The 144,179-nt window shown below is 37.8% G+C and overlaps 4 protein-coding genes across 6 annotated transcripts; 1 reads left to right on the top strand and 3 right to left on the bottom strand.

The window, feature by feature from the left end:
• Nucleotides 1-22,063: 22,063 nt before the first annotated feature.
• On the bottom strand, nucleotides 22,064-36,655 carry LOC145778812 (sodium-coupled monocarboxylate transporter 1-like). Its single transcript, XM_082590396.1, has 13 exons — nucleotides 36,607-36,655; nucleotides 36,196-36,299; nucleotides 34,301-34,489; nucleotides 31,849-31,914; nucleotides 31,288-31,407; nucleotides 29,808-29,962; nucleotides 28,060-28,200; nucleotides 27,456-27,674; nucleotides 25,994-26,106; nucleotides 24,848-25,005; nucleotides 24,155-24,381; nucleotides 23,304-23,407; nucleotides 22,064-22,526 (listed from the first exon to the last, which is right to left on the bottom strand). Exons 1-13 carry the CDS (start codon nucleotides 36,653-36,655, stop codon nucleotides 22,348-22,350), a joined length of 1,824 nt encoding a protein of 607 aa, XP_082446522.1. The 3' UTR covers nucleotides 22,064-22,347.
• Nucleotides 36,656-56,059: 19,404 nt separating this feature from the next.
• On the top strand, nucleotides 56,060-58,835 carry LOC145778493 (uncharacterized). The gene is made up of 3 exons (XM_082589980.1): nucleotides 56,060-56,194; nucleotides 58,079-58,303; nucleotides 58,672-58,835. Exons 1-3 carry the CDS (start codon nucleotides 56,116-56,118, stop codon nucleotides 58,833-58,835), a joined length of 468 nt encoding a protein of 155 aa, XP_082446106.1. The 5' UTR covers nucleotides 56,060-56,115.
• Nucleotides 58,356-68,193, bottom strand: LOC145778492 (mitotic checkpoint protein BUB3-like). Its single transcript, XM_082589979.1, has 7 exons — nucleotides 67,988-68,193; nucleotides 66,419-66,522; nucleotides 65,038-65,155; nucleotides 64,614-64,772; nucleotides 64,017-64,194; nucleotides 59,363-59,585; nucleotides 58,356-58,909 (listed from the first exon to the last, which is right to left on the bottom strand). Exons 1-7 carry the CDS (start codon nucleotides 68,177-68,179, stop codon nucleotides 58,891-58,893), a joined length of 993 nt encoding a protein of 330 aa, XP_082446105.1. The 5' UTR covers nucleotides 68,180-68,193; the 3' UTR covers nucleotides 58,356-58,890.
• A 10,072-nt stretch (nucleotides 68,194-78,265) lies between these two features.
• LOC145777940 (diacylglycerol kinase delta-like) lies at nucleotides 78,266-136,322 on the bottom strand. Of its 3 annotated transcripts, XM_082589302.1 has the most exons (32): nucleotides 136,202-136,322; nucleotides 134,515-134,656; nucleotides 112,971-113,015; nucleotides 110,902-110,964; nucleotides 110,605-110,685; nucleotides 105,898-106,002; nucleotides 99,527-99,659; nucleotides 98,704-98,810; nucleotides 95,923-96,048; nucleotides 95,491-95,593; nucleotides 95,116-95,278; nucleotides 94,798-94,906; nucleotides 94,136-94,275; nucleotides 93,672-93,750; nucleotides 93,136-93,227; nucleotides 92,550-92,715; nucleotides 91,841-92,170; nucleotides 91,453-91,540; nucleotides 90,846-91,026; nucleotides 89,791-89,942; nucleotides 89,370-89,426; nucleotides 88,808-88,916; nucleotides 87,360-87,476; nucleotides 86,641-86,842; nucleotides 86,091-86,241; nucleotides 85,272-85,378; nucleotides 84,638-84,783; nucleotides 84,055-84,259; nucleotides 83,462-83,578; nucleotides 82,646-82,772; nucleotides 82,053-82,183; nucleotides 78,266-81,148 (listed from the first exon to the last, which is right to left on the bottom strand). In XM_082589302.1, exons 1-32 carry the CDS (start codon nucleotides 136,282-136,284, stop codon nucleotides 81,080-81,082), a joined length of 4,026 nt encoding a protein of 1,341 aa, XP_082445428.1. In that variant the 5' UTR covers nucleotides 136,285-136,322; the 3' UTR covers nucleotides 78,266-81,079. The 3 variants fall into 3 exon arrangements, with proteins under 3 accessions (XP_082445428.1, XP_082445429.1, XP_082445430.1); XM_082589303.1 differs by lacking the exons at nucleotides 134,515-134,656; nucleotides 136,202-136,322 and adding an exon at nucleotides 113,795-113,912; XM_082589304.1 differs by lacking the exons at nucleotides 105,898-106,002; nucleotides 110,605-110,685; nucleotides 110,902-110,964; ... (1 more) ...; nucleotides 134,515-134,656; nucleotides 136,202-136,322 and adding an exon at nucleotides 100,201-100,300.
• Nucleotides 136,323-144,179: the final 7,857 nt, after the last annotated feature.

The raw sequence follows: 144,179 nt of genomic DNA, 5'->3' as shown, positions 1-144,179 counted from the left end.
CATAATAGCTTATAATAATCAGGGGGTAGTTAGATGCAAGCTTGTAGTAACTTAGTGATATATTCTTATCTGGCAATATAAAATTATGCAATACAGTATAGTAGCATATTCATGGAAGAGTAAAGATAGTAATCATCATCCTTAACTATTCGGGTGTAATATATGATAAGATATAGCCTACGTATATTAAGATATGTTAATGTATAATATAGTAATATATGATATGTAGGATAAATTTACAAAAGTGGCATTTGGAAAGGCATGCTATGCCAGGATTTGGTGTAACAATCAATAATACAGTCAGAAAATTAAAGAGTTATAGCATAGGTTGTTAGAGGTTGATTTTCAGAACGCAAGTGCTTTTTCAGGTTACTGCAAAATATTGAAAAGGTTTCAATTTCAGTGACGGTTTTCGGGAGATTGTTCCACACTTTAACTCCACTAAACTGGATGGAATGTTGAGTCAGTCTTTTGGAGAAGTAGGGGAGGAAAAAGTTATTGTTGCTTCTGGTTGATATTGAGTGCAAATTGTTATTAAGTTGAAATAGAGAATTAAAGCATTGGGGTAAGTGATTGTGTTTGAGTTTGAACATAAATTTTGCAGTTTCTATTGTGTATAGTTCGTCAATTGTGAAAAAATTATGGGATTGAGAGTGATTTGATTCATGTTTTGCAATCATTTTTATAAATTTGTTGCAAATCTTTTGAAGTTTATTTAAAACAGTTACATGACCATGCTTCCATACACTTATGCAATACCGGAGATTGCTTTCGATTAAGGAATGGTAAAGGCAAATCAGATTGTTGGTGTTTAAGTAGGACTTAACCTTGCAGATCACTCCAAAGTTTTTGCGAAGTTTTTGCAGTAAGGATAGCATATGGGGTTTCCATGACAAGTCTTCACTCAGCAGAATGCCCAGAAAACTGATAGTGTTGACACGTTCAATGGGTTGATTGCATATAGACAGTGTGTAAGAGAGGTTTGAAAGTTTATTGGTATTATTGAATAACATATATTTTGTTTTTTTTACATTTAGTGATAGCTTATTTGCTGCTAACCAGTTTGTTACTCCTGTCATTCTACTCCTGTCATTCTACTCCTGTTTACTCCTCCTACTCCTCTCATGCGGCTCTAAGAGCCGCGGTTGGGAATCACTGCTATAGAGTCCCGCGTGGAGACTAAAGTCTTGCAGAAAAAAAGAAAGAATTAGTTAAAACAACTTAGGCCTACTGAGAAATTAGTAAATTACGGGTCAGAGCAGGAATGTAATGTAAGCAAGCAAGTAGGTAGGTTGATAATGTCGCTCCATGTAAAATGTAAACAATGACTTGGCTTCATAGTGTGAAGTATTTTTAGTCAAGCAGTGTTGAAGGCGTTTGTAAGCAATTGTGAGCACTTTAATTTATTTTAGTTAAGTCTTGCATTTTGGGGCAAATCAGAAACTTCTCAGGCAATGAGCAGTGCAGCCTATCTAAACAAACTCAAATATTTGGTCTCCGACCGTGATTGCTTGCATGATGTTGTACTCTGTATGTGATATGTGGTACTAGTACATTACTTTGCCGGTTATTCTTGTTGTAGGCTATGTAGCGTAGTAATGTGTAGGCCTACATACAGTAGGCTATCAAGCTAAGGTAATTTTTACTTGACAATTTATACATTCTGTTGCGTAAGTATGTACTTATATATGTTTTGTAACTTGATGAGCAGTTTAGCAAAACATGCATCCAGGGGCCAATTGTGAGAGGCTTTTGAGTAGCTGGTCACAGCGGTAAACCATAATCTCTTCGTGGGAAAATTGTAACATAAAGTTCCCGGATCCGTTCGTCTGCATGTAATGACCGAAAAAGAAACACTCCTCGAAACGCCTTTTCAAAAAGTGTATTCCTGTAAAATTAGCCCGCGGCTATCGAAAATGGGACGCAACACCGTACGCCTCTAAAACTGTCACTACAGAACAGATTACTTGGATAAAAGACGGAAAATTTGTCCAGCTAGCAAGCACCAAGCAAACAGTTAAACTTGCGACTGACTTCCAACAAACAATTTTACGAATGACCAGAATAGATAGCAATATCTCAAATGCACGTACGCAGTACTGTGACGCAATAGTGAAAGACATTGTCACGCAATTCAAACCGGTGTTCAAAGGTAGTGATGCAATATTTCATCAGGTCTTACGACCGATGGTGCAATATTTGGACATTTTCTAGCAATTTCCATGACGTAAGATGCCAGCTAGGTTAAGTAGACCATAACGGTTTTTATATGACGTTTGATTTGGTGAACAAAATTGTCGGAAACAGTAGCCTACTGCTAATAACACTAGTAGGCTAATGCTAACTATCCCTGAATGCTAATAGCAAAGAGTTGTGCAGTTCAGAATCTAAACTTGCTTGTTTCTGGCAGTTTTGTCTTCCATTAACCCACTTTTTAAAAATTTAATCAGAAAAAAGCATAGAGCTTACTGAGAGAATTATGGCATTAAAAGCAACATCAGTCTTATTCAAACGGAATCATTTTAAAAATAGTGTTTTTTATAATGGATTTTTAGGGAGCGACAGTTAGTATATTACTATAGGAGCGACAGTTAGTATAATACTAGAATTTTCTTGATAGGCACTCGCCACATATCAAAGTTGTTAAAAAACTCTGAGGCTGAGAGCCACTGCAACCAGACGAAGGAAGCCAGCGACAACGAACCCCGTGGGCTACTCCATGCTCTTTATGAGGACACTGGCGAAGACAGCATAGACGAGGTTGTAAAAGCGTACTTGGAAGAGAGGCCACACAAAGGACCATTAACCGTGGGCGCTTTTCCAACGAAACATTTCCAAAATACTTTTTTTCGCTACAACACGCCAATACCTTCCAGTGCTGCGGTTGAAAGAATGTTTTCACCGGGGCAAAGACATATTGAAACCAAAACGCAGCAAAATGTCAGATGAACACTTTCAGATGCTTGTGTTTCTTCGTGGAAATTCAAAATAAAACTTGTTTGTTTCGAGTGGTTTATACCGTGTGAATGTTTGGCACCTAGCAAACAAAATAAGTTTGCGCTAGTGTATGCGCTGACGCTGTCGCCGCCAACTTTTTTTACAAGTTGCGTTGACGCATGCGGCGTATAGTTTTTCGAACGTTTGCGTTTGCGCTGACGGCGTCAATATTTTTTGTATGCGTGTACATCACTGCTGTAGGCCTACCGTACTGTAGCCTATATAGCAAGATTCATCTATGCCTTTTCTCTACACGAATTGATTTTTCTGCACCATCTAAGTTATGTAAGACAGACATTTCTAAAGCATCTACTTCTCGCTTGTCATGTCAATTCATGATTTAGTCCAGAGGTTTTCAACCTTTTTTTGCACCGCAACTCCATCGGAGCAATCAATGTAGCCTCTCGACCCCATACCAGTGGCGGCTGTCCTAATAGGCTGCAGTCTGCCCTCGTGAATTCGCATCATTATGCAAAAATCATCAAATCATCATCAAACCAATCCTCAAATCATCATCTCTGGGCAATCCAGTTAACAATGATGCTAATCCTTGGTTGTGATTGTTTAAGCTGTTTCAGTTAAACATTTTTGCAGCCTATCCAAATAGCCACGAGCCGCCACTGCCCCGTAGAAATATTCAATGAAAGCGTATTTAATGCAAAATGTAACATAATTTGATTCATACCGATATCCGATCTATGTCGTGTTTTGTTGTTCGAATGTAAACTTTAGGATAGAAGTAGGGGGTTGCTCACTCAAAACGAAGGTGGACAACTGGAGAGTCATGGTGCTTCGACAAAATTTGGTGCAACTGCAGCTTGAGGTCTATCATATGTCGCCTGCTCAGGTGCAGCAGATGTGATCTTTTCACGAGTGTACAAAGTGTGCATTGCCAAAATAAATGTATGGAAATACGTGCTATCATGTTAATTTCATACATTTCAAAACATAATACAGTATAGCAGCGGTAAACTTCACGCTACAGCGGTAACGGTAGGTGTAGTATCAAACTGCTGCAGAAAATTTCTACAAAATTCTCCCAACACCCAAATTTGAAGCAAAATATGACATTTCATTTGATGAGAATGAATTTACGTAAAAGCAAAGAACACTTTTTGCAGTTCTGCATAATTTTTGAATTTTACAGTGACCCTTCAGCTGTCCATATAGCAAGAAAAATCAATAAAGTGGGTCGTCCCGGTATTTCACTATCCTAGATTATGGGAGAAAGTATATTGAATAAAAGCTGCATTTTCGTCAATTGAGTTTATAGCGATCTTTTATGCATTGATTCAAATCACTTTTAGTGAGATAATTGGTGCTGCATCTCTTTAACAAGCTTGTCAGTGGAACTGTTGTCGAAAAAACTTTTATACAGAGTAGCCTACACATTGAGGTTTTTAAAATGATACTGGAAACGATAATGAAAAATCAATATTTGCCTTAGGATTCCAAATAACCTCGCTTTTTGTCATAGTGTGGTTGCTGAAACTTTAGCTTGCACAAAGCAACGTACAACGATTAGGTGAATAATATTGAAAGCTTTCCTATTGTTGTAACGTCTAAAAGTTTGAACAATAGAGTAATCCCATGTCGAAAAATGGTTGATTGCAAAAAACAGTTCTCATTATTTTATTGTAAAAAAAAGAATGGAAAAAGGTGCTCAAGCGTCTTGCCACCCCCCAAAAATGGCTTAGAACCCCCATGTGAGTCGCGACCCCAGGTTGAAAACCTTACCAGTTTTAGATCTTGATATAGTTGGTTGGTTGATTTTGAATCTTTATCTTCGAACTGACAAAGCCTTGATTGGTTATTCCTGGTAGTTTCGCATACTTGTAGAGGCTTTTGACACCGGGCCGGTTACCGAGATTGGCAGAGTGAAGTTTTCCGATTTGTGCCGGTGAATTATCCCATTCACTAGGTGCCGCTGAAAGAAGGGCAGTCCTAAAATGCGTTGCTCAAGCGCACACCCCGAGAGTCGAACTTGCGCCGCGTGATTATGAGCCGGGCGCGTAACCACTGAGCTAATAAACCTTACCAGTTTTCGATCTTGATATATTATTCACTGTCGTTCCTACGAACACTTTGTTTTATTTATAAACTAAAGTAGCCTATGTGCATAGTTTTTGGATTGTAAGTACTGTTTATATTTCTATATGCTTTAATGCTTGTGTTTTGATTTTTGTATTGGTTGTTAGGTTCAGTCGTCCCGCATGGCTTCAACAACTGGCGCACCTCTAGTTGCTTTAGGTATGGGGAACCTACTGGTTTTTTTAACCAATTCATCTGCTTACAAACTGTTAGGTTTAGTGTCGACAATTTAAGATTTCGATAAAACGTCTGTCAAGCTATAACACTAGTTTGATGGCTTGCTTGCAAATGACACCTTACATAAAACGGACAAAGGGACTACACAAAGCTACATGTTTGTTAGGCAGCCGTTCTGTGATTTACAGATCTAAGTTATTTTAAACAAATTCATACAAAGAATGCTAGCCGTTCAGCACATTTTGACATATCGACGAAAAACTTTTAGTGCTTGTATGGACAAATCTTCGTTGTGTGAGCCTCTGGGGCCTAGGGGATCAATTCTTTAAGAACCCCAGATTCACGATGTTCTCGAACTACATTGGAAGGCAGGGCTGCTGGAGAGCAACCAGTCTTTGGTTTCATCATCCAAAGTGCGCAGACCTTTCACTCTGTTAAGGTGGCTTGAAGACGGTACAATCGTTAATGATGTGGTCTACGGTCTGTTCCTCAGCACCACATTCACAAGAAGAGAAAGAGGCCATTCTCCAAAGGTGCATGGTCGAGCGGAAAAGCCTGGTTTAGCGACAGATAAACCATCAGGGTAGGCTTAAGTTATTGTTAGATATATTCAGTTCAGTAAGCCATAAAAAGGGCCGTAGGCATTTTTCTCTGTAGAGCAGCGTACTGTTCATACATGAGAGAAACCAAGGGCTTTAGTCGAGGGGCACCACTCCGTAATCGACGGCGTGCCTTTTAGTGTCCTTCCCAATACACAGCCACATGCTCTTGAGCGGTGTCGAATCGGTGCCCTTGCGAACGTTGCATACATTTCATTTAGGCCTACCCTATTTTCGTCGCCTATAAAGAGGACACAAAAAAACAAGAAACAGATTGACTGAACGTTTAACTTATTTTTTTCTCATTTTTAGTGCTTCCTTAAGACAACAAATGATTTATTTTTAAGAGTCAGCAAAAAGTGAAAAAAAGACATAATTTTTAGGCAGTTTCAGTCAGACAGCAATAATCGCAAAATGTGACAAATCAGGCATGACCTCCAGGTCAAACCTCAACTTTTTTCAACAAGGAATGGTCAGCTTTAACGAAATTGTTAAATTATTTGCAAGAAATATGACTAAAACAGTAGGCTACGCATTACCGTTAAGATGCTAAAAACGGCATGAACTAAAAAGCTGTTCCTTTCCTTGCAAAGCTGTAGGCCTATTCATGCCACGATTTCGCTTGCTGTAAGTTAAGTGTTATAGGCTACACATTGCACTTTTAGACATTCGTTTCGATTTGTTAAAGTACCAAACGAACCAAACTGAGTTGGTAATCAACAACCTTTACAAGCATTGTATCAATATAAAACGTATGTAGGTGAAAGAATAATTTTTTGTGAAAGTGTGAGCATGGCCTTTAAAATGTCGTTTAATATCTTACAGTGAACCAGGCAATGAACGTTCAACAACGGTTCCATAAAATGCCCCAATTTCTTGTAGAGTTTATAAATGAGCATGTTAGCCTACATTGGTATACAAAATGTTTAGAAAACAAATAGCCTACTGCCCTACTAGCCGTCGCTGAAACGTCATCAAGCAATACAATTCCCGTTGAAAATATAAGCATGAAAACCCAAACTGTCAAAAAAGAGGATATTTCAGCATTTTTTAGTGTCCTCGGGGGACAATTCGTTTTTCTTAAAAAAAGAGGACAAATCCTCTTAAAAGAGAACATATGATAGCCCTATTTCATTACCTTGTAACATTACGATTCTTGAAATTGAATGAGGCTGTTCACCAGGCATTAAATTAAATGATATGAGATGTTCTACTGGTGCAAATTAAGCTAAACTATCACAAGATGTATACAGTGACAATCTGCTTTTATTCCGACGTTTCGTCAATCAGACACGACTGACTTCTTCAGGGGGCTAGACCAGGTAGTGACTACTTGTCTAGCATGGCAAAACACAGGACATATTGCTGAAAACAACTAAACATGCAAAATGAAAATTCAACTTCTGGACAAAAACTTATCGCGCGCAAAGTTTGAAATAAGTTAGAAAAAAGGGGGACTTAATTGCGATCAACAAGAAACTTAAATAACAACAAGATAGGAGAGTGAACGGCATGAGTCATGAATCGAGTTTTGTACGCACTACTGCACAGTTTTACAATCAGCATGAAACCAATTTAAAAAAACGTCAAATCAGCACTTACAATAGTTTTTTGTAGATAGCGGGAAAAGAGATGCCATCATTGCGATTCATTACATGAGGCTTTTGATTGATGAACCAACTTTCAGAAAACATTCGCTTTTTATAATCACTTTCAACTTTTAGAATTTTAGAATTGCTCCAAGTTATTTTATGATCTGAAGTTATGGCATGCATGCAAGGAGCGGAATGTTCAGGGCGTTGATATTTGAAAGCTCTTTTGTGTTCATTAATGCGAGATTTGAGATCTTGTTTTGTTTGGCCAACATAAATTAAATTGCAATCATCACAAGAAACTTGGTACACTAAACCTGAGATTTCGCTTTGATTCAAGGGGTCTTTTAAAGATGGCAAAAATTTACTTATTGTCAAGAAAGGTTTCAAAGCGACTTTTACACCAATTTCATTTAAGATACGCCGAATTTTTTCAGAAACTCCCTTAACATAAGGTAAAGAAACAAAAGACTTATACTGGGTAGATGGGGGTACTAAACTTTTAGGTTGTCGTTGGCAAGCATGCTTTCTTGGAAATCCATTGAGGCGCAAAGTATTGTGTAATGCTTTGTTCTGTCGAGATCTCAAATCTCGCATTAATGAACACAAAAGAGCTTTCAAATATCAACGCCCTGAACATTCCGCTCCTTGCATGCATGCCATAACTTCAGATCATAAAATAACTTGGAGCAATTCTAAAATTCTAAAAGTTGAAAGTGATTATAAAAAGCGAATGTTTTCTGAAAGTTGGTTCATCAATCAAAAGCCTCATGTAATGGATCGCAATGATGGCATCTCTTTTCCCGCTATCTACAAAAAACTATTGTAAGTGCTGATTTGACGTTTTTTTAAATTGGTTTCATGCTGATTGTAAAACTGTGCAGTAGTGCGTACAAAACTCGATTCATGACTCATGCCGTTCACTCTCCTATCTTGTTGTTATTTAAGTTTCTTGTTGATCGCAATTAAGTCCCCCTTTTTTCTAACTTATTTCAAACTTTGCGCGCGATAAGTTTTTGTCCAGAAGTTGAATTTTCATTTTGCATGTTTAGTTGTTTTCAGCAATATGTCCTGTGTTTTGCCATGCTAGACAGGTAGTCACTACCTGGTCTAGCCCCCTGAAGAAGTCAGTCGTGTCTGATTGCCGAAACGTCGGAATAAAAGCAGATTGTCACTGTATACATCTTGTGATAGTTTAGCTTAATTTGCACCAGTAGAACATCTCATATCATTTAATTTAATGCCTGGTGAACAGCCTCATTCAATTTTCAGCATTATCAGAAAAGAATATGGCAAGGACGCAGGCGCGAATCTAAGAGTTATTTTCGGGGGGGGCCAGAAAATTTGAAAATCAATTAAAAAGAAAGAAAAGGCTAAACAGATATGAACAATGATACTACGACATACACGATATGCTATAAAATAGACATTAAAAGAACTATTTTCATCAATTGTGATGCCGAGGGACTAATATCAGCTGTTTAGAAGCTTATCAAACCATTTGATGCGGAAACATACAATTTCTACAATTTTTTACAAAATTTCGGGGGGGGCCCGGGCCCCCTGGGCCCCCCCCATAAATCCGCGCCTGCAAGGACGTGTTAAGAAAAGCGAGGAAACTTGTGAATGAAAATTTGAAGATTAGCAAATTATATCAGCATCTCAAGTTTAATCATTGCTGTTTGAGAGAAAGAATTCTTCCTAAAAGTCTACAGTTTTCTCCCCCTATTCGCACATCTCGTGGTTTTCGATTAGCGTCTAAACACGGTTTTGAATTTTTAAAATTGCGCATAACGGAATGTCACTTTCAAATTAAGAAGAAAAAATCATTTTATAATCAACTTTATGACTTTTTGAAGAGCAAGCTAAAGTCAGGCCATGTCCAAGATTTACTGCATTACTCCACTAAAACGCAACATTCTTCAAACAATAAAACAAAGAAAATTCATGAAAAAAAAGTTAGCTGCTTTACGACAAACACAGCTCTCAGAAAGAAATGATACATCATCGTTGACAAACCGATGGGTGAAAAATCTAAGCCAGAAAGAACTCACTAAACCTCAAATCAAAGTGTTGAAAAAAGGTCTCAATTTTGCCATTTCGCCCAAGTCAATTCCTAAATTAGATATTGTAGCGGCAACAGAAAAAGGATACAGAGGAGTAAATGACGCAGCTGGTGTTGCAATGGCCAGATCAAAGATTACTCAAATTCTGAATACGGCAAGACCCCCACCACCTAACCTTCTTCCAGAAGAAATGACAGCTTTAAAAGAACTGAAATCTGACAGCTCCATCAAAATAATGAAAGCCGATAAAGGGAACGCAACGGTAATTATGGACAGTTCTGAGTAGCCTATCATAACAAACTCTCTGAACTTTTAAATGACAATACTACATATAAAATTTTAAGACGTAGACCTAATCCTATTGCATCTATTGAAAAATCTGTAAACAAACTAGTTTGGCGATTTGCAACTCAACGAAAAATCACCATGCCAGTTTATCATCGTCTTAAGTGTAATAAGAGTGTAACTCCGAAAATCTATGGATTGCCCAAAATTCATAAAAACCACACCCCTCTTCGACCTATCGTTTCCTTTATCGGTTCGCCTACTTATAATTTATCGAAATTTTTAATTGATATTTTATCGCCATTGTTGAACCAAGAATACACTGTAAAAAATTCATCTGAGTTTGTACAATTAATCAAAAACACCTCTGTTGATTGCAATAATTGCTTTGTTTCTTTTGATGTTGTGAGCTTATTTACTTCCGTTCCTCTCAAAGAATGTTTGCAGATTATCTCTCTACTACTTTCGCAAGATAAGTCTTTACACGAACGCACTAAACTTTCTATCAATGACGTCACAGAAGCTTTGAAATTGTGTTTTGAGTCTACTGTATTTTGTTATAATAACGTTCTTTATCGTCAAATTTATGGTACGCCGATGGGTTCTTGCATTTCCCCGGTCGTGGCTAACATTTTCATGGAATACATTGAGCGCACTGCCATCACTTCATTCCATACACCACCGCAACTTTGGGTGAGATATGTAGATGACACTTTTTGCATTATAAAAAAGTCTGCGGTCAACCAATTTCATCAACATTTGAATAGCATATCTTCTTCAATTCAATTCACAACAGAACATGAAAAAAACAACTCCATATCATTTTTAGACGTCTCAGTTATTCGTCACAATGCCACAAACACGTTGACCACTACAATTTTCAAAAAACCCACACACACTGACAGATATTTAAATTTTAATTCACACCATCCCAAACATCAAAAACTTACTGTAGCTAAAACTTTGTATGACCGCATTGACACACATGTCGCAGATCCGCATGAACGTTCACGACAGAACAAAGCATTACACAATACTTTGCGCCTCAATGGATTTCCAAGAAAGCATGCTTGCCAACGACAACCTAAAAGTTTAGTACCCCCATCTACCCAGTATAAGTCTTTTGTTTCTTTACCTTATGTTAAGGGAGTTTCTGAAAAAATTCGGCGTATCTTAAATGAAATTGGTGTAAAAGTCGCTTTGAAACCTTTCTTGACAATAAGTAAATTTTTGCCATCTTTAAAAGACCCCTTGAATCAAAGCGAAATCTCAGGTTTAGTGTACCAAGTTTCTTGTGATGATTGCAATTTAATTTATGTTGGCCAAACAAAACGAGATCTCAAATCTCGCATTAATGAACACAAAAGAGCTTTCAAATATCAACGCCCTGAACATTCCGCTCCTTGCATGCATGCCATAACTTCAGATCATAAAATAACTTGGAGCAATTCTAAAATTCTAAAAGTTGAAAGTGATTATAAAAAGCGAATGTTTTCTGAAAGTTGGTTCATCAATCAAAAGCCTCATGTAATGAATCGCAATGATGGCATCTCTTTTCCCGCTATCTACAAAAAACTATCGTAAGTGCTGATTTGACGTTTTTTTAAATTGGTTTCATGCTGATTGTAAAACTGTGCAGCAGTGGCGTAGCAATGCAATATGCCGCCCTTGGATTTTTGCACGAAACGCCGCCCCTACCCCCTCCCTGACACCGTCGAAAAAGCTGATTAAAATTCCACACAACAGAAGAATTAAAGCAATTGTGTTTAATTTTATTGAAAGTTCAAAATAAAACCACTTCTTACTCAGACAGCTGAATGATTCTTTGTCTCCTGTATTTACTCTAACCCCTGGCTTGAATGGCCCTTCTTTATTCTAAAACCTTTCGGGCCCTAGTTTGATTATCTCAACTCTCATGTTATGAGTTAATGTTTCTGGCCAAGTAGCCACATTGTTATGAGAATAATAGATAGCATCTGTTTTATCTTCATCTGACAATGTTTCATTCACAGGCTTTCTGTGATCACTTTGTTATTGTTTTGCTCCAGGAAGCCTACACTTCTTCTTCCGTCTCAATTTGAGCTACCGTAGAGATTTACTGTGCTAATCTCTTCTGTTTTTTTTTTAGCAGAGGCAATTTTTACGAACTTCAAAATGACTCCTTCATTCTTTTTAGTTCCTCTTCTCTAGCTTTCTTTTTCTTTCTAAAAAATCTTCACTTTCTTTTACTCTCGTCATAGGCAAAAATTAACTTAAAAAAATTGCAACTTAATTCTTGTTCTGGAATCTGCACCACATTAGTTAAAAACAATAGCCTAGCCCATGCCCACCTAAAGATACGGCCTGATTTGTCACATTTTGCAGAAATTTCCAGGTTTTTTTAACTTTGGGCGAACGTTTAAACAAATTTTTCCAAAAATTAGATTTTTACGCTTTCTTTACTCTTTTCCCCAGATGACACAATAGGTTTTAACATCCTCACATGCTGAAAAAAAAAAAAAAATGATTTCGAAGATTTTAGTCAGACTGTTAATTTTTCAATAACAGTCTGATTTAGCGTTTTTCAACTTACCTTTTTTCATTTGCTACTGCTTCCCCAAGGCAACAAAAAAGTTTTATGTCATTAGGAAACCGCAAAAAGTAAAAACATCTCAAAAAATGTCAGTCAAACACTAGCAGTAGCTGCAGGCCTGGATTAACCATTGTGCTAGGGTGTGCTAAAGCACAGGGGCCCCGCAGACAGAGGGCCCCACTTTTCCTAAAAATGAAATAAATAGAACATTAATCTAAAAATATTATACTTTTAAATTATTATCTTAAAAAGGCTTATGGAAATAAAGCAAGTTTTAGTCATGAAAACATATACCAGATAATAAAGAATGACAAAGTTGAAGCTGCTTTCCCAAATGTAGAAACAATTCTTAGATTGTTTCTTTGTATGATGGTCACTAACTGTTCTGGAGAAAGATCATTCTCTAAGCTGAAAAGAATCAAAAACGTACTTCGGTCTACAATGACACAAGAGCGGTTGGCTAATCTGAGCCTTCTCAGCATAGAGCAGGGGTGGGCAAAGTTGTTCAAAGAAAGAGCCGCTCGCGGATAAACTATAAATACTAGCGAGCCGCAAAATCAGTTGACATAACATAATAGCAATAAAAACACAATGATTGTTTATCCGTATGAGTTTTGTACTTGACTCACTAATCTCTGAAAATTTGGACGATAAGTTGTCAATGCTGTGCGAATTAATTCTTCCAAGTGTTCATTTGTCAAGGTTGCACGATGTTTTGATTTTACAAAGTTATAAATTCTTGTAAAAATGAATAAGTAAGTTCTGGCACTACTTCTAAGCTTCAACTAATCGCTGCATATATAGCGACTTACTAAACTTCCAATTGTTGCTGACTGAACTCAAAATGAGCCAGGAGAAGCACAATGTTGCTTTTGCAAAGTCACAATTCCATTGTTTAACAATGGCTACAGTAAAAGAGAGACTCTTTTTTAATCTTTGTGTTGTATTGGCCGCAAATTAGATTTTGAAGACAGTGTAATAGACCGAGAGCCTACGACAGAAGATTTCACCCCATAAGGTACAAAAGGTTTGAGCCCTTGAAGTTACTGGGGTCAACCATGTCACTCACAAAAAGTATGGAAGATTGACCGCACCGGGTGGATCTGGACCCTAGAGCCCCCTAAAAAGCCCAAAAAGGGGGTTAATTTCACCCCATAAGGTACATGGACCAAACTTGGTGAAAACGAAGTTCTATGTCAGGACATCACAAAAATATCAAATCTAACAATATTTTCGAGTGGAAAGGTGATGTAAGACTCCCCCCAAAGTGACCCCCCAAGGGGTTAATTTCACCCCATAAGGTACATGGACCAAAGTTGGTCAAAACGAAGTCTTATGTCAGGACATCACAAAAATATCAAATCTAACAATATTTTCGGGTGGAAAGGTGATGTAAGATGCCTTCAAAGTGACTTCCCTTAATGTGACCCCCTCGGAAGGTTTATTCCACCCCATAAGGTACATGGACCAAACTTGGTCAAAACGAAGTCTTATGTCAGGACATCACAAAAATATCAAATCTAACAATATTTTCGGGTGGAAAGGTGATGTAAGATGCCTTTAAAGTGACTTCCCTTAATGTGACCCCCTCGGAAGGTTTATTCCACCCCATAAGGTACATGGACCAAACTTGGTCAAAATGAAGTCTTATGTCAGGACATCACAAAAATATCAAATCTAACAATATTTTCGGGTGGAAAGGTGGTGTAAGATGACTTCAAAGTGACTTTCCTTAATGTGACCCCCTCGGAAGGTGTATTTCACCCCGTAAAGTACATGGACCAAACTTGGTCAAAACGAAGTCTTATGTCAGGACATCACAAAAATATCAAATCTAACAATATTTTCGGGTGGAAAGGTGATGTAAGATGTCATCAAAGTGACCCCCAGAGGGTTTATTTCACCATAGAGTACATGGACCAAACGTGGTCAAAACGAAGTCTTCTAGGGCACCACAAAATATCAAATCTAACAATACTCTCAGTTGGAAAGGTGATAAAAGACCTACCCAAAAGTGAATCTCCTCCTATAGTTTAATTTACTTCATCCCTTTCTCGAACCAACCTTGGTGTAACGAAAGTGCTATGCCAGGACAGTACGAATGGATTAAATTTAAAAATATTTTTATATAGGTTTTGATGAAATACATTCACAAGCTGTCCCATGATGCATGAAATGGAACTATAGCCTACTTTACAAAAAGTTTTTGTATAAATCATATTAAGTCAATCGAAAAAAGGCAACAGGACATGACAATACATGGCTTTGTAACACCAAAAACAGAAAGTACGTAAGAAGCATATAGGCTACAGTAGCCAGAAAATTGATCCAAGATCTTGATACCACCACTAAATGTGGACTTAATCGAACAACTGACTATCCAAATCAAAACGTTTCGAAATGAATCATTTGGAACGTTAATTTAGGCAGTAATGAACATTTTCCAGCTGCTACAATAAATAACCCAATAAACCCAATGTAGTAAATTTTTGTTTAATGCCATTTGCTTCATGTCTCCAATCAGTTATTGTAACTGTTCATTCATAAACAGAGATTGTTTGTGTAAATGTAAACGGTAACTCAATTGGTTAGCGCGTCACTTCTGGAACGAAGAAGCTTCAAGATCAATAGCGGCGCTGGTTCGACTCTCGGGGTGTGCGCTTGAGCAACGCACGTTAAGGGCTGCTCTCCATTCAGCGGCATCTAATGGATGGAATAATTCCCCGACAACAAGCCTTCAACAATCGGAAACTTCACTCTGTCAATCTCGGTGACCGGGCCTGCGCCAGTGATTCAAAGCCTCTACAAGTATGCGAAACTGCCAGGATTAAGCTCTGCAAGAAGCTTTCCCAGTCCGAGGATAAAGATTCAATCAATCAATCAATCACTGGTGTCGCTTTTACTTTCTTCGTCTTATTCTTCAGATTCATACAATTCTCCTGTTATATACAGAGAAATAAAGACTGTACGAAACAATTGCTATTATGCACTACAGATATGCGTAACATACAATAGTAATTTTATTATCTTTTACAGACGTCTATTTTTCTTCGAATAATGCAACATTGCAACTTACTATTAACTGGAAAAAGTTCAACATTTATTTGTTATTTAGTGCACCCAGGCATTTTTCTCAAGATTGCAGAAACTATTGGTTATAGGTTCCTAAAACGAAACTTTACAGCCAGTTATTGGCTAATGTTTACAGTAAGAAAGTAAACGACTGATAGACCAGGAGAAAGTTTTATATTTATAAAGGGTAACCCAAGCGACATCCAATGCTGTTTACCTTCTTCTTGACTTTCCTGGATGAGATCAGATTCCACGCAGAGACATCTAAAGATGCTTTATACCTTTACCTTCAAACCACACCACTTTATAAGAACCTCCTTCTTCTTTCCAGCCATACTCTAGCAGCAACGTTGCTGCTTGTTCACTTCTAGTTGAAGATAACCACCATCTTGTGATGAGATGTGTGCGCCTTGTCTTCTGGAGAAGTACTCGTAAACAAAGTGGTAGAGTACTACTATCTACAGTAGCTTCTGGTATGCATGATATCCTTTCATTTTCTTTTTTGGGTTTGTAGCCGTCTAAAAACATTTGTAAACGGACTTCGTTGACATAATTAATTTTCTTGTTTTTGTACATGTTACACACAAAGTTCTCTATGGCGATGATAGTGTCTTCACTAATTTCTTTGTCGTGTCCGAGTTGGCTAAAAGCTGCCTGCGCTTCGTGGTTTCCTTGGAGTAATTTCAGCGGCCGCACTTTCCCTTTCCTGCTAAATGACGAGGTGTAATCAGAATCTGTAAAGGCATGATATGCAGGTAAACACTTGCAAATCGTCACTCCAAGTGCGGTAGGCCTATGCAGCTGGTTGATGTTGATGTACCGCTGCGTGTTATTGCTTTGCAAGCCAGCTTCTATCCATATCTTTAATGAAGGATCAAAAGTTCCATAGCAACCTAAGCCAATTACAAGACAGTCAGTGTCAGACGTGCGGATAACCACATTGCTTGGGGCTGGTACATCGCAGACAGCTTGCTTTATCTCTGTATATAACAGGAGAATTGTATGAATCTGAAGAATAAGATGAAGAAAGTGAAAGCGACAGCAGTGACAATGAAGAATAAAGAAACGACCGTTTACATTTACACGAACAATCTCTGTTTATGAATGAACAGTTACGATAACTGATTGGAGACATGAAGCAAATGGCATTAAATAAAAACTTACTGCATTGGGTTTATTAGGTTATTTATTGTAGCAGCTGGAAAATGTTCATTACTGCCTAAATTAACGTTCCAAATGATTCATTTCGAAACGTTTTGATTTGGATAGTCAGTTGTTCGATTAAGTCCACATTTAGTGGTGGTATCAAGATCTTGGATCAATTTTCTGGCTACTGTAGCCTATATGCTTCTTGTGTACTTTCTGTTTTTGGTGTTACAAAGCCATGTATTGTCATGTCCTGTTGCCTTTTTTCGATTGACTTAATATGATTTATACAAAAACTTTTTGTAAAGTAGGCTATAGTTCCATTTCATGCATCATGGGACAGCTTGTGAATGTATTTCATCAAAACCTATATAAAAATATTTTTAAATTTAATCCATTCGTACTGTCCTGGCATAGCACTTTCGTTACACCAAGGTTGGTTCGAGAAAGGGATGAAGTAAATTAAACTATAGGAGGAGATTCACTTTTGGGTAGGTCTTTTATCACCTTTCCAACTGAGAGTATTGTTAGATTTGATATTTTGTGGTGCCCTAGAAGACTTCGTTTTGACCACGTTTGGTCCATGTACTCTATGGTGAAATAAACCCTCTGGGGGTCACTTTGATGACATCTTACACCACCTTTCCACCCGAAAATATTGTTAGATTTGATATTTTTGTGATGTCCTGACATAAGGCTTCGTTTTGACCAAGTTTGGTCCATGTACTTTATGGGGTGAAATACACCTTCCGAGGGGGTCACATTAAGGAAAGTCACTTTGAAGTCATCTTACACCACCTTTCCACCCGAAAATATTGTTAGATTTGATATTTTTGTGATGTCCTGACATAAGACTTCATTTTGACCAAGTTTGGTCCATGTACCTTATGGGGTGGAATAAACCTTCCGAGGGGGTCACATTAAGGGAAGTCACTTTGAAGGCATCTTACATCACCTTTCCACCCGAAAATATTGTTAGATTTGATATTTTTGTGATGTCCTGACATAAGACTTCGTTTTGACCAACTTTGGTCCATGTACCTTATGGGGTGAAATTAACCCTCTGGGGGGTCACTTTGGGGGGAGTCTTACATCACCTTTCCACTCGAAAATATTGTTAGATTTGATATTTTTGTGATGTCCTGACATAGAACTTCGTTTTCACCAAGTTTGGTCCATGTACCTTATGGGGTGAAATTAACCCCCTTTTTGGGCTTTTTAGGGGGCTCTAGGGTCCAGATCCACCCGGTGCGGTCAATCTTCCATACTTTTTGTGAGTGACATGGTTGACCCCAGTAACTTCAAGGGGTCAAACCTTTTGTACCTTATGGGGTGAAATCTTCTGTCGTAGGCTCCCAGACTATAAGCTAAGTAACAAATTTTAATTTATACCAACCGATTTTTGCGCCCCTATCAATGTGGCGCCTATGGCTCGAGCAATACCTGCTATACCCTAGGTACGCCACTGCTTTGTTGACAGTCCGAGATGATATATTTGTAAAGTATAATCTTAATTTTTTTGTAATATTACGATTCAATACAAGAGCCACAAAATTTATGTTGAAGAGCCGCATGCGGCTGGCGAGCCGCAGTTTGCCCACCGTTGGCATAGAGTGTGATAAACTGCGACTTCTCAATTTGGATGCCATCCTTACAGACTTTGCAGCAAAGAAAGACAGAAAAAAGTCGTTCGGCTGAATTTCATGTTAGTTTTCTAAATCCTATTGGTAGTTAGTAGTGGCCGAAAGAGCAGTTTAGAATAGAAATTCAGAATAACCTTTCATTGCAATTTGCAGTGCAGTGTGCAGTACCGTCCAAACAGTGGTCCCTTGCTACAATGTTTTCCCTTGCACGGTTTCGTTGATTTAATGTGTGTGATTTTGCATCCATTATAACGTAAACATTGTTGACTTAATTTGCACATGCTTATTTAATCATCGATCACAAGCTATTTCAAAGTTATCTAACTTACCCAAGCAAGGCTCGGTTTCCTCTGCAAGCGAAACCAGCTTACTTCCATTACGCTCCACGTAAGCTGGTAAGGGCCCCATAAAATTCATTAGCACAGGGGCCCCATTTGACCTTAATCCGGGCCTGAGTAGCTGTAATGAAAATCTGCAAAATGTGACAAATCAGGCCGCATCTCCAGGTGGCCATGCCTAGCCATAATTGTAAATTTGCTGAGTTAAGCTAAGTGATCTATTTCAGACCTGAAACTTTAAACCTTTCACTAACCTAACTCATCCTCAGACATGAAGATGGAGGAATCCCCTCTATCTACCACAGACAGATAGTAAAGGTGGCAGACTAGCAGTTGACTCGATGACTTCACGGTCCATTCCTGTCTCCTCCCGAAAGTGAAATAAACTTAAAACTAATCTGAACTTAACTACCGTACCAAAGCTAAATTGACTGAACAATGCTATAGCTTACAAGTTACAACCGAAATTCTATCATTACTTCAACAGCATGCAGAGACGCGGGAAGCGGGGGGGGGGGCAGGGAGGCAAATGCCTCCCCTCTGCCCTCAATTTTTCTGTGGATGGGGGAGCAGGGGGGGCAATGGTGCCCTTTTAAGGTCATGTAAGCTACTGCACATTTTGCAATATAGCAATTTCTGCTATTCCCATTCAGCCTATTTATAAATTTTTATTTTTACCTTAACATAATATTCACGACACAAAATTCTCTATCACAGTAGGTTACATCATCATAATCATCATTATATCATTATAAAAATAAATAACATTCGATATGCAGACGACACAGTCTTGCTTGCAACGTCACAATGTGGTTTGCAAATTTTACTAGATGCAGTTCAAACATCCAGTGAAAAATATGGACTAAAAATAAACATTAACAAAACTAAAACTCTGGCAGTCTCGAAACGTCTTCCTGAACCAACAATTTGCGTGTACTGCAATGATAACAAAATTGAACAGGTTCAAAAATTCAATTATTTGGGCTCAATACTGAATCCAAGCACCCGATGTGAAGAAGAAGTTAGACGACGCATTGCATTATCAAAGTCGAGTTTCAATACCATGACAAAAATCTTTAAAGATCGAAAGCTCTCCAAAACTTTAAAAATTCGTTTGTTAAAATGCTTTGTTTGATCAATTTTGATGTACGGATGTGAAACCTGGAATCTAACAACAAAAACCCGAAAAAAGCTTGAAGCTGCAGAAATGTGGTTTTACCGAAGAATTCTTAAAATTCCATGGACAGCTTTTCGAACCAACAAAGCAGTTCTTCAACAGATTGCAGCAGATAATGAGATCTATAGAAATGCGTCAACTGAAGTTCTTGGGTCACAGCATAAGGAAAGGCAAACTTGAAGATTTATCTTTAAGTGGAAAAATAATAGGAAAACGATCAAGAGGAGCTCAAAGATTCACATTTTTGCACAAGTTTCAACCACAAATCAAAAACCCTACTAAAATTTGGCAAGACGCACGAGATCGATCAAACTGGAACATCATTGTACATCGAGGGCTGTATCAGCCATGATACCTACAAAGAGAGACATCATTGTAACATAGCATGATGCCCTTCCGTGCCATTGTTCTTTGTAGGCCTATACCGGACACTTGTATCATTACTTGATAATGAGCTGAAAGATGAGCATTATCGCTATATGTTATTTAAAAACTATAAAAAACAAATGGGCCTTTCAGCAACAAAAGTGCCCTCTAAGCCCTTTCAGCAACAAAAGTGCCCATAATCCTGCCCCCCAGTGAAAAATCGTTCCGGCGCCCCTGACAGCATGAGTATCATTAAACCGTCACAAATACCACATGGTGAGGCACAATCTAAAAAAGTTGCAAATTACTTAGTTTATAAGTTAGGCCATGGCCATGGTTAGGCATAACTTGTTTAATTTTTTGGCTTCACTTAGATCAGTGTTAACTTAGGTCGTTTAAGTCTGAGTCTCTCCGAGAATAAATTAATGTGACTGCTTTGTTCGTTTAAACTTTAAAAGGTTATCACATTTTGCCGCCCTCTAGCAACGTGCCGCCCCTGGATTTATCCACAAGATCCAATGGGTAGTTACGCCACTGCTGTGCAGTAGTGCGTACAAAACTCGATTCATGACTCATGCCGTTCACTCTCCTATCTTGTTGTTATTTAAGTTTCTTGTTGATCGCAATTAAGTCCCCCTTTTTTCTAACTTATTTCAAACTTTGCGCGCGATAAGTTTTTGTCCAGAAGTTGAATTTTCATTTTGCATGTTTAGTTGTTTTCAGCAATATGTCCTGTGTTTTGCCATGCTAGACAGGTAGTCACTACCTGGTCTAGCCCCCTGAAGAAGTCAGTCGTGTCTGATTGACGAAACGTCGGAATAAAAGCAGATTGTCACTGTATACATCTTGTGATAGTTTAGCTTAATTTGCACCAGTAGAACATCTCATATCATTTAATTACGATTCTTCATATAGTCCGATTTAAAAATGGCAATTTCTTAAAATACAAACCAAATTTTAATTTATTTGCTATGACGTTCACGATGTCGTGATGATTAGTCACCATCAGGGGCGTTAAGAGGATAATTTGGGCCCTGTACCAATGTGATCTTTTGGGCCTTTAACCAAGACATTTTTGGGGGAACGCACCGCATCTAAATAATACGCGGTAGTTTCTTCAAACTTCCGATCCCCTTGGAAAGATTACGGACCCCTAAATTTATTCCGGGCCAGAGTCCAAAAGTACCGCCTGGACCCCCTGTTAAAGCTATTGGATATCATGTTGTTAATGCTTTAATTTTCTTCACAATTTTTTTTGCTTGTTGATTAGACACAGGACAACCTGTTAGTTGTTTGATGACAACTATGGTACACCAAGCTCGTCCGATACTTGCTTGCTCATTGATATTGCGTTTTCCAAATTATTTTAAGAAAGCTTCTCTCGTAAATCGTCGTTTTGGTTTATTGCATTTGCTTTGCTAAAACATTTTTACAGACACTTCGATGATTTCTTTGAAATTCAACGTTTTCAGGTTGTCTGAGGATTGCTGGATTAAAATAATGCTACACTTCTTATTAAACTGACTTTTTTTTCGGGATTTTCCGAAGCCAGACTATTATTTTGGATATAGGCTACAGTAGGCTATAATAGGCTATAATAGGCTACAATAGCAGTGATCGAGTGGTTAGCGTGTTGGGCTCGCAGTCGAGAGCCTGCATGTTCGACTCCAGCCACCTGCACTTGCTGTTGTTTCTCTGGGCAAAACACTTTACGATAATTGCCTCTATCCATTTCGAGTAATGGGTAGTAGGCTACTAATAATTTAAGTCATAAGTAGAGTAGACAACAGGAAACAGACATTGCCGTCGGCTGCAGCGTGGGTCAGGTGTACGTCGGAAGGCGCACACCGATGCATAGCGCTCAAGTCCGCTTTCCCGCAATGCAGGATAAAGATAAACAAACAAACAAAGTAAAAAGCATTTTAGTATGACTATAGCAGGCTACACCACTACACCTTTCCAAAGTATTAATCGTTAGCACTTAGCAGGAGAAAAGTAGGCTTAGCTGATTTTACTAAAGACACAAAAAAAATAGAAGAGCCTGCAGATTCATACTGACAATGAAAACAAAACGAAGTCAAATTAAACTGCTGTTCTACGATTCACATAAGCGTAAGCGTATTCATAAAAGCGTAAAGTGCCATGCAGCACAGCATAGATGCAAATCTGTTCTCTATTTGTTTTTATGGCAAGATGCAAGCGATAAAACAGGAACATTTTGTGTCTTTAAGAAAGGTTTGGAGAGTCTTGTTTTTGACACAGCGATTCCTTTTCTTTGATTTCGGTTTTTTCCGTTCTTTCCGGCACTCCTAAGCGAAAGAATTTCCTAACTTTTTCTGGAAGGTACGAGTTATCCACAAACGGAACAAATAATTCAGGATTCATTTTCTTTGGATCATTTTTGCCTAGAAATGTCATAGAAGCATAACTTATCCTATCAACAAGTTTGCAAAGTGTCTACAGCAATTTTAATTAAAGTAAGCTATTAGGCTATACAATACCCTACGCACAGCAATTTGTATAGGCTTATAGACCTATTGTAGGCTACAAATAATCATAGGCTAATTACAATCATATTCATATGCTAATTGTTATGTGTAACTGTGTGTATTATAGTACTTTATTAGGCTGCGTAGTAGGCTATAGCCTATGCAAGCTACGTCGGTTGATGTATTAATTATTTATCAATTCAATTAAAGAAGTCATTTTTTACAAACATTATACAATACATACATTAAGTAACATTTTTATTAATGTGGAAGAGAGGCATTTTTCGTGTGTCGCAAGCTTTCTCTCTTTCGCTGAACTCAGCCAAGTCTTTAAGCATTTTCCTTTCCGATTAAGTTACGACATACAAGCAGATGTTGCATCGTTTGCTTCTATTTGTCTCGACGTGCAACTATAGTAGGTCTATTGCCTAAGAAATAACACTAGGCTTGGATCAAGGGTACCAGACTAATTTAGATACTGTAGGCTATGTATAGCCTACCTGGCCTGGATACCGTACCAGTTGTCCAGTTCTTAAACCGCTAAAGTAATCATTGAAAACCACCATCTGAGGTCAGCAACAACCATACAACATTTAAAAGAGCGCACAACAAATCAATAAAAACAATTTTTTAAAGTGATAAAGGTTGGTGTATGATATCGTAACCTAATCTTGGCGTAATACAAATACGAACCTGTAACAAATGAAAGAAAAACGGCCACAAGCAAAGTTGTTAAAAACCCAATAGATCCAATATATAAATATGACAAGGAATAGAAGCTATCAGCAATAGCCGGCCTAAAAAATAATGGCAGAAAAAGGTTAATTTCATTTGGAGAATACCTGGAAGATAAAAAATCATTCGGTAACATAAATTCCCGCTCTCATTCATTACGGGGTTAGCTCATAGTGACCTACGGTACGCAGCCTAGTAGATAAACTAGCTTCGTAATAGGTTGCTGAATGCTGTGTAGCCTACTTTTAAGGACCACAAGCCAGTGTCCTTGACAAATAAAAGACTAAGTTATGTTTGTTTCATTTGTTTGAATTTCATTTGACAGAGGTGCAGTTGTGAACCTTTTGTGGTTTTAATTTGTTTGCTACTTCGTTTTTTACAAATTGAGATTTACGATTAGGACTTTTGCAGTTTCGTTTTCATGCCATTCCACGATAGATAATAAAGCACAGGCGGTAGTTTTGTTTTACGCTCCCGTTGAACATAAATTGTTTGTAAATCGAAACAAATCGACGCTTTTGGCTTCTAGGAAACTTGATTTAAAACAACACGAAATGGTGTGTCTAAAAACTTTTGCCATAATTTTGTTTCAAGCAGTTCTACTCATCATAAAAAAAATGTTATGCAAGCTCGTTACTGGTAATTGTAAAGCCGACTCGGTACATCAAAAATTGCTACAAAACTACATCTTTTACCAGTTGTCATTTTAACATAGGTTATTATCACAAAATCTTACGAGTTGACCATTTTAAAGTAACGTTTTCTGCAATAACAACGTTTAATTTAAACAAACTTAGTTGAAAAGAAACCTGGGGTTTTCAAGAGGGCTTGTGACTGTCGAAGCATTTTCAATGAAACTTGTCCAAGTTGATTTCAATGCATTCCCATCGTACATTGCAATTGTGGTTGCTAGGGGACAATTATCAATAGAAAGAGGAAGTTTCATATTTTTGGCTGGATTTGGTCCATAAACAATTCCACCAATCGTAATCCACGCACTCATGGCAAGACCGGATATCAAACCAAAGGTGGCTCCCTAAATTAAAAGTGTAGCCTACATGTAGCTTCATATTTTAAAGTAATCGACAATCGTCGGGCTTAAGCCTTCACCAATATGCAGCTTATGTAAATATTTGGAATGGGTAACCAGGGCAGCTGAAAGGATAATTTGGGCCCGGTACCAATGAGATCCTTTGGCCCAAAATTAAGACACTTTTGAGAAAATGGACACTTTACCCAGAGAATATGCGGTGGTTTCTTCAAGTTTCTCGTCCCCTTAAAAAGGTTATGAACCCTAAAATCATCTCTGGCCCGGGTCCAACAGTAGGCTACCTCCTGGATCACCCTGTCAACGCTACTGTGTGTAGTTTACAAGTTTTGGTAGGTGTTGAGAAGCAGTGTTGCACTACTTCGTTTGTTTTCCAACGCTTACCAGATGTAACTAATAAGAAAATGTGCGATTTTACATGAAGCCTAACTCAGTTGTTTGTCTATCAACTTACAGTGTTGTTTGTCCATGGTAGAAACATCCCAGCGGTGTAAATGCCTAAAATTGGTCCAGCAAACAAACTAACCACAGTTACAGCTATTTGTACAACAGTGGTCCCAAGTATTCCGATCAGGAAAGCTGTTGCAGTTACGGAAATTCCCAATCCAAATCCTAAAAGAAAATGCGCTGGTTTCAATAGTATATCGTGGAGATGCAACAAAAAACAAAACACATGGGCCTATAAGCAGTGCATTATCAAAACTATAAAACGGCAAGTGGGAATTTCTCAAACCACGAAAATGATACTTATTACTTGACTTTGGCAAGATCCAAATACAAGCCATGAAGCCAACGGACAGAGTTTCGTATGCCCGCGAGCTCACCAATATTTATTTGCTGCTTCTTAAATGTCCTTTTGCTGCAGTATTAAACTACTCTCTATGAAGCTTCTGACAATCAGGCTTGTGATTTGAAGTTTTGTAAGATTGAAAATAGATTTAAAGATTAAAAGACTTAAAACATTCCAACGTGAATTTCTTGCAAAAAAAAAAACGAAGCAAGCTACTGCAACTTTGCTGGGTGGAGCAACTGCTACGGCTATCAAGCTCAGTAAATGTTCAACACAAGAATAACAAATTGCTGCAATTTTTCCTTAAATTTCAACAAAGTCACCTATTTGTGGTTACAAGCCCTTACAAAATTTCAGCTAAAAATGCAACAACTGAACTACAAAACTATTTGGATATATTTTACTCAAATAATAAAACAAGTATAGTTGGCCTAATAGCCTACTCTTCTGAAAAATCTTGACAACCTGATTCACCGCTATTGGGGTCCTTAGAATATTTTTCTTAAAATAGAATCTCTTTATAGAAATTACACAAATAATACGTAGCCTAAAACGCTAGACTGCATACGTAGATTGAAAAGTAGTAGGCCTAGGGCCAGGCCTACACATGAGAAAAAAGTCACTTTTTTACAAATCGGCAGTGAACTTCAGCAACAAAAGACAATGAGTTGCTATTGAAACGCAAAAGTCTATAATGTGTGATCCCTTCAAACTATGGTCCTGGTCGTCGGGTCTCTTGAGTTGGCTCTACATACAACTAACAAATAAAGAAGTTGCGAGGAGAAGATAAAGGCAAAACGATAGGCTAACCTAAAAACTTGCTAATCACAATGCGACGACGTTCTGTCATGTTGGGCTTCCACACGACAATAAAGTCTTCCAAAATTAAAGCTGAAAGACCGTTAATTCCAGAAGATACTGAGCTGCAAAAGAATGATGCTATTATTTCTGCTCGAGTAGGAAAATACAAAATTAATGAAAGAACTTGTTTAACTTCAGTGACAGTGCAAAATTTACGTAGCCTACCCGCCACATAAACAATAACTTGGGATCTCATTTGTATGAGAGCACCAGTGGCGGCTCGTCATAAGGGACTGCGGGACTGCAGCCCCCCCAACATTTTTGTGCATATGTGAATTATATTACATATAGATAGTTTTGCCATGTTTTTTTAATTTATTTCGCTTGAAAAATTAAAAAAACTCTTAATATTAAAAATTTGTGTTACAAAAATTAATTGGCAACTCTGGGTCTGCAAATTCTGCAGGTCCGGTGTTGCTTGTTCTTTTTTTTATGACGTAGGTTTTTCAGAAAAAAGTTTTCTAGCATCACTGAACAAGCGCTGTGGGGACTGCAAATAAAACAGACCCTGGTCAGGGATTCCAACTTTGGTTCTCGTAAATTTTTAGTTTAAGCGTGTGGAAGCTATCGGTGATTAGGTAAAGGGATCGTAGGTTACTTTACTTGATCTGTGTTTTGAGAAGTCACCGAGACAGACTAGTTTTGATGTAAAGTAAAGCCAATTACTGTAATTATTGGTGCTCTTTGATGACGTCATGTACGTCACACAGGTTGGAATAGACTATTATAAAGGAGGAAGTACGGGGTGGAAAGGCACTGAAAAACACCTGAAGGAAATTGTCTCCCATTTATTCATTTGTTGTTCAATTTCAACAAATTTGCTATCGTTGGAAAGCACAAGTATAGATCTAACCAACTAAGTTAATACCAAGTCCCAAAATAGTACTAGCTCCATCTGGTGACCACCTAAACTTGACCACATTCAAGCCATTATCAAAAGTTTACTTTAAATGATAAAAACATTAAACGACAGCCAATTAAAAGAACATGTTACTGTGTTACTACCCTTAACTCAGTGCATTTATACCTCAGTCCGGTACAGGTTTATAATTATTTATATTAGGTTAGCCTACTGGTTGATGCAGCCCCCCCATGTTTTGAGACCACGAGCCGCCACTGGAGAGCACCAACAAAGTTTAAAAGAGAAAAACAAATAAATATAATTAATAAACGTACAGTTTAAAAATACAAAACGAAATATATAATCTTCATACAACAACAAAGTTTTGGATTGCGCAAGCTCATATTAGCTGGATTACAATATAACAGTATTTCATAATGTATTTGACTTTATCATATGAAAGGCAAACAAACCTACGTCTCTCTCTCTCTCGTCTCCCATCTCGTCCCTCTCTCTCTCTATGTGTGTCCCAGAGACACAAACCACTGTTACAGACTGTTAGCTACATACCTCAACATTCCACTGTAAGCAGCAGAGACAAACAGTCCTGCCAGTCCTGGTGTATTTTCAAATATTTCTCCCACCAGCAACGCAATTGTTTGATCAATTTTTTCTACTCTTCCTTGTGTGAAAGGATCACAGCCTTCAAAATATGCATACATAGCAAGTCCATTTAAAGCACCAATGATCAGCAGCAGTGACATTGGAATAGCTGCTATAATCAAAGCTCTGAAGCAAAGTTGAGGTTAAAGCAAAAATAAATCTAAAATAATAATGGGTAAATTAAATTTTTAACCACTGCAATAAATAACAGATTATCACATAATGCAACTCGCCTCATATAAGTTTGCAAAATACTTCAAGTTAAGGTGTTGATGTACTGGTGTTGAATTCAATCAAGACTAATAGGCTACTGTAGGTCAAAATGAAAAAACTCCAAAATGTTTTCGAAAATAGCTATGATGACATATGGAAAGAAATCAATGGTTTGAAAGACATAGATTTCCTGTTTCACTAAAACAATTATTTCAAGAAAAATGAGTCGAGAAAGCAATTCATATATTTTTTTTTTCCTAAAACAATAATAGTGGGCATATAAATATCCTTGTCTTACATCCTTGCATCTTTTAGTGTTTTGCAGGTGGTGTATCTTTGGGTGAACACTTGCGTCACACACGCGGCCTTTGTCCAAGTAAGACCCATTCCCACAAATATCGTCCAAAATGTATGACTCAACTGAGGGTCTGGGTTGAAGCTACAAAGACAATTATCAAAAATGGGTTTAAAATATTATGAACTTTTGGTGAACAGATTAGTTCAGTTAGGCCGTAGACCAGCAAGTATTGTGATGTGTATAATTTTGTCATCTGTTGTGCGCCATTGGTAGTCAACAGATAGTTTCTACTTGTTTTGGCCCTTTGATAAAGCCAGTCGTGCTGACTAACGATGACAAAAACATCGGAAATGATGCTGGTTATCATTTTCAACAACCTGTAATAGCCTATAGCCTGCAGTCATCATAAGGTAAGGAATTTTTTATAATCAGATGTCTGGTGAATAGTCTCATTCTGTCTTCATGCATGCATATAATGAAATATGAGCATATAACCTTTAAGCAAACTGAACATTAAAAGATGATATCCTACCAGGGCCGTGTTAACCGTGTTTACGGTCGATTAGGGGCCAACTCACTTTAGCCTGTCTAATAATGTTTTTTGACTAAGCTACAATAGCTAACTAACAATAGCTAACTTTTTTGACTAAGCTGACAAAAGCTACAATAGCTAACTAAATCATGCAAAGCCGTATTTACTGCTTTCCAAACCCCCGAGTGGGGGCCTACTTCTAATTAGGGGCTCATTCATATTTAGTTCGTGCAGCGTGTTTCGGCTTGTAATTTTACAATTTTTTTTACACTTTTGTAAAAATTTTTTGCTCGCTTCGCTCACTCCACCACATTTCGTTCATCTCGGCGATATTGGGCAATCATACTTGAGGATTAGCCAAAGGGAGTGAAAAGTTTTTTGTGTCAAAAAAAAAAAATGAACAAAATGATGCAATATCTCGAAGTAAACACTGTTCCGTTTAAATAGCTTAGTTAATTAATAATAATTAAATTGATAAATTTCAATGTGAATCGAGATAAGTGAAAATATTATCTGTGAAGGTGGGTACATCTCAGATAAAATATTCCAAGTTTTAGCCTACTGAAAGGCTACAACACGCTATAGACTGTAGCCTATAGAGTGTACAAACTTTCAAGAAATAAATTATTGAAATCCTTCTGTGGTTGTGAATAAAAAAATTTTGAAATGGTAGGCTAACTTGAATTTTAAACAAAACTTTTACCCCAATTCAATTTTAATTTGATGAATTTGATTACAGACAAATTGTGCATCTTGATAAAAACAATATTGCTCCTAAAAATGCCTAAAAAAAGTGACCAAAACAAGATTAAATTTGTCAAAATTTTCTGGGGGGCAAAACCCTCCACACCTTCTTTCTGTTTCATTTATTTGGACATTAAGTTTTGCGTTATTTATTTATGTTACAAATTTTACTTTGTTAAAACTCTGGGCCTTTTCCAACTTTTTTTGTCGACATAGCTTATAAACTATTATTTTCTATAAAATCTTAAAAGTTGTTTACTCTTTGCTAACATAATGAATGTAAAAATTTTTGCCACATTAAAAGAATTTGCCGTTATAACCACTTTTTGGTTCTACTTTTAAAAACATCACTAAACATAGAGTCCTACTAGTGGATTTCGGAGGGGGGAGAGATGATGCTCACACGACCCTGTACCCTACTAAACCTGCGGTCACAACAAAACTAAAGTGGGCTATACTAGCCAATACTTACTTCCATATCGTGTTTCTTCCACCCCTTTCAAGAGCTTCAGTAAGTTGTTCTAACCCTCCGACTGCAATTGTGGTTTTTATGAAAACTGCCACAGAACCAACTCCCATGATCACAGCCTGAAAGGCATCAGCCCACACCACTGCTTTCATACCTCCCTGAAAGCATATTTATTTTCGATCAATTTTCTTTAACCTTTGTGAAGGCCAGAACCGTTGAAATTATGGCATCCGGTAGCAATGAAAGCCACTGGTCTTCAGAGCAAAAAACAAACAAGTTACCTCAAGGAATGAAAAATTGCTAATAGCTTGGGTAGCCTATTCAAACTACCCAATATGCAAATCCTACACATCCTAGACATCCATGTTTATGATTTTCAATTGTATAGTAACAGGTCAGATGAAACAATTAACAGGCAAAATTTGACAAATATTACAAGATTTTTGTTTTGAAGCACATTTCTAAGTAAATTAAACTTTTCCTGCAATTTTATTTCATCTATACAATATGAAATACTCTCAACAAGAAGGTTGAATGAATAAACACAAACATTGAAAGTCGACATTTCAATCTTTACTATCTCTGAAGTGTGCTGCAAATGCTAAAGATAATTTTGCATATTGAGTAGCCTATTCAAACATTTTTTGATATTTTGAGAGTTAAGCCATTAATACTTTGCCCAATCGCATCAGAGAAAAAGTAAATTTGTTTGAAATGAGGAAACATGTTCAACATGTTAATTCACGAATTAACTTTTTCAAATCAGGCAAATAATACTGTAAGTCTTCATACATCGTCATTACATTTAAAAGAACAAAGTTTATTCGCACCATTTGTTATTGCTTTTCACACTAATCTTCTTTTCTTATTTTTAGCCGTTTTGAATTTAGCCCCCGCCCTATGCTAGGATCCAACAACAATTTTTGGAAATCGCATCGGAAGAGTATATTGAATATTTGTGAAAAAAATGGAAAAAAAAACAACTTTTAATTGACCCTCTATAGCCCAATGTTGCATATTTTCAAAAATTTTATCCTTAAATATTCTGTGTTGGTTGCACTATGCCTTTTTGAAAAAAAATTCAGAAATTTTGAGTTTCTTTCTTGGGCGCTACGGGCTAAATGCGAGTTTTCATTACCGAATAGGATCGTTTAAATTTGAACTGCAATGAGATGTAGGGTAATGTGATGTCAATAGTAGGCTACCAATAAATACAAAATAACAATATTGCAATTGTAAATAAAAAGCCCAATCGCCGTTTGTTTTTTCGGCGCTAAACTAAAACTAATTCAGTTTTTACAATTGGCTACAACAAGGGCCACATAATTGGGCAGCTAAAGTAGCATTGAGTTATTGCCCTTGAGCCATAGCCTATGTTCCCCGTTTCTGGTCTACACTTTCCTGAAACATAACAGATAATTTTGTTAGATAATATAATATATTAAACATCTCGTAAAGTATGATAATTAATATCAACGCTTACTAAGCTTGTATACAAAGTGCAAATCCCTGCAGATATAATGATGCTCCATTCGACTTTCAGTGGAGTGAGAGCGTTTAAAGCTAGCGTCGTCAGATAGAGAGTGATGCTCATGTAAAACGTCTGAAAAAAAGGAACGTAGATAAGTTAGAAGCCGTTAGAAACAAATGTAGCAGGCCTACTGTGACAACCTCAAAACAACCGATTGTCCAAACTTGTTGTTAAAACGCATTGGTGCTTTATTTTAGTGTATTAAGTTCAATGCTCTCACCCTTAGCGAAGCCATTATTAACACGATGTTGTTGAATTAACAAATTAAAAACGTTCAGTTCAATACCAATAGTTTTATTTGACATATCTCACTTTACTTAAAACATTAATTTGTTCAAGCAAAATGAAAAAACTTCAACGAGCCGGGTGACTTCTGCAAGGCAAGTGAATATACTTTGGTACGGAACCTTAAACATGGCAAGAGGATCAATTACATCAACACTGCCTGACAATTAGGCGTAAACTTGAAAATGACACAAAAACAATGCTGGATGGACTTAAATAGAAACTTACCATACTAAAGATGGTGGATAATGACGATAACTTGCGAAGTCCAACGCCAAAGCGCATTTCAAGATACTGAAAAAATAATGAAAGAAATTAATCGAAAAGCACCAAGCTTGTGTTTATTTTACGTAAAAAATCTTTTATTTTACATACAAATTCACAGTGTATTTATTTCTGACCTAAGAGAGCAAAGCTTATGTTGTAGATAAGCAAAATTTTCATGTTACTGTACAAAAGAGATGGTACGTGCAGTCGTGCATCCCATATGTCAAAAACTGCACTTTTTAAAAGAGTGGTTTTCAGTCGACAACATCAGTTTGTTGGTAAAGCTTAAAAATATAAATTGAACAAAACCATGTTTGTAAGTCATTCCAACTCAATCAAAAGATTAAAACGTCGTCAGGCAAATTAGGTTTTGATAAAACCAAGAAACTACGTTACGATTAGATTAAAGTTAAAATGAAAACAGATCAGCTTGGAAAAGTTATCTACTATTTTTTGGTTTTATCTGGTGAGAAAACTAAAATAACTGCAGGGCTTTTTTTTAGTGATTAAGTTCTATATCGTGTGCTTCATCACATCATGTGAAATTAAAAAAACAGTGATTTTAAATCATGGAGATGGAAAAGCACATCCGCTTTTGGCTTATCCGTTAGACTAGCCTAAGAGGGTTAGGCTACGTTTTCTCCAAATGTATAAAATATTGTACTTTTTATAGGTAATATAGAATTATAGATTATAGAGGAGTGAAATTGGTTTGTATGTAGGCTAATTCAAGGTGTTTTGTTGAAAGCAAGTTTGTAGCAAGACGAACTTGTCAAACTGACAATTGACCCTTCTAACGTTTCTGGAAAAGCGTAGCTGCGCGTCCAGTAGCCTAATGCAATGTTCCTACCAAAAACGCAGGCTACACTATTATCCCTAAATAACTTCTCCTACTTATGTTTGCCCGGATTTCACCAAGATGCTATTAAAGAGCAGCCAAATATGTTTTTGTCATCCAGTTTGACCGTCAGACGTTCTATTTCATTTCCTTTGGTGAAAGAAGAACGATTTATAAGCATTGGTGTCATGGTGATTTGGATGAAAGAACTAGGTTAAGTTTATCCTGCACAATGTTTTGTGTTTATGTTTCATACAATTAGTCGCATAAAGACCCTGTTTTTCAGCTGCAAAAAGTAGAATCACTACGTGTAAAATGGACGTTATGTCTTCATTCAGGTGGGATGTTCATTGGAAGAAGCATAGACTTTATAATCAAGAAGCTTTTGGTTCCAGTGTCCGTCAATCAATAGACAGAAAAACCTTTTGCGCTAGAGCTTAGCGGGTTAGGTAGTAGCACCATCGGAAAATTTTGGTGGTGTGAATAGCAAACAATCTAAACTGGAAAATTGACGAACACCTGGCAACACTTTTGTTTAACTCACCCCGTTCTTGGCAGTGAGTTTGGTCTTGTAATAACTCCACAAATCCCTGATTTAAAGGCACAAATCCCTGATTTAAAGGCATAAAGTCTATTGAGAAAAGTGTGACGCAAAATAGATTATAACCTGAGCTACCTGCGATGCGATAGGTTAATCTTTAAGCTACAGTACGTGAATGAAAGATAGTGTCACAAGGAAACGTTAGATTTTGACATCTTAGCTGGCGTTACTCAAACATCCCTTGCTGTTTAACATTGTTTTAACATTGCCTATTTGTGTTGACATTTGGGTTTATTTGCTATTTCTAACCATCAAAGAGATAAAACAAAAAAGGGGTAATGTTGTGTCTGGACTGTGTGCTCAAAGTAATCTCTTCCATGTAACTCAGGATTTTACATGATGCGTGCTGTCAGATTTGATGACTCACTTGGTAAGCAAACTTGGGTTTGCAAACGAAGAAGCGACAAGATTAAGTTGAATAAAATTCCACTTATCCAGCAAATCAACACATTTCAAGAGAAACACTGTATTCAGTGGCCAGTAGTGCATAGAATAATAATATTAGGTTATAGCCTAGTTTATTTATTGTTGCATTAACGGCTATTGTCTTTTAGCAATAGAACTTATTTTCAATTTTGTATCATTTGCGATGTCACCACATTATTAACCAACTTATCCTCATTGCGTTGAGGAAGAAAGCACAATCGGTACCGGTAGTCTAACTTATACATAAATACTACAGATAATCTTTTGAAGTAGGCTATGCCTGTTGCCTATTCAGCATACACATGCGCGGGTAAACAACATTCAAATAAACGAGGTTGCCACATTTGTTCTGCATATGTTGTGAACCATTTTCGTGAACTATTATTATAGCCCAATAAAATCACGTAGGTAGTATAATGTTTGGCTAACCTTGGTATTGTAGGCTGACTTGTTCATAAGCTGCAAAAATTAGTCTCTAACTAAGAACGAAGGACACATTTAATTGCTGGCGAAACGTACGCCAAGTTACCGTTTTAATGTCATTTTACCTCGTATACAGAGCAAAGTTGCAATCGATGATAGAGCGGTATGTAATAAAGACAAGCAATGACGACTTGCACTATGGTGCTCACGCCAAACCAAATCACCACCGATCCGTACACGTAGGCATGGTTCGGGTAGCCGAGGATTGCAATCGAAGAAATAAACGACACTGCAAGAGACAAACCAACTGCCACCTGAAACAAATAATCTCTGTTTCATTTTCGAAACATATGTTTGTCAAGTGATTTGACCAGAAAGGTGACTTTGTTGAACTATAAACGGATAAACAAAACAATTTATCTGTTTATATGCTAATTAATTAGTCATATGTAGAAAAACTAGTTAGACTAGTTTTGCAAAAAAAAAAAAAAAACAATTATCAAATTAAGTTTCATCATCAATGTGTGTCTTGCTCAGGGAACCAGAAAGTTCCGTACAAAAAGCTAATGCAAAAATTTCCCTTCCTTTAAGCAAAATGATTGTCAACAAGTTCTTAGTAACAATTAAATTTCTGGTGCAACCCATAAATGTTTACATCCTGCTTATTAAGGCTAACTTCTTAAGGAATTTTCCGCTCAACCATGCACCAATGGAGAATGGATTTTTCCTTCTCCAGTGGATGTAGTGCCGAGGAACAGACCGTAGACCACATCATCAACGACTGTACCATCTTGAAGCAACCTAATGAAGTAAAAGGTCGGCCTGCCCTGGATGATGAAATCAAAAACTGCCTGCTCTCTATTAGTCTTCCAGTGTAGTCCGGAATATCGTGAATCTGGGGTTGTAAAAGGATATACCCTCAGCCCCAGAGGATCACACGACGACAACGAACGTTAATTTAAAGTCAAATCAAAGATTGAACATTTTGTTTTTCTGTCATAAGACGAAGCACACATAACTTGGGCTAATAACATACTCGTAAGCTGCGATTCATAAGGCTAGTGGTGCGCTTGTGCCTTTCCTTACAGCACCATACAAAGTATTTTGTTGTAGGCTACAATAGAATCCAAACATGTTCAATGTGTTATTGAGTTGCTACATTATTCCCCATGCAAACCACCGATGGGCTTGCAGCATAATGCTGACGCACGTGGAACCAGTGACGACGTTAAAAATATTTTAGAAGGGACAAAAGAAACTGTTGAGAGAGAACGTCATCCAACATGAATTGTGATGGTTGTGGTAGCCCTAATACAGAAACATGTCTTTTTTTGGAGAGAAGATAAATTAAACATAACTTATATGGTTGCATGGCACCACAGTAGGTATCAATAGTTTTTCAAAAGAGCTGCAGGCATGCTCGATGATCATCACACGTCAAGTTAATTTTTTCTGTGACTACAAAAGCGTAGCTTATAATAGAAATATAGGTTTAGGTCGTTATCCAGTGGCGTAGCCAAGGGGGGGGTTTTGGGGGTTACAACCCCCCCCTTTGGCACGCGTGTGACGTCGTGATATTGAGAATGATGCTTTCAGTCTAAAAAAAAAAATTGCCTAATTTTAAACAAAATTGCATTAAAAGAGCGAGTTATGCCAATACCAAATATTCAAACATCTCAGCCAGGAATTAGCAACAAGAAAACATAGAGACTTAGCTTTATTTCCGAAAAATGCTGAAGAAAGCATGATCTTATCCTTTTGCTATGCTACCGGACAGCACCATTTTACAGGAATATTCGTACCCACATTTTTGTTGAAAATGCTCTCAGAATGCACCAAATTCAAAGTAATTTTTCAAAATTTTCTGGGGGAGGCCCCCCAGACCCCCCGCCGCTGGGTGGTCAAAACCCCCCCCCCTTTTCAAATTCCTGGCTACGCTACTGTCGTTATCTATTAACTTTTATTTTATCATGTTAATAAAATGTGGCCTAAGATCTTCAAACATGTGCAATAACTTTACCGGAGACATATTTTTTCCTCCAAAATAATAGTTTTCCATGGAATTTTTCTTTCTGTCTCTAAAAGCGTAAAAAACTCCGATTCCTAATGAGAACAGCAACATACCTACAAGAAAAATCCAATTAGCTTAGATAAAAGCTATTGTCATAAATATGAAATTGCTAAATTGACATCACATGCTACAATTTTTTTTACAAATTCTGAAATCATTCGTAGAGTATAAGAACACATAACAATGGGAGGCACGAGATGGATTGGTAGAATCAACATATCTTAATAGAGACGATTTGTCAACTTATGTTGTATAAGTTATGTTATGAGATCTTTTTTTGTAAAAATATTTTTATAACATTGATCAATCAGTTAGTGGTGGTACCGTAGTTAATGTTTATCCTACGATTACTTTACTCACCAAAAAATATAATCAAGTCAACAGTCCCAAACATGCCTTGTTGCGACATTTTTAAAGCAGATTGTTCTTAAATCGTTCACAAAAATATTCATCAAATTCGCCTAAACTGTTTCTATTCGTTCTGGGTAGGCTGCTAAAGTACTTGTTTCAAAAGAGCAGGATTACTGTTCTGTATATTGAAAATATAGAATATACAGTACAAATAATTAGATTACAGCACAAAAAACAGCTACCGAGTTTCAGGTTCAGCCATACCATTAGATCAGTGTTTCTCAACCTTTTTTGGCCCAACGCCCCCTTTATAAACTGGCAAAATTTTATCACCCCCCAACAAAAACGATTAATTACGAAAAGCTGATATATATTTGCGAGCATGAAAACAGTATACTGGTAGTAGTGGTTACATCATAATGGAACTCACCAGATTTTGTGATATGCTGAAAAATTACTGAATTGAAATTTTAAATAGATAGCGTCTGCAAACAAAACGGTTGGTCAATCAAATATGACGATGGTGTAAGAGAAATTGTTTGGCTTTCATGCGAGCATGTAGAGTAGATTATCCAGACAATGATGCGACGAAATCGTTACGCTGGTCGGTAGATGGCTTAAACCAGAATGCCCCTAAACATGGCCACCTGGAGATGCGGCCTGATTTGTCACATTTTGCAGATTTTGATTACCACTAATGCTAGTGTTTGACTGACATTTTTTTAAATGTTTTTACTTTTTGCTGTCTCTTAATGATGTAAAAGCTCTTTGTTGCCTTGGGGAAGCAGCAGCGAATGAGAAAAAATAAGTTGAAAAACGCTCAATCAGACTGTAATTGAAAAATTAACAGTCTGACTAAAATCTTCGAAATCAAATTGTCTTTGTTTTTCAACATCTGATGATGTTAAAACTTATTGTGTCATCTGGGAAAAACAGTAAAGAAGGAGAAAAAATATAATTTAAAAAAAATGTCATTTAAGTAGTCGTCCAAAGTTGGCAAAATCTGGAAATTTCTTCAAAATGTGACAGATCTGGTCGTATCTTTAGGCAGCCATGCCCCTAATAATCAAAACGCCCCCCCTCCCTTAAGCCGAGGTAATCATACCGCCCCCCCCCCCCCCTGCAAAATCAAAACGCCCCCCGGGGGGCGGTACTGCCCCCGTTGAGAACCACTGCATTAGATGGTGGAAGCAGTGCACGATGTACGAAAATAAGTAGTTTTTAGAAGTGTACGAAAATCTTTCAGACAGATATCTCCATGCTAAAAGCTGAAGAGCATTCACGAGTTTCTGAAGTAGCCTATTAAGTAGTTGAGGGCAAAGCTTTGATAACGTTTAACGCATTGAATAAGTTTATTGTGACAATTGAATGAGGCTATTTCGCTAACATCTTACTTAGCCTACTGCCGCTGAATGGAGAGCAGTCTTGACATGGGTTGCTCAAGCGCCCATCCCGAGAACCGAACCAGCGCCGCTTGATCTTGAGTGGGGCGCTTAACCAACGAGCAAACGGGACGGACTTGTTGGAACTAAAGCAAATTATTCTCATTGCATTATCGCCAACTGCAATCGAGAGATTGTTTTTCCTGATAATTACTTTCTTCTTTTGTAACAAGTTAAAATCAAGTCGCTGATTATTTTGAATTAAAAGGGGTTGAGCGGAAGTCTTCAGCCAAAAAAAGTTCTGCAGGTTTGCAGCCATTTTTTAACAAAGCAGGCCTATGCGGCATAGCCTTCAGCAGAAAGGAATTTATCGCAGTGTAGGGTTCGCTGTTTTCTTTTGACTGATTTTTATTGAAAAACAGGTCTCTGCAACGTATTGCATTGTTGCTCTCACAAACAAACAGTGCCAGACAGTGATCTCGTCTTGATGGAGTAAAAGCATTTCGTCGTTCATGCGGGAGAAAGTCAGGCAATTTCCGCCCAGCATAACATTGTAAAGGAAAAACGAGTAGGTTTTCGTTTTTTTTTTCACTTTTGAGGAGGCCCATTTTTGTTATTAAAATAAAAATGTATGAAATTAAAAATGAATAATTTTTGAGTGAAATGTTTAGTTTCAAGTATTTTTCGATCATCGTACTTTAAATCGTTTTCGTATTGAGCTGGGCTATGTTAAATTGCTTTAAGACGTAAAATCTGGTGCTGCTAAACCTATTCATTTCTGTATCACTGAACAGTTTCTCTTGTCTTAACTTAGAAACTGATGCTACTTTTGTTAAGTGTATAGCCTACTATTTTTGCTTGACCAACTGAATCTTGACTTCAAAAGCTGCGTTGGCCAGGCATATTGATCCAACATGTCTAGAAAGATGAAAGATGTTCAAGCAAGATTAAACGAAGTAAACACTTTCTGCCTATTTTCTCCTTATAGGTAGCATTGCTTAAATTTAGCTGGAGTTCATAGTGTAGGCCTACAGTGTTGTCCACGATGATAGGCTATATCAATTTAGGAGTAATTGATTGACTGTAAGCATAGCTTATGTCATTTTCAATAGTAACCGGGCCAGATAAGAAATTTCACACAAAGCTGTCCCATTGTCCAAGTTAACTACTTGAGCTGCTTAAAATCTATGCTTCTCTACACGATGTGAATTACAGTCCCAAATGAGATTCACTCGACTAATCTATTCATACAGTGATGAAGAACAGTTCAATGGACAATCAGATGACGAATTTAATGAAATTACGAAAAGATGTATTCATCCTTCGAGAAAGCTGGAAAAAGTAGGCTGGACTTGGCTACTCGCAAGCTTAAGTTGTTGTAAGAACTACGAATTAAAAAGAATAGGATCTCAATTTTCTGGGAACGAAACTATCCAACAACCCCGCTTCACCAGCTCAATCATACAAACCAAAATTTAATCTATGGTAGGCCTACCCCGGGACTAGGGGCCTACCGTATAAGCTTTGCTGCAAAGGATTTGCTAGCTGTTGGTAATTCATTAACAAATGTAGCCTATCAACAAACTCAAACACACCATCGATAAGTTTGAAGCTCTATACAAATATCATCGTATGTCTGATGTGTAGTTGCGGGCATGTTCAACAAATTAAAAAAAGTTGTAGCCTTCAAGAATGACATTTCGGACGAGTTGGTATACGTTTGAATGAAAGCTACACGGTAAACATGAGCTGTAAAACGAAACGCACAACCTCATCGTCTCTAGGCTACTCAAGGATACCACTGATTGCAACTTTCGAAACACTTTTCCAAATATTTTCCTTGCTTTGAGGATCTTTTACGTAGCCTAAACCGATACATCCAATTGTTTCAGGTTGAAAACATGGTTTTAGCACACAGAAATTTGTGAAGAATTGTTTACACTCCACCATGACTTAAAACCGATTGAACAGCCTATGCATGTTGAGCATCAAATTAGACGTTGTAACTCTTTATTATTTGATGCTGTGATCTATAACGTTGCATTGCAAAAGGACCGAAACGGATTGAATGATTTGTTGAGCTATTTTCATTGCGTGCTTACATTTTTTGCATCTTTACTAACATTACCATCTACAACAAATTCGATTCGCATCATGATAGGAACCAATAGGCTCGTCGTCGTCGTGTGAGCGTCTGGGGCCGAGGGTCGATCATTTTTCCACTCCAGATTCACGATGTTCCCTGACTACACTGGAAGGCTACTAGAGAGCAGCCAGTCTTTAGTTTCATCATCCATGACACGCAGACCTTCCACTCCGTTAGGTGGCTTGAAGATGGAGCAGTCATTGATGATGTGGTCTGCGGTCTGTTCCTCGACACCACATTCATAGAAGGAGGAAGAGGCCATTCCCCATTGGTGCATGGTTGAGCGGAAAAGCCCGACGCCCGTACGGAGACGGTTGAGGCGCATCCATGCCTGTCTTGGTAGTGTTAGACCGATGGGGCATGTGTCGGCGTCGGGGATGAACGAATAGAGTCTGGTGGCGGTTGACTTCCATTCAGAACTCCATTTATGGTCCGCCCAAGCAGCGACAGAGATGTTTTGTACATCAGCTTTGTTGATAAGAAGTGGGTGTCTTGTATTGAGCGGCTGGCACAAATGGGTGTCTTGATTTCAGTCGACGGGGGTGCTCGTTTGGGAGAGCAGAGATCTTGTGGTGGAAAAGGTGGTTAGGCTCCAGTGCCCGTCGACCGAGGGACAGAGTGGCTTCTTCGCGACAAAGCTCAGCAGGTTGGATGCCAGCGAGAATGGGGAGATTGTCCAATGGTGTGGAACGATAGGCTACTGGCCTGTCACACAAACTTGTCAAGGGGAGGAGGTCGTTATCACCGACTCAACAACGGCTTTTCCAGGGTTCCACACAACAAACAAGAATGTGTCACAGCTAACAGGATCATCAGAAAACACGCTCGCACTGCCCAAACTTTAGATACTGTAGGTGGGGTAGGATACTCTCTGGTCTCTGCAGCTCTGGATGCCCACACTGCAAATCCAACATTCAGGACATTGATTACTTGGTCAAGGACTGTTGAGCCATCAAATCAGTGGCGAATATAGAGCAATAGGAAGGGCCTGCCAACTCATCAAAAAATTTTGCCACAATTTTGCCAACTGAAAATTTCACTGCCAAACAACGTAAAATATTGCCAAATTTGGCAGTGAAATCTTCCAAATGGAAACACTGCTGCTTGTCACGAAATGATGAGAAAAATGGTAGCCACTTTAATAAGGAAAAATTCTGCCACTGCAAATGACTAGAATGACACCGCCAACCAATCATAGGCTACGTTTTCCGTGACGTGAAAAAGAGCGAAAAGAAGATGATACAACGCAAATTAAGTGATGGATTTTCTGTCAGCTGGTTGGCTTAGGGTTTAGGGTAGGGTTACTCAACTAATCTTAACAAAGGTCCATGCAGTTTGACAGGTTAAATATTTTAGCGGTCCGGTGAATAAGTTATTTCACACGCAACCATGAAAGTTAAACAATTGGTACCAAACCACTTTTTAGGTAAAATGTAACTCGAATTGCATTTCTAAAAAAAAGTGTTGGGGAGTCTGGGAGTCGAAGCCCCCCAGCAACTAAGATATTCATAGTAAACATTGCTTCCCCCCAGTAGAAATAGGCTATGTTTAAAAAAGACCTGAAACGTGGCAATGATGTTATTCTTCCAAAAGCTCAAGGTCCACCATCAACAACCAGAAGGTCCGGATTCGGACCGCGGTCCGCCAGTAGCTCTGGTTTAGGGTTACGGCTAGAAAGTAGTTATTTCATTGACGCGAGTTCAATTCCCACCACTGCTATTGCTCTTTTTTCTTCTGTAATTACCAAATAAAGTTCAAAACAAGCATTAACTCTCTGGCTGAGTTCTACAAGGGTCACAATTCGACGGTGGCCCAGTGGTGCAGAAGTAGGGGGAGATGGGGGGATATATCCCCCCCCCCAATATTTTGGCAGCATCCCCCCCAATAATTTAGAAAAAAATATTTGATATGAAGTTGTACTTCGATTTAGTTGTTTGCAAGCATCTCGAATTGCTGTTGTTTTTCTTTCACTGATGTTTGATCACAGTTCTAAATTGTCTTGTATTTGAATGCTAGCATTGTTTGCAACATTCACCAAAATATTTTGACATCAGCATGAATGACATTGCTAATGAGTTTTCAATGCGCACTACCGTAAGATGCAGTATGTTCGGTTGTAACAAGTTCTTGTGATGTGTAATGTTTGAAAGTTATTATTTTGTCATGAATTTGCAGATGTTCTTCTGTAGCTTCGATTGTTATCAGTGTCCTGATTAGTGACTTTGTCCAGTAGTGCACTAGGCCTAACTGTAGTGATTCTAGTGAAGGAGAGGACAAGAAGAAAAGTATAACTTGTGTTTTTTTGGAAAAACTAAGTAGCCTATTCATTGGAAGGTCATAGATTCGAATACCGCTGGAGGTACCCATTTTTCTTTGCTTGTTTCTTAATCTTGCAGCAGTCATTCACAAGAGTACTGGTAGCACTTTTATCTCCATGATTTCTTGTCTGTAGGCCTAGGCCTATTGTGCTCTTAGCAGCTACCGAGGTCCGGTGAATGCGGTGATTGTTTAACAAACTTAATACCGGTACCACTAAAATTGTGTATAAAAATATGTATCCTCCAATGTTCAAAATCGTCAAAAATTTGATAAAGTGTTGATTTATTCTCCCCAATCCGCAACTAACTTGGGCACCACGCGGTGGCCTTTTAGTCATTCGCAGAGGCAGAATTTTTACTTGTTAAAGGGATACTAAAGGAAAAACCTGACTTGGCGATTTTCCACTTTCTTTGTATTTAACATTCTACCATAAAACGATTTTCAATAAAATTTTGCCCTATTGCGGTCTGACCACCATTGCGCGCGTGCTTTTGCCAGAGCTTTCAAAACGAGATTTGGCCTGAGCAGCGAAGCGTGCGACCGTACAGTTACGTCACTAAAGACTATAGCAATCAGCTAATCGCGCAACAATTGTTACTGCGGGGATTTGACTGTACCAGGCCTCGAAACAACTTTTTTTTTCCGGCGGCCAAACGTGTCCGACTGCAGCAAGCTGTTCGGCGGCCAACCACAAGCACATGGCGGCCATCGGAACATCGACACGCATCAACATACAGTCTTCAAAATTAGCACATTTTTACTTCGGCAGAAATGTTGCCGAGGCCAAACGACAAAAGTTGAAATTGCCTCGGCAATTGCTGTGAACGTTTATTACAAAACAATTGTACCTAAACATGCAAAATGAGAAGCGAAAAATATACTAGAGTAGTTCATCACGACCGCACTGTTTGATTTGTTGTGATGTAATAATACCAAAAGTAGCGATAAAGCGAGCAGCAAGATATCAATCAATCAATCATTTTATTTTTCGTCATTAACGCGTCCGCGGCGAAAAAGATACTAACTACAAAAATCCATAGGTTATAGACCTACCAGCTAGTTAATGAACGGGAAAAGGTGGCAAAACCTTGGAAGGTTTAAAACGTGCCTGAATGGAAAATTATGTAGTAGGCTAGCCTATATATCAGTAGTTAGCACGGCCACACGCTGTCGTCGCACGCTGTTACAGTAATTCACGTTAAATAACTCACGGGGAGAAAAGTAAGTTAATTTTGGGTTGATTCAACGTTCGAGTCAGCACAAATCGATTTAATTTTCCCCCGGGTTATATTGCGTAACAACAATGCCCAATAAGAAATTTACGTTTGTTTTACATTAATTCGACATCTAACAACGTTGAATGATCATAAAATAACGTTAATTGCTCAACCAGGTACCGTAACAAATTAATAGCTCCCTGCGAGAAGATTGCCTCGATTTACGTATACACTAACATAATTTCGGCACACTTGGGATACTGCGAACAACACAAAGTATGTTTGATAAGAACTAGCTGTCAGAATCGGAATCATCAGATGCTGTATCGGAGCACGAGGTTGTCGCGTCGTCACTGGAATAAGACACATCAAGAAGCTCATGGTTTGGCTGTAAATCTACACCGTCTTCGCCGTTCGCAATGAAGCGTCCACGTTTTGCGGCTCTCGGGCTTTGATACTAATCCACACGCCTCTTTCTTTTTCGTAGAGCTCCATCAGGGTGTTGACTAAGGAACAAATCTATGGCTGTGCCATAACGGCTGATGGGAGGAATGTCTAACCCTAACCTTACAAGCGCTCTTGTGGCCTCGGCAATTTTATTGCCGATGCTAATGCGCCATTCATGCATCTGCGTCAGCAATGAAGACTGAATATATCACATCAATGAAGTGTATTGTGATGTCACTTGCATCCTGCTCATGACAGACATCAGCTGCTGGGTCCATCAATAATGTTAAGAATTCAAGCATAGACAGTGTGTATTGTGATTGATCGGGTGCTTTGACTGCTTTCTAATCCTTTGTGATTATAAGTGGCAAAGTACTTTATTCACAAGGGCGCTTGCGCAAAATTTTCTCGGAACTTCATGGCGGACAAATACGGCCGACGGAAGGGCGAGACCCGGCGGACAAAATCTTGGTTTTTGTAGGTTAATCGCGGCCATGGCCGCGATGGCCGCCTTCAGTTTCGAGGCCTGGGCTATGTATGTATGATTGTATGTACATCAAAACAACACATTTCAACATCAAAACATCAGACAGTTTGCTCAAAACATCAGATGTGGTAACGTGGCTTTTGTTATTGCTGTCTTTAGTGACGTATTCTCGAGCAGTGTTTGCACTTTTTGGTCATTTTGAAAAAAATGAAAATAAATGAAACATTGGACTTTGGGCCTTACCAGCGCCATTGAAAACAAATTTTTTTCGGTAATTTTTTTTGAAATGTATTCTTGAATGTTCAGTTTACTCATTTTAATGCTTAATTCCCGTTTGAAATTTTCATTTAGTATGCCTTTAAAGTGGCTACCGAGAAAAACAGTTAGCGATCAGCTGATATGTCACGTGACAATATGGCTTAATATGATTGGTTAAATGGTTAGGGTGGATACAAATGGTTTTGGAAACAAAGTGTGATGGCGCGTAGCCTAATTGGTATTGGAAACAAACGCAATTTTTAGTGTCGAATTTGAAGCAGATGGAAAAGATTTTGGAAAGAAAGAAATGGATAGTAGATACCGTACCTATGGTAATAGGGCTACTCTACCATCTACCTAATGACACTCTCAACTCAATTTCGGTAACATTAAGCGGAATCAAAGTGCGTTAACTATAAACAATGCTTTATTGTATCAGTTCTAATACGCCTTCAAACGACACTGTAAAGTAAATGTATTTCAGACTCTTTGGAAACAGATTCAGCTTTTAACATTTCTCTGCACCGCCAAACTTTCCCATCTGCCACGTTGTTTTTCACTCCTTCACACATGTCACCTTCACATTTATGGCAAATGGATCTTATTTGGTATTTAGGTAGGCCTACCATATTTTCATTGCCTAAAAAGAGGACACGTTTCGCCAGCGAGTAAAATACAAGTAGGCTAGAATGTTACGTATGAAGAGTTTTATACATCCTGTTGGATAATCATAGACCTATGCAGCGAAAGTTACAGAAAAAAACAAAACAGACAAGTTTGTTTGTTTCTCGAAAGCCGATTTGTTAGATTTCTGTGACAAAATGAAAATGTGATGTGATATTGTGATAATGTCATAAAAATGTGACAAATCAGGCAGTAGCCTATTTGCTGGTAGCCATGCATACCTTAACTTTTTTCAGAAAAAAAGATCAGTTTTAACGAAATCATAAAATTACTTGCACGAAATATAATTAAAGTTGTATAGCCTACAGCTGTTAATGAGATGCTAAGAACAGACTGAACTAAAAGGCTGTTTCTTTCCTTGTAGGCTACCATCGTGACTGCATCATAGATTAAAGTCATTCTACATTTGCAGTTTGCACTCACATAAGTTGTAAGTATCCATGCCACGATTTATTTTGAAATAGGCTGTATGTCATGCATAGAGCACTTTGGATTATTTTTTCGATTTGCTTCATTTGACAAATTAGCCAAACTATTAAAGGCATACTAAATGAAAATTTCAAACGGGAATTAAGCATTAAAATGAGTAAACTGAACATTCAAGAATACATTTCAAAAAAAATTACCGAAAAAAATTTGTTTTCAATGGCGCTGGTAAGGCCCAAAGTCCAATGTTTCATTTATTTTCATTTTTTTCAAAATGACCAAAAAGTGCAAACACTGCTCGAGAATACGTCACTAAAGACAGCAATAACAAAAGCCACGTTACCACATCTGATGTTTTGAGCAAACTGTCTGATGTTTTGATGTTGAAATGTGTTGTTTTGATGTACATACAATCATACATACATAGCCTACAGTCAAATCCCCCGCAGTAACAATTGTTGCGCGATTAGCTGATTGCTATAGTCTTTAGTGACGTAACTGTACGGTCGCACGCTTCGCTGCTCAGGCCAAATCTCGTTTTGAAAGCTCTGGCAAAAGCACGCGCGCAATGGTGGTCAGACCGCAATGGGGCAAAATTTTATTGAAAATCGTTTTATGGTAGCATGTTAAACACAAAGAAAGTGAAAAATCGCCAAGTCAGGTTTTTCTTTTAGTATCCCTTTAAGTTGGTAATCAGCAACGTTTACAAGCGCTGAATCAATACAAAATAGATCTGGGTAAAATAATAATTTATTGTAAAAGTGTGAGAACCTTAAAATGTAAATATGTCAAACTCTTTTGCAAGTTTTTGCGTTTTTTAATGTTTCATTTCTTTGTGATTTACTCCATTTTTTTATTTTCTTATTTTTTTTAATTTGTCCAATTTTTGATTTTCATAAATTGGTTGATCAGATCTCCTCACAAGTGGATTTGCAGTTCCAGTTTCACTCGCACTTAATGCTGACCATTATTTGGCTTTTAAGACAATCGCAAAGCACTGTAGTTTGTTTCAATGAACGCCTATGATTGTTTAGAACAGCAGATCAAATAGTACGTCAATGTTTTTTTGAAAATCTATAAATCAGAATGTTGTATTGGTACAGAAATGGTTGGAAATTGCGAAAAAGTCATGTAACAATGAAATCCTGTTGAAAATATGAACAAGAAAACTGAAAATGTAAAAAAAGAGGACATTTAAGCATTTTGGGTGTCCTCGGAGGACAATTTATTTTTCTTCAAAAAAGAGAACTTGTATTTTATATTACTAGTCTGGAAGCTCAATGGCGTTGCTATGCAAGGCAGTGTCTTAGCATTTGAGACAGCGCCTCAAGTGGTAGTAAGGCACTTTTGCAATTCGTAGCCAAAAGTCTAGGCAGGCTTAGCCGAGTAATGTCAACTGCAGGTTGTTTTAACTTTAAGTAGGCTAAATTCTTATTTGCAGATTACCGCTAAATAGGCCTAGGCTATTTTTTCTTATTACCAGATAATCCTACTAAGTTAGTCTTAAGTTTTTAATATAGAGACTGCGTTCAAATCACAGAATCTGCTTGGAAGGTAGGCTATGCAAATACAGGCATATTGCCAACTATCAACGGTGAAACTGTATGATATTGTGGTTGCAAACTGTTTTTAACTAATGTAGAATGTTTAGGATGTTATAGTTACAGTTAATATCTAGCATGACTACAAGTACGGTAGTTAAAATATGATGTGAGTTTTCAAATTACTAAGGAATTGATTACTTTATAGTTTGAAGTAGTAATCTTTAAAGTTCATAAGTTTCAACGTACCAAGTACTGTATATACAGCAGCTTAATAATTGAAGGGTTTAATTACTAAATATTTGTGGAAGCTTTAAGCTGAAGTAGGCTTGAACTTAGTACCGTAATTGGCAGATGCTACTTGGCCAGCATCATTTCCATAAACATTGATTGATCAACTAATTCAGTTGACACTTATTATAAGAAAGTGTATAAAGTTGTTTTATTTACTGATACAACAAAAAGTTGATATGTTTCAATCTGTGGCACTCAAAATAGTCACTCCCAAAAATTCCTTTGTGTTGTAATTTCTTATTCTTTATTATCTTAAGCATGTCATTTTTTTGAAGGTCAATTAGTCTACGTATTGTCTTAGTTATGTTTATTTAAATTGATAATGTTACAAGTTAAGCGTAAATGTGGTGGAATAAACTGCTGTTTACCACAATGTAACAGCACTACAAATATGGGATTTTGTTTGTACAAAGTTCCAAGTGGTGAAAACAAAAGGTTTTCTGTTTCAACAGCACAGTGGGAAAAACAGTTTCATCGGGTAAGATCAACATAATAAAATAGTGTAATCTTATGTTGTATGTCATGATGGTTGACATTAGTAAAAATTAAGAGCTTATGCCTAGTGAATCACATAATGTGTCACACATATAATGTTTTGTTTTTTTAAATTTAAGCAATAAGCATATGGTGCTCACTGCTAATGTACTCGTATATTGAGAAGATTCACTAATCTGGCATGATCCCTGTGTATAGTTGATTAGTGATGAACACGTGTGCTAATTGTAACATGCATTGTTAAATGTTATTTATGATATAGGTCATTGATTTTCAGATTTAGTTGGGGATGTCAATAGAGAGAAGATGCTACTAAGTAAAGCTTCAGATGCCTGTCCTTACCAGCAATAATTCAAGAAACGTTTGCTGCTGGTACAGAACACTACTTCGGTCGACAACGTCAAAGAGTTGAATGTGATACCGCGCCTACAGTTCAAATGCTTAGCAGTACCGCCAAAACTTTAGATATGGTAAAGTACTCTGCAGTGAAGGGATCTAATGTCGAGAGTGAACATTAGACTAACTACTCCGGCATACTGCGCCTTGTTTAAGTTACGGTGTTAATAGAAAGCCTATTTTATTCTTCAAAGTAATGTGCTATGAAATCAGCTTGAAAAGCATACGATGAAAGTATGCTATGATGTTTATTGTACAAATCAAAAACGGATGACAAAATACAACAGGAATTCTCCTTCAATGTGTGCTTTTAGAATTGCTTATACTTTTCAGAGTGCTATGTAGTGCACTGTTCAGCTTATGCGATTGTTTAGCTGTTTTGTTTCTACCATGTAAGAAGTCTTGTAGTGGCAAAAAACATGACTTATCATACGCATACAGCACTTAAGTTCAGTTTTTTTATTTCTGACCATCACAGCGAAAACAATACACGTCAACATAGTAAGGGTCTAGAAAAGTTCTTCAAAAGCGCCTTCGTAGAGGGTTTCTGTATGGATTGCTGTATACCTTGCACAGTCCAAGTCCGGCAATACGCTTTCTTCACAATAGTCATGATATGCATTAGGCAGATTAAGGTTGTTAATTTCATTGCGCGCAATATGTCGGTGTAATACCCCACTTTTCGAAGGGAATATCCCCGTCATAGGCGAATTTCCACCTTCCAAATCTTCATTCAACTGTAAAATACAAATAAATTCAGTAATGCATCATCTTCAGCAAGTGCCATTAATCTCTCCGAACTTGGGTGACCATTTGATGCCATAGTTCTTTAGCATACCAGTAATGTAAATATGTAATGCATATGTTTTGTGTAAAATAAGTCACGTTCAATTCCTATATATAGTATGCAAAAAATGACACCCGAAGAAGGTTCATTACCGGTACCTCAAAATGTAAATATAGCTAGTAGCTACGGAATTATTGAATTAATGCACTTCTAAAGTATCACCATCATAATGGTGTATATTGCATATTATGCTTTTGAAAGCTAACTTTTTCAACCTGCAGTTATGTATTTCATTGGCTACATTTCCAAATTTGATATTGATAATATTATTATTACTATTTATTTGCATCAGACCAATAAGTCCATAGTAATTACCATACATGCAAAAAGACAAAAACAAAAAATACAAGAATAATCACAATAACCCGGTTAACAGATAATGCTGTTGCGGAGAATTGTTAACGAGTAAGCTGCAAAAGTATTAAGTGTAGTTAAACATACCTCATCAAAAATATTGTACGATAAGTTCTTTTTCACTCATGTCTTGAAGAGCCTCCAAACATTGTGACAACATTTTAATGACTTTTTAAAACAATATAATAAAAAACCTTTCTGTACACTTATTGCTGTATTGTAATAAACATATACTGTATTTATGAACATTCTCTATTTGTATTATGCATATAAATTGTTTTCTATATCATGAGTGGCCCACGAGTAACATGCTAAATGTGACATATCTGAAATATAGAAGTGCTGTATTTCCTTTTCTATGAAGCTAGCTGTTTGCATTCAAAAGTAAGTTACCAATACCTTAGCCCATCGGTGTTTAATTCAAACATAGTTGTTTTGCTTACCGTATGTATGTGTTTACGAGAATTAGCACAAGCATATTTTTAGTGAAATTGGCTCAAAATCAACCATGGTTACGGTAGTGAATAAGAACTCATAATATATAGGCTACAAATGTGTCATGTCAAATGCACTTCTTCATTTTGGTGCAAAATAAAAAAATGCTCAAATGTCCGGAATTTTATGATGGGTGTTTTGGGGGAATTAAAATTGCGGGAATAATCCTGTAAATTAAGGGTGTCCTAGAAAATTCGCTCAGCCAGCACATTTTACTGCATCTGCAATCGTACTGTGCACACTGCCAATCCAGAACATTGTTATTTCGTGCCTTGTGCATTTTTTTACTACGAGGTTGCACGGAATTATGATGTAACAGAGCGTTTTCCTTATCAATAATGTTTACCACTTAGAAGTCAGTGTTACCATTTTAGTCTTTTTAAAACCAAATCTGGTTTATTTTGCAACCGTTTGGTTTATTATTTTTCGATTTGGTATATTATTTTTATTTTTGGTTTATAATTTGTTTTTTTAACATACTTTACGTCAGGTATTCGGTTCGTTGCAGTGATTATTTCACTCGAACAAATTTTTTAGTTTATTTCTGCTTCAATTTGGCTTATTCTGGTCTTTTTTGTTTAGCTTCATTGTCGTAATGCGATTTATCAGTAGGGGAAGGTATGGACTGATGAGCCACTTTTTCACATTAAAAGCTATAGTTGGTTAACTAATCACTCTATGATGACGAAACATCCACACAACATAGTGTGATTACTTCAGTATATTGTGTAAAAAATTCAACCACATATAATTATAGGATCAACAACAATATTTGACAACATTGACGGTGATCAGAGTGGTTCAAGGGTGCAAACGCGTTTGGACCCTTGAACCACCGGGTATGGACCCTTGAACCACTCTGATAAGTGTGACCTTAAAAATGTTTAGAGCAAACTTTTATGAAACAATAAATACACTGTCAAATGAGCACACTGCTAAAAGTTTGCAGAAATAGATTAAGCAATATTAAACTGCGAAAAGTCGGTTCAAAACTTTTTAATGTTGACTGTTTGTTTTGTCGTTCCTGCAAGTGGTGGGGAGAGGACAAAAACAATCGATTAGGCATCACCAGCTACGCCAGTCATTTTATAATACTTTACACTCCACTTACAATACACAATAATTTCTAAAATAAAAAATAAATGAAACATGTTTATTGTCCCTCAATTAGGCATTGTGCTAACCCATGAACTATGTGGTTCAAGGGACAAAACTTTTGGTGGATCATCGGTCAGAACTGTTGGTGACAAAGTTTCATCTTAGCTTTACTTAATTAGAATGGAGTAAAGTCTAAATGAACTGTACTAAATCCTGCACTATATAGCCCATTACAATTTCTGAATTTTATATCTCGATGCTAGCTGCATTTAAGTTTCTGTAAAGCTCCAAACGCAAATGAGAAATTTTACTAAAACACCTCAAAATCACACCCCACCCTCTAACTTGCAAAATTTTAAAAGATTCCATCTAAAACTTTCCAAGAAATACTATTGAACTAAATGCAACTTATTTAGTTGATAAAAAATCTACTATAAGGTTTTATTAGAATTTGGAAGGGGGTGGTTCATGGGTCAGGTATGGTCATGGGTTCATACCTTCCCCTATTGTATGTTGGTTTATTTTTTATTGTATTTCTGCTTCAATTTGGTTTATTCTGGTCTTTTTTTTAGCTTTATCTAAGCGTCATCAAGTTGAGCGTCGCGACTATGAAAGGCATATTGACTCTTCAATATAATTTCAACAGTGACGTTCGGTGGCTTAAACCATTGGGAAAGCAACTTGGAAATATGTTGCAGCAAGGTAGTAGGCACGAGGGGCGTAACCGTCGGGCGAAGCCCGAAGGCGTGTTGCCGAAGGCAACACTTCCAGCGGGGGGTCTGGGGGGCCTCCCCCAGAAAATTTTGAAAAACACTTCCAATTTGGTGCGCTCTGAGAGCATTTCCAAAACAAAATCTTCGGACTTTCCCAGCCCGAGGATAAAGATTCAATCAATCAATCAAACTGGGACTAGTCTAGAATGTTGGCTGCTTTTTTAGACTGAGCACAAAAACTTATTGTCAATGTCATCTGTAAGCATTTACAACATGCATTGGACTGGTGCACTAGTAAAGAGCAAATAATTAGCAGAGGTGGGCACCCGCTACTTTTAAAGTAGCGCGCTACCCGCTACCGCTACTTAGGCCAAAGTAGCGCGCGCTACCGATACCCGCTACCAATTTACAAAAGTAGCGCGCTACCCGCTACCGCTACTCGGGCCAAAGTAGCGCGCGCTACCGCTACTTCTTCCGCTACTTTTGTCTAAAATGACACTAGGAAACACTCAAGTCCCTAGTAACGCAAAAATGACCTTGAAAACGAATGTTATCATTCGTTTACGCTGTCATTTTAACGTCGTTATAGAAAACGCATTCTAAGGGAAATTTATTGTTACGCATCTTTCAAAAACACAAGCATTTCAAAATGAGAGTCACTAAGTCCTGCCCGCTTTCGCTTAAGCACATCTTTTCCAACAGAGAAAAGTCTTTCCACCGCAGCACTGGAAGGAATGGGGGTGTTGTATTGAACAGATATGTTTTAACTCGGTATTTGAAAAGCTCAAGGACTTGCTCTTGTCCGAAAAAAGGCGTCCACAATTGCTGCTTCCTTGTGCACCGACGTTTCACGGGATGGCGCAAACACTCCAAAAAATACATCCTCGGGGTCATGACTGGTGTTGGTGTCACTCTTCTCGGTATCAACCTGGCTTGATGTCTCCCGCAACAGTCGAATTACATCTGTCTTGACTTTTTCTCGCAGTGCGTCAGCATCATCCGTGGAAACGTAGTGCAGAAATTGTAGCCACGACGTCTTGAAGGAGGGATGAAGACATGATGCCATAACGCATTTCATGTTGTTGAAGCATTTGTTGAATCGTTTCTTCGCGCCTTCAAGGATTTTCACTTTCAACTCCTCACAGGTCACAAGATCACTGTTCTCGGTCAACTTCTTCTCGCAAATTGTGATGGTTGGAAGCAAGACTCCGTAATGTGCCTTGGACTTGCCCTGAAGAATGTCTAAAGCCTGGCAGATAGGCTTCATCACACGGAGATATTCGCCGAAGAAGTTGACGTCAGCTAGAAAAGACCGAAACTTTGCAACCAAGCCGATTATATAGCTGTTTGACCACGCCAGTATTGCAAAAAAAACAAGAATTTTTTTCAATTTAAATTAAAAAGTAGCGGGTAGCGGGAGTGCGACTGAAAAAAAGTAGCGCCTCTCCCGCTACCGCTACGTTGGAAAAAAAATAGCGCCGCTACTGCAGCCGCTACTCCAGCTAAAAAGTAGCGCCGCTACCGCTACTTTTACCAAAAAAGTAGCGCCGCTAGTAGCGCCGCTACAAAAGTAGCGCGCTACTGCCCACCTCTGATAATTAGCCTATAAATTAAGCTAGTCCATTCTTGAAGAACACAAGTATGTTTGCTCTGAACTTGTGATGTCAGTCTATTGACCCAAAGAATTTAAAAAACACTTGTGCTGTTTCAGTACTGGTTGGTTAATGTACCCTTTGGAATTGCATGTCTTATTGTAGAATCTATGTTTTTTTTGGTAAGAGAACCAGCTTTATTTTCAGCGTACTCAGTAGCCTATAGTTACAAGCCCGAAAATCACTCATGCGTAGAGGCTGTATTCCTTTCGCCTGAAACCAAAAACAGCCGCTATGAGATACGCATTGACGTCACTGGGAAAGCAAGTTTAACCTAAGATATCTATGGTTTAACCATAACACCAGATAACACATCTGATTGGCTAAGCAGCTGGTGTCGTTTTGCAAAACGATTGAGGATTGGATAAAACGAAGGCGTTTTTCAATGTAAGGTAAGCACTTTTGAAAGTTGATTTCCCTGGAGCTTCAGTGATGGTTTCTGACAAAAGCGTTTGCGTTAATTGGCATTTATAGGCAAGAAATGCGGTTTGGTGAGGACTTAGATACTCACAAGAGTTACGAGTAATTCTAGTCACGAACACAGTAATTTTCAAGTTAAAATAGACTTGATAAAAATAATAAGAAGTTAAACCTAGAATTCAGTCATTATATTTTGCATAGTTTTCGCTCAGGTAAGCACTGCTTTCCTTGCTTTCCCTCACCGATCGTCACTGAATTTCAAAGATATGTGCTGTAGTGAATTTTTCTCGTTTTTGAAATCACACAAAGCCCTATTGAAGAGAATTAGATCTTAAGAAAAATATGCATGGTCAGAAGAGTAAATTTGTAGTGACTTGACTTACAAGCGTGTCTTTAATTTGTTTTAAGCATGCAATTGCTTTTCTTCTATTTTCGGCACAACCTAATTCTCATTATTATTTTTCACTCTGAAGTTGAGATTTTTTTCAGTGACGGTCCGTAGCTATATTTAGAGAGTGCTTACCCTGCCTGGTTTGAAATTGTGCTCGTGACAGAAGACAATACTTTTCACTTCGGTAGCTGGCGCTTTAGCATAAGTAACGTACAACGTTTGCAGCTTTAGCATTTCGGTAGCGCATATATATGGTCTCATGAAAATAGTCATGCACTGTCCGGAATTTTGCTTTTTCAAATATGGTAACCTTATTCTAGGGGCTTATATTGAACACTGGACGTTGGTTTAATATTTTTATTGTAAAAACATAGTAAAATTGTCAAAATCCATATCCATTCCGCTTTATCACCTCCATTCCGCCGCTTTTTTCACCCTCTTTTTTCTTCCCAATAATAGTTGCGTTGGTTTGGTGACGTCATATTAACCAGGGTAGCCGATTCTATAGGAGCTCCAACAAATGAACAAACCTGTTGACAAAATCCCAGTGTTCATTACTCAATGTGAAATAATAATTAATCAGTAGGCTACTTTTTTTTATATCCATGAGACAAAATTGGAGCTGGTAACTCATGACAAAGAGGAATTGACCAAAACATGTGGATTGAAGTGTGTGAACAGTAAAGCAAAGGTAAAGTAGTTTCACCCTATATGTTTGATCGAGTCCTGTCTTTGTCATGAGTTACCAAGAGGGGTAATTGTATACCAGCTCCCAAAATTGTATGCTGACAAATAATAATAATTCCAAGCATACATAGCTATAATTTTTACCTGTTTGCTTAATTGATCATTCACTTTTTTGTTTTCAATGAAGTGGCTAATTTTACCCACTTGTTGCCATGGTTACAATCAGGTGTTGCCAGAGTTAAGGTAAGGGTTAGAGTTGATTGATTGAATCTTTATCCTCCGACTGGGAAAGCTTCTTGCAGAGCTTAATCCTGGCAGTTTTGCATACTTGTAGAGGCTTTGAATCACTGACGCAGGCCCGGTCACCGAGATTGACAGAGTGAAGTTTCCGATTGTTGAAGTCTTGTTGCCGGGGAATTATTCCATCCATTAGGTGCCGCTGAATGGAGAGCAGTCCTTAACATGCGTTGCTTAGGAATAACATTAGGGTTTTGATCTTTGCCTAGGAGTAAAAAATTTTTCCAAAATACAAGCTTTTGTTTTCAACAGCTTTAAACTATTCTGAAAAACAAACTCACCCGCCCTTGTCCCTACTGCCTAAATGATTTGAAATCTTGTTCTTAATACCAGTTTAACATAGTTTTCATGTCCTAATACTTACATGTAAATATTGTAAAAACAACTCGAAAATAATTTTATGTGCATCAATACAGCTTTAGGATTGGCATATATTTAAAATTTGTTGATATTCATAACTTCATTTCATACCATGAGTTCATCTGAAAAAATACCAATAAGAGTACACAACTATTCAGATAGCACCACTTATAAAGGGTCAACTCTTTATGGTAAGCTATATTCAATGTCTTTCGTTACAAAATATTGTCTGCAATGATTACCAATAACTTGGAATTTTTGAAAGAATAACTTTATTTAACTCATTGAGATTGTACTCAAGCATGTACACTGTACAGTACATCATAACATAATTTGCAGAACACCACTTTTGTTTATTTTATGGTGGACTGCTTTACACTAGACCAGGGGTCACCAAACTTTTTCCTCTGAGGGCCGGATTGCTGCGAGATTAACAGCTGCGTGCCGGATGTAAGTTGCAAAAAGATATACAACTATTTAGAATCTCCATCGACTTGAATTGTCCAAATCCTTCAATCAATTATTTTATTTTTTGTCATTAACGCGTCCGGGATGAAAAAGATACTAACTACAAAAATCGATATAGACCTACCAGCACGTTAATGAACAGGAAAAGGTGGCAAAATCTTAAAAGATTTAAAACGTGCCTGAATGAAAAATTATGTAGTAGTAGGCTATATATCAGTAGTTAGCACGGCCACAAAACCCAAAAAACAAACAGTAAAAAATAAAACAAAAACAGAGAGAAGCACACATGTAATAATGAATGACAGCCTAATGAAAAGTGTTGTGGATTGAATTTGCCAGTTCCAGTATTGATGTGGATGAGCAGTCATAATAATAATAATAGGATGGAGAAAGAAAACCGGACATAAAAGAAACCCATCCTCAGGCAAAAGCCTGTTGCTTATGATGTCTTGTATGATTTGCCTAAACAGAGATATTGCACTGATGAAACATTGGTGTTTTGAACAACAAAGTTTGTGATGTCATAAGAAACAATATGGAAAAATCATTAGCAGGTTACGTGTAGCTCAACAGCAACATTAGTCCTTTACAAAAAGTTTGGTAACTTTTTTCCTTAACAGTTGTAGTGCAGCTGTTATTTCCGCAGCACGCCGGATGAAATCAGTTTGCGGGCTGGTTCCGGCCTGTAGTTTGGTGACCCCTGCACTAGACTAGAGGGTATTCGTAGGCTAGCATTGTGTGCAGATAACTTGTGTATTTCACAGTGAGATATTGCTAACTTGAATATTGTTAAGTTTCCTTAAGAAAGCCATCAGTAGATTGCAGATACCTGCTCCCAACCAGTTTAAAGATACAGCTCTGGGTTGTATCATCATTGGTTGATTGACAAGGTCAACCATGGTAAAAAATTTAATAAGATTGACAAGGTTTAGGATAAATTGTAGCATTTTGACATTAGGCCATCTGTTGAAATGAATACTGTAGTTGCAATACCAGTAGTTTCATAGCAGGTATATAATATATACTAGGGTGGGTCGAAATTTGGACTTTTTCATCGATTTCATTGCTACAAACTTTTTTTTTTGCGAATAGTCATAAAACGACATTGCTGAAAGTTTGAGCTTGATCGGACATCGTCTTTATTTCTAAAAATCGCGATTTATAAAGGTACCTGAAGCGATTTTTTCGAGGCTTGAAAATGCATTGTTTTTAATAGGAAGTTGTTTTCACGAGATTTGAAAACGTCATAACTTACTTAGTTCTTATTGTAAAAAGATGATTTATGCGTCAACAGATTCAATACAATTAGGAGAATCCAATTTATTGTGTACTGACTCCGAAAAATGATGACGTCATCAATGACGTCATTAAACAGTAATTTGCAAATAGCGATAAAACTGATAATCCTACATGCTTCATCTCTAAGTTATTTGATAATGAATTGATGTACTTTCCAAACATAAACATCATGCTGGTACTTGATGACGTCACCTACATTATTAAGATGAAACTGTTAAGATAGAATCAAGAACAGGTGGCAAGATTTTTGTTCGTGTAGAACACTACAGTGTTGTTTAGAAATTTCTTACCGTATGATGTATTTATAGGATTACGTCACGGAAATGGCAAGCAGACATTCGTTGACGGATCAACATACGTCGGTAGTTTTCGCAATGGTCTTGCTGAGGGACTGGGAATCTTGACATTTGTAAACGGCTCAGAGTACTGTGGACAATTTGCTAAAGGGAAATTTGGCGGAGTTGGAAAATTTACTCTCTTCAATGGCGATTGTCTGATGGGAGAGTTTAACGATGGAAGAGTGAATGGACGGGGTGAGATTACGACCTTTTTATAGGGTAACTTCTGTCAATCGACGCATGAATATTTAAAAAGAAATTTATTTCGATAAAACAAAGGATGTTTAATTGTTTAAGCAAGATGTTTAATTTGAGATCAAACAAATCTATGTATCTCAGCAAGCGATCACTCGAGGTTGCTCCACTCGAGTTAAACACTGTCTAGTCATTAACCTAAACAGCAAAAGTTGCCAACGTTACACATTGCCAGTCGTTGAAATGCTGTAAAAAGTTTTGCTGTCTGGGAATTGGGTCAAACTTTAGGATCACCATTATAAAAAGTACCGGTAGGAGAAACGCGTATTTTACTGATTAAACCAAATAACTTCTTCGTGCAATATCAGGGATTTACACGTCGAACGATCAAGCCGTGTTCGTACAAGGCATTTTCAATGATGGTGATTACGTTGCCGAAGAAAACATCTCGGACCTGAAAGATCTTGTTAGGAAAATTACGAAGGATGCCACAGAACAAGTAGAAGAATGCAAGCAAAGTCTGCAGCTCTGAAAGGCAGTGATCAGGTCTTCGTCTATGATTCCTATGCTAATTCTCCTATTGATTCTCAAGCCGAAGATGCTGACCTGAAAATAAACGTGGGTTAATGAGCAACCGCACATACAAAAGTCCAGTTAACCGTGCAATGACAACTGTGATGCGACAACTACAATGGTTTACAAACAGTGCCTTACAAATTACAATACACATGGTTGTGTTTGGTCACGGGACACGAAAACCTGGTGCATTGATGAGATTTCGTTACCATACAGACATTTGGGTCACGGGACACGAAAACCTGGTGCATTGATGAGATTTCATTACCATACAGACATTTTGGTAAACTATTTATAAGATGGGAACTTTTTCCTTATGAAGCCTTACAGATTCGGATCTTGGTGTCTCGTACTTTGAGTTGGTAGAATCGGTTGCAAAAACTATTATTAACGGCATTCCAGTGCTAAATCAAACTGTTACGAAATTAAAACATATTTCAAATAGAACATAATGTTTGTACTATGCAGTTATAAATGACTCACTTTGGTTTGGTCTCAGCATCGGTGACATGTCTGATATAAATGGCGTCTTTGCCTTCGGTATCTGGTTCAGGCTCGTGGCTGTACAATGACGAAGCTGCTACCGCCAGCATCGAGCCGTCGTTGCTGAAGGCGATAGAAGATATGGGGGCGGGGAACTTATGGAACTGGCACAGCCGTTTTTTATTGAATCCATCCCACATATTGACAAACCCGTCTCCGCCACCTGCACATTAATTATTTTTATTTTATTGTCATTGGCTTTGTTGCAAAATAAACATCGTTCGATTTTATAAACAAAAATCGTTTTTATTATTGCTAATAATTTTTTTTTAACTGCAATTGATATAGCATACAGTAGAGGAGTGTTTCACTGTGCCTTATATTTCGAAAGCTGTGATACTGACAAGTAAATTTAATGGCAAAATACAGTATAGATAAAACAAAATAGTGTATTGGAGAGAGAATTCCGTTCAGCATACGTTTTAATCGATGTCTGTTTTCAATGTTATTGCTGTTCATGAACGGTACGATAAACGGGAACAGGACATCCTACCGCGGACGACCTGCCGCCAGTACATCTCACCACTAGACGACTTGACGATAATTCCTTACTGATCCGATTAACGCTTTCTTATCATAGCCCATGGCTTGGTTGACTCGAATCTAGAACATCTGTTGAACTATTTTATAAAACAGTGTCTTAATAACAGTGTCAGAATAATCTTAAAACCTATGACTGCAATGCCGGTTGATTGCTGATGTTTTTAATATTGTACTAATGATGAAAAATATTTCATATTGATCAAAAATAAAAGTCGCCTCCGAATCTAAACCTTTAAGATTACTCTGTTGAAATAGGTCAACAGATGTCCAAGGTTAATCGTAAATCAGTTTAGTAAATTATCGTCAAGTGGTGAGATGTCCTGGCGGCAGGTCGGCCGTGGCATGATGTCGTGTACCCAGGATAAACGTTATGATTGCTATGTTGTGTGCAACTGTTCAACTTTGCGCAACTTCAACGCGCTCTGTCATATTCGACAACGTGCAGAATGACTCGCTTTTTTACGTAAATAAAATTATTTGAAATATGCAATGAGAGAAAATGTATGGTCACTCGAGAAAGAATAAAATCACTTTCCTATCAACGAGAATAATTTCGGAATTCACATTTTATGAAAGTGGTAGTCTAGCTGCTTTGATCAAATTTAGCTCATCACTGACGTCATCGAACTGTAACTAAGTGTTAAACAACGCCGTTTTAGTTGGATGTTTTCGTGTAGAATGAAAAACAAGCCAACACTGGCGCCAAAACATAAGTCATCGTAGGCAGAGAACCGTTGCTTCAATGAGAAGATCTCAGTCTAGTCCAGGGGTTCCCAACTGGGGGTACTCGTACCCATAGGCGCCGGGTTTTGAAAATTGCCGGGGGGGCAAACTTTCTAGCCGACTGGTTGCTTACATTCAAAATGCTGATGTTTGTTTGTCAGCATTGATGTTTGTTTGCGTCTATCTGCCATTGTGTAACGCCAAGCTTTGTAATGTAGGCTCAGGCCTCGAAATTCATGGCGGACATGTCCGCCGTCCCCGCATGTGATGTCCGCGGGAAGTACCATCTAGATCGGTCATATTTGTCCGCCGATAAATAACACAGGAACTAGCGATACAAATCGTCATTGCATAGCACGAACAATTGTTGCAATAATATAGTTTCCAGCGCATTCTAGCGCGCATCTAGAAAATGTGAATACTGTATCCCTTAGCTTCCATTCAAGGAGGAAAACTTTCGATTTTTACGTTGCTTCCAGGATTGATGACATTGCTTACGTCACAATGTCTGGCTTTGATCTCCGAGTAATAATGGCACGGCAAGGTTGGTTACTAAATTAGGTTATACGAGTAGGCTATTACAGCAAGATGCAACAAAATTTGTTAAGTTTTGGTATTACCGTAAGAAAGAAAAGACCCAAGGAAAATTCACTTTCGCTCAAATGACACCCAAAAATAAACTTAAAGAAAAAAGCCTGTGAAACTTTGCATAGCAGAAAATAGTAGCGTTGGTGTAGAAATTTTCCGACTCCTGCCCAGAGTATTGTGACGCAATAAGCCACACAACCTCGATCGGGGGAAGTTAATCAGTTATGTGACGTATTGACCAGCTACACGACGCTTTGACTCTTCAAGCGCAAGTCGTTGGTGTGATGAAAGCCTTTCAGAGTGACTTTACTGACTTTTTAAAAAGCCTTCTAAAACCGTAGTTATAGTTCTGAAATGGCGAAGAATTATTATCAAGATAAAGTGATTAAGCATGACGATCGACGGCTAAAACTGGTGTGTCCGCCGTGAGACTTGATTTGTCCGCCGAGATAGCTGCTCAGACGGGACACGTTTGTCCGCCGTCAACAAAAACGAATTTCGAGGCCTGTAGGCTACTTCGAATTATATGCTAGTCACTTTGAACTTTAGCTCTTAATACGCGTAGATGCTAAACTGAGCAAACTGTACCTCGTTATTGACACTTCCAAGAAAAAACAAAGCGGAAGAAATCAAGAAAAACGTTTTTCAATCATTGTTACTATGCTTCAACGGCACCATGCTGGCGTTTATCAGCTACCGTACTTCTGTTTCTTTTGTTATCTTAGGAGCAGCGCTCTTGTTGCAACAAGTAGATCTTTTAATAGAGATCGATCCGCAATGAAGGTCAAACTAACGCAAATTTGAACTTAGAAACATTTGCTTTAGGATTTTTTTTAAATAATTTGCGGGAGGGCAGCCACCCCGAGCTAAATTCACGGGGGGGCGCCGCCCCTCCGCCCCCCCGGAGTCGGCGCCTATGCTCGTACCCCTTGGGGGTACAAGATTGAACATCAAGGGGTACGAAGATCCTTGGGCCACAGAGCAGCTTTTCAAACAGATTTCACAGTGACACGTGTTACAGAATTTTTCAATCTTTTTGTGCCGAAATCGGAAATCAAAACGACATTCTGCTGTACCACACTGAAGTATTAGATGGCTATCTCGAGGTCGAGTGATGTCACGATTTTTTAAACTTCAAGAAACAATCAAGTTGTATTTACAACATCGAAATTCTAATCTGGCTGCCTCACTTGAAAGTGATGAATTCGTTCAAAGCGTGGCTTATGTTTCTGATGTCATGCATCCCCTAAACAAGCTAAACCTGTCGCTTCAAGGTCAATAGATAAATGTAGTTACAGTGAAAAAATTCAAGCTTTCAAGCTAAAAATATCCTTGTGGTCTCGAAGAATTGAAAATGTAAACCTTGCTAATTTTCCTTCTTTTGATAAAATTGCAAATAACTCTTTGGAGCAAAATGTCAAATCAAAAATGAAGTTATTTCCCATTTAAAGATGCTGGTTGATTGTTTCGATGATTACTTTTCTGCTGTTGAATTGAATTATTTCCAGCATTGAATTATAAATTCATTTCTTTTTGATTTAATAAAAATGTTGGATGATGATAATTTGAAGAACATCATCGAAATGAAGAGCTGCCAAAATTGAAACTGCTATTTGACAAATCAAAGTTAGAAGTTTTTTGGTGTGTTGCTATGAAAGCCTTCCCAAGTCTAGCTATGGAAGCCATGACAGTGTTAATTCTCTTCACAAGTTATTACTGTGAAAGTGGCTTTTCGACCATGATGTATAGCCTACTTTATCAAGAATAAGTGCAGAATCGTCTGCAACTGGAAGATGATTTACGTGTTGCCTTGAGTAAAATCGAACCATCGTTTGAGTGAATTTTATCAATGAAGCAGCAACAAATATCTCACTGAGAAGTGACAAACAAAGTAACTGACATTTAATTTCTTTTCGTAATTTTTGCATTTTTGTATGAAATACCGATTTAACGTTTGATTGCGCTATAAAAGCAATTTAATTTAGTAATGTATATCTGAAAAATTCAATCAGAATTTTTTTGGGGGTACGAAGAATGCTCCGACCTGACAAAGGGGTACGAGCAGCAAAAAAGGTTGGGAACCCCTGGTCTAGTCTAAGCATTTGGATTGTCCGCCCAGATAGCTCAGTTGATTAGTGCGTGACTTCATCAAAAAAGAAGCTTCAAGATCAAGTGGCGCTGGTTCGACTGTCGGGGTATGCGCTTGAACAACGCATCCTATGGACTGATCTCCATTCAACGGCACTTCGTGGAACAAATAATTCTCCGGCAACAACACTTCAACAATCGGAAAACTTTACCTTGCCAATCTCGGTAACCCGCCCTGTGTCAAAAGCCTCTACCTTTTACAAGTATGCGAAACTACCAGGAATAACCTATCAAAGGCTTTGTCAGTCCGAGGATAAAGATTCAAAACTAAACCAGTGTGTTAACCCTTAATAACCAAAAGAAAAAAAATATCACGTATCGTTTCTAGCACTAATTGCTACGGTCATTTGGTGAAAGTCAAAGCAAAGACAAACAAGTTGATTTATTGCTTCACTGACGTTTCATCAGATGAACGTTGCAACTAGTGCTAAAAACGATTGGATAATTAGACTGATGAACACCCAAACATTTCAGTATTCAATGTCGCGTATAGCCACAATGTTTTCATTCCACAGTCCACACTTATATATACGCTACTTCTCTCAAAGAAACATCTACTGCGGACGATTGCAATTTGAACCATTTCACCTACCTGTTGCGAATGTGTTATATTGGTAGTGAAATGCAATGGAATGTACAGAATGAATGTATTCAACTCCGTTCTCTTTTGTTCTGTGACATTTGAAGGCATATTTCTTTTTCTGCACTTCAGGAGAAGGATCAAGATATTCAACAGCCACTCTGCCTTCTATTGAACTGAGGACAAATCCCTGCAATTTTTTTTTTTTATTTTGTTTATAAAATATTGGTTTACCTGTAGCCTACCTGTTTTTACCGCTCCGGTAGCTTAGCTGATTAAGCGTTTGACTTTATCAATAAAACTTTAAGATGACGGGGTGTGCGCTTGAGCAACGTACCGTATGTCAAGGACTGCTCTCGACTTAGGTTTATAGAATCGATGGAATAATTCACAAACAACCAGCTAAAACTTCACTTCGTCAATGGACTACCCGTGATTCAAAGCCTCCACAAGTGTGACACAACTGCCAAGATAACCTCTCAAAGAAGCTTTCTCGGTTCGAGAATACAGAATTTCACAATTAATCAACCTCTAAGCAGCAACGAAAAACTTTTTCTTACGCGAAACGCAAACAAAAGTGAACTACAATTTATTGTCACTCATCAGTACCTGTTTATTAGGAAAGCTTCGAATGCACCTTGTCTGGTATTTCAAACTGGACTCTCGTCTTTGCTCGACGTATCCCATGTTTCGCAGATCCCAAACAATTACACATTTTCCGCAGGTACCAACAATTAGACGGTTCCCACAAACTGACATGGTATAAACCTGGAAAAGTATAATATATCTTTCCAGTAGAAACTGTTTTGCAAAAGCTTGAATCCGGAAGAAACAATAATACAAAAAAAATACCACAAAATAGACAAAATTAAATTACAAAATGATGAGAGAAGTGCTGATGACTTTTATCAATGTAAAAAATGACTGATTTGCTGTCTGGGTCCCCACAATGAGTAAGAAACATGATAATGATCAATATTTCAAAAGCAAAAGTTACATTCAACTATCTGTTTATCGACAATACTGTTCTTACCTTTCCAGGTTGCGAGTATGATCCAACGCTGCTGTTAGATCTTGGATCCCATAACTTCACAGTCTGATCCCAGCTGCCACTGGCAATCACGTTTGTTTCAGGACAGTGCTCAATACACCTAGATGAAAAATAGTCATTACTTTCTGATATAAATTTGTAATTCCAACAAAATGCACACAAAACTAGCACCAAGGGAGGTAGAATCTGCTATAATATGATCAGCATATCAAGACCATGTCTTGACATTGTCCTGTTTAGAATGTATAAGACCAGTGGTGGATTTCCAGAAGATTAGCTTCCGTAGCGTTAGTTTTTTACTTTCCTAATGCGCTAGGTGCCGTAGAAGAGATTCAGAATTATGCGGCTATGCCCTTAGCCCTTATCATATAAGATTTTGAAACAACACACTTGATGTAGCCTACGTGTTTAAAACGTTACTGAAGTATCATAGTCTATAGATGATATAACGTTGTTCAATGCAAATATTCGTATTTTAGTGAAACTATAACACAACAAATTGCAACAAGTTCTACAATTTTTCAAGACATTTAACTTTCTCAGTGGAGGACTGACCATTCATATAAAGAGTAAACTTGAAATAGTTAGCCTACAGTGTGTAGAGAAGCATGGTCAGATGTGGTTCATTTGTGAAAGTATAATATGTATGAGGTTCATTTGTGAAAATCCGCGTTCACACTCGCTCGATTAAATTGGAATGGATTTTAGTGATGTTATCAAATTTTGAAGACTCTGGGATCTTTTTTTCGTAGTTACATATTCATGAAGTTCCCTCACAGCTTCGCGTTCACCTAAGCGCAATCTCTTTGTCACTTCAATGATTTCGTTTTCTCCGTGTGTCATTACTGTGTCCTCTGGCCAAGTAGTGGGATCAAGTATTTTGCAGGCATTAATAAATGACGAGTCTGTTGAATTCAACAAGCGATCTTGGATGGAATTTCCTAAGACGGGCTATTTCTGCAATTGATACCACGACTGCCCAGACATACAAGGCTACTCTGAATAGGGCAAGGCATACTAAGAGTGGTGCTAAGCAGCGGGAAACAGTCAGTAATAAAAGTGGAAAATACAGAAAAAACTATATAATTGTGACATAGGCCTAATAAGGTAGCTCAATAAAATATCAAGTGTAAACGTCAGGGTGTTGCGCTAGGACAGTCAAGCTGCCTTAAGGTTGCACAATAACGAATCAAATGAATGATACAAATTACAAACACCATCTTAACGCTACTCTGAACAGGGCAAAGCATAATAACAGCATAAAATATTTGAGCTTCCGGAATGCCGTTCCGGATAAGTCAACTTTTTGATTGAGCTTCCGGAGTGGCGTTCTGGCTGAAATCCAGCCCTGTATAAGACCAACCTTATAGCATCATTGTGATTCCCAACGACAATCTCCTTTCCGACATTAAAGTCAAACATTACAGTTGATCCATCCAACCCACCACTCCAGGCATGTACTGAATCCTACGCGTCAAATTAATGATGTTATATTATTACCAGTATTATGAAGCTATATAATCGTTAAATAGTTAGGGCTTTAAAAGTATCATACATGATATCATTTTCTTCAGTTTCTTTAGCCTAACATACAACATGTTTATACCAATCTATACAATGCAGCAGCTCTATAAACATTAGCTTATGTAGCAACAATTGCAAAATAGATGCACTATAAACAAACACATAGACAAAACAAACACATGCAATGTACCATGCAACCAGGCATTAACGAGCTAAACTGAATATTTAATCCAAGTTTTCCTTTTATGTAATTTATAAAGAAATGTTTCTGCCCTGTCAAAATTGTTTCAAATGAGTAGGTAACTAGGTATATGTCTTTGTTTGCCAGATGCCCACTTTCCAACCATTTCACCAGTTTAAATAGATGTTTCACTTTATGATTTCATATGATGCGGTAGGGAAATTGATATTGTGTGGTTTTGATATTTTTCAATCAAAATGTAGTTGGTTGATGCAAAACTATTTTATATGTCTTCCTCGCCAACCATGAAAAAATTAAATTCTTTGAAAGTAGTAAAAGATGTATTATATAATACTATATAACTTGGGTGCAACCTAATTCGTACCGTCAGTTCGTACCTTGAAAAGATCGAGAGAAAAAATTAAAAAAAGCCGAAGTTGCTGATTTTAACATTTTAAAAGGCTTAGGGTATCGGAGTATCTGTTAGGTAAGATCGAGAGAAAAAAATAGAACATCGTTGATCGCAGTTTCCGCAGACATTTTAAAATTTCCGGTAATGATCCTAAGAGTTTGCCGAAGTCGCTGATTCCGCAAACATTTAAAAATGGTTAGGGTTGATCGGAGTTTCCGCAAACATTTCAAAAGGGTTAGGTTTAGGGTGTTTCTGCAAACAAACAAACTGAAAAGCGGGAGAAAAAAATAGAACAAAGCCGAAGTCGCTGATCGCAGTTTCCGTTTTTCCGCAAACATTTTAAAATTTCTGGTAATAATCCTAAGAGTTTGCCGAAGTCACTGATTGCAGTTTCTGCAAATATTTTAAAAGGGTAGGGGTTGATCGAAGTTTCCGCAAACATTTTAAAATTTCTGGTAATGATCCTAAGAGTTTTTGTTTGTTTGCGGAAACTGCGATCAACGACTTCGGCTTTTTTTAAATTTTTTCTCTCGATCTTTTCAAGGTACGAACTGACGGCACAAATTGTTCATGGTACGAATTAGGTTGCATCCATATAACTTAATGAGTAGCTACGACAACAAAAATGATATATAACTTCGTCTTCAAACATGTTTTAATGACACATGCAGTTACCTATTATGATACATATGCAATTATGCATCTTTCACATTTGAGTTTTAGTGCACTGACAATAAATAGCCCACGTAGTATAGTTTTTTTTACATGTCAACACAACAGGCTCCCTTTTATCGCAAAGCAACATTTACACTTACAGCAAAACAGCAATCTAAAACCGGTGCTTTATGATCATATCGAAATCTTTGTGTATTTTCGGAAACATCATATAATCGAACAGATAGGTCCCACGATGAAGCCAACAGAAATTGAGAAGTGCTTGGACTAAATTTGACAGCAGAAATGCCATCTGAAGGACAGTTGTTCAGCTTAAATTCATTGGCTGTCATTGTGCTTTAAACAAAAAAATAAACTAAAAAAAACTAGCTGTCTATAAGATACTAGACTATTTTTATGTCAAATATTAAGGTTGGTTGGTTTTGAATCTTTATCCTCGGACTGAAAAAGCCTTGATAGGTTATTCCTAGTAGTTTCGCATACTTGTAGAGGCTTTTGACGCAGGGCCGATCACCGAGATTGACAGAGTGAAGTTTTCCGATTGTTGAAGTGTTGTTGCCAGGGAATTATTCCATCCACTAGATGCAGCTGAATGGAGAGCAGTCCTGAAATGCATTGCTCAAGCGCACACCCTGAGGGTCGAACTTGCGCCGCATGATCTTGAGCCTGGAGCATAACCACTGAGCTAACGGGGCAGACAAAGGTTAGCGTTACGGCCTGACAAAGATCTCCTTAAAATGTACTTCATAGAGGATTTATGCCTGAGTAACACAATTCAAGGACTGCACTCCATCTTAGTTTAAAGTTTTTTTTTGACAATACCGTAGCATCATTTAAAGAAAAATGGTTTTTCAGTTCAGTGTGTTTTTATTTCTGACAATTATAACAAAACACAATATATGCTAAACATAGTAGAGGTTTAGAAAATAGTAGAAGCAACAAAATGCAAACGTTAGGCACTTAGGCTATTACGTGCAATCGTGCATGGTACCAAAGTAGGACAGTTCAAAAAATGGCCTGGTCCAAACACCTTAAAACATCGCTTCAACATTCGGAATCTTCAGTGACAAACTTGATGATTCGGCCTAGATCATTGGTTTAAATCCTCCACAAGTATGTGAAACTGCCATAGTTTTATGTATAGAAGTTTTTGTACAAACAAAGTTCTGCAGCTACTACCGGTATCTTAACAAAAAACTCAAATCCTGAATTTCATTATCTTACTCATGGGTAAATAATTTAGTCAACTCAAAAACAAGTGCTCTAAAAAGTCCTTCAAAATCTATTCAGCCAAAACAGCATCTTCAATAGTATTATATACTTTCACTTTCAGTAATATATTTTAGAATCAAAATTCCGCCGCATTTATAAAAATCTTCAAAAATAAACAAGACTTTTCTGAGATATAGTCTACTTTTAACCACCAATTAATTTCCAAACTTCTATTTTGTTATCCCTTATCTTGCTTCTCAGGGAAGGGGCAATTGTCTCCCCCGAAATATTTTTAAAAAAAATGTTACACACTGTTATAGAATTATGCAACAAAGTTTTATTGTTGATTTAAGTTGAAAGTACTCTCAGAATGCGAAATTTTAAGGATATTTTTTTCAAATTTTTTTGCAAGAGGCTTTCCGGAGCTGATATACAAGTTGAAGTGTGTGAACAGTAAAGCAAAAATAAAGTAGTTTCACCCTATATGTTTGGTTGAGTCCTGTCTTTGTCATGAGTTACCAAGGGGGGGGGACTTGTATACCAGCTCCGGCTTTCCATATCTCCCTGTGAATGCTCCGACTTCGGTGACTCTTTGCCAGGCCCAATCACATGTGCAAAATTAATTATTTACCATCCAAAAAAGTTGCGTTGGCTAAGCCCCTGCTGCCACTGGTTAAAAGATATCACTACACTAAACTTGTCAAATTCGACCGCACAAACAAAAAGGGTTTATAGTCATACTGGCAACTCTGGCTTGCTGGCGCTAAAAAAAATTATATTCTGTCTTAATCACACTCTTGCGTCTTATAGTGGATAAAAAAATATTGTCTGATAAGTGGGCACATCCTGTGCATCAGTCTTTTTTAACAGGGGTTCCGTGGAATCTTAGGGTCAGAGCCGTTTAGACTGAGATATCAACTAGACAACTATCGACTGGCATCCCAAAAATAAGTTAATTGAGTTTCAAACCAAATTCTGTGAGTGCATTGATTCGTTAAATAATTTCAAAAAACAATATTACAGTTGTGGTGATTTTAATATTGATATGTTAGCAAAGACAAAAAACTCTGCTGTAAAAAATTACTGTGATGCGTTTCTCTCTTTAAGCTGCAATCAATTAGTACAATCCCCAACCCGTGTAACTTCCACAAGTTCAACTTTAATCGATCATGTATACAGCAACGACCAATCAAATAAAATTCAATGCCATGTTCTTATTCACGATGTTTCTGACCACTTTCCTATTGTAGTTGTGATAAACTCTGTAAAACCAAAACAAGAAAAATATACACAAAAAGTAAGGAACATGAAAAACTTTGTTGCTGATGAATTCGTTTGTGATCTGGAAAATAGCTTGACCAACCAATACACAGAAAGGAATGATTCAGTTCATAGCAAATTTAATCATTTCATCGACACTTTTAATGACACTTTAAACAAGCATGCACCTTTACGATTGTTGTCTCGAAGAGAAAGAAAACTCAAGACCAAACCATGGCTAACAAAAGGAATTTTGAACTCCATCAAAACTAAAAACAGACTATATCACTTAAAAATAAAAGACCCAACAAACACTTCTGCACAAGCAACATACAAAAAGTACAGAAATGTACTTACTCATACCAAAGAGCAAGCAAAACAAATTCATTACAGTTTTCTTATTACGCAAAGCAAGCACAACACTGGAAAAATATGGAAAACCATAAATGACATCATCAAGTACAAACATAAGCACACAGCTCACATACCAGAAGAAATAATTAGCACTGACAATGAAAAAATATCTGACCCTGCACAAATAAGTAACTGTTTTAATGATTATTTTACAGAAATTGGTCCTTCTATGGCATCTAAAATCCCTCTACCGTCTCCTGGCTCATTATTGAAATTGCAAAGTATCCCATTCTCCTTTTTCCTAAAACCTGTCAATCAAGAAGAAGTATTAAAACATCTTAATAATCTTTCTGTCTCTAAAAGTACAGGACATGATGGAATACCTATGAGATTTGTCAAACTATCCTCACCAATAATCGCCCCTTTCCTCACCAACTTATTCAATGAGTGTATCGATAAAGGTGTATATCCTGATGTACTAAAGGTCGCTCAAGTTACCCCAATTTTCAAAAGTGGCTCCAGGAAAAATTGTTCCAACTATAGGCCCATATCACTACTGTCCCCCTTCACCAAAATATTCGAAAAATGCCTGTATGAACAAATGTACAATTATCTAACAAAAAAAGACCTGATCACACCACATCAGTATGGATTTAGACCACAATATTCCACTTCGTTAGCTGTGTCAAACGTTTGTGATAACATCTTAACTAACCTAGATAATAAAGATACAACTTGCTCTGTATTTCTTGATTTAGCTAAAGCCTTCGACACAGTTGATCACACTATTCTCATACAGAAACTGCAAACATACGGTTTTCGGGGCCTTCCATTACAATTGTTAAAAAGCTATATCAGCAATCGTCTACAGCACACGGTCGTCCAGTGCAGGATTAAGGTGGATGCTATTGATGCTGCAGCATTAGGCCCATTCCTGAAATAGGCCCAGACGAAAACAGACGTGAATTTTCCGGACGCTGAACAGTTTTCCTTTGCTTAATTAACCCACAAATAATTCTTATTATGAAATTTGTAGTTCGACTTTCGCACGCCTAGGCACAGTGTTACGCCTAGGCACGTAAGATAAAGCAAGATTTTGGCATAGACTACTTATACGGTTCCACAATTTACAAATTTAGCTGCGTTTTGTGCACGCTTGCTATGGCGTCTCAACTCAGTGGATGGGATAAAGCGAAAAAGAAAAGGAAAGAAGCAGCAGAACAAGAAAAGCTTCTGGCGAAAATTCCAAAACTGAGTTCATACTTTGGAATGCGAGCAGCTTCGTCTCAATTGCCTGCGTCGGATGCGATTGCGAATTCGAGCGCTCCTGAAGACCAGGCCAAGCAAGATGAACCTGATGAGGAAAGAGAGGATAATGAGCGGGAAAGTTCAGCGGAGAGAGCAGAGGTGAAAGGAGACGCTATCACTGGCGAAGCACTGGCGCAAACGCTGGAGGATATCACCAATGATTTAGGACAGTGGGGTAAAATCAACGCTGACACTCGAGAATATTGGGCCAAGAAAGGTTCAAAACACTGCCAACACACTGAATCGATGTTTGAAGAGAGCGCCAGACAATACCTAGGTGAATCATTCCAACGTCGATGCACTAAGACCTTCTTCGTGCGTACGCATCCGCTCAATGGTGAAAAATCCTATAGACAATGGTTGTGCTACTCGCCTTCGACCGGGAAGGTGTTCTGCTTTGCATGCAAGTTGTTCGGTGGTAATGCTGTTCAAGCAACCAAGTTCGTATCCGGCGGTTTCGACAATTGGAGGTCAGGCGAATCCAGAATAAAAATGCATGAAAGCAGCGATGGTCATCGCAAGGCTATGTTGTCTTTTGGGAGCCGACAGAGGGAGGCCGGTCGTGTTGACTACCTAGCCGCTAAACAGGTCGAGGAAGAGCGGTGTTACTGGCGCCAGATTGTAAAGCGGCTCATCGACGTTCTGATATTCCTAGCTAAGCGTGGCCTTGCTATAAGGGGCGCGGATGAGATCATAGGTTCCCCTCATAATGGTAACTACCTTGGCATCATTGAGTTGTTGGCGGAGTACGATACTCTGCTGGCTAGCCATATTAGAAAATATGCGAACCGCGGGAAAGGTCACATTTCTTATTTGTCATCCACAATTTGCGAGGAGCTGGTGCAGCTCATGGGACAAAAGGTGCAGGACACCATCCTGAAAGAAGCCAAGAAGGCGAAGTATTTCTCTGTCTCGATTGACTCTACACCTGACGTATCACACCTCGACCAGCTAACGATTGTTATTCGATATGTTCTGCCGTTGGGTCCAGTTGAACGGTTCCTGACATTCTTGCCTATGATGAGACACACCGCTACGCACATGGCTAGCATACTTCTGAACTTTCTGAAGGAAAATGGCTTGGATGTTACTAACTGCAGAGGCCAGTCGTATGACAAAGCGTCAAACATATCAGGACGGTACAACGGTGTCCAGGCAATTGTGAAGCGAGAATGTAAATATGCTGCTTTTATTCCATGCTGCAACCACAGTTTAAACCTGGTAGGAGACCAGGCTGTTAATAGCTGCGCTGGCTGTACCAGGTTTTTTCATTTTGTCAATGGACTATACGTTTTCCTGTCTGAATCGACATATCGCTGGCAGAAACTGAAGAATCGCTGCACATTAACGCTCAAAGGTTTGTCTGGAACCCGATGGTGTGAACGTGCAGATGCTGTCAAAGCGCTAGTAGAAGGGTGGAAGAGCATTCAAGAAGTCCTGGATGAGCTTGCGGCAGATAAGGAGCAGAAGGCCGATACGAGAAACCAGGCCAACGGATTTTCGCGCAGGATGGACGAACTTGAGACAGCAGTTATGGCGACTGCCTGGAACGATATCCTATGCCGTCTCAACAGTACGAGCATTAGCCTCCAAGACCCTACAGTCAGTCTGAATACGGCAACTAGTTTATTGGCATCACTGGTCGACACGATTCAATTTGCACGGGACAGATTTGACGTGTATGAGCAGATGGCGATCGAAAAGGTTCCTCACGGCGAATACAAGGCTGAAGAACGTCGAGGCCGTAAGCGAAAGCGAATGCCTGATGAAGGAGCTGCAAACGAAGAAAACCTCATCCCTAGGGAAACATTCAAAACCCATATATATCTGGTCATGATCGACAGACTGTTAGCTGAACTGGAAAAGCGAATGAAGGCGTATGAGGATATATCTACAACATTCGGATTTCTTTCGGAGCTAACGTCATTGAGCATAAAGCAGATCGAGAATAAAGCTCAAAATCTCGTTTCCTCGTATCCAGATGACTTGGAAGACACGCTGGTGGCTGAGCTCATACAGTTTGCTGCATTTATGCGCACCCAGAAATCGGTGAGTGTGAACGAGTCAGCAGAGCTTACCATGTACAAGCTTTTGTCGTCGTTGAACCTTTCTCAAACATTTCCAAACGTCGAGATTGCTTTGCGCATCTATCTGTGCTTGATGGTGTCTAATGCCTCCGGCGAGCGGAGCTTCTCAAAACTGGGAATAGTCAAAGGAGAGCTGCGGTCCTCGATGAGGGAGGAAAGGCTAAACATGCTGGCGCTTATGAGCATTGAACATGAGGTGCTGAGCAGCCTTGACTGCACTGACATGATCGAAGATTTCGCGCTTGCTAAGGCTCGAAAAACAGTAGTATAAGTAAGCAGCACTAGCGCAGCATTGACAATATGCCAACGTTAAGTTGATCTGGATTAGCCTTTTCTTCATTAACTCCGCTTTTCAGGCAATATTGGTATTGAATTGTGTTGGTGTTACATAGCCTGATGTTACTCTCGAGTTTTTACGATAACACGTCGTTATTATTGTTCATGTTCATTAAAATTTGGCTGACTGCGTCGAAAGCAATAAAGGCTCTTTGGTCGGTCTGATTACGCGTGTACGGTGGAGTCAGAGTGTCGAATGCATATGTACCAATGCCTAGAAAAAATAGGCCTGTTTTTGCGCTGCAGCATCAGGCCCAGTTTCATCTTAATCCGGCCCTGGTCGTCAATGGAATCTCTTCAAACTCAAGACAGCAGGTTACCTGCGGTGTGCCCCAAGGATCGACATTGGGACCCCTTCTTTTCTTACTCTATATAAATGACTTACCAAATTCAACAAACATGAATGTTAAACTATTTGCTGACGACACCAATCTTACGATGAGCGACAAATGTGAAATAAATTTGCAGAACAATGTGAATGCCGAAATGCAAAAAGTTTACAACTGGTTGAAGCTTAATAGATTATCATTAAATTTCTCAAAAACTGAATACATGCTAATAACAAATAAAAAACACATAAAAATTTTTAACATTAACATTGGTAACACAAGCATTCAACAAACAGATCAAATAAAATACCTTGGCGTTTACATAGATAACAAATTAACATGGAAATATCACATACGTAGATAAAATTTGCGGAAAAGTAGCAAAAGGTTCATGGGCGTTGCTTAAACTCAGAAATTATGTCAACACAGACACTTTAAAAGATGTGTATCACGCTTTGATTTACTGTCATTTGCAATATTGTATTTTAAGCTGGGGAAAGGCCTGTGACAGTGCACTGGATCCATTAATAAAATTACAAAAAAAGGTTATAAGAATAATTCTTCTTCTTCAACAAATTGATCATGTTTGATCAGCTGTGATCTCCCTTATGAACTGTCTCCATTTTGTTCTGTCTTTTGTTTTGATTAGTGCTTCCGGCATGCTTTTTATTCCTGTAAGTTGCTTGATATTGTCAAAATATTTCATTTTTTGTCGTCCTTTTGTTCGTTTGCCTTGCACCATCCCAGTTAACATTGAATTTTCCAACGAGTTGCTTCTTGCAATGTGTCCGAAATATCTCAATTTTCTAAGGTTAATGTTGTTTATCAGACTCCATTTATCGTTTATTTGTTGGGAAACAAATTCATTTGTTTTTCTTTCCATCCAGCTGATACGTAATAGCCTCCTGTGACACCACATTTCAAAACTTTTTAACTTTTTAATGTCACGTTTATTGCATGTCCAAATTTCACATCCATATGTGGCAATTGGGAAAACGAGAGTTCGCAGCAATCTTAATTTTGTGTTTTTACCAATTGATCTCTGTTTCCACATGTTTGTTTCTCTGTTTCTCTGTTTCCACAAGAATAATTACGAAACAAAATTACTATGCTCACACTAATTTTTTATTTTTCAAAATGAACATCTTGAAACTAAAAGACATACATAACATTGAAATAAAAAAACACATGTACAAAGTTCATATGAATGAGTATCCGTCTACGTATTGTGATTTATTTACAAATGCTTCATCTATTCATCAGCATAACACAAGATATCAAACAGGCAACAATTATTTTATAAACAGATCAAACACAGAATTTGGCAAGAAGTCCATGCAGGTATTGGGACCAATGCTCTGGTCAGAGGTTCCAAGTAGGCTAAAAAACTTATCATTTCATTGTTTCAAAAAAGAGATCAAAACGTTAATTTTACAAAGCTACAGTGCATCGTAAGTGATATGTTATGGAAACCAACTTGTCAGTTGCTTCGGAAACTTTACTATTCTCTGCTTGCTTCATGGAATTTTGTGTTTTGGCCTACGTTATCATCAATATGTTTTTTTTTTGTGCGTATGCTGTTGTTGAAGCGCGGGAACGTTTCAATTATTATTTTTCTCTTGTAAGCTTATTTTAAATGGCAAAATCGTAATTTCCGTAGGGTGGCAATTGACTAGTAGACCGTATGGTCGTCTCGTTGTCTCCCTGTCGGTATGGGAACTTGTGTAACTTTTGTACTGTGTATATTGCATATTTCAAGCATGTACCTATGTTCCTGACAAATAAAACATTGATTGAGAGGATATTTTTGGCTCGGTACCAATGAGGTCTTTGGACCCCAAACCAAAACATTTGTAAGAAAACTCACTGTCCAAAGAATACGCTGTGGTTTCTTCATGTTTCCTGGCCCTTTAAAAAACTTATGGCCCCTAAAATTATCCCGGGCCGGTGTCCAAAAGTACTCCTTAAACCCCCTGTCTAGGGGCTTCGAGAGGGGGAAAGTCTGGCAATTTCCCTCCTAGCATAACATTTTAAAGGAAAAACGAGTAGTTTTCCGTTTTTTCACTTTTGAAGGGGCCTATTTTTACTTCTAAAATAAAAATTTACCAAACTCGAAATGTTTTCAATTTTTGCTAAAGACCGTTCTTCGTTCCACCTCGCAGCACTGGAAGCAATCTTTATAAAAACTCTCCGCCAAAAGGAATTCGTTTATGCTTTAAAGCTCCTTCGTTATTTTAAATTTTTCTGATTAGCTAAACTTAGCCTAGTCTACCTTACGTTTTTCTTCTACTATAAATACTTCACCACGTTTAGGTTTATTTTATCCAACGACAGCTCTTGAGTCAGATGAAAACCTGCAGCTTCGAGCAACATTCTACTCGCAAGCTAAAATGAAACTTAATGATGTTATAGTTTTATTTATTGTCGCTCTACAACAGCCAAGGTTGTCAGCTCAGCTGCATAACCGAGTGTTGATAGGATAGCCCTGGTACGGTACTCGAAAAGGCGCTGGTTCGACACCGCTCAAGAGCATGCAACTGTGTCTCTGGAAAGACACTTAAAGGCATGCCTGAAGTTGGACACGAAGATTGGCTTTCTTGTCTTCCCGTCCACTTAATCTAAATCTTCAACCACCGAGCGTAGCCTAAGCCTGGATACGACATAATAAGCTAAGGTCTTTTAGCAATCAGGTTTACGATGTCATCACATTACCCGACTTATTCTCGATGCGCTGTGCAAGAACACAATCGGTAACCGTTTTCAAAGTCTTCGGTTTGACCCGACCTGGAATCGGTCTCAGTTCTACCAGCACCAGAGCCGAAACCACTCAGCCACTGAGCTGTTTTTAAATGAAACTTGATTTATTGGTTCACTATTCCCAGATGCTTTCGGCTGTTTACTGCAGTTCACTTTTTGGGTAATTAATGTTAAAAAAGTCACATTACGTTCTTCTGAAGGTGAGTAGATCTGGCAAACATAGCTTATACCTTAAAGGGCGGGGAAACCCAAATTCACTTTTTGCGAGTTTTTTGTTTCAGCGTGATGTCATTGTGTACAACATGCGTTTTAGCAATAAAAAAAATCCAAATTTTGTTTCCCTCGTCTCGCTAAGGCCGCTTTTGTTTGATACCCGTTTGCGAGGTCTCGTGCGCATCAAGCTGTGATTCTGTTCGCTGTGACGTCACAAGGTACATATAGTTGTGGCCAAAAGTTTAAGACCAGACTTGATTTATGACGATTTTTGCATTATTTCAAAATACTGCATCATATATTGTTTCAGTTGCATCATCTTTATGCATCATCTTATATCTGATGATGCTGAAACACGCTGAAACAAAAAACTCGCAAAGTTAATTTGGGTTTCCCCGCCCTTTAAAGATGAGTTAATTCAGTCACAAAACCAATGCGACGTCGTTAAAACGTTTAAATGACGCACTAACGCGTCTCCACAAATACTTTGAATATAGATTGACTTGACGCATCACGGGACAACTGCCTTGTAGCTAATCTAAAATATGAATAGTAAGCAAGAAAAAATCAAAACAAAGATTTATTCCAAATACAATAAAACGATGACATCAACCGAGTCGATGAATTACGTCACAATTTCTTAAATTTCAAACGCATCCAAGCTAAAGTGACGCAATCATGACCAAAAATTGATTAAACTGAAGTAAAGACATTATTAGCCAGTAACCTTGCTCTATTGCACAACCCAGCTAAGGAAATTGGTCCTTTTGCATTGATTCAATGCAAAAAGAACAATTTTACAGCGTGGGAAAAATCCTAGAATAGTTCGTTCTTTTTGCACAGTGAGTTCAGATGCATGTTTTCCAGTTGAAGTGATAATTGGTTTCCGTCAATTGATAATTACAAACGTAAGATTGACGCAAAACCCAACACATCAATTCATTACCGTGAAATATGCTCGTAATGCGTTTTTCAGTGAAACGCAGTCAGTTTTGGCTGTTTGACGTTAAACTACAAGAGATGGAGAAAATATTACTAAAGAGAAGAGAAAAATGAAAATTGTCAGCTTACATGGGACTGACATGGGTGGTATTGGACTGTTTCATGAACTAGAATACATATCACAAACGAGTATCAGTTTGTTGTTTGTTTGCAACCTATAGCGTTTATGTTACACTGAAAAAAAAGTCTAAATCAAAACCCGGAACTCCCGATCAAAAGCACAAACAAATAAAATAAGACAAAATCTTACAAAAAGAAGTCAAGAAATCTCAATGAACCGAAGGAATGGCGAATATGAAGCACTAAGGTAAAACAAGAACCCCAACGACCAAACATGATCTTATTCATGTTGATTCAACGTATGCAAACCATTTTTTCTAGCTGTGACATTAACTTTCAAACTCCGAAATCATCCGAAAAATGAAAGAAAAAAGCTTTTTGTTGTTTCGTCCATGTTCGCCATTGGCATGCATAGCAAAGAGATAATCATCATTATTAATTATCTTTGTTCGCCATCTGAAATTTATAATCAGCGCAACTACACAATAAACTTGATAGTGATTAAAGTTAAATTTTCAACGCTAGTTTTTATTTTTATTAAAACAAAAGACTTTCTTAAAAAAGCTGTATTTCCTGGGTTTGGAGCCTTATGTGTTGTGCAAGAAAACGCATTGAAATTATCGGCTTACTGATGTTAGTGCTTAATATTTTCAAACATGTAGAAGTGTGGCTTTTGCAGCTTATATTTCCCAACTCGGGTGTTAATTCGCAAAATTTTGAAAAATATCAACTTTAAAAACACCACAATTAGGTAACACGTATTTTAAATAAATATCTTTGGTGTGATTTTCAAACAAAACACATTGCGAGCGAATACACGAAGCCAGTGGAGAACAGAAAGGACAAGCAAGTTATGTTAACCCCATTAATGAAATCAGCAACAGTTCGTTTCAAGAGACGTTGGAAACATGCACAATTTTTGTTCTACTTTTCAAACACTGCGGATCACGTAAAATGGCTACTGCCTGTCTTCATACACAACCTATTGTAAAAACCACTGCCACAGAAGCTGTTAAAAAAAAACTTGAAAAAACACTTAGTATGTGAAACAAACCTAAAACAAAAAGAATTCACGGCGATTTACGATTTCAATGCAATTTCTTTTGAACGTTGTCACTTGTCAACGAGACGTTGAATCAATGTAAAAATGACGGATTTTTCTACTTGGGTCAGTAATTGGTGATTTGTTATCTAACAAAACCCGGATTTTGCTCATGATTGGCGTGAAATCACAACAGTTGTCAACCAATTTATACTGCTTGAAGGTCTGATGTACAAAAGGCGAAAGAACGGAAATTGAGCTTAGTTGTTTATATTGATTCAACGTCTGTAGACGTTACATAAATACAAAAGGACTGATTTGCTGGTTAAAAGAAAAAGTGAATTTTGTAAGCACCTATGATCAGAAACGTGGATGCTGATAACCAAGACTGCAAAGTTGTATATTCCATAACGCTTCTACGTGTACTGTATAGCGATGAAGCGATAAAAAAGACATCTTTGTTTACTGGGATGAACAAAAGCATTCATATTGTTACATTTCGTCAAAAAATTTGTAAAGTTTCTGCTTTCAAAGAAATAGGTTGTGATTTGTTGAAGAAATCTGAAGGTTATAAATAATTGAAACATCATGTCACGCAAAATCAACGTGAAATGACGGACAGTGTCACCAGTTGGTGATGCCGTGTATCAACCCATACAGCAAATCAGTCGTTTTTTACATTTATTTAACGTCTGCAGACGACGTTGAATCAATGTATAAAAAAACGGCTAATTTATTTTCTAGGAGACAGCACGGAAAAAGAATTGTTGAAATGATTGAAAATAGTAAAGTTTATTGGCATTTTACCAACATCTAACTTCAGTTGTTCCTTTTAAAATTGGCAGCTTCCAAGCAAGCAAAACGTGTCATTGTTACATTGTCTGAACGTCGATGGCTACGTTGAAACGACGCAAAAACGTCAGCTTTTTTCCCAAATGGGTCTGCCCTATTGCACGCTTCGAAAATACAACAACGATAAAGGTGCAAATCACGATGGGATAACAGATGACAAGTTACCACAGTTTTACGCCGTAAAAATGTCAAATGACCGCAATGAGTGGTAATCTGAGTGGAAAGCTACCTGTTGCAAGGAAAGACCTTTTTGGACTCTTTACAAAAATGGCATATAAAAAAACACTTATTACAACAAACAATGAAACAAAAAATCGATAAATAATTTGAAAAAATATCAGTTTTCTCTCGGGCTTCTATTAAACTACGTGACGTCATAGCAAAATGGCGCGAAATAAGTTTCACGGTTGAGTAGGTAAATCATTTCCGTAAGTCCTTGATGGCTGATGATATTTTCCTTGCATGCTCGCCTTTCGTTACGCCAAGCTCCTAAAAAAAATGAAAATAAGTTCTCGTCAGCTACATGGCCGAGTGCTGAGAGCCTTGTACGACGCTACAAAGGGCGCCGGTTCGACACCGCTAAAGAGCGTGCCTGAAGACGAGCATGAAAATTAGATTTTGTTTACTTAATCTAAATATGCAGACACCCAGCGAAAACGTGGATGCGACAATGTAAGAGTAGTAACTAAAGACAGTGGTAAACCGTTTCGGCCTTCAGGTCTCCTCAGTGCAGTTGCTACACTGGATATGGCCAGGAAGATATATACTTCCTCATGTTAGGATTGGAAACTTGTATAATAATTTGTTGATAAAGCTTTCGCCACCGTAAAGGCTGCGGCTTTTTAAGTATCTTATTCAAGTAGAAATACAATTTGGGTAGAGAGGTCACTTTTTTCAGCAACACTACATTTAACATTATAAAAACAATAAGCGAACGTTTTCGGCTAGACATACAGCCCTTTTCAAGCCTATAAGAAAATATTTTTTTAAAGAAATACTAAAGAATCATGCGGTATCACAGCAAAAAAGTAAAAAGTTTGAAAAATTTGAGTTTATTTACTTGTTACGTTTAATCGTTCGGTCCCAGACAGCAAAATCTGTCATTTTCACATTGATTTAACGTCTGCAGACGTCAAATCAATGTAAAAATGACAGATTTTGCGGGTTGGGGTTGCATCCTAAATGAAAGGTCTTTGTGAACTTTTCATTCTCAATAACATTGAGGTTCCGGAACAGAGGTCAAGAGACATCAGCATTTACTTCATCATCGATCTAGTGAGTGTTTTCAAATTTCCAGGCAGCCACAGCTCGTGTTAAAATTGATCTTAGTCAGTTCAACAACAAGAGGAACACAGTAGACATGGCTAAATATTTTGTTCATTATGTTACTCACTTTTATAACAGCAGCTTCCATGGAAAGTAGTTCTGCTCCGGTGACAGAGCGGCTTGCAAACAATTCCTTGTAATCCGCCATGCCAATGGATTCCAACCACACACCAACTTCTTCTGACGTCCAGATGGACACTGCAATGTGACGAATACGTTGTTTGGAAATTTCGTTGCAAATTTCGAAAAAAATCCAATGGTATTTTACGTTGCTTAAGACAATAAAAAACTGTCATTTTTACATTGATTCAACGTCTGCAGACGTCGGGGATACGTGATATACCTACTTATGTTCGTAAGTTATGTGTAATATATATTTTTAGGCCCTTTCCAAAGCTAAAAGGCAAAACCTTCAATAGGAAACAGATTGTTATTACTTAAAATTATTGAAAATTTCTACGATGTTCAATAAACTAAAATGAAAAGAGTACCGTGAAATCATGGCCATTCTCAAAGATTGGCGATTAAAAGTTTCTAAAAGTTTTGCAGCGAAAAAAAAATCACTTTTAATTTCATGTACTTAAAAGTATGCTTTAAGCTTGGAATTCTGCAACTTTGAGTTCTTTGTCATGCATTGCTGTTGTTTATCACGATGCTTACCATCCGGGTCCAGACTGCTTTGTCTAGCTGCGTCCTTCTTCCCTCCTTTGCGGAACCTTGGTGTGAATTTGAACTTGGCGCTCTGCCTGCCACTCTGCTTTGAAGAATGGGGTACTTCTGCGTTCGCCTGTGGCAGAATAACTTGGTCAGGAAAACTCTACTTTTTTGTATGCATTCAACGTTAAGAAATAAGGCAATAGTGTAAAAAATTTGTCGAAGAAGTATAGCAGTGATTGTGCCTTAGTGGCCTGGTGTTACAAAATAAATTCCTTGTCAAAAATAACTGAAAATGCTTTTTAAAATCGATTTCAAAACACAAGGCATTAGCATGATAGCCTTGCTTGTTGAAATTCTACACAAAAGTTGATCAGGTTCGTGTACAAAGTCCATGTACAAAGCCAATATTTTGGCTTGATCAACAAGGTTACGAACACGTTGAAAACAAAAAAGAATATTCGCCTGTAGCTGTGTCTGAAGACAAGTAAACTCCGCAACAACCGACAAAGAAAATTCCCATGAAACGAAATACTAAGAATTCGCAAAACGACAGCAAACAAATGCGATAAAGTACAGGATAACAAATTCGTAACAAGACTTTCAATGAATTCGTCAATGATCTGAGTCTGAATATACCCAGTAAAATGTTATAAAACAACACAAAAGCAGAAAGCATTAAGCTAAAAAATTTGCTTGCTGATATGGTACTTTTATTCCAAAAAAAGTTCATCTTACAAAATAAGTTTAATATTTTGTATTCATTTTTAGCGTAATGGCTTCTTCTGTATTACACACGACCAACACGGTAAAGGATCTGACCTCTGCATTGGTGGCATCGACTTGGGAGAGCCACCTGATCTGGCGTATCTTCTTATTCTCCTGCTCGAGCCAGTTCATCCAAATGGAAGCCTTCTCGGAAAGCTCGCTTCCAAGATCCTGAAGCACAGAAAAGATGAGGATTGAAGAAAATCTTTTCATACAAACAACGAACCCAGCAGAGTGAAGACATAAGATGACTGGTGAAGATCAATTAATGAGTTTCGATGGATAAACTGACAATGAATAATCAGGAGTCACACTAGATTCAAAGCCAAGCTTGGACGGAGTAAAGACCTTGTTGTGGTCGCATGCTGAAGACGTGCGCACTCAAAAACGATTTTGTAAAGTTTAAGAGGCAACTTTATATGAATTGAAATGCCCATTCTCGAAGGAACAACTTCACAAAAATGAATGAAAAACCTTTATCCCCGTACTTGAAAAACTTTCAAAACAATAAAATCTCCAGAGTATATAGAGCAAATAAACGTGGGTTAAATATTAACAATGACCTCATCATTTTGATTATCAAACAAAGTTGGACTCGAAATAGCCACAAATAAACAAAAACCGAAAAAGGGGATTTCTGAACTCACTTCGGCTCTCTTGCTTAGCAACGAGTTGAGTTGCAATTCAAAGTCTCGGACAACAACGACAAACTCGGCGACCAATTGTTGACTGGCGGAGTTGGAGACTCCTCTCCCGTTCGGCCGCAACTTGGCGTTCAGTCGGAGGATGGTGGACACGAGCGGGAGCAGTTCTTCCTTGAGGAGATTGTTGTTGTTCAAGGAATCTTTGACGCTGGATTAAGAATTATTAGCATGAAGAAGAAAACGAAAAAAACGTGCATTTTATAGTTTCTACGTTTTCAAAACGATCTTTTTATTAAAATGAATGTCCAGTCCACCACTGCAAAAATCGTTGTGATAAAATCAGACGCAATCGAAACCAGTATCACTTGTAATAAGCGACTGTAAATGCATTCATACTCTGATACAAATACTTAAACCAATTTCTAATCCTAGACGTATTTCAATCAAAGTTTCGCGCTTTTGTAGCACTGTCATCCAGACAAATTCGTCATGCGGACGTTGAATCAATGTAAAAATGACGAATTTTGCAATCTTGGGTGTAGTCTCGTGTGTGCAAGTGTCATCTGACCAACATGAGTTTGCATACCTGACAGCAATCGCTGTAGCGGTTTCGGCGAGTTGTCCAATCATGAACACCTCGTTGTCAGTGAGCACATCCACGCTCGACTGGAGGCTTCTGTCTGATCCGTAGCGATTCTTCAACTCCCAAGATTTCAGAGCAACTTCCAACCTCTGTCGATGAAGAGAAAATAACGTTGATATAACATTAAGTTACGTTTCAAATAACAGCTGTCCGACTTCAGCATAGGACACAGGAGATCAAAGGCGTTTTCGGCACAGAACACCAATGGCGAAATCGTTGACTTCCTAACAATAGAAAGAGCAAGAACAAATGACAAAGGTTCAATTCTCACCAAGTGCGTCCATAGCGACGCATCTGCAGAGCAATTTTCCGTCCAGCTTTCAATCAGGTTGCTTTATTAGAGGAAAATAATTCTAATCTATTTTAGCAGGTCAGAATCCAGAGAGTAAATCAGTCGTTTTTTACATTTATTTAACGTCCTTAGACGTTGAATCGATGTAAAAAAATGACTGATTGGATCTCTGGGAATAATAGCACCACACGGCTACGCAATTTAAAAAAAGGTTGTTTTGAAACTAGCTATATCAAATTGGGACGTCACAAGCCAGTGCAGCACGCACCAGGGGTTGCCACTCACCCGGTCACGTGCCAGCATTTGAACGCGATTCTTGTGCTCAATTTTGACAATCCCTGGAGGTTGCAGCCAAGCCTCACCATCAGTTTGCAATGGAACAGGATCGTCGCCTGCGGAATGATGTAAAAACAACTTCAATAAATCACAACAGGAGGAGTCATGCATTTAGATTAGTACTGATAAAAAAGTAGGATAGAAAAAAAGGAAGAACAGAAGAATGTGAAGAAAGGGTGCAACGTTTGAAACGTGGAAGAGAAAAAAAGCCGCGGAAAGCTGAAATAGGAAAACTACACAAAGAAGAGCATAGAGATGGTGAGCTCGATAGGAGGATGCTAGAGACTGCAAGCAGTGGAGGATCAGGATACTAGAAACTACAAGCAGTGAAGGAGCAGGATGCTAGGGACTGCAAGCAGTGGAGGAGCAGGATGCTAGGGACTGCAAGCTGTGGAGGATCAGGTGAGCAATGCTATCCCTGTGTTGCGTAATTGTGGTGCAAAGTAACCTCCACATCACGAAATAGTGTGAATTAAGACACGTGCAATAAATCCAAAGCGAATTCATATGTTCGTTACAACAAACGCTAGTCTGATAAGGTTGATAAAATAATTGTCAAGCTGATTTCAGCTCATCAATGCACACTGCACAGTGCACAAGCTATTTCAAATATTAGCAATTAAAATCAAATTTTAAAATCGATCAGGTAACCTGGTTGCTTAATACTTTGTTGGAATTTAAGTCAATGGGCGAGCTAAATAACGAAAATCCACCCAACAAAAAAGTAACAAGTAATTTAAAAAAACAAGATTGAAAGTGGTTACTGACCCAATATGGTGATCTTCACTGATCTACATTGCGCAATCCGATGATGTTGCAACACGGCGTCAGACACCACGATGGCCATACCAAGTTGGACGGTGTTGAACACCGCTACCACTTCCAATATTCTGTCGTTGTAAGATGGCGCCATAAATATCTGTGAAAAGGTGATCACGTGATAAGCCTTGGACGTTTCGTTAACATGTTTTCCTGTGGTTTTCGAAGGGGTCGAATGTGCTAAGAGAGATGACTTTAAAATGATGCTATTTTTGTGCAAGTTGTGGCTATAGTACTTAACCATGGAACAAAATTAAAACCGAGAAAAATACATTGAAAATGTAACATGAAAGCGATGAGCAAAGATAACGTCCGCTGACGTCACAATAAAAATATTTGCGTTTTTTTATAGGTAGTTACAAAAGACTAACAACTACAAACTCCCAAAAAAAGAACATATCATGACAGGAATCGAACCCATAACCTTACGGTTGGCGTCTGTGCAAACCAATTATTGAACTGTGTTAACTTAGGAGCTCAAAACTTAAATCTTCTTTACCTCATTGCCGGACTTGCTGCCCCAGAAGTTGGCTCCTCCTGCGAATGAGGCGATGTTGAGGACGACAATGCCCTGTAGAGGAGGCAAGGAGACACACTGGCCGTCACATTCCAGCCGAATGCGTTGCTCCAAGTTTTTGTATGTCTTCATGGCGATCTCCTTAGCTCCCAACATCCCGTACCACACGCGATTCTTCGTGCGACTGAGAAATCATATAAAAACTAAGTCAGGGGGTCTTATGCTGAGGGAAATTTACCTCTCAGGAGCATGTAATGAATCAGGAAAGATAAATTGTGTTATATGTGTAGGTTACAGAAACCAAATCCAGCTGGTAAGGGGTAAATTCACTCGTAGAGTGACAGCTAGGGGCAAATGAGTATGAAGTTGAGTGGAAATTGAGTAATCAAACGTCGAACAATGTAATGTTTGGCGACGGCATGTCATCGTTCTTGGTCTCACGTTACGTTTTTTACTACTAAGCAGTGAAATAGTTATGATTTAAAGTGGAAATTCAGCAAAAAACCTGAACACTAAGGTCCGAAATTTCTTTTTATTTTATTTTAACAACTTTAGACAAACGCAAATTTTAAAAGAAAATGAAGCATTTCTTTGCACAATTGTTGCAGAAAAATATGTTTTAGCTTCAAATCAACAAAACACAACACAGTGAGTCGCACATCCGAAGACACAAACGGAGCCAAGTGGTAGTTTCAATTCACCTGCATTTCTTAGGATTTTCATCGCGTTTCTTATGAAAGTCCAACGCTATTTTGGCGTCCAACCCGATACCAAAGTAGTTGTTCATAACGCACTTCTCGGTGAATAGGCTGCGGAATCTAAAAATTTTTATTGTTAGTTTCATGCAACTCTGGAATAAGAATTTATCAATGTTTGTCTAACTTTGTAAAGCTTCTGCCACGTCTAACACCATCGCTATCTTTGTTCCGTTGTTGTTAGTTTGTTCATTAGTTCCAACCAAAACAATCGACTGTTTTTTCTGCAGTGCACTGCAGACCAGAGAAACTACTCTTAACTAGACAATTTGGTGAAGCTTTCGTTTCTACCCATGGGTGCACCAGTTGGGTTATTCAAATCAAATTTGAAATCCACTGTTTGTTTTCAACCACCTTTTCTGTAAACTTACAACGATATACCATAAAACACTACCTCTGGAGGAATTTTTCCTCTCAAAACTAACAAGATCCATGACATATAGATGCTAAAGAGACCTTCGTATGAACGAATAACCAAAACATGTTTTCTATAGAAGAAGTCACTTGCATATGAGAAAAAAAACCTTTGTGAGCATAAGACAGCGTTAGCAGAAAAGATGTTAAAAGTGTCACAGTCAACAAACAATGCAAATCTGCGAAACTGATATGTTAATGTCCTTGTGAAGAATTTGGAATCACAAAAGTAAACATATCATGACTTCTAGAAAATAGTTCTTGGTCACACAAAACTTTTCAATCTATTTATGACTTGTCTTGTCAACAGCAATAGTCACGCAAGGAGGCTCCAAAAGCAAACAGTTGTGAAAACAAAATGCCTCAAGTTGATGCGAGAATTACTTTTCCATGCAACACAAATTACTCGGACGGGAGTCCTTTGAACTCTTACAAAGCCCATAAAGTTTTTATGCCAAGGCACTAGGCAGAATTTCAAACGTTTTGATCAATGAAAAGCTCATGAAACTAATCATAGGTTATTGCTAACCAGTCTGTAAGTCGCCTGACAGGAGCTGATTAAGATCGAAATACAAAGTTGGATTAGTAATGAGAGCAATAACATTGTTCTGAGGAAAAACGCAGTAGAAGAAGACAAAAACAGATATGAGGGTGATGGAACAAAAGGAATGAATAAAGTTCATTTGTTGTTTCAACAACAATCGGGGAAGCAATATGACTGGAAGATTGATAATTGTGGAAATGATGAGTGACCAACCCCGTGGTGGGAGAGAAAAAAAAAGGTTTGGGGGTTATAGTGAGGTATTCCACAGTACTACATAAACATGAAGTAGGAAAAATACAGGCTTAAAAGGCCCATCGCCCGGCCCATCCAGACAGCAAAATCTGTCATTTTTACATTGATTCAACATCTGCAGAATCAATGTAAAAATGGCGGATTTTGCTGTCTGGAGCACCCACTGTTTGATACAGATACTCACACTGAGTCGTCGGCTTGCAATAAAGGAGTGGCGGGAGCGCACAGAGTGTCGGCGTTGGCTAGCAACATCCTCCGGAGGAAGCTGGTTGGGTTATACAGAGGGTTGATGGCTGTGGAGGAATGTGCAGTCGTAAGTATGATAGCAAGTGATCTTAATTTGACATTCATTGGAATAAACTTCAGTGCGTGAAAGTTGTATACACTGGGACAGCTTCAGCCAGCTGCATGGCCGAGTGATGAGAGCGTTGGTTTAACGTTCGAAAGGGCACTGGTTCGACACCGCTCAAGAGCATGCGGCAGTGTCTTTGGCAAGATACTAAAAGGCATGCCTGAAGGCGGACACGAAAATTAGCTTTCTTGCCTTCCCGTTCACTTAATCTAAATTTTCAACCGTATGGGGCGACAGCCTAGATACGACAAAAAGCTTGAGAAGCATAAAGCGACATTAACAACCTTAGAATAGAAAATCTACACTACTTAGTAAACTTTCTTGGTTCAACCTTAATTGAAATAGCAAAACAGTTTGGTGGGTACAAGCCAATCATCATCAACGCTCAACATACCTGTGGATGACTTGCGGAATTGGGAGAGCGGCACCAGGCCATAAGCTGGAGACGGTTCTAAGGAAATAGTTGCGTTCAAATTAATTTTATTAATTGCATTTTTTCTGCGTATTCAGATTCAGTTGTTGTGACAACTGTTTGGTGATACAGGCTCCTGTTGATATTGACTGTAGATAAATCATTGCTAATTTCATCCAAAGAAATCAATTTTTTGAATAGTTGATAGCCTACTCTACCACGTCAAATAAACGTGTAAACAACATAGTGCTTATTTAAAGAATAAATAGACAAATTTCACAACTGAACATTTGATTTTAAAGAGACGTCAACAGTAATTTTAGGACAAAACATTTGTTTTTGAGTCAAACAACAGTGATTCCACTAGAGTGGTGCAAAATAGCCTTTAGTGACATCACCATACCTTGACGGACTGTAGAGGACTTTCCTAAACATGGGTTGACCGAAGCTTGACGGGTATACTTCTCGAAACGAGGGGACTCCAAAGTTGACGTGGGGGTAGTGGGGGCGGATTTCGACTTCTGGGCGCACAACGGAGGCCGAAGAAACTGGGAACTAAAAAGATTTTTTGTTTATAGATTTCAGATTCGTTTTTACGATTTTCCAGGGTTCAATATTGAGTCATATAAATGAAATAATTTAAAAAAAAAAATTAATAATAAAAAAATCGTTTCAATAAAACCAAGTTTTGGTTAGGAGCACCCCTTGCCTACTTTGTAAAAATTTTGTTGTAATTGTTTTTTAAAATGTTCAACGTTTTTTGATCGAATCAGGTTATAAATAAAATCGCTCAAGTCAAAGGCGAGAACCTCAATGTGCCAAGCCCATTGGCCTGGTTAAGTAAGTGGTTCAAAGCCACTACAAGCATGGGCATCGCTATTATAGCATCTGGACTGGAAGCAAACGCTAGGTCTCATCTTGCACGGCAAACAGGATTGCCATATCCAAGTTTTGAAAATTTGAGTGCTTTTTAATGCGTTTGGCAGGTACTTTGACATTTTAATATATTTTTGAAGTTTTTTTTTAATTTTTTTCTGCATTGTAAATAGTTTAAAAAAAAAAATTGTTTTATAAATGTGCAGTAGTCATGGCAGTAGCCTATTTACAAAACATCAGGTTTGAAAAGGCAACTCTTTCCGAATCTTGATGATGCTTTTCATAATATTGCATTTTGGGCTGATTTTGTCAACAGGATGATTACTACCATAGCTTAAGGTGTTGCAACTGTGCCATATTTTAATCTGAAAATGTATTAAAAAACATCAAGTTTCTAAAAATTAGCGTTAAAATCGGCAATATGGCAACCCTGTTTGCCGAGCAAGATTAGGCCTAGCGTTTGGCTTCCAGTCCAACGCTACAAGCATACCCCCTGTCCTTTAATCGTAAAGCATTTAAAAATAAATGCAAACTTCATAAAATCAAAATAACTTATAAGATTAAAGCTAATATTCCAACTACCTTTCAGACAGGAGCTCATCTTCCAGAGGTGAAGCGGTTGCTTCTTCAATGTTGATCTTAAGAGGAGCGGATCCTAGCCCGCTGGTAGAGGGAGCGCATTCATTCGCTGGTTTTGCTTTATCTTCTTTCTTTATTGCCAGCTTCAAGTTCTGCAAGGTCTGTTCATTTTGTTCGTCGACGGCTGCAGAAAAGCAAAAAAGTTGAAAGTTAGGCGCCCATGATTCTTCGTGCAATGATCAAGCCAAAAAACAGCACAAGATAACATTAAAAAGCCATGCAAATCAAGAACAGAACAACAGATACGATCCATAATTACACAAAACAAAAGTAAGTCCATAATTGTACAAACACGGCTGAGCTTGCTTGATGTAGCCAGTCATGAACTTAAATCATGTGCTTTTCAACGAGGGCAGCATCAGACAAAACAAAAGCAAGAATTAACAGATACCACGGCACGAATGAGAAAACTTAATTGAGTAGACAAAGTTCTTCTTCCAGCATGTTCACAACTTATTGGGACCACAGCCAGGGCTTTATATTGTATCTTGCCTTCGACATTTGATTAGCCCATAAACGCCAATGAAATGCAGTTATGACCGAGCCTTACCGTTTTCAGTGTGCTCTATGATCTGTCGGACGGCTTTCTTTAAGCTGTTTGCCCTCGACATCAGCTGCGAACGTTGTTCAAACATTCTCTGGAAGCAAAAAATTGCTTCATGATAATCGTTGAGTAAATCATTACAAGCTAATTGACCCCTCACGCGTAATGGGAGACGAGTCAGAGTAAGAATATAATCAAGCGAGCAGAAAAGTCCAAAAAGTGCTGATAACATTATTTCACGAAAAGGATTACAACTGACCACCCAGACAGCAAACCAGTCATTTTTTACATTGATTCAACGCCTGCAGGCGTTGAATCAATGTAAAAAAACGACTGGTTTGCTGTCTGGGCAACAATGATCACAAAGAGTGAAAAACGAGAGTAAACTATTTACTTTTTTCGGTGTTTTCATCTGAAACTTGGTTGAGGTCGTCGGTTCCTTATCACCAGTTGCATCACTGGTGGCCCCGTTGTGACTTTGAGATGTTGTTGCCTGCATTTCGGGTACAGTGGCCAAAGACTCAGACGCGACATTATATTTCAGAGTCAAGCCTTCTTTAAGTAGTTTGTTCTTATTCTCAATCTGCGCTTCGTCTTTGACGTGCTTGCTTGGTATGGACATTTCTTGTCGTGTGTCCTCCTCTTGGAAGAACGGCTCTTCCGGGAGTTTTGTAGAAACAGGAACAGAACAGGGGTGAACAACCATACCAGGAGCGTCGTTGTTCTGTGGATAATACACACGTTAAACCTGCTTGTTTTAAGCATCATTTTAATGTCTGTGCTCGCGGAAGCAGAAAACTTACAAAACAAAGAATTTGAAACTGTATTTAATAATCACAAGCTTAAGGCTGGAACGTGTCAGCAAAAGGTTGGACGAGGTGAACACAGAAACAATCATCGTGTCCACTGTGCCAGCACGAAGCCAAGGAGCGCCTTGCTAAGAGACAATCACATGTTCTGTGTGGGCATCAAATCCACGTCGTTTGAAGCATAAGTCAAGCGTTCGTACCATTACCCAACGCAGCGTTCAAATTTAATGATTTCACATAACCACAACGTCAGTATAACATCAAGAAAACGTTATTTGTGTTGTTGTCACCCACCACTTGTTCTAGTTCCGCCATTTTAGACTCAAGGGTGAGAGTATCTAGTAAGGAAGCTAGTTTTTCTTCAAGTATCCTGCATTTTAGGGGCATGTCTGAGGTTTCTTCGTTGCTGTACGAGCGTCCCACTTTAGCGACGAAATCTTTCACAGTTTCACACAGCACTCTGCAAAAGCAACTAGTTTTCACGACTTGGCTGTCACGAATCTGTTTGTCTGCATTGTAGAGACAGTCAATCCGCAAATGCTCAACAACGAGAAATTTACTACTATCCGAGGTAAAAAACCATGCGTTTGGGGTAGGCTCACAACAGGTTAAACTAGTACCTCCAAAGGCAATAAAGTCTTCAAATCCTCCAGTTTCATTTCAGTTTGCTACGTAATAAGATATGTAAAAGGTCTGAAGAGCTCACACCTATGTTCTGGCAGTGTTCTGGGTGCGACAAAAGATTTTAAAATTTTAAAAATCAAGCAAGTTTAATAAATTCACGGTTAAAATAGGGTTTTTGTATCGGTGAAGGCCGCGCTATAGTTGAATTATTGGACAAAATAACATTTCACAGCAAACAGAAAGGCACTCTACTCACGAAGCAGAACTAACGACTTTTGAGGTCTTGTCAGAGTTGAGGAGAGCTCCAAGATGGTCAGCGACAGTGTCTTCGTATTCGGTGATGGTGAACTAAATAGAAGTCGGTTTGAATATTTGAGACATCGAAACTGATTTAGTCTACAAAGTAGTTGACAAACCTTGCTGCAAACATGCTAGAAAGGTTTTAAATTTATTTCTGTTGCGCGTCGGTCGCTTATGAAGCACAAAGTCCAGCGTAAAAAGAATTACAAAAATCTTTTTGCTGTTTTTTTAACAAAAAATTACATTTGTGCGCCAAATAGTTGATTTCTGGCATATTATAAGGTTAAACAACGATAACTTTTATTGCTAATCAACTGAGCAGTGACCAATGAAAAATTCACACTCGTTTGGATATCAAAAACGTAATGAATTGGTCTGAGCATTGCATTACGTTGATGAAAAATGTCTTGCTTTAAAAAATAGCTTGAATTTGAACCAACTCGGCTGGAACATGATAATTTTTTTTAGTTTTCTTTTTGAGAACCAACTGACCTCGTTTTGTGATGGAGGGGGTATGGCAGGGGCGGGGACGGTCAAGGGGAGTTTACCTTCGTAACTAAGTACACTCCACCTGTAGAGATCAAAAGTTTAAATGACGTAATGTTATTTTCTAAAGGAGACAAAATAAGCCTAACACGCTGAAACACAAACTACAACAGTTAAGAGTGATCATTGCTAGTCATTTTTGATTTACAAATGGGTTTGATGCGAAAAACATCAAAGCACCGGCAACGGTACAGTTTTTAATCTGAAAAAAAAAAATTGTTTTTAAAATATCACAAAACGTGAGAATAAAAACTACAGTACAAAATAGTGCTTCTAAATATAGATTTACTTTTTAAATTAGGATTATTGGCAGCTTTGAAGTTGGGGTTAGCAGAATGTCGTTGTGAAACGTAAAAAGAATGTTTTACAACGTCTTTTACTGTATAATGTTTAAAAAGAAGAAAACAGACCTGTCCAGTAACTTGGCGCTGGCTCTCTCGTACTTCTCTATGATGGATGGGACCTGCGCGTCATCGTCACACATATTGCCCCAACCCATAACCTGGGCCAGGTCGTTTCCCGTACCCAGGGGTAACACGCCTACTTGGGCCTGCAACAATCAGGTTTGTTAATACACCGCCACGACACGCGCTTAAAATAAGTGTTTCCAAGCATGTTCCAAGTAAGATTGTGAATATCGGCAATAAATAATGACTTTAGTATAGAGCTGTGCCATTGACAACCATTTTCTTTGGAAGAAGTATTTCTTTGTTTGCTCGATTGAGCTACTTTTGGGTATTCTAGCAAGCATTGTCGCAATTTTACAATGATGCAACATCCAGCAACATTAAATTAATGTTAACAGACGTTTTTGAGCTTTTTTATATTTTGTGTCTTCGGAAGATTGTAAAGTCTAATTCCTTTGAAGGTAAATTTTTTACCTTGTTACAATAACTTGGATCAAAAAAATGCAAATGCGCAAAACTCCATTCCCAGAGAAATGCAGATAAATTTTCCTTATAGTTTCAGCTTGTCTGCAGAACAGAACAAAGAAAAGCTTGATCACTGTCACTGAAGCAAACACGTATGTAAACATGTTCTAATGTTTTGAACGAGTAAAAAGTGGATTTACTTTTGATGAAAGGTTCAGTTTGTCCATTTCGGATAGCACCCATCCAACGGAACCGTCTCCGCCGCAGATCAAGATCCGGAACATGTCAAACTTACGGAACATTTGCAACCTGCCAGCAAATAAACATATCATGAGAAGGTGGTTATTCGAAGCTAGCGTAATGGTAATCGCTTTAACTTGCGTAAACCTACGTAAGTAAATCAGAAAAATCACGTAAAAACGCGAACATGACGCGACATTACACGTTAGTCACGACGCCAGTGACGTACCACGTACGAACGCTGGATAACGTGAACGAAATTGCGTGCATGAGCTCACCCGACATGTGGTCCAGAGCACATAAGATCGAACACTTGGGCCGGATTCAGAAATTGACGGAAGCGACGTAGAAACTTGATGCCTTGGTTGTCGCCGCTCTTCGAGTTGACAAAGACTAAAAGCGGGCTTGTGCAGTGGGTGGATGGCACGGCTTGCCAGAAACCTGGTTGGACAATTGCCAACAAATTACCATCACAAAGGAGGGTACGCAGACCGGTAATCAGTAGATGTTGAATCAACGCAAACAAAACGACGGGTTTACTGGCTAGGATGTAGCAATGTATCCATCATAACTTTGTATGGATGAGACATCAGAAGGACGCCAATCATTTTTTACATCAAAAGAGGGTTAAAAACGTTAAACAAACATCTCACCGTCTGCATCTTGGGTATGTATGACAGTGGGTGGTACTATAGACAACTTGCATGAGCCCAATGAGCATTTGGTTTGCAATTGACCCCTGCATGCGGTATGAACCTTAAAACAACAAAAAAAGGATCGTTAACATTTGCATTAAAATTTCACGACGCATTTTCGAAACCTAATTGAGTTACGGGATAGATGTACATCGTTGTATTGATTTAAAATAAAGTGACTCCACATCATATCCCTTGCGAGGCTGAAAATAAATCAGTAATAGTCACAAAATGTGTCGGTTGATATTTGTCTGCTGGCTAACGTTAGCAAACGTAGCATCTACGTCAAGAATCTTTGAAATGACGTCCCCAAGGGGAACACGAGTTTCGTTGATCAGTAAATAAACTAAATTATTCTGATACCCGATCTATTTGATTAAAGCAACTTACAACAGTCCGACACCACAAGCAGCGCCAGTCTTGCATGCGAAGAACACTACCGCAGGTCTTGTCACAAACAGCGCACTTGGCACTGACTGGTAGGTTCCCTTCCAACCACTGATGGGGGATCCATAGCTGCAGGAAGCAACAAACGCTTTGTTCAAAAGAGGTTGATAAGAGCGAAAGATGCAATGGAGGAAGACAATTGTCAGCCAGGAAATCATCTCGTTTTTACATTGATTCAACGTCTGCAGATGTTGAATCAATGTAAAAACGGGATGATTTGCTGGATGAGAATATACGTGGCATATATCACAGCAGGCTCTTAATATATCACAGCAAAGGACCTAAACTGACTGATGACTTTGCAACATGATTTTATGTTTGTTTGTAAAGAACACTGACGACCCACCACCAAAGTTCTTCTTTTGCATTGTTTCAAAGTCGTTGGAAGTTGTAAAAAAGAAAACTTTTTGTAAGGATATAAAAAGAGCCCTTTACACTGGTTGAAACGAGCTTGTTTGTGAATACTTTCAAAGAACAACTCATTTCACGTTTGTCGTGGGGAAAGTAACCATATACGTTTTGCACATGGGTTGCTGAGGGCGACTGTGCACGTGCCGTTCATCACAAAACGTTAAAAAACTTGCTCGTTCATTCATGGTTCAGTGATAGATCGCATAAGCTGGTGTCCCGAAAAGAATGTTTTTAAAACTTGGCTAGAGTGTGCTGCACCAATCTTTCGTACTGTCGCAAAACAGTTTTTTGTACATTCATTCAACGTCTACAGACGTAAAAAACGATCTGGTTTGAGAGCAGCAAAGTCACCAAAAGTTGCCATTGTTGAACGTGGCTGAAATATTCATCAAGTCCATTTGAATAATAATACGAAAACAGTGTTAAGCAAATCATACATGAAATGCTGTTGCTTACACCTATAAAAACCACGATAGAAAAGCGCCATAGCAGTGTTACTTTACCTAGTACACGACACGCGAATTTATACCAAGTAGGTTGCTGTGAGCAATAAGAGAGGTCTGACCAATAAAAAAGCTCAAAACTTGCACATTCTAAATCATTTGCTTGATAAAGCCACCTCCGATTTATAAACTTGCATACAATATGCATACGCATAATTATGTTGCAGACCTTGACCTTATCGTTGAAGCAAAAAGTTTCAACTTGTAGATTAATTTGTGCATGGCTGACTTACTAAAACGTGGACGTCTCATTTCTATCAGCATCACATGTTTCTTGATGACGCAACCAAGACAAGCATTTTGATTTGCTGTTTTTCCATAATGCGGCCGTCACTAACGGCGTAAAATAAACTTCCACAATGAACAATGATCATTGATATTGCATTGTTTCAAGGTAAAGGGATGAAGAACCGATGATAAAATGGTAGTAAACTTTCCAGCGCAACTGCATTTCACATAAACCTTTCTTTTAAATGCGAATTTTATGAATAAATATTCCTGGCAAAAAAGTCTTCTTTCATTGGCCAGCCAGTGAGATTAAAGTGGCGGCTATAGGTAAATTTGAGGTTCTTAATTCCGAAAATAGCTTTTGAAAAATAAATATTATAGCGAGCGCAGTGAAATATAATAAGGTTGAAGGACCTTTCGTATATCTTATTCATGAGGTCAACATTGAAGGGACGGGAAAAAAGCTTACGTGAATTATTGTAATGCAAGTCATAATCTACGTCATAGTTGGGCTGTTGCCGCATAAGTTATTAAAACAAGGAATAAACATGGTTGAAGTCAACAACATGATTAACACTTTCAAACTCATAAATTTTGTCACTTAAATGAAAAAAGTGAAGCCTACGAAGTAACTACTTAACATTGTAAACTATGGACACTCATCAGTACAGCATTACGTATTTTCTCAGGGTAATCACTTCAGGTACACGATATTCGACAAAAAGGAGTCGCGCTGCTACGATGCGCGAAGCGTTAGTGAAGATTTAAAACAATTTATATTCAAGCACGTTTGTTTTCAATTTTATAGCATTAGTATTGCACAACTAATGCTAGATGAACTGGTTAATAATAATGCATCTGTTTAGCAAGTCCTTTGTCCATTGGTGGTTGCTGTTATCCAGAAAACAAAAATATTTTTATTTTGTATCAAATCCATTGAATGTGCAATTAAAACAATTCAAGCAACACAATTCTGTGGTATGAACTAAATCTAATCGTTGAAGTCAAGAAAAATTATTGATTCAGACAGATATTAATTCCGCTCTAAAAGATGAGCTTCTATTTGACCGACACATTCTTTATAGCGCCCGAAATGTACATTAGGTGTTTGGAGAGCATGACTGGAGAGACTTTTTCCGACCGCAATCGATAACAATAGGTCTACACGTTGCATCAGAGACATTATGTGTCTCAAATTCAACAGAAATCGCTTAATGTCTCCAGTAGGAACAGAGATGATCATTAAGGTTTTCCTTATCTAGAATATGAATTAATAAATTTCTCAATAAAGATGTAATCAGTAAATTTATCAATTCATATTCTAGAAAGAAAAACCTTAATGATCATCTCTGTTCCTGCTGGAGACATTAAGCGATTTCTGTTGAATTTGAGACACAAAATGTCTCTGATGTAAAGTCTAGGCCTATTGTTATCGATTGCGGTCGGAAAAAGTTACTTAAATTAACTGATTCCATCTTTATTGATAAGTTTATCAAATGCATACTCGGAAAAAACCCACTATGTCACCTGAAAAAGACACGATCGCATTTACCCAGTCCCAAATTAAATGAACCCAACTCACCCCGTCTTCATCTTCGATCACATTTTTGCCAACCGTGGCCAGGGTCGTCCACTTGCAGTTTATGGCCGCTTTGGCTGCACACCGCTTGTGGGTCTTGAACTTGCAAACTGTTGGGTTAAAATTAACAACATGAGAAACCAAAAAACAAAAATAAACGATCAACCAACGTCGTTTAAATGCTTAAGATGTACAGCAGTGACAAACCCAAAAGTAGCAACGGTAGCAGTGTCATCTGCACTCTGCAAGGGCAACTCGCCTAACTCTTAAAGCCTGAACAGGTACTTTACATTTATCAGATGTTCGATTATGGTATGGAAACATGAGTTCACTACAAGCTACATAATTTATCACGAGTTCCCGGTACTGAATAGCGTTTGCACTCCGTGTGATTTAAAACAAGCGTAACGACTTTCCGAAGTCAAAAAGTTTGGATCTAAATAAATTTGCGTAAAGCTTTCCGAAAATCAAGGAGATGGAAATGTGAATAAATTCATCCTAAACTTTGACGGCGCACAGCTGCGGGGTGGTAATCATTAACCAGAAAACCGATAATAAATTTTCCAAGAGACGTATACCGTAAAAATTTACGGCAGCGTGGTTTTGTTAGTTCGTGCAAAGGAAATATTTTTATTCTGAAGAACTTCGTAAACAAATTTGAAAAACAGGAGGTGGGTTTTTAAAAGATAAATCCCATTAATTCTATTTGATTAAGAATCTCAAGCGGCCCTCTTTAGAAAAACAAGCTTTCGAGGCTCTGGATTATTAGGAGTTTAATCTACGATTCTACATGAACATATCATTAAAACCGAAGCCAGGCACTCACCATCACATGATAGGCCATGGTTCATGACAGTGGACAGCACCTCCCTACAGACATTGCAATAGGTCGGCCGGTTGTGAGTGCAAGCGTACCAGTTGTGGCCATCAGAGAAGTTATCCATGTAGACTTGGTGCGGCTGTGAAAAGAAAGATCAACGTATGATTCCGATGGTAAATTAAAGAATGAAGAGAATCAAGACTTCAAATTGCGCATTGCAATTTAGCAATTGCATCAAATTTACTTCATTTTTTCATATAATTTTGGAAAAAAACAAGTCCTCATACCAAAGGATAAATCAAAATTATTCATGGACAACCAGACTAAAAGTCGAACACAGGCTAACTATAATAAGAAGCACGATATCTAGAAACATCTAAGGACGAGTGCCGGCACAGTATGGGAGCGTGACACAGTTTTAAGGCAAGAAACTTGTATTCATGACAGCAGTTCGCACGAATCATTGTGTAAATTACATGTCTGTTTTCAACTCTACCAATGACTCCACCGGTAGTAACACCTACACGGAATTTACAACCAAACACACACTATCTACTACTTTAGTTCTTATCATTAAAACCTATCACGCCAATTAGCTGTCAGTTGTAAGTAAAAGCTGGTAGCAGGAGACTTGAATCTTTGTGTTGTTCTACAATGAATTTTTACCATCAGTCAAATACCTTGTTTGTTCCAATGTTTCACCAAGATTAAACCGTTTGGCTAAGCCACTCGGTCTTGTATACGACCACAGAGTAGTGGTAAGAATTAACACAAAAACATATCACTTCATTATGTAATAAAAAGCTGCAAAAATGTTTTACATTTAAATCTTTTTAAATTCTATTGATTTAGTTTTGGCAACACACTAAAATGCGCCTTTTTCCTCTGCTTGATTGAAAATATACAACGTTGCTATCAAAAGAATTTTATCTGAACATTATTGTTGTTAATAAACAGATCAATAAAACATTTCATTGAGAGAAAAAGAAATGTTTTCTGACAGGTGTCATCCACAACCATACCCGATATAGACGACTCAGCTACATGTCTTGCGGCACAAATCAATTTATTTACACCTGAGTTAGTGTGGTCACATTTATCTAGAATAGGATTGCGATCTATGAGATCAACTTAGTCTAAATTATCCAAATACAAAGAAAAACATCTCATAAAAATAGTAATGCTTCATATGTATCTCGTAGTTTTTGTGTTTTATATAGCGCAGTCAGCGCAGAAATGCGTTGGTCTCAGTGCTTTCCAAACTGGACAGTGACCGTATAGAGGCGCAGCACAGTACATTATTAATGTGAGTCCACTCCTTCACCGAGTACCAAGCAGAAATACGACTCAGTACCACTTAAAAAGTCTTTGGTGTGATCTGACAGGGTATCGAACCCAGGTCTATCGATTCATAGGCTGACACTCAAACTCAGTGGTTGTCAAAGTTTTTCTTCATATTCTTGCTTATAAAGCCAAACACTATCAATTCAGAAATATCTGCCAAACACACTCTTACTCACAACGTTAGGCTCTCATAACTTCAGTCAGTACAGTTAAAGCAGCTTGTACTTATATGCTTTAAAGTATTACTGCTTAAAAGCAAACCTCGTTGTGCAGTGTTTTATGTTAAGTTTAAACAAATAAAAACACAAGTTTTTTTCATACGTAGCTTTCCTCTCCGGAACAAATTTCATCTCAAGAATTTAAAAAATTTCTATCAGTGAGCCACGTGGCTCTTGTTTGAGACCCACTACCGGTACTCTATGTAAGCCACAGATAACTGTTAGATGACAGTGCTGGACAGAAAGGCTCAAAATTACTATCTCTGTGTCAGCACCAAACACCGTTTTAAGTAGTTTTGTCGATGCAATCACCCAGCAACATACTTTGTGTACAACAGAACCAACCAAACGAAATCACACAACACCGTAAAGCAGTCAACAGAACTAGGCATTAGGCAAGCCTAAGCTACCCTGCAAAATACAACCAACTGGTAACACCATTCTTGCTGTAAAATCTACCGAACTTTAATATTTTCTCTACAGGGTCGATCTTTTTCAATGAAGTTGTTTTATCGGTTACGTGACTTTGATCGGGTATGCTGGCAGATGTTTCCGTTTTCCCACAAATAGTAAAAATACACTTCAGCATAGATTGCTGAACGCAGGGGTGAATGGTTCAAAGTAGCGACCACTAAATATGTCGAAAAAACACCGTTGTGAAAGATTCTTCAGGGAATTCAGTGTTTTCCTGTCCTGTTATTTTCTTTAACTTTTTTCTCAGGAACCTTGTTGAATATTTCGGTAGCAAACTCAAAACTTTAAGAATTCAGTTGAAATCTCTTTGATAAACACTTCAAAATGCTTTTACACTAAAGCTGTAGCAAACTTGCAAGTTGTTTCAAAACCGTCTACTTCCACAGGGTCGTTGACTTTGAATGCCAAGTTTTCAACTTTCTATAAATAGATACACACTCACACTGTACAAAAATCTTTTACATCAACAGGTGGAAAAACCCTTTGCTTTTAAACTACACCTACTATAAATGGCAAAAATCCACCCAATTCACACTCAGCAGACTAATACTTGAACTAAACTCCTGTTACTCCACATAAATTCAACATGTTCATCAACTGCGAGATGAACACGAAACCCAAGCCGTCTGTGGCGTCGACGCACAGGCGGAACCTGGGACTGGCAAGAGCTCATGAGCTATCGCACGCTTAAATATCTCGATAAAATAAACAAAGTTATGGAAGTGCACCAGTGCAGGTTATAAAAGGAAGTAGAACAGTCTCAAGTAACCGGCGATTTCCACAAACTGAAAGGTTGTTTGCCTACTCACGCAAGATTGACGGTCATCATGAACGAAACTATTTTCGTACACATTGACGTTGTTGGGATGTAGAAGATTGGTTATTAGGAATAAAAAACTTGGAAAAAAGAGGCTATAATTAAAATCATCTTTAATAATTCAGATTAATTTAAAACTCATTGTTTTTTCCAGTATAGAAGTGAATTTAACGTGACTTTGCGGTAGCGTTCTATCTTTTCAGAATTGAGTTAAGATATTAAGAACAAACAGACAGAAGCTCTGTTTTGACCTTCTGGTTCTCATCTGTACAGTTATGTGTTGACAAGGCACCGAACAACACTCAACAAAGAGGAATCGATGTGTTTTTCTTATGTGGTTCCCAAAGAGGGACAAAAAGGTACACACAATTCAACACACCCGGACAAATGCAAAACGCTGCTAGAACTTGCCAGGCAAAACACAACGATTTCCCTTTATTGAGCATGTTCGGTGTCCAGTCAATTCATCACTGTACTGATGAGATACAAAAAAGGTCAAAGCGGAGTTCAGACACGTTGGTGAAAATATAGCTTTGAGTGTGCCGTGGCCAACTGTGCGAAGACCTCTCGTACTGTGGTGATGAGCGAACTAGAAGACTAGGAAGTCACTCTTCAAATGCACCTTCCAACATGTCATTGACTCTCTTGCCCCAAGAAACAGACTCGAGGTCGTGAGTGTGGGAACTAATCACATTTTAAGCGTTGGTGGGATGTTTTTACCACTCGAAAGACACCTTTCAAGACTACAGCATTAATTCCAACAACCAAACCTCCCAAATTGAACTACCAATTTTTCACAACCCACTATTCACAGCTGGTTGGGGCATGTATCCAGAATGAAGGATAGACGCATTCCAAAGGACATTCTGTACAGTGAACTTGCCACAGGGAAACGCCCAGTAGGACGACCTGCACTGCGTTACAGAGACGTTTGCAAACGAGACCTGAAGCTAACTGACATAGACCCTGCCAGCTGGGAACTGATCGCAGCAAACCGCAACAGATGGCGCTACGAAGTCAGTGCGGGTCTAGCAAAGGGTCAGTCGAGGCGGAGGAAGCAACTAGAGCAAAGAAGACAAAGAAGAAAAGAGAGACAGCAGCCTCAGAAGTCCTCTGATTTCATATGTCCAAACTGTGGACGAGACTGCCACGCCAGGATTGGACTTCAGAGCCACATGAGAAGCTGCCGTACCCAGAGTGCTACCATCATCTGAAAAGATGGAAGGATGCCTACTATTACTACTACTATTCACAGAGAAAGCGCATTTTCTTATTTTCAGAAGGCTTGTTTGCCATCTTATACCAAACAGGGTTTCCATCATCATTTTGTGCACTTGGGTGTGAGTTTATCGTTATTGCGCCAGATTCTTTCATTTTCATTAAAGTCAAAATGAAATTCTGGATCTACGTTTAATCTTTGGCAGATGTTACGTGCATACTTAGCTGTCACAATAAAAATATAGTTTTTGAAATTACTTTACAAACTTACGTCAACAAACGTTGCAAATATTTAAAAAAAAAAGGAATGCGAAGGAATTTATTTTCACACGAGTCAGTTCAATCATAAATAGCTAAAAATCTATTTCTAGCAGCTAGATCATCTTCAGTTAAGCTTTCAAAGAATGGAATGCAATCTATTATTTACAGAATAGAATCTATTCTTTGAAAGCTTAACTGAAGATGATCTAGCTGCTAGAAATAGATTTTTAGCTATTTATGATTGAACTGACTCGTGTGAGAATAAATTTCTTTGCATTACAAGACATGTAACCGAGTCGTTCATATCAAGCATTGTTGTGGGTTTGACACCTGTCAGAAGATATTTCATCTTCTTGAAAAAACAAAGAAATTTCATTTTACGAAGAACGTCAGTCAAACACACCGCTGCAACAGCATCATCTTTCCCTTCACAAAATATTACGTTCTTTTCAGGGAGGCTGTTTTTGATGAGCAAAAGCATTGGCATCAATTATCTCGCAGCTAAAGAAAAGTTTGAAAGGTTGTTGGAAATGCACACTGAGATATGGTAGGTTCGATCCCGGCCATGCTAAAGTTTAAAGTTTTGTTGTTGTGAGAATTAATTGGTAGCCATAACATGGCTTGCTGTGGGTAATGGCCACTTGGAAAGGATCTAAAATTTCTGTGAAAATACTTCTCACTGGCTTCCAACCGATTCATCGCATGTCTTTGTTCACTTAAACTGGTTGCTTTAATCACCCAATATGAATTTTAATACTTCGCTGGAAGCACAGCTGCATATGAACTTTAGAAACAAGAAATTGCAACAGAGCTCTTGGCAAGTGTAAACTACTCATACTAGAAAAACATATAACTACCTAGCTAGCAAAGTTTTCTTTTTCATATTGATGCAACGTTTGCAAGCAATGTGAAAAAGATGATTTTGCTGGCCAGATAGACAGCTTAGAGGTAGGGGAGACCGGGGAGGGTTGTTACAATTTTCAGTAAATCTAAGATTTCTCTTTCAATATTTGCACAAAGTTGCTGAAAATTTTATATAATCTTGCCACTTCACCAGTTGTTATAAATACAACTTCAAAATTTAAAAAAGTTATGTTTAAAGGAAAATATTTGCATTAATATATCAATGAGTCAGTTGTCACAAGTCACCCCAGTATCGGGGTGACTTGTTACACATATGGGGTGAAATGTTACAATTTCAAATAGGCTGTTCTATTAACTAATTTTTCTTACTAAAATACCTAAAACTGATGGAATACGTTGACACAGCATTCTTGAATTTATTGAACATCCAAATTTAATTGAAAAAATCATGAACAAACAAATAACATCATTATTGACAATGCATTGTCACCAGGATTGCAAACACATGATCTCCATTCAACCATTCATGGTGTTTGGCCTCAATAAGGCACCCTTTATTAGTTTTTGGCATGTTTAGGCACAGATACAGCAACAACAGACATTAGTTATTAGTAGAACTTAAAAATGTAATCACCTATTTTAAATAATACAAAATTTGTTATCTGAGTACCAAATTAAGTACTTTTTTCCAGTTGGGATGAGCAAGCATTACACTGTGTAACAACTCAATCCAATAGTAGTTGGCTGAATAAGATCAACATATGTCAAACATGTGACACTCAGCTTTAAAATATTTATAGTGAATCAAAGGTATTGCACTTCAAGTCTGATTTAACTTTGAAGCCAGTTAAATATCACTCATAGTTTTGTAGCAATAACATTTTCTTTGACACAGCAAAAATTTACTTTTCATACCCTAAAACAGTTTTTCATCAATAATTTTCTACTGCAGCCTTCAAAATAGCTGAAGCTTCGTTTGCACATGGAAACTAAAAACGTGAAAAAACACACTTAATTCCAGCGGTTGATGTGAACTAATTTAAAAGTTAAAAGGGTTGTAACAACCCTCCCTTGTAACAAATCTCCCCGGTCTCCCCCGTCCAAAAAGTTGCATCATTTTGTTAGCATTGCATGAATCGTAGTTAGTTAGCTTTTGTTTGCTGAGTATGAAGATCACTTACTGAATAGAATTCTCTGCTCTGAACAGCTTTAATTGCCGAAATCCATTCGTCCATTTCTTTACGAGAGTCAGCGCATAAAATCAAGTTATACGAAGGACCAATAACCTGAAACCAAAATTGTTTTATTCCTCGATTGTTTAAACAGGTTATGAGAAGATAGAGAACAAGTGATAGATACAGAACAAAATTTTTTCTCGAGCAGCCAAGTCAAAAAAAAAATCGTTTCGGAAAAACTGAAAGAACACATACAGTGAAAATCTACAGCACAGGGTAAAAACAGTTTTAAAAAATATGAATTAGTTAAGTTACTAAGCTGCTTGATCATCTCGTACTTTTATACTAAATTCGAAGGAAAACATGCAAAGAAACGTTTCCAAAAATAAAGTATCCTGGTGACAACATTGGTGATTTGGTTTCATTCATTTCCGCTGTCTTGTGTGCGCCTGCTACTGTGTTTACCTTCCCATATATTTTTAATTAGATTTACATAAAATGGTATTTTCAAAGCAAATCGCGCTGTGTTACTGCGTCAATTTGATAAACAACTGCCGAGCGTAAACCTAATGCGTGGTACGGAAATTTCGAGTAAAAAGATAACAAAAAAATAACTGACCACGTAGAATAAGAAACCATTTGATTAAAAAAAAAATACCTGATTTTTTTAAAATAATTTTCAATAAAGAAAGGTGAACAGCATTTTAATCCTAAAGTTACTAAAGCTAAATTGTGACTAAATCACTTAGCTCTGCTAAAAACTACATTTCAGCAACATCATTCTCGCTTGCTGGCTGCCCTGAACATGACTTCAAATGAGAAAATAACAGCAAATATTTTCGACGTAAAAATTCGAAGTTAAACTATTTGAAAAGCCTCCGGGCGTCTTGCAATCTCTACGAGTGGTGATCATCTTTTCTCTGATCTCAGTGAAAAAGTTAAAACATTGTCGAAAATTTATTTATTTTGGATGCAGGAAGTATTTGCCCAAGCTTAAATAACCTTTTGCATGTGATACCGTGATCAACCAACACAAAAATGTTTGAGATATTTTTACGAGATAAACAAAAACTGTCTAATGGAGGGAAGGAAAACCTAACTAGAGCAAAACAATGAAGTTGTAAAATAGAGTGACGTTTTTTCAAAGGAAAAGCACAAAATAAAACAAATTCTTATTTTGTGCACCAAAAACCATAAAAAACGTCTGTTTAATCGTATTCGACGTGTAGGTTTAAATATAGAAAACTGTCTAGATTTTTTAAAATTACCTTAAAATTTCTATCAAATCAGAATGCCGATCCCCTTTCTCCTCACCTTTCTCACACTGAATCAGGGTTGCCAGATTTTAAATTGAAAAAAAAGCCAAACCTTCATAAAAAAAAAGCCAAAAAAGGCCAATAAAACTGTAAAAAAAAGCCAAACATTAAACTAAAAAAGGCCAAAAACCAGCCAAACAAGTCACTTGTAAAAACCAAGTTTGATAGGTAATACTCACGTTGCGTTCTAACAGTTTGTAATTCATTAAAAAAAAGCAACAGGAGCTGGTAATTAGTGATGATTTTAGCTGTTGCAGTATGCTAGAATGCTTTCCTTTGCATTTGCAACAATTATGTCTTGGAAATGGTCAATTGCATTGATAGAGCTGTGGCATGCGACAGACAATGCTAGTTTCAGCTCAATCTTCTTTTTGCTTTTTCAGAATCAAGTGCAGTAGCTGCAAGTGTATCAAATAATAAAGAATTTTGAGCTTGTACTGGAATTTTACGTTTATGCTTCGTTGTCTTTTCATGGTTATTAAAATTACTTTTCTTTGGGACAATGGTTGCTTGGCATAACTTGCAAAAAGCATCACCTGTGCGCAGGCCCGTAGCCAGCCGAGGGCCAGGGGGGCCTCGCCCCCCTGAAAAAAATGTCGCCCCTCCTGGCAAAATCCCAACATTCTCGAGCAACAGCTACAATTATAATGATTTTGCCCATCTTTCCCGTTGCAGAGCTTTTTCGGCCCCCCTAAAAAAAGGTTGGCCCCCCTTTGCTCTGCGGTCTGGCTACGGCCCTGCCTGTGCGTTCATCTTTTTTAAGCTAAGAAAACTCATTTTCCCATTCAGGTAGATATTTCCTGCTGCTATCATACATTGCCTTCCACTTTCGTTTTGACATATTATCAACAGCTACAATACTTTTGAACAGATAATAATTAATACGGTACTTTAAATAATAGCCTGTCAAAATGGTCACTTTACAAAAATTAACAAGCATCGCCAAAAGAGCAAGACTTCATCCTTGCACACGCTGTCAGTCTGCCCCTGCAGTCTCCGCACAGTGCACATGCGCATTAACAAATAGCAATTCCTCAATCCACAGTGAAAGAATAAAGGACAAGTGTTGCCATTGTTGTTTCAATCTTACAAAATACAGTAAATGTAAAAAAAGCCAAACAAATAATTTGCGGCCAAACCAATATGAAAAAAAAGCCAAAATAAAGCCAAAAAGCCAAACCCAAATTTTGTGGCCAAACGACTTCAAAAAAGGCCAAATTTGTGAAATTTGGCCGTAAAAAAGCCAATCTGGCAAGCCTGCACTGAATGAGAGAATGTTACAAATTGTTCGGCTTCAACCCAGTCAGAAACTTTGGTCTCTTTTACATTGATTTAGCGTCTGCAGATGTTCAATTAATGTAAAAAAGACGCATTTTGCTAACTGGAAAGTAATCTACAACACAGCTTTTATTTGCTATCAAACCAAGCAATTGAGTTTTTGAACGAGGTAAAACGTGCTTTATTTTAGCAACAGGAAAAAAACGTCAAAATGCAGTAGATTGCCCGTACAGCACATGCTGGTGTATTTGCAAAGTGCCTAATGGCTGTATAATGCACCAACGATTTCTGACAATTGCCCAGTTTAGTCTCTTTGTCCGGCTTGAGAGTTCAACTCATATGAACTTTCTGAGCTATTTTCTATACAACCGGCAGAATAGGCACTTCAAGCCTCCGAATTGCGGTGGTGCCGCATTGAACTCATTTCAGACAGCAAAAACTTCTGAGTTTACATTGTTTCAACGACATCCGTGCGCCATCTACTTGGGTGCTAGCTTTATAAATAACTGGCAATTGTAAGCCAAGTTTTACGTAGATAAACGCAAGTGGGAAACTGGTTTGCCTGGTATCAAATTGTGATGATCTTTAGAATAAAAAAACGAGCGTTTTCTTGATGAAATTGTTCTGTGCAGTTTTAAAGGTCCACTTGGTGCTTTTATGGTGGCAGTATTGAAGAATTTTGTCACAAGAGTTCAACTGCGAACCAAAATAGTCAGCCCCAAGGAAAAAACACACTTAGACAAGAGTCATGGACTCAGTTAGAAAATAACTGACAGTAAGCAGTTCTCAAATAACGATACAAAATTTTCTTACTGCAACCCAAGCTAATAAGCAATGCAGAAAGCCGAAACGAAAAGCAACGTTAAAACTACATGGTCATACTGTAGGTTATTTCAATGATTGATAAGATGCGGCCTGACCTATTTTCAATTTCGTAGCCCTTAACACGATGCTTGCAAGCTACATGTGTCACAACCACACGTGAGGTGGATGCAGGGGAGAGGCAACTGGGGCGATCGCTACGCTTAAAATACAGAAAAGCAACTTTATTCACAGTGCATTTCCAAGATCCTATTGTTGCAGACCTCCACAGCATTGCGTTTTGTTGAAATCGGGTTAATTAAAAGCTCATCATTCACTGCGAGTGAATGCAAGTTTCTAGTCCAGTGGTTCTTAACCTATGGGTAATTACCCACATGTGGGTAATTTCAGGATAGCAGGTGAGTAATCAGCTGAACCAGAATATTTAGAATTATAGATGTAACAAACAGTGTCATAGCTGTAAGTGATAAAGTTGTTTTATTACTTACACTTTTTTTTGATGTTTTGAGTCCGTTCAAAACAACCAGTGATATTTTATTTTAATATGAAAATTTTCCCAGTGAAGAAGATGAAGATATCCAAGAAGGGTTTTTAGCCATGATTCATGAGTCATCTGTCAAGGGTTCTTCTGAAGATAAAAGCTTGGGAAAATCCTGGGGAATGATGGGGAAAGTATATCTAAAAGTTGCGCAAAAACCACTAACATTGTTGACTATGTTCCCTTCCACATATCTCTGTGAATCAGCATTTAAGTGTTGTTGCTTTGAAATAAAAATCCGGAAACAAGCTTTTAGATCTGGAGTCAGATTTGCGTTGTGCAGTATCCAAAATCGCACCCGATATTGCATCGATTGTACACAAAAAACAAGAGCAAATGTCTCACTGACACTATTGATGTCGTTCTTTGCATTAAATGCTGTTTTTGTTGAATAACGCTGTTCTATATTTTTAATACGGCAAAATAGCAAGATAGATAAAATTAGATTTTGGGTAATGAGACTTTGATCTGGACAGAAATGGGTAATAAGGGGAAAGAGGCTAAGAACCACTGTTCTAGTCGGAAGACTATTGTTATTGTCTTTATGATCATCTTCGTGTAGCTAGTAGACTAAACCAATTCTAAACGTTTAATGGCCTTTTGACATACCAAAATAGCACAAAAATTAGAACCATTAATGTATTCTAGTTCGATTTACTTGCCAAGCGGTTGCATTGCTGCCAGCAAGGCGCGGAAACAGGTTTAAAATAGAAAAGAAAAAAATCCAAACATACATTTCCATAGACAACACAAACTCACCGAGAAACTACAGTTGACTTTCTTCGTACTTTTTTCGGCGACACTCGAGTCCGTCAAGTCAAGTTCATCGAAAATCTCCGACTGAAAACAACACCAGACTGAGAAAAATCGAGAGACTGCATCGACACTGGGCAGATAACTAATATCTTCCGAAACTGATGCCCAGATTTATACGTGTTATTAAGCGCAACTGAAGCGTAACTGGTAGGTCAATTTACAGCTTGTTTTTTCAGGCTATCCATCTTGGTAAATTTGCCATTTACTCAGGCAGCTGGTGGTGTTATTGTTTCAACTCACATCGTCGTGTTTGGCGTAGAAAAGCCGACTTGGACGGAGCTTGAAGTATCTGGGACGCCATCGCTGAAACAAAAAACGATTTCATAAAATGAAAGTCACGTAGATGTCCGTGTTATGTATCCATTATCCAACTTGTGTTGGAACATAAGTTTTGCATTGTATATTACACTTGCCGCTATTGACTTATTGTAATTGGCTATTAAACCAAAAAGCGCTCAGGAATGATAGGAATTTATTAAGCAAAATGTAACGTATTTAAAGTACTCTGCCACAAAAAAATACCAGGCGACTTGCCTATACCAGTGCTAGCTTTATAATACCGCGTACCGGCAGAGGTATTGTCATTCGGCGAACCGGTCACACAATTCAAACGAAAAAAACACTGACATTAACAAGTTCAATCCTGGTTTAACAGTCTTTCGCTGATATTTCACCAACGGTTTGTGGTTTTCGAACTTTTGCAATCCTTAGCGCTACTTTACAGGATGCACAGTGTGAAGCTTTTGTATGAGAATGTCTGTACATCTGTCTTTGCGCAGCTTTTAACTCATTTCGTTTCTCCTCCGTTTCGTTTCCTCTTGAAAAATTATGTAGGCTTATTTCTAATTTCATGTTTTGGACATACCGTAAGTGCTTTGTTTTGATCTCAAGTTTTCATTGAGTCATTGCTGAGCACAACTTCAACAACGATATATTGCGGTTTCGTCATTCTAGCATCATCTGTTGCTACATTCTAAATGGAACGTATCGTATTGGGGAACAAAACGTGAACGAAATCGTTTACCGCCAACACTTTGCTACTTCCAATATCACTTTTATCGTAATATGTTGATTCTGAAAGTGGTAACTGTTTCTGATTTATGTTCATGTCCATGCGACCACGTGTTGCTGTTTGAGAAATAAAATTATATATCGCTTTAACGGCATAAAAAATACGGAAATTATGCCGCAAAAGAAAAACAACTTGAGCGTTGTGAAAAGCACATACTGATCAACACAAAACAATAGTAAATTATTTTCAGGCTAATCGCGTACCGGCAGTCAAGTGCTTGCGTACCGGCACCGGTACGCGTACCACGGTTTGAGTACTTGAGTAGCACTGGCCTTAGACGACAGGCAACCATAACAAAGAATTTTCAACAACTAGACATGGTCCTACATAATAAACGTTTGCGCGCATTTCTTTGTGCTTCTCAGCTCCTTGTTTCTGCAAGCTTACAGGGTGCTAAGACTGCTAATCAAAAAATAAAGAGCTTGAATGTATGCTTCTACAGTACTGAAAATGAAAACCGTTCAGTGTTATAGAAGCATACCTTTTAGGCTCTTCATTTTTTTACTTAGCAAGTCTCAGCACGCTGTAAGCTTGCAACACTACAGTACATAATAGTTTGGAAATTTGTCCGTAAGCAACTAGTCCAAACTCAATATCTAGTCGGACGTCGGGACGAAAGACCGGAGTTGACCGAGCAATCAAGCATTCCAACCATCTTACTCCTGAGACTGCTCAATTATTGAAACAATGTCCGAAAATATCCGTTTATACCATCAACCAAAAGCGATTTCGTTTCCAGTTAACTAAATCAGTCACTTTTTACGTAAATTTCACGTCAGAAGAGGACGAATCAATGTGAAAAAGACATGTTTTGCTTGCCAAAAAGAGACATTACATGTCTCGGTCAGGTTTTCACGAAACTATTCCAAACGCAACATGTGACATCCGGGTCTGTTGATTGCGAGTGATCACGTGATCAAGCCAACCAATTTCTCACCTGCCAAACGCTAAAATGGTACGATGCTGATAAATTATTAAATTCAACTGCAACTGGATTTTTACAGATGAATTGGTGGAGTGTTCACAAATCAAAATCTGAATGGGGACATTTTAAAATACTCTTTAAGATTGATCATACTTCAAGCAACAAAAAATTAAATCACTCTTTTAAACATTACAAATATATTCAGACAACTTATTAGTGCGCATTAAAATGGTTGCGCGAGCACCCCTGGTGAAGATTTCTTGGTATACTTGTTAAAAACAAACGTTTATTTCAAGCTAAAACAAAGCTTACCTGAAATGACATCTGCTTGAGTAGATATCCTTCTTTGATGCATGCCTGCAATGGAAATATATTGAATGACAAAAGGTGATTTTTAATCTTTCATAGAATAACATGAAAATTAATTGCAAGTCGCACACAACAAATAGGTAGAAACGTGCACTTTTCCACACATCTAGAGCGCTTTAGTTTGTTTATCAAGATGTCACATTACGTTTCAGTCAACTTATAAGGAGAGTCATTTACAAACGGCATTTGACGTTTTCATGCCGCAACTTCACCGCTTGAAACGTGATCAACAGTGGCGTGGGCAACACAAGATATGACGCATTGCTTTATAAAACAACAATTGTTTAATATAGTTTCGTTAAATATTGTTTAATATAATATAGTTTAATAAGGCAAGAAATTTTACAGTAAATTTTTGATTGAAGGATGATGTATGCCCTGATTTATTGTCTGTTATCACCTGTTGAAATCTTTCCTTTTTTGTGGAATTCTATCAAGCAAGAGCAGTAGACCGGGTGCAAAATATGCTTCCCATTTATTCAATCTTATGATGTGCTAGTTTGGTACCTCACTCACGGTCCGGAAATGTTCGCATTTTCGAAAGATGCTCTTAATGAGCATTGATTTTTGCGCATACCATATCAAAAAACGTAATCTTAACGTTAAAATACGTCCAGGAATTCTTGCTGCTCACCTTTCTCTGACCTCGATGTTCAATAGAGTATTTTTTAAACCTTTCTGCTTCAGACATTGTCTGTGCAAAGGAAGAGAAAAATCTCTCACGATAGCTTATTAGAGTTTTGTGATGACACAGCACAAAAACAAACCGGATTGAGCCAGATGAAAGCCGCAACTACTACCCGAAGTCCACAAATAACATCCAAAATAACTCTTGCATGGTGCTCACGCCACTACGAGCAGTTCACCCTATTAAGAGCTTTTAATTCATTTTTCCCTGAAATGGAGTTGGAACAGCTAACAGTAACACATAGAAAGACTAGCGATTTAAAAAATGCACAATTTGTACAAAAACTGTAGCCTACAGTTGCAATTTCTTGCTGCACTTTGACGTCTACCCGTCACCAACCACGGAAAAATAATGTAGTAGTCGAACTTCAATCCAAACAGGCGTAAACGATTAACTTTTGTAGTTACAAACTGAGCTAACAAAGTTCAACACTTATTACCAAGAAACTACCATTAGAGTGTAGTAAAAAATCACATTTTTCGAAAGCGTGTTTTTATTTCATTTAGTATAATGATGGTTCCTACTGATTACTGAAGTGTCTGGATATTCCAGATTTACTTCAATACGTTGCCTGATTCAATTGAATAAGATTTTTTTCAAATTTCAAAAGCCACAGCAACAAAACTAACCAAAAAACCCACTAAAATGTTTTCGGCGTAACTCTGTGCTCTCATCAGGAAAAAACCACCTACGGTACAAGCCAAGAAAACAAAACAAAACTGTAAATACTGTAAAGCAGGGGTCACCAACCTTTTTTGCATGCGGGCCACTTTGGCACTAAGGAGAGCTGTGGCGGGCCGCACTAATAAAATTTTAGGTAGGTTGACTCTTATGGTAGAAATGAACGCATTTCGTACCCAGTATTCAGCGTTACATGTTGTTACTATTTATCTTAGAATACCGCAGCAACAAAATTAGTCGAACAACGCTACCGCCAGGCCAAGCTCCTTTAACAACACTTTTGACTTCTTTAACAATGTCTAATAAACGAGGCCACTTATTTTGCGCACTTATAGCGAGGCGAACGGTTTTATTAGAATATTCATCGCCAAGCAAGAGTGATGTCACTTCGCTTCGCAAAAGATATCTTGCAATTAACAGTTTCAGTAACCAAAGAAATGTTTGACACATCGCAATACAGGCAACAACAGTGACCTGCTATGCTGCTAACATATCAGCGAAAAATAGGCTCCAATAACGGGGAGAAAGAAACTAGGCACCATGAAACAAACACTTGTAGAAATCACCAAAAAAAAACGTTTCTATCGTAACTCATGAACGGTGTTCCCTCTAAAAAAGCAATGAGTTGGTTTTTCATCTTTTTGTGAGAGTCTATAAAACCGCATTTCTTGATTATTTGACAACTGTTACTTGCGGTGCTTATCAGCATGGCAAGAATTGTTGATTAACAACATTTTGCAGTACCGTATCAAACTAAATATTTTCATAATTCAACCAGAAGTTGTCTTTTGAAAAAACAACCATAATACAACCAGAAGTTGTCTTATGAAAATACAACCATAATGCAACCAGAAGTTGTCTTTTGAAAATACAACCATAATACAACCAGAAGTTGTCTTATGAAAATACAACCATAATGCAAACAGAAGTTGTCTTATGAAAATACAACCATAATACAACCAGAAGTTGTCTTATGAAAATACAACCAGAATTAATACAAACAACACCTGTCAGAAGATATTTCATTTTATTGATACAACCAGAAAAAGCCTTTAAATTTATATATGATACTTTGTCAATTTATTATAAATTGACTTGGCACACCGGCCTATTTTGCTAACAAAAACTTGCTTAAAGGGAACACTGCTTGTGAAACATAATAACGGTGAAACGCACACTAGTGTTTACATGACACATACAAATTTAAAATAAGCAACCCTATGCTCACAGACAATTTCGAAATTCGAAAACAGACGTTTTAATCAACCACTGGGACAGTGTGGCTGGACATCGCATTGGAATAACGTTGAGCGACCCCCACCTAGAACTACAATCTGAATGGTCGGTCGGTGGAATCGTATGCAAAGCGAAAATAATATGCTTCCCGGAAAGAATTTTTTACCTTCATGCTCATTGACTCCTCAAGAAAAGTATTTTTGATTATACTTGTACGCTGATACCTTCCGCGGGCCGCAGCGATACGGCGTGGCGGGCCGCATGCGGCCCGCGGGCCGCCATTTGGTGACCCCTGCGTAAAGTATTAAGCAATCAATTTTTGTTTGATTCACTTAAGACCTCTCTCAAATTTTCTTCAGATATAATTGTACATTTTCCTGACGAGAGGCCAAAGTTACGCCGAAAATGTTTTTAATTTGTTCTGTTGTTAGTTTGCATCAACTTACTAAGTTGTCTATCATCTGTTTACTGTATAGAAAAACTACATCTTTCCTAAAAATACACTTCACATAAGTTAATGCTTCCATTGGTGATCAATCGAAAACTCGATGAGATAGTGGTCCATTGCAGAATATTCCACCTGGCACGAGATTTAAAATGGGTCACTCGCCACAACCAAGCCTGGAAACCAGCCTTTTTACATTGAATTTGCAGGCGTTAAATCAATGCAATAAACTGATAAAGGGCTGATTCCTGGCTGGAAAGAAACCATTGCCTAAGCATAACTGTTGTGCAGGCTTCTGATCTCCGTCGAAAATTGTCTGTAATGTATTTAATGCAAAGCCATCTTTTTGTATTAGGTCTAACCTCGCCGATACGGTGCGAATGGGGTTTCACTGTTTCAAGAAGCAGTCTCGTATAAATTGTACCGTTAAATATTTTTCTTAATTTGCAATTTGTCGACATACCGTAATTTTTAAGACCTAATCAGTTGGTTTATGAACAGAGTTTTCAGCCATTTTTCGAATGAAAGTAACTGCACCTTGTTAGCGAATGTGCATCTCAGACTGCAACGAACGCCAGATACTTAAACTAAAGTATTCTTCAATAACTGACCATGCCCTTAAGTATCTCGACCTATCGATTTTCTCTTACTTTACCATCTGCAGTGTTCTTCACAATCCATTTGCATGATACAAATCCCAACACAACGCAAATCAAAGCAGATTAGAATAAAGTGATACTGCGCTTCACAGAAAACTTGTGTTTGCAAGAATACTATGAAAGTCTGTGTGGTTACATGCCGGCTGCTGATGGCAAGAAGCCTTTTCTCCACTTGAAAAAAAAGATGAAAAACGTGCTTCGTTTGCGTGTTTGACTCAATCCAATGCAAAGCGCAAAAGTAAATTATTTTTAAAAACTATACTCTGTCTTTCACGTTAGCATGAAGCTGCAGTGCGTAGCATCCCCTCAGGCTGCTGTTGCATTCCTGTGACCATCAAATACAAGTAAGCAGCTCGGTGCATTGACTGCTATAGCTTGGGGTCGATGCAAAAAAGCTTGACATTTCCTTGGCATCATAAAGCAACAGCTGCAACTAACATGGCAAGCGATTTATAATGCAATAGTCACAGCTTCCTTTATAAGCACCCGGTCAACGATGAAATCTATTCTTAGAGCAAAGAACGAAATCAACAAGGAAGATAATTGCGTAAGCAGCACAAAGCCTGAGCTGACTGTCAAGAACTGACAACGTTCTAAAATATACTGGGTAGCTCACATGCAAGAAAGAATGTTTGCTTTAACTTGAACCGTCATACTATCCGTACACGTTTAATGAGAAAGCTAAAATCTTTCCCTATGCTCTTCGGTTGTTGGAAGTACAAGTCGGTTTGCCATTTCTCTATAAGTAACAACGTGGAATGAGTAATAACAAAGCAATATAAAACACAACCTTTGTACAAAACAGTTTGTTAAAGACATGTAAAAGAAGACAATTTGCCTAATACTTTCGGCTTATTGATTCGAAATCTCGTGTCTCATTTAGCAGGCACCAATACGACGGATAGCCACTAGCCAGCAACCCATGTGCGCGTGATGGAGAATGAAAATTACAACTTTTTCAATCTGCCTTGCGAAGAAGCTAGGGAGACTATAAAGCGTGATCTTCTAACTGGCGATTGAACAGTGAACTCATTGAAAAAAAAATCGACTCATCAATACAAATTTAAACAAGACGAAAATATAGCTTAGCGGCTAGTTTGTCCGCCTCTGAGTCGGTAGGCATGGCTTCGATGCCGCGTCGGGTCATACCAAAAACCTTTTAAAAGTTGCACTGAATCTTATGCCTACACGGCCCCCAGCAAAGAAAAGGCAATAATATACTCGGCTGCGCCTCTATACGGCTGCACTGACATTGCCTGCTTTGTGAAGCGCTGAGGAACACCGCATATCTGCGATGGATACAGAGTAGCCTATATAACAACACACATTAATTATTATAAATATACATCAACTTCAAGAAGAGTTAAAACTTGACAAGGACAAAACGGGCCAAAATGGCCAATGTTGCCATTCAAAAAAGTAAAATTTGTTGTTTAGAAGTATATTTTTTAGCATTTCGCATAGAAAATATCGTTTAAATTACGACCCGCTGATCATAGCGTTGGAAATGCCAACAATTTCGCACGAAAATGCTGCAACAAATCACATTATCCGTGCAGACGTCTGACAAGAAATGCGGAATAACTCTTCAACTAAACAACCGATTAAAACAATTCATTAGTTGCAACAAAATAAAAACATTATAATTTGTATAAGCAACAATGTAATTTACGATCCATTAATTTATGAATAAATTTTGTAAGATCTATGCAAATAAATTTCAAGAGTGACAGTGATAAGAAATGATTATATAGGCACGCGACAAAGATTTTGATTACCCACACAACAAAACTTGTCTTGGCGTACGCCATCCACCATGCATTCAACAGAGCAGCAATCACAGCTTTACGCGAGAGTCGGCAAACAAAGTGCTGTGCTGGCATTAATACCATTCAATGCTTTGCGTTTGAAATAGATCAATTTTTCACACTTTTAACAAGATGTTAAATCGATAAAAAAGCGGAGTTAAAATTTGCACGACTGGGTTGACCTCCCGAGAATGAATGCCAGCTGCTATAAACAGCACATTTGTTGCATTCTCGATGAAGACAATGGCCAGTGCTTCAATGGAATTTTATCGATTCGGCAATTTTTTAGAAAAGGTCAGAAGTAATAACGTGCCATTGAGCGGGGGCTTGAGTGAACGATGGACCCGGCTCATGTTTCATTGTATGAATAATTAAAGACACAAAAATTGCGTGGGATGTCACTGCAAAGCAATTCAAAAATGTTGCCGCTTTAATGTACTTTTACCGTGTACTTGTCTTAAAACAATCAAAAAAATGTCAACCAACAATAACTGTCAATAGATATTGGTTTAGCATCTGGTCAAGCCGGTGTAAACCTGCACCAAAAACGACAGTTTAACCAGACATTCACTTGCTTGCTACGCGACAAATCTTACAACCAAACTTGTCATTTCTACAGGCAATCGCTTCTACATATAAAAACAATTTTGCAATTAAAGCAAAGCGTTCCATTCAGCAATCAGCATAACCCTGATAGCAAATCAACCGTTTTTTACATTATCTGCAGACGTTGCAGCGACTGCAGACGTTGAATTAATGTAAAAAAAGGGTTTGATTTGCTGTCTGGTAAAGATGCACTCGCAAAAAATCATTCAACTGCAAATAGCACAGACCGCCACCATGCGGTCAGTTTAGAAGTTCAAAACAGCTTTCCCACTGATGTACGTATCTGCAAACCCATTGACATCTCACTTTATTTTTAAAAATATTTGTGAGGCCTTTCGGGAAAACCACTCGCAAAACTTCACAACCTGTTACTCCCCTCAACAAATCGTCTCTTTCTAAATGTATATATTATGTGAAGGCTACGCAGATTCATGTTTTGAATTCATAAAAATGCAATCTTCTTAATTATTCAAGCTGTCGCCTTCATTTAAGCATTGTCACTTGTTCGCATCGTTTCTATGCTATCACACTTATGAAAAACAGAACACAGTAAGACTTGCTGCAATGAGACATGAAAGCTTTACGGGTGCAAGCAGGAAATTACGTCAGAGAGTTTCCGCGTGGCCGATTATTACGTAGTCACTCCTCACTTTGCTCAGCTGCATATCACATTGCAGTCGCCATCAATGACTGGAGTCTGGATTCAAGATAGATGCAGACATAGAAAAGCTATATACTGCTACAAGTTAAACGTAAATCATGAAGCTGATGCGTTGCAAAGCAACATTAAAGAATTCTTAAAATAGCAACTATTTCAAGACGAAATACGCCGTCAATATTCCCCTTAATTTTTTTTTAATTAAGTTTGTCCATGGCCTAAGATTTGTCATGCTAAAGTACCCAAAATTTTAAAATTAAATTTAATAATATTATGAGGTAGCGTTCTTCCTAGCCATCAGCACAAGGCTGAGCACGACAGTGAGCAATTGCGATTCGCTAACCATAACGATGTCGGCTTTTTTCATTGTAAACAGAGACTGATTTGCTGACTGGGTGTTCCATGCTAACAATGATGTGTCTGACACGCGTTCTATCGTTGTCAATTCTTGCAGCACAAGGCTTCCGAGAAACATTTTGTAACTACTACTGTATAAAATCCAATGCGTTCCTTCATTGGTTAGATTGAAGACACTGAACACGAATAAAAAAGGTGCAATTTTGATCAACAGCGCCACCTGGCAAACAGTATATATTTTTCTTTTTGTCGCAGGTGGTACAAGCAAGGTTAAAAAATAAAAAATTTGAAATGTTCTGTTTTTTCCACACCAGCAGATCTCGTTGAAACAGTAAACAGACGACCCAGAATGGTAAGCATGTGTGTTTAGATTTTCAAAATTACAAATTGAAAATCAAAATCTAACTGCATTCTTGCACTGAGTACACTGAGTATCAGCGTAGTTAAACGTTGAAAGTACAATAAAAAAGTTTTCTGATGTTGAACTGAAGGTACCGTATTTGTAATTATAAAAATAAAAATAAAGTCTTGAAAGGTTTTAAATATATATCAAAGCGGCAAAACAAACAGATCAAAAATTTCCTGAAAAAAACAAACTACAAAAATTACAACTTTCATGCCGCTGCTTACATAAGCAATCAAGACGATGATATATCACCGCTGATGATGTCATCACAACCACTATGAGTCAACAATAATTGGAAAAAGAAATGCATTTCTTCCGCAGTCCGGTTCATTGATTGTCAAAAAGTCCCATAAACAAAGTCGATTTAAAAACATATGAAACAACCACAGAAGTAATAATCTATCACAAAAAACTATCAAGAAACGTTGTAAGTTGAATCATGAGATATAAGACAGAAGTACATGTATAAGACCTTTCGATGCGATATAAATAGCTGTGAATGTGACATAAAATAAACAAGTTAAACACAAAACTTGGCGTTTTCAGCTTGTTTTTGAGAGCAGTTTTGTTTAATTGCGACCTGGCCATGATTGTGTGCATCCCACGAGTAAATTCGTTATGCGTTCTGCTAAAGAGGTGAAAGCGTGGGTGAGAAACGATGGCAAGTCACTTTGGCAATTCTGCCTACTTGTACTTCTGCTTGCAAAGTCCATTATGTTTCATGATAAATAAAGTCTCAAAGCCCGGAAATGTGCTATTGCGTGGAATTGTATATAATTTCACATACGCAATCAACCACCACACAGTTGCAGCCAAGCTTGTATCACAGCTAGCAAAATTGGTAATTTTGACAATGATTCAATGTCGGCAGAATCAATCTCAAAAATGATCTATTTTTCTCGGTAGTTTAAGTCAAAGGATAGCGGTTGCATAAACAAGCACTCATACTTTAAGATCCTGTTTGGTGTGAAACGGATAGAGCGACTATAAGCAATAGCAGAGCAACTTACGTCCATGGTAGTTGCCAGCCTCGTGTCTACGTCAGAGCATGTAAATGTGGGAAAAGGGGAACCAGAACTGAGCTACCTTTCATATGCAACCAGTAGGCGGTAACGGAAAAAAACCTACAGTGTGGCGTCATAAAATCACATTTCGTTATCACAATCGAAGCCTTTTGTAATGCCATCGATGGTGATGTTAACGACTTTATGAGGGGGGTACATGCCTTTGCAGATGATTTCAAGATACATCGTTTTTTTTACGTCTCATTATTGTTGTCGTATCTAAGCGTTATGGCCGGTAGTTGAAAATTCAGATTAAGTGGATGGTAAAACAAGAAAACCAACCTACGTGTCCATCTAGGCCAGGGGTGGGCAAACTTGTTCAAAGAAAGAGCCGCTGGCGGATAAACCATAAACACCAGCGAGCCGCAAAATCAGTTGACATCACATAACAGCAATAAAAACACAATGATTGTTTATCCATATAAGTTATGTACTTGACTCACTAATCTCTGAAAATTTGGACAATAAGTTGTTAATGCTGTGCGAATTAATTCTTCCATTTGTCAAGGTTGCACGATGTTTTGATTTTACAAAGTTATAAATTCTTGTAAAAATGAATAAGTAAGTTCTGGTACCACTTCTAAGCTTCAACTAATCGCTGCTTATAGCGACTTTAATAAACTTCCAATTGTTGCTGACTGAACGCAAAATGAGCCAGAAGAAGCACAATGTTGCTTTTGCAAAGTCACAATTCCATTGTTTAACAATGGCTACATTAAAAAAGAGACCCTTGTTTGATCTTTGTGTTGTATTGGCCGCAAATTAGCCTTTGAAGAAAGTGTAGGCTAAGTCACAAATTTTAATTTATACCAACCGATTTTTGCGCCCCTATCAATGTGGCGCCCATGGCTCGAGCCATACCTGCTATACCTTAGATACGCCACTGCTTGGTTGACAGTCCGAGATACATTTATAAATTATAATCTTAATTTTTTTATAATATTACGATTCAATACAAGAGCCACAAAATTTATGTTGAAGAGCCGCATGCGGCTCGCGAGCCGCAGTTTGCCCACCGTTGATCTAGGCCCTCTATCTCAGGTACTCTATCTCAACCTACGTGTCTCATTCGAGTGTCTTGCCGAAGACACAGTCGCGTGATCTTAAGCAGTGTAGAACGAGCACCCTGCGTTAAACCAGGGCTTTCAGCAATCGGCTATGCAGCCGACAACGTCTTTCTGAAGACGCACAAGGCAACAGTAATACCGGTTGATCAGTTTCGGGCCCATCATGCACTTAAGAAATTACTAGCCCGTGTCCTAGATGTGCATTGTAAGCATGCATACTAAATGGGTAGCGTTCTTTTTGTATGTCTGCAAGACACTAGATAAAATCTTTGTAACTACAAGTTCAAAAACAGTAAAGTTTCTTACGAATTTTACGTTGTCATTTACGAAATCTAAGGTAAACAAAATATCGGTACCGATACCACTAAAAATAGATTGTCATTCATGCACTGCATTTAGCAAAAAGCACACAAAACATACAGTCAAGACTTTCTGTTGTTGAAAGCCGATGGATAAAATCCACTCCTAGTTTCGACAAGCGTCTTTGACAGTCTTCGTAACCAATCAATGAAAATGCAGATGGAAAAGCCCTGACAAGCAATTCACAAAGAAAAAATACCAAATGAAAAGAAAAGTAACCTTGAAGATTACTTGTTAAAAATTCTTGCACAGTCCCCACTAATACCAACGTTATGATTTTATCTGGAACTTAGTACTTTTTGTAACGAATTTTACAAAGCTTCCCAGACGCGGAAGTGAATCACCCGGAAATTTAAGTGCATCCAGATGAACCGTGAAGCCGCACGAATTTTGGATAAACCTATAATTGTGATTTTTAAACAACAAACACAAAACTAAATGTTTCTCCAATTGGCTTGCACCTTTTATACGGATACAACGTTGAAAAGACGTTGTCGAACAAAAAGTAACGATAATTGAGCTTAAAAACACATTGCCACATATGATAACGTTATAATGATTCATATAACATTGAGCAAACATTCATTATAATCACTTTTCACGTGTGGCATGAGAGAACATGTGATATTCAAACTTCGCTACTGTAACCGCTTTTGAAATGTCAATATTTTTCTTACAAAAATTACATTGAAAATGAAGGTAAGAAAATATAATTCCCAAATTGTAAGGAGAAAAATGACCTTAAATTGTGTTTATTTAACCGCGTGTGTTTACTTAAATTACGAGCGTTCCTTATTAGTTCTAATAAAAACATAACGCAAGTGTTATTTTGCAATCTTGCAGCAAAAACAAGGACAGTCTTACTTCTTAGGTCTGAACCATGGTCTGAACCCAGAGAGCAAATCAACTGTTTTTTTTACAATGATTCAACGTCTACAGACGTAAAAAATCAATGTAAAAACAATTGATTAGCTGTTTTGCAATTGACGTTGTCGAACTGGAATGGTGAAAATTACACTTAGAAAACAGGCGGGAGTCATATTTCACAAAAAAGCCTGATTGGCCAACAAAAACGGGGGATGCTTAAAGTCCACAAACCATTCGAGATTTATTTTGATTTCGCACACCAAAAGAAAAACAATAAAATAATATTGTTAGTTGGTTTAACAAGTGGACCCTAGTGTTTTGATAGGCTTTTTCGAAGCAAAATGCAGAGAGAGATTTATAGTCTGTGTAAAATGGTTTGAAATCGTAACATGGTGGTTAGGTTTCAAGATGCTGACGAAACAAATCAAGTATTCTTTGACAAGCACTAGCTCTAACTAGGCCATTAAATCACAATGCAATAAATTGGATTCAGGAACCATTGCAATCAGTGCCATTGATTGGAATTGAGAGTGTGGCCTTGAAGCTGACAAAATTTATTGCTTCAAAAAAATAAGAACAAAATCTTGCAATGCTTCTTAACCTGCTTTAAGATAACAGAGGTCATCACACATGGGGCTCTGGTTAAAAAAAAAGTTGATAATGCTACTAGCAAAATCTATCCCTTTTACGTTGGTTCAACGTCTGCAAACATTGAAATAATATACAAAGAGCGAATTTTTAACAGAGAAAAATCTTCCCACGTGAATTGAATGTTCGATTAATATTTTCTATTTCAGTTCGTAGTTGAGGAACTGGATCGATTCATTCGTCAACCTAATGGCGCCAACAACTCAAGAGAATTGATCAGGAAAACTTTTTTTGTTTTGAGGCAATTTCAACACTTGAAGACATTGAAATGCTGCAAGCAAACATTTTAACAAATTAATAGAATTTCGTTAACAAGTTCTAAAAAAAGCACAAGGACCAGAAATGTTGCTCTGTAGGACAAATGGGTACCAAATGTGCCTTTTTAAACCCTATAGCTGATAAATAGGTCGTTTTACAGCACGAACTTCCTAATATGAACGTTACCTTATTTAACTGCTACGTTTTTACAGAATAATCTGGCCCATGCAGTGCAACATATGAGTTTATCCACTCCTAAAGTTAGAATTTGAAACAAAATTAGACACCTGAAAGTACACTGTCTCTACAATCTAACCCCTGCGCATTCATATAATCGTGCCGCCTATGAGTTTTTGCTGTCGGTAACATATTAAATCGTTTAGTGAGTGACTACAAGTTAGGTTAATAAGCTTCTTTAGGAATTGTTCAATAGAAAGTTCAGACACTGAGTTGAATCATTTCGACAACGAAAAGGTGACGAGTCGGGCCGGGATTTCGATGAAAATTTTCAGAGAAAAAACAGCTAATTTTAACCTGTTGCACCTCCATTGCAAACAAAATACGTCCTCTCACGGCCTACTAGAACACGGCCAAATATGTTGCTATTTGAGGAAATTTCTAAGAGTCTGAATTGTTACAATCATAGCTATGACAAACCTGTCATCTTCCCATTTCCAGAAGTTAGTAAAATAAGCAATATTTGTACCTAGACATATGTTTGGCTTGCTTAACCGGAGATTAGGTATGTATGTTAAGCACAACTTATGCAATAACAATGTAAAATATGTAAGATTTTTCAACTGCAACCTGGTGATAGTATCGTTTGGTGTGTTGCTTTTGGTGAAATTGCATGTTTCATTTAAAATATCAAGGATTTTTTCTGAATTCTGTGTTGTAAGCGGTTCATTTGATGTCCTAATTTAAATTTTAGTTTGTTTTGTTTTCCACCAAGTTTAATTTTGCAAGTAAAATGTGGCTATTGGCAAAAAATCCTGCTATACAAAAAACCTAACGACTTTATGATGAGACTACCTCCAGGATGGAGTTGGAAAATTTTTACATATTTTACATTATTATTGCATAAGTTGTGCTTAACATACGTATCTAATCTCTGGTAAAACAAGCCAATAATATGTCTAGATACAAATATTGCTCATTTTACTTACTTTTGGAAATGGGAAGATGACAGGTTTGTCATAGCTATGCTTATAACAATTCAGACTCTTAGAAATTTCCTCAAATAGCAACATATTTGGCCGTGTTCTAGTAGGCCGTGGTCCTCTTTACTAATTCAACGTCTGCAGACGTTGTTTCAATGAAAAACGAAAGGATTTTGACAACTGGACTGGAACTAAAAGTAAAAAAAATCTGACACTGTTTTCATTTCTACTTTTAGTATGGCAAGTAGAAAATTTGTCCAAAGGTTATTTGAAGATTTATTTTTAGTACATTTCAAAAGATGTAATAAAACTATTACGCGATATGAAAAGATAGAAAACTGAAATACAACAGCATCAAAGCTATCAATTCGTTAGCTGGTTTCTACGCACTTCTTCCTTGCCTTGAGCGTTCTATGACGTCAAAACCGAAGAATACCGTGAAGCGGCGAATTTGCATCCACGTTCTCGAACCGGCAAAGCGTTTGAGTGACGTCACATCAAAGCGAGTATGACGTGTTAACTTCGATTCACGAAAAGTTTAAAACAATATTAAATGACGAAGGAGGCACGGTAAGTTTGCGTTAATTTTTTCAATGTTTATTCAAAGCCAAAATATCGTCAACAAAGTTCCGCAGAAAGACCCTGTCTATAAACAACGACGAAACAACTCAAGTCAATTAAATTGTGCATATATTCTAAAAACTAAAGCATTAAAATAGTTTATTTGGAAATGCAGTAAATTCAAAGCTCAGACCTTGCACTTTAAAGCATTCGTTGTTGTATTGTCAACTAATACTATGATGACTGTCTATGAGTTTTATTGGCATTGCATGATGCAGGAATTTCGTAAAATGCAGCCGTTTTCTATAAAGTATGATAACAGCGGTACAGTGTAGGGTGGTGCTTCTCAGACTATGGACGGTGGTCCAAAAGTAGACTACAAAAATTGAATTTAAGCCTAGATTTCTTTAGTTGCAGGAGAGAATACACTTCGGTAACAGATTAGATGAGAATTAAAAGTGAATACTTTAATCAAGTACCGGTATCGGAAAAAATGGTTAAAATGCACATTTACAGTGCGTAAAGGTATTTTTGCCTTTGTTTTGCGAAATACACTAGTGTCAACCTTAAGGTGATTTAAATACATTTTTTTGGATATTAATGGCAACCCTAACTATTAATTGTGAAGTTTCATCGCAAAATATCAGAATATTAAAATTTTCAAATTATTTTTTATTACAGTTTATTCGCTCAATCTAACCAGGAACCAGACGTTGAACAAACACACATCTACTGGCATCAATGAATAGGAAAGAATCAGGATATAATAAAAAATTAATTTAATAAAAACTCCACAAAATGGCCATTGAAGCTGGACGACGATTAATAAACATTAATTTTAAAGCTAATAAAAAAAAATTATTATTAAAAACTTCAATACAAATATTGGTTTTTGGTGTTACAAGAAACTCATTATGAAACACGTGTGAATTGTAGACAAATAAAACATAGAGCATTGTAGTAAGAAAGGTATGAATAATTAATTTACATTCGGTAAGTTAGTGTGTAAACGATGAAACGTCACATCCGTTTATAAGTTTACTAATAATTGAAAAAATGTAATAAGCATGACAGAAAAAGGTTAAAAAAGGACAAAAATTCCTTTGTAATGACGGGGTGACAACAATGGTTTTTATTTTTTGAAAGAGCATAAAAATATTGTATATCAACAGCTCACTATCCTTCTAATACTACGATTAGCAGCAGAAACACTAATCGAAGTCATGATGTAAAATACGAGTCAAATAAGGGTCAGTTTGAGGAGTCAAAGAGTGTAACATGTCTGGAAAAGTTAAACACACAGAGTGTTGCTTTGCTGCAAAACAACAAAATGCTGATCAGTAACGTTTTTATTTATAGTACAGCGGCAAGAATTTTCTATATCATGCCCTACCACACCAAGAAAGGCCAGACATAGTTTCTTTGCCAGCTTGCAATAGCTCTAATTCCTCGCCATTTCGTCCCATTTAAACATAGGCCATGATGACCAGACAAAAATACATATTGATAACACTTCACTCAAGTGAGTTCTGGATACGAAAGGAGCTGAAAAAATAAATTCAGTTTCAAAGAATATTATTGTGTAGGAAAAGCTGCAGAACGAGCTCTAAGGTTTCACTCCGAGCTCAAACTAAAAAAATTCCTCAAACTCAAGAGCCCAGCAAGACGTCAACACTTGAAGAGCTTTACATCTATATTAAGACGACTTGTTTGGCTAGTAAGGTTTACATGGATGACATGAAAAGACTTGCGTCCTTCATGCTTCATTGAAAAAGACTTTAAAAACGAAAAAATTCCTTAGAACGACAGGGAATAAGATAAAAGCGTTTTTTTTTATGGAAAAGGTAGAAATCTTTTAGCATGTTTTCTATTTTTGGTGTGTTGCAGCAGCAGCAGGGTTGCTGCAACAGCAAAATGCAAAGTATGTATTGTACAATGGTTGTTACAAGGGAAAAAAATTACCATACCAACAAGGCTATGGGTAGTATTTCAAGCTAAAACCATTCGGAAGAAACTTTTAAAAAACTTGGAATATTTTCAAGTACTTGATGAGTGAAATACTTCAATGCTTCAAGAAAATCTAACTTAGGCACCACGATGCACTTGCTTGTATTAAATCATTCTTCAAACCGAAGACGATGTTGGTTGTGTCAACCGTAAAACATGATAAATATTATTGTTTCGGTTTATTTACTGCAGCTCTATGACAGCTGAGAGCTTAAACCTTTGCATGTTCTTTTTTGCATTGTTATGGTGGCCAAGTTTGCACTGTCCGTTCAGTTACACCCTGACTATATTTTGCGAGTGAATGCACAGACGATACCATTTATTGAAGTTGTTGCTTTAGCCTGATCTGGAATCGAACCCAGTCCCATCAAAAGCAGTGGCAGACCTTTGAAGCAGCAGCAAAAATGTTGCTTATAAATAAAAATGCGCAAATAATGTTGTAACAGCAATGCCATAGTTGCCCAACCTCAATACTAAAGTGCGACACCTTCTTTGAAGCGACTATATAGAGTAAAAACCAACTTTGAATCATCTTTCTTTAGGTGAAACTGAAGCAGGAAGAAGAACATCCTGTCTAGTGTCTAGAGCGGGGACTTCAAGCCTTCAAGGGCTATTTTTACTAAACAGCCATTTTCGCGCACATGATTTAAAGTAAACTAAGCTTCAAAAAATTTGACTTTCTAGTTTCAAAACACCTGGAAGTAGAAACACGAAATGAATTCCATGTTCAACTTTTTAGTGGGATGTATTAGAATTTAAGAAAATACTATCCAAAAACAAACAAATATGGGTTGCTCTTGCTATAACAAACTTTCGCAGTCTGAAACATAGTACCATACCATGGGCTGTATCCAAGGGGGGGGGGATGAGGGTGATCACCCCCCCACTTATTGAAGTGGTTTGGAATGACTAAGACGATTTTAGCCCACTGTCTAAAAATCACCCCTCCCCCCCCCCGAATTCTAAAAGTGGATAGAGCCCCTGTACCATACAACTACTATAAGAACTGCAATATGTAACAGTTATAACACAATAGAGTCTATTGAATAGACTACGGCAGAGTAATAATTATTTCCATATGGTACAAAGAGAAACGTTGAAATGTGAAACTGTGTCATCCTTGCTGATTGGACCTGTTCAGTGATGCAAAGCTTATGCCAGGACATAAACACTCAATAGTAGGTTACAGTGAAGAGTAATTCAGTTTGAGGGGAAGTATTTCATTGTGGATTCAACAATTGATAGTCTAACATTTTGTTTTAAGTTATTCATCTGAAAATGCAATTTAAAAAAGATTTTTCTTGTTTCGCAGAAGCAGCCTCACAGCTTACAGAAAAATAAAAAAATTTCCTAGTAGGCTGCAAAGGCAAGGTAGTGTTAAAGGAAATCTGGAAATCAAACTCTGTTTCAATCAAACAATGTTGACAGATGTTTAGTGGATAAAACGTGTTCGTATTGAGTTTATTGACCGATCGATAAGGCAAAGCGGTGCACCCGATGATTAAAGCTTAGGCGGGTCGAAAATTATCAAAGTCTTCAATTAAAAGCACTATCAGCCAATTAAACGTACGTACAAAAGCGTGTAACAGACCACAAAAACATCCACCCTAAATTAACAAGTAAATAATAAGATCATGACGAAACGAAAAGTTGGCCGGCTGAAACAAAAACACAAATTGTCAACAAAATACAAAAACGCCACAACTTTATTTTTTTCACTAAATAAAATCAGCACATTTTACATTGCTTCTGCATCGAGAAATCATTGAAAAAACGAGTGCACGGCCTACTAGAACACGGCCAAATATGTTGCTATTTGAGGAAATTTCTAAGAGTCTGAATTGTTACAATCATAGCTATGACAAACCTGTCATCTTCCCATTTCCAGAAGTTAGTAAAATAAGCAATATTTGTACCTAGACATATGTTTGGCTTGCTTAACCGGAGATTAGGTATGTATGTTAAGCACAACTTATGCAATAACAATGTAAAATATGTAAGATTTTTCAACTGCAACCTGGTGATAGTATCGTTTGGTGTGTTGCTTTTGGTGAAATTGCATGTTTCATTTAAAATATCAAGGATTTTTTCTGAATTCTGTGTTGTAAGCGGTTCATTTGATGTCCTAATTTAAATTTTAGTTTGTTTTGTTTTCCACCAAGTTTAATTTTGCAAGTAAAATGTGGCTATTGGCAAAAAATCCTGCTATACAAAAAACCTAACGACTTTATGATGAGACTACCTCCAGGATGGAGTTGGAAAATTTTTACATATTTTACATTATTATTGCATAAGTTGTGCTTAACATACGTATCTAATCTCTGGTAAAACAAGCCAATAATATGTCTAGATACAAATATTGCTCATTTTACTTACTTTTGGAAATGGGAAGATGACAGGTTTGTCATAGCTATGCTTATAACAATTCAGACTCTTAGAAATTTCCTCAAATAGCAACATATTTGGCCGTGTTCTAGTAGGCCGTGACGAGTGATTTTGAGTTTGACGCTGTAAACTGTTTCTAGCTTGAAGTGCTGTTATGAGTAACCTGGGAGCACCAAATCAAAAATGTTGATTACAATCGATAAGATCATAAAAGAAAAAGGTGACAGCAATAATAATCGTCAATGAATGGATTTATTAAAGGTTCACAAAATATTGCATTTGTGTCCTTGAAGAGAACGCAGCAACAAAGAAGTTGGAAAAAGGCAAACTGAAAGCCGAAATATCCGGAATGGCCCGTTTCGGTGAGTCCGATTCGGTGAGTCCGATCCCTTAACGGGGGATTTTTTCAATTTTTTTTTTTAAATTATCGGGTACCGTAGCCTAATTATCATTGCCGTTTTAGGGTTAGGGGTTAGGAACTCACCGAATCGGACTCACCGAATAGTAGCAGACCCGAAATATCATACCAATCGAAGATGAGTGTATCACTTGAAAGGCCACAAACGATGAAAAGCGGCAATATGCAACAAGCATAGCTTTGCTGATCATGAAAAGAAGTCATGAAGGATTTATCTTCTGGATGCAATGTAACAGTGGACAAGTTATGAAGCACTTGCTTTTTTACACTGGTCTCTATCTTCTAAAACGAATCTTCTAAAATGAAAGGCTCAATTTCAAGTAACAAAAGGTGAAAAATGTATTTGAATGTCTGCTAATCAGTTCTGGCAAGTGCTCTTTATTCCAAACACTGGCCCAAAATTCGCAGAATCACAGAATAGATCTCCATGAAACCGCTCACCAACTCAAGCGTGCACTATATTTATTGCCCATGATGCTCAATGTATCAGTGATCTGATTTTGAAGCAACAAGGTTGAAAATTGAATCCTTTTAATGTATTCCGTTTAAGTAGTTGAGTTTGAATTATTCGAATAGTTTAGGATGAGAATCTGTTTGGAATCAGAATCTTCAAAAGTTCATTCCCAGTCACCAATAACGTCAGCGACTTACTTCCAAATGCAAATAATGCAAAATCAAACGAAAAATTTTAAGATACGAAAAAGGTTGCAACCCTTTTCAATAGTGCAACCTTGTCAAAATGTTGAACAATGCAATGAAGCAGTAGCACAAAATGCATGAAATGATGTACTGACTGTATATAGTTCAAAACGTTTCTGCTGCTTCCACTTCTCACACCACTGTCATGTCCATTTTTCTACAGTTAAAATGCTGAAAAGCAACTTCCTACAACATAAATTTCAATGTCACTGCGCAAGAATCGATGAGTTTGAATCTCTCAGTAAGCAAAACACGTTTTTTACGTCTGCAGACGTTGAATCAACGTAAAAAGGAAGATTGTTCGTAGCCGGATAGAATTGTCGCTTGAAACAGCCTTGCCCATAAGAAAAACTTTCAATCGACTGCGACTTAACATTTTAAGCAGCTGATCAGATCACGAAACAAACCAGCCTTCTTATGAATGAAAACGTTGCGAAAATGTGTAAAGTTTCGAGATATTACTATTTAACAATTTTCAATCGCGTGCTATGAAATAACCTATCGTGACCACAGACGAAAGTATTTTCAAAGGAAACATGGTGTGGGAAGTGCTATTTATACGACACAGTATACGCTGCAACTTACTGATGAGCCATACTAACCATTCAAATCACATTATAATATATGAGAACATGGGGTCTGCTACCATTCGGTGAGTCCGATTCGGTGAGTCCGATTCGGTGAGTTCCTAACCTCTAACCCCTAACCCATAACACTAAAACGGCAATGATAATTAGGCTACGGTACCCAATAATTTAAAAAAAAAACTTGAAAAAATCACTGAATAGGGATCGGACTCACCGAATCGGACTCACCAAATCAGACTCACCGAATAGGACTCACCGAAACGGGCCATTCCGGAGAATATGAGATGGCTATTACGGCTTTAGCAAGCATCTTTAGCAAGCAAACTACACGATGCATACATTTTGTTAAAAATTAATCTGAGCCTGTCGCCTTCATTTATAGGTTTCTCTGATACCTGCTGGCATCCAGGCTAACAAGGTCCTATGATCTGAAATATTTGAACAGAACAGTGATGAGGCGATATGACTCACATCCAGCGGCGTGTCAATCTCATAACCTCAGAAACTGTCCAATGTCCAAAGGTGTGACCACTGTCAACGATTTAAAATAGATCAAAGAACACCAAAATATAAAAATAAACTCACAGTGTGGCTGCACGAAAGTGAACTGTCCTGTTTTTTACCGGTTTTGCCATAACCTCAACTTAATCTTCGTGCGTGAAGTCAAATATGGTTTTGGTCTACTAAGATTCTTATTTCTCTCGATCTAATATCGCGCATATGAAATAATCTTCACTAACTACTTAGTGGCATTTACCCAGTTGTCCTTCAGCTATTTTAAGTCAACTTTTATTATTCAAAAAAAAAAACGGCCAAAACTTAAATGAAGTATACAGTGAAGATTTAGATAAGATGAACGCAAGGACAAAAATGAACGATGACATCAAAACCACTGCCTGAACTCGCGGAGAGTCGAACCTCAACCTTGAAAGGGTCGGTACTTTGCTGTAACCACTAGGCCGTGCAAACAAGATAGAAAAAAAACACATTTTATTAAACTTTGCACAGTTGCTAAAACTATATTAAACAGTTGCTATATTAAACAGTTGCTAAAACTATATTTTTATATACTGTCTGTAGAAGGCCGTTCTACAAGTACCAGACAGTGTTATGGCATTTCTCTTTAAAATAACACATTTAGGATCAAAACTACTTCAAGTGCAATATCGTAGGTCAACAAATAAATTTTACAAATTATTTAAAGTTGTTTGTGGTCTCAAAAAAACAAAACTTAATTTACCAACAACTTTCAAATTCAAGCAGCCAACCATAGCCAATATCAGCTTAATAACCAAGCTAGCAAAAGTTGCATTTTTTACATTGTTTCACGTTTGCGAACGTTGAAACAATATAAACATGGCGATTTTGACTTGATGTGACAGCCATAAATCAACTAGCACCAGTTTGACAACCGCATCAGATATAATAGTATTTTTAGATCATAGTTTGCTTTTCACTGCGCAGCAATCTGGGTGTAATTGTATCCCAAGTTACTTTTACGTTAGTTTTACGCATATTAACGCCCTGTTTCCGTAAAAAAACGAAGTTGTTTCAGGTGCAAGATTTGAAATCAACAGAGAACCGCCAGAAAACGCAAGCAAAGCAAATATATATACAATCTACACACTTGAAGCTTATGTAAACTCGTGTAACGGTAAACTCCATTGACAGTTACGACATGGAATGACATCCTACAAAAAAATTGATCTAACATGCACGAATCAACCTGATACCGCAAAATTCGTCCGTCTAAAAACGTTGAGCTAGAAAGCGTCATCCATACATTGTGTTCCAAGTTACAAACGCGACACAACGCTTGATATCAAGGAACGATTTTTCAAGAAATGTTATTTATCACTTACTTTGCTGTTTAATTGTTTTTTGGTTGACACTTTTCTAATCAGACTCTTCTCTCTGTTGTCATTTTCTTCTTCGTCACTTTCAGAAGACAACATTCCTATCGAATTCGAAGGAGACTTTAGCTTTTCAGGAGGAGTTGCTTCGCTGGAAAAATAAAAATAAAAATTCAGACCGGAAATAGTGGTGTGCGCATCAGTGGGTATGGCCATTGCTGCTGCGCAAGTGATGCAATGACGACACACAACTTTGTAGCCTTGTGTTGCAATATATATTTTTTAATATTTTTTATGCAACACGAATGGTTAGTCTAATCAAAAATTAAAGAGCCCAAAATTTAGATACTAAACATGTTTTCGAAACCGGAACTGTCTTCATCTTCAGTGCTACCAAATGAAAGCAATTCCAGGTTTTGTAACGTTACAGTATAAATTAAATAGATTAGCCTTTGTGACGTCAGCCGCAATATAATTTAGAACTTAGCGGCACCGGGGATTGCTTTCATTTAATAGTACTGTACTGAAGATAAGACAATTCAGGTTTCGAAAACATGTTTAGTATCTGCATTTTGGGCTCTTTAATTTTTGATTAGACTAACCATTTGTGTTGCATGAAAAATAATGCAAATACGCTTGCGGCCAAAAGACCGAGCTAAAAATACTTGACCAACATTTTGTCATTTCCGTACGCATTTTATTTCTTGTTTAACTTACTAGTTGTGTGAGATCTGCAATGCTGTACGGAAGTGAGACATGGTGCTTACGGGAAAACGAATTGGCGATTTTAAGAAGAACTGAGAGAACGATGCTGAGAGCAATGTGTGGTGTAAAGCTGATGGACAAAAGGAATACCGAAGAACTTCTGAGCTTGCTTGAGTTGAATGAGAGTTGTGATAAGTTGGCGAAAGCGAATGGAGTGAGGTGGTATGGGCATGTTTTGAGAAGGGATGAAGATGATGTTTTGAGAAGAGCGCTGGAGTTGCGAGTGGAGGGTCGTAGAAAACAAGGAAGACCAAAGAAAACGTGGAAAAAGCAAGTTGAGGAAGAAAGTAGCAAGGTGGGCTTGACAAGAGAGGACGCGCTAGACAGACCGGTGTGGAGGCAGGGTGTGAAGACGATTGGGGCACTTGGAGGTGAATCCGGCCACCCTCGGTAACGGGGACATCACCGGATTAAAACTGGACTACTACTACTACTACTACTACTACTACTTAACTTGTAAAAAAAGTGCATAGAACTTGATTAACACGCCTTGAGAATGGGTTCGTTGTACAGTTGGTTTGTTCATACATGGTAAAAGATGTCCATTGCTTATTTAACTACAACAACAACTCCAACATCAACAAATGCTAGCAGGTGAACCAAACAAGCAAACTACCGCACCATCAATCAATCCACAGTTCATTCTTCAAAGCAAAAATAACGCAACTTTGAAATATAGAAAAACGCAAATGAACACGATGAAAGAATTTCGCACAAGTTCTGAATTTGACAGGGAACAAGATAACCAACATCACAATATTGGCATACAATCTAATAGTGAGTTGCCGTGCTGGAAAAATGGGAATACAGTATTAAAACGGCAGAAAAATAATAGTGTGTTTTTGCATAGCGCTAAATCCACCTTCTCAATAGCTTCAGAAAGCAGAGAGCGCAGCCGAGCACGTTACATTACAGCACATAAAATGACCACCTTGCTTTGGACTTAATGCTGCTCTTCTCACTCCCCGACTGACTTGATTTGCTCTTTTTCTTTCTTCCAGGTGGAAATGGCATTGCAAAGAATTAAGTCATATCACAGAGTGTATATAAAAAAATAAATACTTTATACATGAGTGAAGCACAAGAATTCGATCCGTGTTTTCTAAACAAAAAAGAAGCTGTTAAATATGAATTGATACCCACAGATCCAACAGGACTCAATCCGATGAGCCTTCTGAGTCATTTCCAAGAGAATCGCCTGTGACAGTGACAGAATACTTAGAATTGTTTACCGGTGTCAGTGTAACGCTTTTCAAAATATATAAATACTTTCTAAACATAGCAAATAAATTTAAAAGGAAAATTCTCCAACAGACCAGTCTGATACCTAAATGGGTCACACCAACGTTTTTGATGTTAGATAGTGTGATCTACAAATCTACATTTCCTTGTTATGCTCAGCTCTGTACATCGTAAGATGGTCCAAACATAAGTGTCGAAGATCACAAAACCTACTATGCCAGCAGCCAGCACAAATTTGATCCACATTCATGCAATCAACGTTCCATTAGCTATGAACAAATTTTTAACAAAATTCACCTACACTTTGCACAACTAAAAACACAACAGGATGGGTTTTGTTGAGTATGTACATATTGTACAGTTTGTACACTTGTACACTGTACAATATATAAAACAATGCTCAGGGAACTTCTAAAATGAATTGTTTAATGTTCAGCAATAATAAAAATTACCTACAGAACCAAACTTTTTCTTTAACAAAGTCTAGTTGTTAACCAACAAATGGGCAAGGTCTGTACAAATGAGTTACTCTACTACCGTACAGTAATTTTTGATAAAATCGCAACATACTAACCATAACACACTGATGACCCAGGAAAAAAACCTGTGCAAACTAAGCATCAAAAACAACAAAACTTATACAAACATGATTGAATGAACTCCGTATAGGGCTAGACATATTTGCAAAGTGACAGGACACACAATGAATACCCACCAAGCAAATCTGTCATATTGTACAACATATGCCGATGTAAAATCTACAAAAAAGGCTGATTTCCAAAGACCTTTCAAAACGACATAAAACTTAGAAAGAGAATCACTAATTGGTACCCAACAAAATTTACCTCAAGTGGTAAACCACTCGAAACTAAAAGTGAAACTAGCATTGATATTAGTTCTTAAACAGAATCAACATGCCTGTAATCAACACTTTACTTCCAGTTTATCATTAACCAAAAATTAATGCTTTACACAAAGCATTTCCACAAGAAAAAAAAACAAAGTTGGAACTGAAGCCGTCCTTATTTTCTTGTCTGATATTATTGTGTTAACAAAGGGAGCAATCCAAGCGCTTCACTAAAGAAGACAACTTTAGTTGGAGATTCATGACTTGTAGGTGGTGCAGGCATATACCGTGCACAGTTGCACACACGCATGAGAGGCGCTTACAAATTACAATATAGGACGTTGTAATGTAGAGTCTTGTGGACACTTAATACAGTAGATTATTTACACAATTATTTCTGAAAAATAAAAATTATGGTAGAAATAGTCAAAGCTGCCACAATGATTTGTGTTTTATGATTTAGTGAACGAATCAAGGTTTTGTTGCTGTGAAGGGCTAGTTGAGCAGAGCTTTACACTCATCTTCACATGATATATCGACCAGTAGCATCTTTAAAGGTGTAACAATGATTAATTTATTATCCTTAGTAAGTAATAACTTCTACTCTTGATCGAAAGGTCATGTGAAAATGAGGTGGTACAGTTTTCTTTTGTCTCGTTTTTGAAGAATTATAGAAAATTTCAGTAGCATATACGATTGCTGATACGGATCATTAGATTACATCCAATTAGTTGAGCACATATAACCATGAAGCACATAAATATGGATAACTTTTAACAAGTTTATCTCAATACCTAAGTAGGCTATTATGAAAATCATAAAAAGCAAAAATTATGACATTTTGACAAAGCTGACATGACATGAGACAGTTGAGTTAACCGCACCAAACTGTCACAGGGACATCTCACTGCGAGACTATGTGACACGAATTTTATCTCATATTGTACAGATATGTTTATCTACCAAGTTGAATTCCCATTACAATTATTTACTTAATACTTGTGGTGACAAAAAGTTATCCAATTTTTTTAAACAAGACAATATGTATACAGGCTATGAACAAATAAAAAAGCTAAGCAATAACTCAAAGTAAAATGATGTCACAATACTGTTATAATACATTATTTTGATACAATGTGTGATTGTGTGATACATTCAGTTATTAGACTTTACAGTACATGATAGAAGCTAGTGGATCTTACATTTAAGTAGAATAGGAGATCAAGGACTATTCAAAAATAATCATGTATGATGCCCTTGAAGGGATGCCAAAAACCGTTGCTCAGGCAGTTGAGAAACATCATTTGTGGGCAGTGAAAATACTAAAATGGCATAATATGATATAGGGACATCCCACCACAATAAGCAGTTATATTGGAGCTGATTTTTCCAATTTCACATTAGCATGACCAAAGTAGAATTTGTGTCAGATGGTCTTACGGTGAGATGTCTCTGGACAGGTTGGTCGTGTCAGAAATGTAGAGTACCCTAAAAAGTACAACCCAAACCAGCAGTAAACATCAACAACCTTGACAATTGACATACTGCATTGATTTGTGCACAAAAAAGAATTTGCAAATTCAGTAGTCCTCGCTTATTAAGCCCACGATTAATTGGCCTATCCACTTATTAAGCTCAATTTTGTCTGGAATTACTCCTAGTCATTTCTGCAATAAAATCCAGCTAAATAAGACTAACACTCCGCTTAATAAGCCCAATTTTCGATTACATTTGCATGAAATTGTGTAAAAAAGCATCACAATTCACTATTTTTCATCTTGCTTATGACAATTTCAAGCTTTTAGTACACTGCCAACTCAGTTCTTAACATTCAGTGGTCATTGGGTTTTCCAAAGCATCGCTCATTGCTGACACAATTTGCAAAAAAACGCAATTTTTGGTGGCCACAAAAATGTATGGTGTATAACAGAAAAGAACCAATTGTTGTGTACAGTTGTTAACAAATTTAGAAACTTTTAGGCGAAGTACAATCAAACATAATCAATTATTATATGTGTACAGGAGTGGCAGAAATTAGTTCCTCGCTTAATAAGCCGCACCTGCTAAGTAAGCCCAAAATCGCCGTACCGAGATGGGGTTAATAAGCGGGGACTAGGCCTACTGTACTTCCATTTCAATGACTGATGAACTTTTAATCAAAAGTGCATTACTGGTGCTAGTCCTTTCAGACAACTTTTCAAACCAAACATAATTTGAATGTGTAAATCTACTGACTGAGCACAAATCTATCACTTTTTACAAATGTAAATTTTTCATACTTTAGCCTATAGTTTCTTTCTTGAAATTCAAATTTTTCATTTACATCAACCATGAAGGGCATTTGAATTGCCTCATCTGTTATATATACGGTACTTTACAAGTGTACATACACACGAGATAGAGGCATTTAGGGGCAGCAAACTTGTCATTGCACATGACTAGAGAACTGTGTTTCAAAAACTAGTGACAAACCGCTACTACCAAAGCAGACATGCAGCATCAGCCTAAAACAGGTATTTTGTACCCACACTTTGTGAAGAAAATAATGATCATGCTGCTAAAAGCAAAACTCAACTATATAAACTTCTTTATCTTGGTAAACAGTTGCAAAGTTTATATTTTATCTTGCAGTAGTTGCAACAATCATCTGACGAAAGTAAAAGCAGACGCATACAAGTTGTTGTATTGCTTCACTGACGCTTCATACAATATGGCAATGTGCATCCTCAGAGCGAAACACGCACAAAAAAAATTCAAAATTATACATTATAGTACGAATGAAGGCAATTGAAGTGAACATATATAACAATATATTACTTTGAAAAGTGAACAAAAATAGTTACTTTATACATTGGATGACACAAAACTTTCAAACAATAATAAGGATGTTTCAAACTGTGCCCAATATAGGAATAGGCATGAAACATGCCCATCAAGAAAACAAAAAATGATATAATTTTTGTCACTACCTACTACCACCTAATCACTATCTGATTGATAAGCCTTAAATGTTTGTGTCTCAACTCTGAGTTCAATTCCCTGTATGTACATTTCAGAATGCCCTTCAAGGTCAGCTTTCGATTAAGTGGCACTTAGGCTAGTGGATGAAATGGACAACAACACTTCAACAATCAGAAATACTACACTGTCAATCTAGGCCAGTGGTTCTCAACGGGGGCGCCCCCCAGGGGGCGTTTTGACTTTGTAGGGAGCGGTATGATTACTTTGGCTTAAGGAGGGGCGTTTTGATTATTAGGTGGCATTCTGGTTGAACCCATCTACCGCCCAGCGTAACGATTTCATCAAAGAGCTTCTATCTTCGTGGTAGCATTTCCTACCTCATACATGGTAGAAAAGGGATTCAGCTGTGTTGTTCTGCTACTAGGCTACACACCAAACTGCAAAACCCACTTGACATATCCATAAGAGGTGATCTTCGAATGTTTCTCACTGACTTTACACCAGATGTGAAGAAACTGGCACTTTCTCACCAAGTCCAAAGTTCACACTGACTACCAGTAGGCCTATACTGTTTTCATGCTCGCAAATATATATTTGCTTTTATCAAATATAGTTACTAGTCTCTAAAACCCTTAGTCCTTACAGCCTGTTTCATCCTAAAAGGGGGATCATCAAAAGGTCCTTATTCTAATAGAAATAGAATTTTATTTGAATAAGGACCTTCTGATTATCCCCCTTTTAAGGGAAAACAGGCTGTAAGGGTTTGGTTTTAGAAATTGGTAACTAGCCTATATTTGATGTAGCCTAATTCGCTCTGCTTGGCTTTTTGCATGGCATTGAGCACTTTTGTAGTATATATTAATACTATTTATTCTTTTATATTCACTTTTTGCAATTAATCGTTTTTGTAGGGGGGCGGTAACATTTTTCCAGTTCATGAAGGGGGCGTTGGGCCAAAAAAGGTTGAGAAACACTGATCTAGGCTAATGAGCAAGCATCAGTAGCCCAAGCTCTTTACAAGCATGTTAAACCACCAGATTTTGTTATTTGCCAAAGCCAATGAGGTCTCGGATCAACTAGTTACTAGGTATTGCGATGATGATAACTTGAACTAAAACTTCCAGAAATATGCTTTAAAACAAGCTTTTTCAGTCCAAGTCTACCATTTCCCACAAACAGAAATAAATTTTCACCTACATTTATTAAATATTTTGTGACACTAAAACAGTGATTCCCAAACGTTTTTCTATTTGCATACTATTTAGCAGTTTTATATAGTTTTCACATACCCCCTATAAGGGCCTATATATACATAGCACCTATAGAACCACTTGTGGTACGTTAACCACAGTTTGGGAACACTGCACTAAAAAGTGTCCGAGTGGTTAGCGCGTTGGACCCGCAGTCGAGAGCCTGCATGTTCGACTCCAGCCACCCGCACTTGCTATTGTTTCTCTGGGCAAGAAACTTTACGATAATTGCCTCTACCCACTCAGTACCCAGTGATCGATTTCGAGTAATGGGTAGTACCAAATTTAAGGCATAAGTAGAGTAGACAACCGGAAACAGACATTCCAGTCGGCTGCAGTGTGGGTCAGGTGTACGTCGGAAGGCGTACACCGATGCATAGCGCTCAAGTCCGCTTTCCCACAATGCAGGATAAAGATAATAAAACATAGTAAAAACTAGAAGTTTTATTTAATTAACAACTTAGCCTATTCATTTCGCCTGTTTCCACAAAGATAAGAGTTAAACTGACTGGTAAAGCGGTGGTCGAATATCATTGTGGCAGAATTAGTGGTGCGATACTGACGAGCCCAGCCTCATGGGCGAAACACGGTGTCTATCGCTGTCAATTCTTGCTACAAATCGGCTGCCGAGAAACATATCGTTGATTGGAAAGTCTGAATGGCTTGCGTGGAAGCTACACCGTTATGGTTAGCGAATCGCAGCTGCTCGCTGTACTAGCGAGTGCTCAGCCTTGTGCTGATAGCCGGGAAGAACGCCCCTCTCTTCACATGTCCTCTGCCCTGGCGCCTGCTGGTTTTGTTGGCTCTTTCTTTGTTTCAACAAAGATAAGAGTTAAACTGACTGGTAAAGCGGTGGTCGAATATCATTGTGGCAGAATTAGTGGTGCGATACTGACGAGCCCAGCCTCATGGGCGAAACACGGTGTCTATCGCTGTCAATTCTTGCTACAAATCGGCTGCCGAGAAACATATCGTTGATTGGAAAGTCTGAATGGCTTGCGTGGAAGCTACACCGTTATGGTTAGCGAATCGCAGCTGCTCGCTGTACTAGCGAGTGCTCAGCCTTGTGCTGATAGCCGGGAAGAACGCCCCTCTCTTCACACTATTCATATTCAATGGTGTTTGATAATTTTTTTACCATTGCAAAAACAAGGCAAAATAAATATTTAACACCATTACAAAAACAAGAAATTTACTAATACGATAATAAAAAAAAAATGGGGAGCTGGTATACAAGTCCCCCTCCCCCCCCTCTTGGTAACTCATGATAAAGACGGGACTCCACCAAACATATAGGGTGAAACTACTTGGGTGCAACCTAATTCGTACCATGAACAATTCGTACCGTCAGTTCGTACCTTGAAAAGATCGAGAGAAAAAATTAAAAAAGCCGAAGTCGCTGATTGCAGTTTCCGCAAACATTTTAAAAGGGTTAGGGTATCGGAGTATCGCTATCCGCAATCAAACAAACTGAAAAGGTCGAGAGAAATAAATATAACATCGCTGATCGCAGTTTCCGTTTTTCCGCAAACATTTTATAATTTCCGGTAATGATCCTAAGAGTTTACCGAAGTCGCTGATCGTAGTTTCCGCAAACATTTAAAAGGGTTAGGGTAAGGGTGTTTCCGCAAACAAACAAACACACTGAAAAGATTGAGAGAAAAAAATAGAACAAAGCCGAAGTCGCTGATTGCAGTTTCCGTTTTCCGCAAACATTTTAAAATTTCCGGTAATGATCCTAAGAGTTTACCGAAGTCGCTGATCGTAGTTTCCGCAAACATTTAAAAGGGTTAGGGTAAGTGTGTTTCCGCAAACAAACAAACAAACTGAAAAGATTGAGAGAAAAAAATAGAACAAAGCCGAAACTGCTGATCCAAGTTTCAGTTTTTCCGCAAACATTTTTAAATCTCCAGCAATGATCCTAAGAGTTTGCCGAAGTCGCTGATTGCAGTTTCCGCAAAGATTTTAAAAGGGTTAAGGATAGGGTTAGGATTGATCGGAGTTTCCGCAAATATTTTGAAAAGTTTAGGGTTGATCAGAGTTTCTGCAAACATTTTAAAATTTCTGGTAATGATCCTAAGAGTTTTTGTTTCTTTGCGGAAAATTTTAAAATGTTTGCGGAAACTGCCATCAGCAACTTCGGCTTTTTTAAAAATTTTCTCTTGATCTTTTCAAGGTACGAACTGATGGTACGAATTGTTCATGGTACGAATTAGGTTGCATCCAAACTACTTTGCTTTACTGTTCACACACTTCAATCCACATGCTTTAGTCAATTCCTCTTTGTCATGAGTTACCAAGGGGGTGGGGGGACTTATATACCAGCTCCAAAAATGGTAATAATCTACAGCACCAGTGGCGTACGCTGTACCCAGGATTTTCTCAAGGGGGGGCCATTGACAGTAGCGTTGCCAGGAATTTTGACGACCAGGAGTTTCGCCTAAGACGACACCAAGCGGTAGGGGGTCTGGGGCCTCCCTCAGAAAATTTTGAAAAATTGCTTTGAATTTGGTGCATTCTGAGAGCATTTTTAACAAAAATGTGGGTATGAATATTCCTGTAAAATGGTGCTGTCAGGTAGCATAGCAAAAGGATAAGATTATGTTTTC

The sequence above is a fragment of the Aplidium turbinatum genome, chromosome 10 (assembly GCF_918807975.1).
Source record: "Aplidium turbinatum chromosome 10, kaAplTurb1.1, whole genome shotgun sequence".
Classification (NCBI taxonomy): domain Eukaryota; kingdom Metazoa; phylum Chordata; class Ascidiacea; order Aplousobranchia; family Polyclinidae; genus Aplidium; species Aplidium turbinatum.
This window is presented reverse-complemented; position numbering and strand designations above follow the sequence as displayed.

Excerpts from the sequence above, each read along its gene's own strand:
- LOC145777940 (XM_082589302.1), bottom strand. The coding sequence starts at position 136,284 with ATGCCATTTCCACCTGGAAGAAAGAAAAAGAGCAAATCAAGTCAGTCG. Across the intron at positions 106,003-110,604 it reads AAGTCAACTGTAGTTTCTCG|GTTATTGGTCCTTCGTATAA; the intron begins GTGAGTTTGTGT and ends TTTTGGTTTCAG. Across the intron at positions 86,843-87,359 it reads GAAAATCCTAAGAAATGCAG|TCGCACGAAGAATCGCGTGT; the intron begins GTGAATTGAAAC and ends ATGATTTCTCAG.
- LOC145778812 (XM_082590396.1), bottom strand. The coding sequence starts at position 36,655 with ATGTCGCAACAAGGCATGTTTGGGACTGTTGACTTGATTATATTTTTT. Across the intron at positions 29,963-31,287 it reads GCACTTTGTATACAAGCTTA|GGAGGTATGAAAGCAGTGGT; the intron begins GTAAGCGTTGAT and ends ATATGCTTTCAG. Across the intron at positions 28,201-29,807 it reads GGAAGAAACACGATATGGAA|CTTCAACCCAGACCCTCAGT; the intron begins GTAAGTATTGGC and ends TTGTCTTTGTAG.
- LOC145778493 (XM_082589980.1), top strand. The coding sequence starts at position 56,116 with ATGAGTTCATCTGAAAAAATACCAATAAGAGTACACAACTATTCAGAT. Across the intron at positions 56,195-58,078 it reads TAAAGGGTCAACTCTTTATG|GATTACGTCACGGAAATGGC; the intron begins GTAAGCTATATT and ends ATGTATTTATAG. Across the intron at positions 58,304-58,671 it reads TGGAAGAGTGAATGGACGGG|GGATTTACACGTCGAACGAT; the intron begins GTGAGATTACGA and ends GTGCAATATCAG.
- LOC145778492 (XM_082589979.1), bottom strand. The coding sequence starts at position 68,179 with ATGACAGCCAATGAATTTAAGCTGAACAACTGTCCTTCAGATGGCATT. Across the intron at positions 66,523-67,987 it reads TTTTAGATTGCTGTTTTGCT|GATTCAGTACATGCCTGGAG; the intron begins GTAAGTGTAAAT and ends TTTGACGCGTAG. Across the intron at positions 65,156-66,418 it reads AATCACAATGATGCTATAAG|GTGTATTGAGCACTGTCCTG; the intron begins GTTGGTCTTATA and ends TTTTTCATCTAG.